This window comes from Peromyscus leucopus, chromosome 15 (assembly GCF_004664715.2).
Source record: "Peromyscus leucopus breed LL Stock chromosome 15, UCI_PerLeu_2.1, whole genome shotgun sequence".
Taxonomy (NCBI): Eukaryota; Metazoa; Chordata; class Mammalia; order Rodentia; family Cricetidae; genus Peromyscus; species Peromyscus leucopus.
In genome coordinates, this window is record NC_051076.1 from 68,681,754 (window position 1) to 68,800,326 (window position 118,573).

Here is a 118,573-nt window from a genome sequence, read left to right on the forward strand (position 1 = left end):
TTTTTAAATTATTTTTCCAGTTACCTCTTGTTTTGGTTTTTCTTTGTTCTTTCCCCACTGTGGTAGAATATTGTTTTAAGGTGTGTTCCTTTTGTTTATGTTGCATTTGTTTAACTCTGTGAAACTGTGTTACTGTGCCTGTCTAAAACACCTGATGACCTAATAAAGAACTGGTCAATGGCGAGGCAGGAGAAAGGATAGGTGGGGCTGGCAGGCAGAGAGAATATATAGAGGGAGAAATCTGGGAGAAGGAGATCTAGCAACCACAGGAGGAGGACTCCAGGGGCCAGCCACCCGGCTACACAGCAAGCCACTGAGTAAGAGTAAGATTTACAGAGTAAGAGAACAGGAAAAGCCCAGAGGCAAAGGGTAGATGGGATAATTTAAATTAAGGACAGCTGGCAAGAAACTAAGTCAAGCTAAGGCCAGGCATTCATAATTAAGAATAAGCCTCTGTGTGTGATTTATTTGGGAGCTGGGTGGTGGTCCCTTCAAAAAGAACAAAACCAAAAACACCCCATAGCAACAAAAAAGCATGGTAGAGAATTAACATTATTTGACAAGCATTTGCTGAGCACCTGCCCTGCTCCAGGTGCTACACAGGGGTGCTGGAAGCCTGGGGAAAGACCTTTGCCAACCTCAGTCCCATGTGGGGAGACTAAGGTGCTCTGCCTGCACCCACTCTAGAAGGCTAAAAGGGATGACCGAGGCTGCCATTGAAGAGTCCTGTATCACCACAAAGTGAGCTAGCCTGTTGGTTGGCAGACATAAGCAACTGGAGAATGCAGTGGAAAATTTTTTTTCAGCCTGCGGTAAATGCTACACAAATATATAGTGAAGCTGTGAACATGGTTCCCTGGGTAAAGTGATTATAAGACAAGCATAAAGACCTGAGTTTGATCCCCAGCACCCACATGAAAAAAACAGGCTTAGTGTTGTATATCTGTGATCCTAATTCAGGGGGGTGGAGAGGGGCAGATGGGGGGGGGTTTGCTGGTCAGCCAATCTAGCTTTATCTGTGAGCCTTGGGTCTCGCTAAGAGACCCTGTTTCAAAAATCAGTCGATCAATCAAGGTACATGGTGCGTGAAGAATGACTCCTGAGACTGACTTCTGGCCTTCACATACATCACACATGTGTTCACATGCCTATACAGTACACACACACACATACACACACACAGCATATAGGAAGGTATCAGACAACTGAGCCTGGTAGATTTGTACATCAGCTAAGCCCTCCCAGTCACCAGGCTTATAGGCCAAGCACACTGGACTCTCCATATTTTATAAGGGCCAAGCCTGCAGCCATGCATAGTTTTTCCTGCCAGCCCCCATTCTTCTTTTTAATTACACAGACTTCTCTTGTCCGCTCTCAGACCATGGACCCTGTTGGGGCTTTCAGGAAGGACAGCCCAAGAGTTATCACATGACCCAGCATGGAAGCCGCATCAGCACCCCTCAATCCAGTAACCAGTGATTGGTTCTGAGACAGGCATGGGGCTCATTCCAAGCAAGAGAAGTGGAACCAATACCTATGTGGGCATCATGAGCAAACTAATAGCAAGATGTCAGTCTTCCCCAGAGCCTGGGGACATCCTCGTGGAGAATGAAACCAGGCAGAATGGAAAGAACCGGTGATGGAGAGAGGAATGACCCAGCGTGTGTCATCTGGGTTCAGCCATCACTGAAATCCCAACTTGCTGTTCTTGGTTATTGACTTGACCACTTGAATTAACTAAAACCCAAGCAGCTGGGTACATCTGTGAGGGTCTTCTTTTTCTTTCTTTCTTTCTTTTTTTTATTAATTCTTAAAATTTATTTTACATACCAATCACAGTTTCCCCTCCCTCCTCTCCTCCCGTTCCCTCCCCACCTCTTTTCTACCCACCCATCCCCATCTACTCCTCAGAAAGGGGCAGGTCTCCCATGGGAGTCAGAAAAGCATGGCATATCGAGTTGAGGCCCGATCAAGCTCCTCCCCGCTGCATCAAGGCTGAGTGAAGCATCCCACCATAGGGAATAAGTTCCAAAAAGCCAGCTCATGCACCAGGGACAGATCCTGGTCCCACTGCTAGGGGCCCCACAAACAGATCAAGCTACACGACTGTCACCCACATGTTTTTATTTTTTTCCTAATTAAATCATTTGAAGTGGGAAAACCCACTTTTAATCCTGATCTTGAGGTGGGAAGATCCGCCTTTAGTCTAGACCACACTTAATGGCTGGCGGCCTATACAAAGGACAAGGAAAAAGGAAGCTTCCTCTCTTTGCCAGCTTGCTCTTGCTCTCACTGAGAAGTTCATTCCTTCACTGGTATTGGAACCTTCTTCAGGATTCCAGTGTCACTGAAGACCAGTTGAGACATCCAGCCTTGGGAACTTAACAGCTACTGGATTCTTGGACCTTCTATTGGCAGACAGCCATTGTTGGACTAGCTGGAGCACAGCCTGTAAGCCTTTCTAATAAATCTCCTAGATAGATAGATAGATAGATAGATAGATAGATAGATAGATAGATAGATGATAGGTAGATAGAAAGATTGATAGATGATAGATAGATAGATAGATAGATAGATAGATAGATAGATGATAGATTCATTCTATAAAGTCTGTTCCTCTGGAGAACCCTGACTGATACAAGGCTTCCCTGAGGAAGTAATATTTGAGATTCAATGGTTTGGAGGTTCTGGGAAGAGATAACAGAGAAAAGAGGAAGAAATCGGCTGCTCCAGGTGTCTGAGTCCAAGGTCTCCACCAAATGACTGTGCAAGTTCGAAGAGAGCCATCGGAGGCATGGAGTCAGCTACCTGGAGAGACCAGGGCCTGAATGGCAGCTTTACTGAGAGCAGAACTGATGTTTTATTGATGAGCCGTAACTAATGGGCGAGAGTGCTTTCCTATTGAGCGCCGAACTACAAAGGTTTAACATTCACATTTTAATGAGGCTTTTATGGGCCGGCCACTGTGTTTACTCTCTAGAAATATAAACTGCCTTTCCAGGGGAAGCAGTTTCTTCTTTACTTTTTTATTTTCCTCCACCACTTGTCAGCATTCTTTTGAATTTTTATATGAAATATGAGCGTTTAAGCAGAGCCAATGAAAGAGCAAACAAAGCCACCTCTGGGAGAGCGTCAGAGGAGTGTTCACCACCTCCCCTTCCCGGGAAGGTCAGGAGCACCCAACCTTCCCAGAAACCCACATGGCCTCTGGTAAGAAAAGCAGAATACTTGTGGGGGCTGAGAGGGCTCAGCAAGTAAAGGTGCTTGCCCCCAACTCTGATGATCTGAGTTCAATCCCGGGGACCCACCTGGTGGAAGGAGAAAACTTACCTTCTTTTTTTTTTTTTTTTTTTAAGGTTTATTTATTTATTATGTATACAGTGTTCTGCCTGCATATGTCCTTGCAGGCCAGAAGAGGGCACCAGATCTAATTGCAAGTGGTTGTGAGCCACCAATGTGGTTGCTGGGAATTGAACTCAGGACCTCTGGAAGAGCAGTCAGTGCTCTTAAGCACTGAGCCATCTCTCCAGCCCAAAAACTTAATTTCGTAACTTGTCCCCTGACTTCCATGAATGTGCTGTGGCACACGATGCGCCGCGCGCGGCGCGCGCGCACACACACACACACACACAAGATAAACAAATGTATAAATAAATAAATAAATAAATAAATAAATAATAGATAGATAGATAGATAGATAAATAAATAAATAAATAAATAATAAATAAATAAATAAATAAATAAATAAATGTTATAAGAATTTAAAAAGAATTTTGGTAACAGCCAAACCTGGATTCAAACCTGACTTATTCATCAACTACTACTAGAACCTTGGGCAAATTACTTGTACCCTGGAAACTTCGGTTTCTTTATTTATGCAGTGTGTGTGGTGTGTGTGTGTGTGTGTGTGTGTGTGTATGGGGGATGGTAAACACCTGTCTTTTGACATCACCATGTGGTAAAGGGACAGACATTGTCTTCAGCCTTGTGTCTGCTGCTGTACCCACGAAGTTCCAGCAGACAGCTCCAAAGCCCTGGTCACACTCAGCTGGCCCTGGTCCCACTCAGATGGCCCTGTCACACTCAGATGGCCCTGGTCACACTCAGATGGCCCTGGTCACACTCAGATGGCCCTGGTCACACTCAGATGGCCCTGGTCACTCTCAGCTGGTAATGAAAAAAAAAGACTTGGGTGAGAGAAAAGGACTTGTAGGGAGGGTGACTAAAAGGCACCCAGGGTGGGGTTCAGAGAGAGAACACATTATACATGAATATGTAAAATACACAGTGAATATATCCAGTGAACTACCTTAGCAAGTAAAGGTGCTCACCTCCAGCCTGACCACCTGAGTGAACCCCCCAGGTTCCAGTAGGTAGAAGGAGAGAACTGACCTCGCTGGTACCGCTACTTTACACATGTGTGCCATGACACATACCCACAAAACAAACAAAATATAAAAAGAAAAGAATGTACTGTATACATGTATGGGGATTGTCAAAGAATAAAGTTAGTAACTGTTTTGTTTTGGTTGGTTGGTTTTTGGTTTTTGTTTTGTTTGTGTTTTAAGAAAGAACAGAATTTAGTGCGTGTAAATAGTTGGCTAAAACAAGATGTCCAGGAAGAGTCCCAGGGAGGGCCTAGCATTGATGGTGTAGCAGAGACCAAGGGCCTCGAACCAGACCAGTGATTCTTTGCGATGAACGCCTGCATGTAAAGATGTGTGGATAAAGGGGTTTACAGTGTGACTCACTGTGTCACACTGCAGCTTCCACGACGAGATTTTCACTTCCTTCCTTTTTTTCTTTTTATCTCTTAAGTGTTATTTTGTTTTATTTGGGGAGGTTGCAGGGGCATGGTGGATGTGAGGGGACAGGAGATGGGTGGGATTGGGAGGCATGATGTGAAAGACACAAAGAATGAATAAAAAGAAAGTTAAAAAAGAAAAACTAGTAGTTGGTTGAGAGCTTCCTTTAGAGTCCCAGCTGACAGCATTGGTGTCCACCATCAGATGATACCTTCGAAGGTCTGCCTCCAAGATTCCTGGCTTCAAATTGAAGCTCTAGCCATCGGGGAGGAGAGACAAGCTTTCTCTGCTGTGCCTTACTATACATACATACATACATACATACATACATACATACATATACACACACACACACATATATATATATAACAACTTTTGAAAGATCTATTTATTTTATTTCATGTAAATGACTGTTTTGCTTTAGTGTATGTATATGTATCACATGCATGCCTAGAGCCGGTAGAAGTCAAATGCCTTCAGATCCCTGGGAACTGAAGTTACAGATGGTTGTGAACCACCATATGAGTGCTGGGAATTGAACCCAGGTCCTCTGCATGAGCAGCGTCTCTCCAGTCCCCTGTTGTTTCTTATTTAAATCATTGTTTCAGAGAAACCATGGGAGCAAGAATGAGAGAAAGATCATATAGGATTATAGGAGTTTGAAAGGATCATTAGATAAATACAGTACATTAAAAAAATCTTCAAGACAGTGGGACAGTGATGGTACACACCTTAATTAATCCCTTTATGTAACGTGGATCTCTTTGAGTTCAAGGCCAGCCTAGTCTACAGAGTGAGTTCCAGGACAGCCAGGGCTGTTACACAGAGAAACCCTGTCTCAAAATAAATAAATAAATAAATAAATAAATAAATAAATAAATAAATAAATAAATAATATATTTTTTTAAATCTTCAAGACAAAAATCATTAATAGCATATTCAAATATCAAGTGTGGTGATTAATATTAATTGTCAACTTGACAGGATCTAGAATCGCCTTGGAGACAAGCCTCAGGCATACCTATAAAAGATAATCCAGGTTAGGTTAGTCTCTTGGAATGACTAAAGAAATAATCTTGATCAGATTAACTGAGGTGAGACTAGCCCACTATGGGTGGCACCATTCCCTGGTCAGTCCTGGACTGTATAAATGAAACAGGCTTCGTAGTCAGTCATATTCCTGACTATTTGATATTGCACTATAAAACAACCACCATGCTATTCTATCTCCCAAACTTGAGGATCTTAGAGTCAGGTAGGGCTCAACTGGGTAGTGAAAACAGTCACAGATTCATTAAGATCCGTGAGGAAAGGACAGGCACCACAGCTCTCCATGGGGGTAGAGCGGATCAGTAACCGGTCTAAACCACCACACTGCAGGCAAAGGACAGTGGGGGAGGCGGGCAAAAAGAGAAGGTAGGAGCAGGGTGGCAGCTGAGCCCTGCCTATCCCTGAGAGCGTGTTAAGCATTTTGAACTTTATGCCCCATACAATGTGAAGGCACCAGAGAGAGTTAAACAAGGAAATCAATGGCCCTTCCTGTTCTTGGAAACTTGTGACAAGCTTCTATGCCTGTTGTCTTGCTCATCGCCTCTTTTTCCCCTGGGGCCTGGGGCACCTCTCTGTCTGGTCATTGTGAATGCCAACTGCGGCATGCACATGAATAGAGGAAGCAATTGACCATCTAGACCAGCCATAATTGTAGGGCATCCATGGGATCCAGAATTCTCGAACGTTAATGAGCTTACAAATATCCTGGTGGAATTTTATTAAACTGCAGCTTCTGATTCAGGAGGTCTCAGCTAGCCTGAGATCCTACAGTCTTAAGAAGCTCCAGTGCCACGGCTTATGCTGAATGAACGTCGAGGGTTGAGAAATCAGGCTGGCAGTGGGGCTGGGGATAGCTCAGAGGGTAAAGTGTTCGCCTTGCGAGCATCAGGACCTGGGTTTTCATCTCCAGAGCCCACATAAAGAAAGCCAGGCATGGTTTCACCAGCCTGCAGCTCCAGTGCTGGAAAATGGAGACAGGACGATCCCTGGGACTTACTGATCCCAGCTAGCCAGCCTAGATGAAGTGGTTTAGTTCCAGGCCAGTGAGAGACTCTGTCTCAAAACACAAGGTGGGTGATAATTGAGGGACGACACCGGAAGTTGTGTTCTGGCTGTCACGTGTTCACGCGCATGTACCTGTACACACATGAAAGCATGTGCATGTACACACACAAAAGAGATCATTGTGTCAGATGTTGGAAGCAGTAAGAATAAGATCGTGGGATGTAGGGGCTTAACAAGCAGAAGTGAGAAGGTGAATTCAGGTCTTCTCTCTGGTCCCCTGCCCTCGGCATCCCTGTCACTCCGATGCTCCTGATGGCCGCTGCAGCTCCGGAAAATACCTTCAGACACTCCATCACCCAGAAAGAGAAAGATATGGCAATGGCTCAGAGGGACGGTTAATCCCACAGGACCTAGGGCCACCCAGGAGGCAAATCTCTAGACTGGTCTGCAAGGGAGTTTCCAGGCTGGCTAAACTGAGGTGAAAAACCCACCCGGAATGTGGGCAGCACCATCCCACGGCCTGGGGTCCTGGACTGAAAAGAAAGGAGAAAGTGAACCCAGCACCAGCGTCTATCTCTCTCTGCTTCCTGACTGAGGATAGAATGTGACCAGCCGCCTCACACTGCTGTCGCATGTCATCCCCCGTGGCGGGCTATGCTCTTGAACTAAGCCCTCCAGCCTCTTCCCTATCCCCCCCCCCCCACAGCGTGCCACACACCTGAAGTTCTAGCACTGAGGAGGGAGAGGCAGGAGAATCAGACATTCAAGGCCATCTTTGGCTACACAGCAAGTTTGAAGCCAGCCCAAGATGCATGAGACTCGATCTCACGACCAAAATCAAGGCACACACACAAGTCATGATGGGTATAACTTGTAAAGAGATAAAGATGCTGGAACACAGTTGGGTGTGGTGGTACAGGCCTGCAATCCCAACACGTGAGAGGTAGAGATGGGAGGATCAAGAACTCAAAGTCATCATATATTATTTGGTATTTTACTCTTTTTGGGGGGAGGGGTGCCACCCAGCTCCCAAATAAATCACACACAGAGGCTTATTCTTTCTTTCTTTCTTTTTTTTTTTTTTAAGATTTATTTATTTATTATGTATACAGTGTTCTGCCTACATGCATGCTTGCAGGCCAGAAGAGGGCACCAGATTTCATTATGGATGATTGTGAGCCACCATGTGGGTGCTGGGAATTGAACTCAGGGCCTCTGGAAGAACAGCCAGTGCTCTTAACCACTGAGCCATCTCTCCAGCCCAGAGGTTTATTCTTAATTATGAATGCCTGGCCTTAGCTTGGCTTAGTTTCTGGCGAACTTTCCTCAACTTAAATTATCCCATCTACCTTTTGCCTCTGGACTTTTCCTGTTCTCTTCCTTCTGTATCTTACTCTTACTCTGTGGCTTACTGTGTGTGTAGCTGGGTGGCTGGCCCCTAATGTCCTCCTCCTTCTCTGGCTCCTAGATCTTAGAGCTCCAATCCCTCTTCCCAGATTTCTCCTTCTCTATATTCTCTCTGCCTGCCAGCCCTGCCTATCCCTTCTCCTGCCTCGCTATTGGCCAGTTCTTTATTAGACCATCAGGTGTTTTGGACAGGCACAGGAACACAGCTTCACAGAATTACACAAATGCAACACAAACAAAAGGAACACACCTTAAAATAGTCTACTACAATATATGAAGAATTCTAGGCCATTTTAGGTTAGATGAGACCTGGACTCAAAAAAGGTGTGGGAAAAAGGTCTATGAAAACCCGAAGAAGAAAAAAGAGTCTCTGTGGCTGGGAAAGTTATGAGGAGGGTTGAAAGTGAATCTTCCCTAATGCCAGTGTTGACAGACACTATTTTAATTGTGTGTGTGTGTGTGCTCGCACGTGCTCACACATGCACTCATGCCATAAAACACACGTGGAGGTCAGAGGACGACAACCTGCAGGAGTCGCTTCTCTCCTTCCATCATATGGGTCTAAGGATCAAACTCAGGTCCTCTCACTTGGAAGCGAGCACATCTAACCACTGAGCAATCCTTCCAGTCCCAAGATGAGGTTTTTAATAGGTAGTATTGATGGTAAGGAGAAGGGGAAAAGTGGACAAAAAAAAAAAATCAATGAACCTTTGCAGGTGGGGGAAGGGCTGCATCCAGCACAGCAGATGTAGGAAGTCGACAATGTGTAGGAAGTCTGAGTCTTCTGGAGTCTTATCACATACGGCTGTAAATAACATCAAGTGCCAAGTCATACAGGAAGGGAGAGAGACCAGAAGAGCATGTGGAAAGAGGGAATCCTGAGTGGACTTTATAAACTTCCAATGCTTTGGGATTAGATTTGAAGTCTTCTCCCCAAGTAGGGATCCAGGCCTGGTACTTCAAACCTAGTCAAAAACTGGTGAGGTTCATGCTCTGGGAAAGAACCTACTACTGTGGTTTCGCTAAACCAGATGTTGCCAGTCGGCCTTCTAAATATTTATGCCTATACCCATAGATTAGCACAGTCCTCCACCGTGGCCAGAGAAGCCCACTGCAGAGATTCACAACTGATCGCAGTGTTATGTGTCTATTGAGTGCTCAGCCTACATAGAACATAGAACATCTGTATCAACCCCGCTTCTGATCCAATGCTCAAGGAAAATCAAAGGAGAGTAGAAAGACTGTAAGAGCCAGAGGACGGGAGGAAGGCTGTGAAATGCTGGCCTCTGGGGCGACACGGCCATCGCGCCCATGAACTCCCTGCAGCTGTGGTTATCCGCACCATACCTGCACAAGGTCAAGTCAACAAGATCAGTCAACATTCCCCTGCAGCACTAGTTGGAATCAGTGGGTTATTCACAAAAGAGAAAGTGGAGGGGGAGGGGATGTGTGGAAGGCTCTTGGTCAGGCCTGGGGGTGCGTATCGTCAAGATACACTGTTTGCATGTATAAAATTGTCAAAGAACAAATAAAAGATACACTATTTAAAAAAAATATGGATACAAAGTGGCAAGTGGGAATGTCTTCAAAGTAATAGAAAGTACAGACGAAATTTGATTGGCTGAGATTGCATGGTTGCAGCTGGGGAGGCAGAACTTCTTTTTAGTTCTCCCTACCTTTGCTAGTGTATAAACTTTACCATAAACCAAAGCGTGAAACCGAGGGTGGGGTGGGGCGCAGAATGTACTGTAGGAGGCCCCGCCCACTGTGCTGGGAGGCCCGGCCCCCATCTGCTCCGTCAGACTCCCCAGTCCATGGTGTCGCCAAACTTTCTCAGCTCCTCTGGGGAATCCACTGTTTTTCCACGTAGTTAAGAGGCTCTCTCTAGTCTTTCTCAGGCTCTGCACACTGCTCAGAGCCCTAAGAGCCCTAGCTTCGAAACAGAGCCGCCCAACTTCCCCCCAGTTTGCGGACTGTTTGGGCGCGTCCCTCAGCATATCCTGGGAATGCGTCCACGTTGTCATGGCGACGCTCTGAGTAGGTTCCTGCACGCCGCCCGAATCCCGCCCCGCCCCGGAACTATCATCTGCAGGGTAAGAGGCCCGGGACTTGGGGTTTGAGTGTCTCATGGTGACCGCTGAGTTGCTAAACGGGGGAACCCCAGGCAGGTGTCCAAAAGGTGTTCATCTTGGGACTGGGCCGGGCGTCGGGGTGGGGGCCCAAAGAAATGATGGGGGGTAGTGGGAAAGTCTGCGTTCTACCCAACCCTTAGCATGGGTTGGAGTTAAAGGAAGAGGGGATTAGCCAGGGGGAGGCCCTGCCCAACTTGACCCTACCTGAAATCCAGGCGGGGACTGTGTGGGACCCAGTGCTGCAGGGCCTGGAGGGGTGAAGTGGGGCACCGCACTGGAAGGCAGGTGTGCAGGAGGAGGGTTTAAGCTGTGCCGCAAGCCGCCTTTGCTCCTGGGAGGGGGTGCAGGGGAGAAGACAGAACAACTTATTTCTGAAAATGATTGTTAGGCCGCTACCGTGTGCCTCCCTGTATTTCTGCGTTCTCCGGGGTCTTCCCCAAGAAAAACAAAAGCAAAACTCATAAACATTCATTCTTGATTTTACCTTCAGTTTCAGGGGCTTCTCAGAGCAGCCCCCTCCCTGGCTTGCGCAAAGGCCTCTAGTTAAGAGTTACAGTTACGTCTGATATAGAAAATGTGGGGCTTGGGGCCGGGGAGATGGCTCGGTAGGTAAATGTGCTTACTTTGCAAGCCTGAGTTCAATCCCCAGAACCCACATAACAGTGGAAGGAGAGAACCAATCCAGGTTTATCCCCTGACGGCCACAGGTACACTTTTGCACCCCACCACGCGCGCGCGCACACACACAAAATAATAAAGTTTTTAAAAATGTGGCATTTATAAAGTCCTATTTCAAGGCAATAAATAAATTATTAATGCCAAATGACTGATAAAATAGTAATTGAGAAAGAATGCTGAAGGGGTTGGGAATCAGTGTTTATGGGGAAAGTGGAATTTCCAGTGACTGTCAAGGACAGTAGGGACCCCCAGAGTTCCTGGCATGCCCCAGGTCTGTGCGACCTGGCCACCTGCAGGCTTCATTACCTCTCTGTCACCTGTTAGCAGACAGGGGAGCTGACTTAGGAACGCCTGTGTCTCGCCCACGTCAAAAAGTTGAAGGGGCCCTTGTTCACATATCTCTGAATGTGATGTGGAGACACGTCAGACCGAAGAATTTTTAACTGTCAGCTTGACACAGTCTAGAATCCTCTGGGAAGGGGGTCTTCACAAGGAAATCGGGATTAGTTGGCCTGTGGGGATCTGCAGATTGACTGTTAATTGATGCGAGAAGGCTCAGCCTGTGGTGGGCAGCACCGTCCATGCCCTAGGCTAGGCTGTGCACTGTGTAAGAGTGAAGAAAGCCAGAAAGCAGGTGGCACGGGAGCATTCATGTCTCTCGGCTTTGACGGTGGATGTTAAAGTGACTAGCTGTTCGAGTTCCTGCCTCAACTTCCCCTTGACGATCTGGAGTTGTAAACCCAAATAACCCCCCCCCACCCCCCCACTGCACTGCTTTTTGTCAGGATGTCTTGTTATAGCAACAGAAAGGAAACCAGATACTTTCCAAACTTATTAGGCTTTGAAAGCCCCAACCCCCCCCCCACACACACACACAAAGCATCCCAGAAGCATACTTCAGAAAAGCTCTGAAGAGCCATGAGAGAGTTTGGAGTGTGTTGCCATATTGGGTTATGGTGTGTGATGTCAAATGATTAATGAGACAGCCGTGTGTGGGAATGCAGCGTGAGAGCAGGGAGGTCTGGAGCCCCAGCACACCATGCACGGGACAAGAGGTACGTTCGTCAAAAGCCAAGAAGAAATGTGTGCGTGATTTCTCAGGATGAGTCTACCACTCCCATTTTTCTCCCCAGGAAATGACCTTTGACCCTAGAAGGACAGCTCCATTTTTCACGAGAAGATGGCAGTTGTGAAAACGCCCATGCAGGAACTAAGAAATGCAGAAGAACCCTGCGATAAGGTGTCCTCCATCCTCCTGAAGAGCCTGGTGGAGGAGCCCAAGAAAAGAGCGGAAGTGCCCAACCACCTCCTGGAATCCAGTGAGTGGCAGCGGCCATTTGTCTGCGAATTACGTCTCCAAGGCATCCAGGGCCCAGGAAGCTGGAATTGTGGGTGCTGATTAGCTGTATCATTTTATAGGCTCATAACAGTTTTTATTATTAAGAACGGTAGTTCTATTTAGACCTAACTGTTTACATGGCAGGTTTAAAAACATATATTTTTATTTTCATTTATGTGTATGTTTGCATGTATAAGCCACATATGTGTGGGTGGCCATGGAGGTTGTAAGAAAGCATCAGATCCCCTGGAGCTGGAGTCACAGGCAGCTGTAAACCATCCAGTGTGGATGCTGGGAACCACACTCTGGCCCCCTGGGAGAGCTGAGGTGCTGTAACCATTGGGCCATTTCTCTTTGCCTCCAGAGAATAGGGTTTTGTGGTGTAAATGAATCCCCAAGTTCCATGGCTTCTTTCTCTCACATGTCTAAGGAGAGTAGGATGGGAAGCAAGGCAAGATGAGAGCCTGAGGCTGGGGAGAGAGCCCAGTGAGTCAGTGCCTGTCTGAGGAGCCTAAGGACATGAGTAGTGGTGCACACTTGTTACCCCAGCTGCACCGAAGAGGATCCCCGAGAGTCGGGATCAATGAGGCTCTCTGGCTGGCCACCCCAGCCTAAGTGGCTATTGCCAGGCCAGTAAGAGACCCTGCCTTAGAAAACAATGTGGACAGTGGTTGACAGCCAACATTCTACACACACACACACACACACACACACACACACACACACACACACACACACACGGTTAACATATGAATAAAAATCCAGTGTCAGAGAAAGACTGGACTACTCTCCACCAAGGCAGATGTGTAGTAAAGCATTTGCAGAGTGTGAAGGCCACTCAGATGACCCCAGAGCACAGCACACTGGGATGTGAGGATACGGGTACACCATTCACCGCTGAACCTCCTACCTTTCTCCAGCCCTGCTTCTGTCTCCTAAAGTGCTTTTCTCTCAATAAACCATTTCCGTTTTACCACCATTCACACGTCCTGGTGCACAACTGAATTCCTTGCTCTGGGATGCAAGAACCTGGAAATCCCAGGGAGCACCCTCACGGAGCAACCTTAGGGAGCACCCTCCAGTGTCTAATATTTGCCTATAACCCCACAGGCAATCTCCATCCTCAGCAGCTCTTGGGACCACCACACTCCTCACCTCAGTCTCCTCCCCCTTGACTGACTTCCCTTACACCCATCTCCATCCGGCTTGAATACTCAGGGACTCTCTGTATGCCAGATAAAGTGACGGTTCTGCTCGGCATGAGGGGACAGAGACAGGGCTCTACACGGTCACCCTTCGCAGCCTGGGGAGCGCCCCTAATCTTCCAGCGACCTCACTTGGGCCAAACCAGGATTCATTTCTTTGACATGGAAAAAAAAAATTCAGAACTAGCCAGTTTAGGAAGCAGAGCCGGGTTTATTAAATACATTTTGATAAAGGCTTAGGCACAAGGGTTAAGAGAAAGAGAGGCGCTCAGCAGAAAACAGAAAGACAGATGGGAAGCTGTTGATGCAAGCTTCTCCGAGAAAGTCCCCGGGAGTAACATGTACCCCAGTGTGGTGCAGGCTCCTGGAGGGACAGCTGTAATTAATGGCCTTATTAGGTGTATAGACCATTTTGGTGGCTCTCAGGTTACATTTCAAAAGGTTGCTAAGACCTCTTTTCTTTCCTTGGCTCTCTCTTTTGATGAGATTTCAGGGTGACTCTGGCGATTCTTTAGACGGAGTTATAATCTGATAAAGTAAAACAAGAAACCACTAGGTTTGTGCAAGGGGTTTCCCACAGTCCCTTCCCTGTAAAGGGGGTCTCTGCTTCAACTGGACTCCAGGGCGAGGGGGCCCCCCTCCCTTCTCACGTCTCCCTAGGTTTCCCTGTCTCTCTTTCCCACCTTACCCTGAGCTGTCTGACCTGACACCATTGCAGTGCACATGTCATGTCTGACTCATCCCCAGGACAAGCCACACAAGTCGCCCACCAGGAAAGACTCTGGGAGAATCCTGCGGCTTGATGGGAGAGGGTCACCATCGATCTGCATGAGTTTCACCTGGCGGCCCTACAACAGCTTCCTGAAAACATTCTAGTTCTGTTTCACTGTTGGAGCAGCTGACACGTGGGGAGGTCCCACGGGTTACTCAAAGTGGACACCTTGTGAGGAAGGAGGTGACATTCAGCTGGTGGCCAGCCATGGCCAGCTCTGCATCTTCACGTTTAGTAACCCCATTCTGGTTTCATTTCCAATGCTGCGGTCAAACACCCTGACAAAGGCAACTCAGAGGAGAAGGGTCTATTTCTGTCCACAGTTCCAGGTCACAGTCCATCTTAGCAGGGAAATCAAGACGGGGGTTTGAAGCAGCCACTCACGTCCCACCCGTAGTCAAGAGCAGAGAGCGAGAAACGCATGCTTGTGCTCTCTGATACAGTCCAGGACCTCCAAATCAGGGAATGGTGCCTCCAGTTTCAGGCTGGGTCTTCCCACATCAAGACAGTCTCCTGAAGACATGCCCACAGGCCGACTTGATCTGCAGTCTAGATTCTAGACAGTCATTGAGACTCTCTTTCTAGGTGATGGTAGGTTATGTCAAGTTCACAGTTAGAACTAGCCACCCCACCCCCCAGCATTTATACCCTGAGCCTACAAGCCCCACCTTAAACCTCAGAACTGCATTGGTTCCGCGTCACTCTTTGTCACCTCAAGACTGTCAAGGACACATTGGTATACCTGACCATTTCTGGGCAGGAGCACAGACAGCATGCTGCTTTATGACCCCAAACCAAAGAAAACTGCAGCATTAAAAAATGGCTGCAGTGGATGGCGCCCCGTTGGCAGTGCCCTGCCTGACACCTGAGGCCCTGACTCCAGCACCGCAGGAAGGAACGCGGTAGCACGTGTCTGTAGGTCCTCACTCAGGAGGGAGCTTTCCACAGGCACGTCAGATATGAGGTTGTGATCCCAGCACTAGGGAGGCAGAGACAGGCAGCTCGCCGGCCAACCAGCCTGGCCTACTGAAGACTGACACCGGAAGATGTCCTTTGACCCCCACAAGTACACACACACAGACACGCGGGACAGAGGTAGGAGTAAATGAGTAATAGGTCATAAGCGTGTCTGAACAAAAGTGAAAAGGAGAGGATAATGAGAAGGCCAATCCTTCAAGGGCACAGGCTGCTCTTGCAGACCTGAGTTCGGTTCCCACCACTCATATCAGGCAGCTCACAGCTGTCTGGAAGTCCAGCTCTGGGGGATCTGGCATCCCCTTCTGGCCTCGACAGGCACACACACACACACACACACACACACACACACGAGAGAGAGAGAGAGAGAGAGAGAGAGAGAGAGAGAGAGAGAGAGAAAGAGAGAGACAGAGACAGAGAGAGAGACAGAGAGAGAGACAGAGAGAGAGACAGAGAGATACACACACATGCACACAAACAAATAAAATAAAAATAAATCTTTTTTTTAATAGAAAAGGAGACGGTCCAGTTTATTGTTTATTTGGGACTCACCATCCATCTTACTGGAGGCTGTATCCACTGTCTGCACATTGCATGTGCCTAAAGTGCCCTAAACCAAAGACAGCCCCCACCAGTAAGACCTTCTTCAGTGCGGTATTCTCCATAGCTCACGACAGACTTGTCTTTCTCTTACAGAGGTTTATGCCAAGCTTCTCAACAACAAGGCCATCCAGGCCAGACCAGGCATAGTCCATTTTGGAGGCTATGAGATAGAGAAACAACATGAACAGGTTCTGGTAGGTACTTCTTAAGGGCATGGGGTCGGGGGAGCATCTGTGGTGCTAATCCAGATACAGAGCAGGAGCCAGGGGGATGGCTCAGCTGCAGAGAGGCTCGCTGCACAAGCCTGAGGTCCTGAGTTCCATCCCCAGCACCCTGTTAAAAAGCTGGGTTTTGGTGGCATGGGCTTGTATGCCCATTTGCCAGGAAGGTGGAGACGGGTGGATAAGGGGGCCCACTGGCCAACCAGACTGGGTGAATCCAGCTCCAGGTAAAAGTGAGGGTTCTTGTTTCAAAAAAACGATGGCGGCGGGCAGTGAAATGACTCTGGGTGAAGGCACTTACCAACAAGCTTGACGACCTGAGTTCAAGCCATGGGACCTACACAGGAGAGGGAGAAAACTAACTCCTACAGCTTGTCCTCGGACCTCTATAAGCAGCCATGACACACGCCACCCCCCACAAGTAAATAAATGCAATAAAAATGATTTTAAAGGTGGGGCCAACAAGATAGCTCAGCCGGTTAAGCACTTGCCGCCGCCAACCCAGACAGCCTGAGTTCGATCCCCAAGATCTCCTTGGCAGAGTGAGGGGAGTTGTCCGAGCTTCATACATGTGCCACGACACATGCTCACCCTCCAAATAAATAAAAAAAATTAAAAATTAACTAGAAAATGATTAAGAAAGACACCCAAGGTTGACCTCTGGCCTCCATACACACATGCACAGATGTGTACAAGTGCTTGAACACACAATACACACACAGACAGACAGACAGACAGACAGACAGACAGAGAGAGACACAGAGAGAGACAGAGACAGGGAGAGACACACAGAGAGAGATTGCTTACTCAGAAAGGCAGTTCCTTGAAGAGAAGTTAGAAAGGGACATCAGTGTCCCGGAATAAACTAACTCCACTCTGCCAAGGGTCCCCTCTCGGCTCTCTTTCCAAAACCGAGTCCCTCCTGTGCCACTGAGACCAGGGTCTGGGCTTCCCAGCAGCCCTGTGGACGGGGCATCTAGAGAAACTCCCGATTCCATAGGTTTAGTCCACTTGTTCAGTGCACGGGATACTGAGTGAGAGGTTGGGACTGTCTTCCTCCAGTACTAGGGAAGATGATATCCTTTTCTTAGGACGCCCAGGCAGGGCTGCCTTTGACCTGCTCTGGCCAGGTGCCAAGCCTGCCCAGAGAAGATGTGTCTAGGTCTGGGAGGAGACGGTGGTCACTCCAGTGTACACATTCTCTCTGCCGGAATGGCCGATTTAGGCATGGCACCTCTTTGCTGTTCTTTTTCACCCTGTGGGGTGGGATTCAGATATTAACATGAACAGCGGCCAGGGGTGGGGGACTGGAGAGATGCTTTAGCAGTTAAGTGTGCCTACTGCTCTTGCAGAGGTCCTGACTTTGGTTCCCAGCACCCAGGTTGGGCAGTTCACAACTACCAGTAGCTCTAGCTCCGTGGGATCACACACATCCTCCTGGCCTTCACAGGCACCAACATGCGTGTGCACAAACACAAAGGCATACATGTACACACCATTGAAGATAAAATCTTTGAGATCTGAAGTCTCCACTCTGCTGCACCCTTTGGGAGGGCAGCCACATGCCTGCCTTTTTTTTTTTTCTACATGGCTACTTCCTCAGCGCCCGGCGGCGCAATGCTCGACACACAGAAGACACTCAATTAACCCTGGCAAAGGGAAGACTCTGAAGTCACTCTCAGACAAGGTTGGCTTGGTAGTTGACTCATACAGTAAGGGCAGAGTGACGTCTAAAGCATCACATTGATGATCCTACCAGCCATGAAAACAAACAGGAAGTAGATAACAATACAACATGATTTCATCTTACTAGCATTCTGGGAGACGCTGGGAAAGCCAGCTTCCTGTCCCCATCAGTAAAGCTAAACAGAAGCCCAAAGCATTTGCCTTAAGATTCTTATCAAAAGCATTCATAACTGTTAGAAGCTGGGAATAAGTAAGTGTGTGGGCTCAGCCGCAGAAGAGACGTCTGTATGGACCCGCTTCCCTGCCTGCAGAGCTCAGAGGACGGTAATGAGCAGGGAGCAGAAAGGACGTAAGAGCCAGGCGATGGGAAGACGCTATGAAGTACAGCATTCTGACAGGACTTGGCTTTGCACTTAGCTCACCACAGCCATGGCTGCCTGCACAAGACCTTCGCAAGATCAGGCCAGTCAACATGCCGGCAAGGCTCGGGGAAAGACCGATGAGACGCCACCCCTAGCTGGGGAGCTACTGGCAATTGGCGGCTGCTAGCGGAGGGAGAGTCTGTTTTCTTCTGAGGTGTGTAAACTGCAGGTTGTTTATGCCTCAGTAGATGACCTCACACTCATGCACATATGGGCGGCCCTAATTTCAAAAGGATTCTTGCCAAACAAGGGGAGAACGCTTAACTGTTCTGTTTTACTAGGGTTTCCTCTCTACCCGCCCCAAATCAACAGAAGTCTTTTATCATGCCAAAAAAGAGATCCCAAATCATTCTTATATTCCAGGACTCTGCAGCAGGGTACCTACGGTCGCCATCATCAGCCTGCTGCGTGGTTTCTTTTTCAGAAACACAGACATCATCTAAAACCTGTTTCATATCCTTGCTTGTAACTGCCGTGGCTTGCTGAGTAAAAGCAGCTGAACTCAAAACAAGTGCAATATCATTTCCTTCAAGGATTAACTCTGGGCTTGATGTACTGAACATGCAACACCTGTCCTGTCCCAAACCCTGCCGTTCAAACCAAGAGATCCCCTGTTCTGAATGGTGGTGTCGATGGGGACGTGGGCACAGGCTTGGGCACACTTGGAGCTCATCTTGAAGTGGAAGCTGAGTCTCCGGCCTTGGCCATGTTCTGGGCAAGGCTACAGATGGTCCAGGTAGCAGCCAGTTTCTGGTAGTTTGCTCTTCTGTTCAACTGGAGTCTCCTTTTCTTTCCAAGGAGATTGAACCCTGCATAGACACCTTTGAGGTCCCTCAGGACGGTTCATGGTAATTGCATCCCCTCAGAGTGAGGGAGACATTTTCTGGAATGTGGGTAGTCAGATTGCTGAGGTGGTCTTCATTCTTGTAATAGATGAGACAAGGACTTCTACTAGGTTTTGGCACAGGAAACTATGCAAATTGCCCACAAGTGGAATGATCGAGTGTATGTTCATTAACACTGAGTCATGTAAGGCTTGAAGCATTCCGTTTGCATGAATATTAATATCAGTGCTTCAGTCTACTTGGAAATTTTAAATGATCTTCGTTTTGTTTTGATTTTTCAAAACTCAAGAATGCTTACATTCTTTTTTCTCCTTTAGGGTACTGATATTTTTGTCTCAGAAATTACACTTATCAATAAATAAGCCATCACTTTGCCTAGGAAACAGCCAGTGTGGTTGTGGGCCCAGACAGAACTCATTAACCTGTAATGAGCAGTGCCCTGCGGCTTTCTGTTCATCCCCCTGTTGCAGCTTTTAAGGACTCCATCCTTCCCAAGATGTTTGATTCTCAAAAAAGGCCAGGACGAGCAATGTCTTCTCCTCAGGATGAGGGATGCGGGACCTTAACATACAGGCACTGTGCATCCTACCTGAGCGTTAGTTTATTTATTATAGTCATAGTTGGCCATGAATGCAAGAGTTAGGCAAGAATCAACAAGATCATTTAGTTATCTATTTATTCATATATGAGAATGGTCTGTGTGAATGTATGCCACATGTGTGTGGGTTCCCTCAGGAAGTCAGAAGAGGGCTTTGTATCCCCAGGGCTGCAGGTACAGGTTACATTTACATGTGTGTTGTATGTGTGTGAGGGGGTCTGTGCATGTGAGTGCTAGTGCCTGTGGAGTCTAGAAAAGGGTGTGGGATCTGCTGGAGCTGGAGTTAGAGGCATTGTGAGCCTCCTGGTGTGGGTGCTGGGAACTGAACTCTGATCCTCTGTAAGAGCAGAAGGTATTCTTAACTGCTGAGCCATCTCTCCGGTCCTAACAAATCATTTTGTGATAACCAAGTGATAATCTAGAACTTTAAATTAAAAGCCATCATATGTCTTTTTAAAGTTGTGTGCTACTGATCATATTAAACATTATATTACATGTAAGCATATGTACATAAATGCACATGTATAACACACATGTTCTAAGAAGATAGGAAAAGCCATTTTTTCTAATTGCTACTCTCTGCTTTCTCTTTCTGTGTGTGTGTGCGCGTGTGTGCGTGTGCATATGTGTATGTGATTGCATGCACCCATGTGTATACACAAGCCAGAAGAGGGCATGGGTGTCTTTCTACCATATTTTTTGAGACAGAACCTGGAGCTAATCCGTTCTTCCAGGCTTGCTGGTCAAGGAGCCCTAGGGCTTCTCCACCTCCTCCCCAGCACTGGGGTCCCCAGGTCCAGCTGCTGCGGCCGTACCCAGAGTTTTACGTGGGTGCTGGATCTGAACTCAGTACCTCGCACTTGCCAGGCAAGCACTTCCCTGGCTGAGCCACCTCCCACCCCGTATTTCACGTCTTCTAAAAAGTTGAAAATAACATGTGTCCTTGAATCCTCTTTGTAATAAAGATGAGGTGTAAGCAGTGAAGAGATGAATCTGTAAATAAGTCCAATTCTAACTCACCTTCATCTCCCCCAGTACATTGCCAATATTTCAGATGAAGACACACACCTTCATATTTTACCACCGCAGACCAAATACTTCAGGATCGCCTATGAGAAGAAGGTACTGTCCCTGGGTCACCTTCCCTGCTGAGGGGGATGTGGGGTGGGTGGTGGTTTCTGTCTCGGGCCTGCCGGGTCAGGAGTGTGTGCATCCTCCATCCCACCCCACCCCGAGTGCTGCTGTCCGTCAGGTCTGGGGCCTGTCCCGACACAGACTCCCTGCCTTCCAGGAGCATCGCCTCATCCCAGGCTTGTCGCTCATGGTCACGGTTACATTTTCTCCAGATGAGTGGCGTTACTATTACGACTGCATCCGCATTCACTGTAAGGTGAGTTTCTGGAAGAAGCTATCCTTTGGGCTGGGATGTGTGTGTGGGATGGGGTGGGGCGGGGGGGGGTACACTTCATATCCTGAAGGAGGATGAAGGAGAGCTAGAAGGACCTTGGTTTTTCAGTGCTGTGGGAACTAGATGGTCCTCGGCTGCACCTTCCTCCTAACTGGAAAGAGATTTGGACATGGTGATCCCGACAGGCTCCCGAAACATCCTGCTGGTCTCCCCTGACACTTAACACATCATATCCCGAAAGGAAGAAGACAGAGCCAGGATGACCCCTCAGCACTCTCTTGAGTGGTAGATGAGGCTGTAGGCTCAGAGCTGTGCCGGCATCCCAACCAGGAAGACCTTAAGGCACAGCAAACCTGGGAGGACTCCCAGGACACTGCCCTGCAAACCTCCGCGGTGTGTGCCAGGCCTCCGTTTATCTTGTGGTGCTGGGGCCCCGTGAAAGCTTTGTCCAGTGACTTTTATGTGCTCCTTTAAGTGCAGGGCTAGGAAATAAATGGTGCCCCATTCTGTAGTTGTAAACACCGGGGACTGGCCCGAGACTCCAGCAGCAACATCCACAGACGGGGAGGCCTTGGAGAGGTGACCTGAGGTACCCGCACAGGTTGAGCCCTCGGGAGTCTATCCCAGATCTCTTCACCGACCCTTCGGCCTCCAGCCTGAGTCCGCAACTCCCGTGGTCACCTCACTCACCTTTCGTTTTTGGTCACAGGCCCTAGTCTTGGAAGTTCAGAAGCTGCAAAGTCAGCTGCATTCAGTGAAAGGTTACAAATTAGCGGCAGCAAATGAGTTTCTTTTTTCTTTCAATTTTTTTTATTACTTACAATTTATATAGTAAGCTCTGACTTAAAGATAGTTTCCCTTTGAATTTCGTTTTTAAAAGGCCTATGCCTGTAGTTTCAGCACTGAAGAGGATGTGGCAGAAGGGTCTCAAGTTCAAGGCCATCCTGGGTTATATAGCCAAACCTTGTATAAGAAGTAAAGTCAAGGCTAGGGAGACAGTTTTGTGGGTAAAGCACTTGTTTTGCAAGTCTGGGGACCTGAGTTCAAATCCCCAGAACCCAGGTAAAAACCTGGGCATGAATGTACACACCTGTATCCCCAGCACTGTGCTGGGAAAGAGACAGGAGGATTGCCTGGACTACCTAGTTCTAGGTTCATGGAGAGACCTGGTCTCAAGGGAGTAAGGCAAAGAATGACAGAGCAGGGCACCCACACCTTCCTCTGGCCGCCTCATGCATTCACAGGTGTGCGTGCTGACACACGTGTGCAAACACTACATACATATACAATAAAAGTAAAAAACAAGCAAATGCATAAAAACTGAATATTCTGACATAATACACTCCAAAGATCCACTAATTTGATACATGCCAAGGAGTAATAGAGAAAAGAAGAAGACAACATCACTGAACAGGGGCAACAGAATAAAAACGAAGTCCGCATTTTCCATGATTAAAGCATTACGTTCCTATAAGAACAGAATTACTTCAGATGTACAATTAGAAGAACCCCACAGTTAATAGCATGCAATAGTCTTGACTCTGAGCCCAAGTGTTTCAGACAGTCTCGACGGTCATCCTTTGGAGTCACAGCACCCAAGTGTACATGTCCCATATTCAGAACCAAGGCTACAATGACATCGAGTGATGAACCACGGGCGAGTATACTAGAAACATCTCAGTAACAAACATTCACCATGCATTTGATTTTCAAGTTAATTTGGGGTCCTTGTGCATTTAGACACCTTTTACTATTACCAAATATTTTATAGCCCCATATGCAGTTATGTGACCTCATACAGAGTCACAAAGCTGGGGTGTGGAGTCCCAGGGGCACATTCCATAAGGCAAATAAAGATAGTCCATATTGACACAGTACTTTTTGTATTTTAAGGCCGCAGCCTGCTTTGATTTTTAAAGACATCTTCAAGGGAAAAAATGATTATATCCACTTCATTGAGGACAAAACAAACCCGGAGAAATCAAAGGCCTTGTTCAAGGCCACCAAACTAGAATGAACTAGAACTGGTCTTTGTGCTCTCTTCCTGCTGATGGCTTTCCACTCTGCCTTGAGCTTCTCTTGGTCCCCTAAATAATGTCTTCCCTTATGACTTCTCCCAGTGGAAGCAGATAGGGCAGCATCTTTGTATTTACCCGGGGGGATTGCACCCTTAGCTTCCATGGGTAATAGCGAGCATTGGTCCCGTAAGATAGCCTTAAACATCTTTTGTGCTTTGTCTGTGGTTTACGAATGCAGATTTTAGGGGTTGAGAGATGCTCAGTCAGTAAAGTACTTGCCATGCAAGCATGGGGACCTGAGTTTGACCCCCGGAACACACTTTTAGAAATGCTGCTATGGCGATGTGGACTTGGCATCTCATTGCTGGGGTGGGGTAGAGACGAGAGGACCCTTGGACTCACTGTTTGGTTAAGTTCCCGGCCAGTGAGAGACCTGTCTACATAACAGAAGGTGGAGGTCACCTACACAGTGATAGCCAAAGTTCTGGCTTCCACACACAGGCACATACCCGTGCAAATGCACCTACACACACACGTCACACACACACACACACACACACACACACACACACACACGTCCACACACGGACACTCACAAAAGAAACCCAGTATTTCTAATGTTTTACTTAAAGCACTGAGGTTTCCTAAGGAAATTCTTTAATGGTTAAAAAAAGTTTATCTTTCAAAATGATAGTTTTCTAAATGCTAAATTTAACCTCCTTTCCCCAATTTCAGGGAGATGACACCTTACTTGTTCCCATTCACGCCTACCCTGTCTTGAATAACCTGGACTTCCCCACATTTATAAATCTACCGGATGTCCTCCTCGGAGAGAGGTAAGTTCCTGAAGTGAACCAGTAAGACATCACGGGAGGTGGGAGGTTAAGAAACTGAGTGCTGGAGTTGGGAACACTTGCTGCTCCTGCAGAGGATCAGAGTTCAGTTCCCAGCACCCATGCCCAGTGGCTCACAACCACCTTAATTCCCGCTCCAGGAGTCTGACACCCTCTCTTCACCTCCGCAGGCACCCATGCACAAGCACACACAGACATGCACACATACATATATGTAATTTTTTTTAAATTAAGAAACATGTGTGGGGCTGGGGAGGTGGTTCAGTGAGTAAGAGTGATTGCCACACAGTTATGAGGTCCTGAGTTCAAATCCCACGTGTATATATATATATAAAAAAAAAAGCTGGGTGTGGTGTGGTAGTTTGAATGTAATTGGCCTCCATAATCTCATAGGGAATGGCACCATTAGGAGGTGTGGCTTTCTTGAAGTGGGTGTGGCCTTTTTGGAGGAAGTGTGTCACTGTGGGGGTGGGCTTTGAGGTTTCCTATGCTCAGGATATGGCCCACTGAGCCAACTTCCTGTTGCCCACAAGATGTAGGACTCTCAGCTCCAGCACCACGTCTGCCTGCACACAGCCATGTTCCCCACCATGATGATAATGGACTGAAGCTCTGAACTGTAAGCCAGCCACCCCAACTGAATGTCTTTCTTGTAAGAGTTATTGTGGTCATGGTGTCTCTTCACAGCAATAGAAACCCTAACCAATACCTGTGATCGCATGCACCTGTAACCCACGTACTAGAGTTAGTGGAGACAAGGAGAATCCCAGGGTCTTCATGGCTAGCCAGACTAGCAGAAAAATGACGAGCTTGAATGTGTGCTGATGAGTTTTTTGTTGTTGTTGTTGTTGTTTTGTTTGTTTGTCAGCTTGATACATACAAGTTAGAGCCATCTGGGAAGTGGGACCAGCAGTTGAGGAAATGCCTCCATCAGATTGGCTTGTATGCAATCCTGTGGGACATTTTCTGGGTTAATGGTTGATGTGGGAGGGCCCAGTCTACTGTGGGCGGTGTCACCCTAGACAGATGGTCCTAGATTCTCTAAGAAAGCAGGCTGAGGAAGCCATGGAGAGCAAGCCAGGAAGCAGCATTCTTCTGCGGCCTCTGCATCAGTTCCTACCTCCAAGTTCCTTCCTTGGCTTCCCTTTGTAATATACTGTAAGATGTTAGATGAAACCAGTCCTTTCCTCCTCAAGCTGCTTTTGGTCATGGTGTTTATCCCAGCAGTCAGAAAGCAAACCAGGACATTCAAGGCTCAGTGAGAGATCCCATCTGAGGGAATAAGGTGGCAAGTGATAGAAGAAGACACCTGGCATGCTTCTCTGGCTTCCACACAGAAGCACGTGGGGTGCACACCTGTACACACACATACACACACACACACACACACACACACACACACACACACACACACACACACACCTTCACATGAGAAATTGTAGGCTTGTGGTTTTTCTGATGGAAGTTAATCCTTGCACCTCAGTTAGACAGCATTTACAGCAACAAAAGACAAAACAACACAGTTCAAACAGTTCAAACAAACTCGTTCAAAACACTAGTAAAGAAGAAAGGGGACGGACTGGGTCGTTTGAAGTCCCCATATATGGCTGGATCCAGAATCAGCTGGAACACCCCGGCTCTCGCCATGCCGTTTCTGCTACCTGAGCTGTCCTTCTCATAGGACCCTCTCACAGCAGGCCCATGCTGGTGGCCCATGCTAGCTTGGAATAGAGGTGACGGGGCAGGGGGGACCTGAAGAATTAGGTCAAAACTCATGACTCTATTGGACCAGCTTGGGTCACATGACTTTCCATCACCCAGTCTTCCTTTAGAAGAAGGGAAAGCAAGCGAGACCAGATCTCAGAGTCTGTTCTTCCTGCTGAGGAAATGGCTAATTATTCCAGTTGTGGTTCAGTTTGTATCTCATTTGTGTGTGTGTGTGTGTGTGTGTGTGTGTATGTGTTTGTGTGTGTATGTATGTGTCTGTGTCTGTGTGTGTCTGTGTATGTCTGTGTCTCTGTGTGTATGTGTGTGTCTGTGTATGTGTCTGTGTTTGTGTGTGTATGTGTGTGTCTGTGTGTGTCTGTGTGTCTGTGTGCTGTGTCTGTGTGTGTGTGTGTCTGTGTCTGTGTGTTGTGTCTGTGTGTGTCTATGGCAAGTACCAGAAGATCATCTCAGATGTTCCTCAGGTGCCACTCACTTTTTGTTTATGTCTATTTATTCTTTTGAGACGGGGCCTTTCATTGGCCTGGAATTTGCCAAGTAGTCTAGACTGCCTGGCCCGCGAGCCCCAAGGATCTTCCTGTCCGCACCTCCACAGCACTGGGATTACAAGTGCACACACCGCCATGCCTGGCTTTCTCTTATGTGGGTTCTGGGGGTCAAACTCAGGTCCTCAGACTTGCAAGGCAAGCACTTTACCAAGCGACCTGTCTCCCCAGCCCCATGTATCTCGTTCTTTCAGCAAATACTAAGTGCTTACGGGCTGGCATAGTGCCATGTGCCCTAGAGATGTCAAGGAGATGGCATTCGGCTGCTCGCTATACACTAGAGTGGGGCCATGTTGGTTGTTCAAAGCTTAAAACACTCAGCTCAGGTTACATAGAGAGCTGGTCTCTAAAAGAAAAGTATTGAGATCTTTTTTCAGCCAGAGAGGTGACTCAGTGGGGAGATGTACTTACTTCCAAGCCAGACAACCCGAGTTCAATTCCGGGAACCCATATGGTCAAGAGAAGAGAACCACTCCTATGAGTTATCTTATCAGCACACATGTGTGACACTCCCAACGAATAATAAAATTTAAAAACATTGGTTTGGTTTTTTTCAAGACAGGTTTTCTCTGTGTAGCGCTGGCTGTCCTAGAACTCACTCTGTAGACCAGGCTGACCTCAAATTCAGGCATCCGCCTGCCTCTGCCTCTCAAATGCTGGGATTAAAGGCATGCACCACCACCACCCACCATAAAATAAAAGTTTAACTTTTATTTAAATAAATCTTTCTATTCTTTTGGGAAATACCTACTGTCCTGAGAACTCCATCTCTCCACCTGGCTCTCTTTCATTGTAAATACCCCTGTTAAAAATGACTTAAAGGTGAAAAGTGTTATTCTGAATTACCGTTGAGAGGGATAGAGTCCATCTTAGTGGGGAAGACATAACGTCAGGCAGGGAAGGGTTGGCTGTAGGAGCAGGAAGCTGGCCGATCACATTGTCATCCGTCCGTACAGAGGAGAGAGAACTGAAGTAGGAGGAGGCCTAAACACCTGAAGCATACCCCATCCCTGTGACTTACGGCCTCCAGCAAGGTCCGACCTCCTAAAGGCTCTGCAGCCTTCCCAGAGCCCACCATCAGCCAATGTTCCAACACCCGCACCCTGAGGGGATGCTTCACACCCAAACCACAGCCCACTGAGCCATCTCCCGGCACACGGTTGTACATTCTCGGCCCCATGCCTTCCTCGTTCCCATTTCCCCAAAACCATTGTGACAGAACTCCATGCCGGCACTTCCTCCTTCGCCCTCTCAACCCTTCCTGTCCTCGCCATCTCCTTCTCAGACCAAGGGGTCCCTGTAAAGACCCCAAGCATCTAAAATGTGAACTTGCTGCCCTTGCAAAATAAATAGCTACTTCCTGTAGGTGGGCAATGCCAGGCATTTTATCAAAATCAGCATGCCAGGGAACAAGAACTCCCTGATTCGAGAGTGTTCCTCTTTCTGTCTGTAAAGCACCTCTCATGTGGGTCACAAGCAAGGCTTGTGGGTTGAGGAGAAAAAATGGTCTAAGTGGTGCGAACAGCATGCCTTCTGCTGTGGTCATCAGTCACTGGCCCTCGAAACAAACGTCCACCCTCCCCGGGGCCTCCCCCAAGCCATTTTCCACATAATGCCTCTCATTTGTATTCAGAATGAAAAATTCAGCTAAACAATTTACTTAATTGAGTTACTGTTTATAATGGTATAATATATTTTTTTAAAATCTCTTAAAAGATAAACACGCTATTTTTCTCCTCCAGACATCCTGGCAGCAGGCGGTACCTTCCCAAGACTTTGTGCCTTTTACAGTCTCCTTAGCAACATTTAACCATTCAGACCCTTCTTCGCTTCGTTTGACCCAAGCCGTGTGCTGCGAGAATGATCTGTTTGAATAGGCATTTCCCGAAAGTGTTCCGTATGAATCCCAGACCACCTTAGTGGTCCAGTGTATCATTTGGATGGGTTCTTTATCCAGCCTCCATTTCATTCATTCATTCATTCATTCATTCATTCATTCATTCATTCATCTCCTGAATGCCTGATGTGTTAGGTACTGTCTTGGTCAGTTGTTTCGTTGCTATAATAAAATACCTGAGACTGGGTGAGTTATGAAGAAGAGTGTACTTCAGCTATTCGTTCTGGAGGCTGGGAAGAGCATGGTGCCAGCACCGCCTCAGCTTCCAGGCAGAACCTAAAGGAGGTAAAAGAGACAAGACTGGGGGGTGGGGCTTATCAGTGACATCACTGCTGTGGTAGTAAGGGACCACAGTTGGAGGGCACAGTCCATCACAGCGGGAAGGCACCTAGGCAGGAGAGTGAGGCAGCTGGTGTCATGTGACCACAGTCAGGAAACAGAAGGAGATGGACGCACACTGGTCTCAGCTTCCTCTCCTTTTTATTGAGTCCCGGACCCGCAGCCCATGGGACAGTGCCCTCCACATTCAGGTCTTCCCTCCCAGTTAACCCGGTCTAGAAACTCACAGACACACCCAAAGGCTTGACTTCTACTTAGGATTCTAGATCCTGCCACAATGGCCATCAGCATTGACCGTCACTGTGTCCCTTATACATCTGTGCGCCCTGCTCCCCTGCAAACCCCCGGGCATCATGCACAGAGACTGAAGAGGAAGGGCAAGTGTGAGGCGTCCCAAGCTAGGCTCTCACAGAACCAGCGTCCTTCTCTTTTTGATGTGGATTATGGGGCTCAAAGCCAGGTCCTCGTGCTTGGCGGGCAAGCACTTTACCGACTGGGCCACCTCCCCAGCGCTGTGTGTGCTCTCTTAAAATGGCCCAGTAAGACAGCATTTCTTCTTCCAAAGAAGGACCGCTGGCCGATATGAAATGGAAACGCGATGGAAAGACGGAAACCCACCAAAGGACAGGGTTCTGGTTTCATCCTTTCTGTGACAGATACTCTGGCCAGAAGCACCTTAGAGGGGGAAAGAATTCCATTGGCTTGGGAGTCCAGGGAGTCATGAACTTGAAGGCAGGGCTGTTTGCTCTTCCATGCAGCGTTACCTCCAAATAAGGAGCTCACCTCACAGACAAGTACAGCAGGAACCCTGGAGGATGCTGGGTACTGGGATGGCCTGGAGGCTGGCTTATATGATTCAGGACCACCTTCCTAGGGATGGTGCCACCTACAGTGGGCTGGGCCTCCTGTATCTATTAGCAATCAAAACACCCCAGCCCTTCACCACCCCAACCCCCACACAGATATGCCGGCAGGCTAACCTGATCCACCAGTTACTGCAGCGAGGATTCTCTCTGATGGCTCTAGGCTGGGTCAAGATGACAGCCAGCGCCAACCAGGGCACGTGGACTCAAAGGAGCCTTTTTCCCTTTTCACATAATAGAATTTGGACAAAATTGTCAGAATTTGAGGTCTTGTGCTGAAGTCACTCATGTGGCTTTCTCACTGTGGGGTACTTATTACTGTAGGGTACTTTCGTACTATGGGGTGCTTTCTTACTGTGGGGTACTTATATACTGTGGGGTACTTTCTAACTGTGGGGTGCCTTCTCACTGTGGGTTACTTATATACTGTGGGGTACTTCTGGGGAGGAACAACTGTGATCTGACCAAAGCTTCTATGAAATCTGGACCGTATCTCCATCCATCTTCCTCTAGGTCCCAGGGTGGACTTGTTCACATTCATCATCTGCATTTTTTGGTGGCTGATCTGACCGTTGTTAAGTTTTCCTTAACTGAGATAAAATGCCATGAGGACACTTGCCAGCTAGCCATAAACAACTCTGGTGGCTGAAGATCTGCTAAAATGCACCCTGACAGTCCCTGTAAATAAGAAAGTTGCATTCCAGTGTCCATCCAACATCTCTAAATCAAACAGTGTCACTGGGTGCAAAGGACCCGCAGTTCTCTGTCCCTCCGTAGGGTCACTTTGTAATTTGCAGCTAGATAAATTCATCTGTGCTGGCTTGTTGAGTGTGGTAACCATGGGGCTGGGGAGTGGCTCAGAGAGCAGGTGCTTGCTGCACAAGCTTGAGGACCCGAGTTCGGATCCCAGCACCCACATAAAACCCAGATGTGCACCTGTGGCCCTGGCACTAGGCCAGTGAAGATGGGAAGGTCCCTGGAGCATATTGGCCAGCCAGTTAGCCAAACCAGTGAGCTCCAGGTTCAGGAAGAGACTCTCAGCAAAGTCGGTGGAGAGCAATAGACGAGGACACTCAATGTAGACCTCGGGGCTCCTTCCACATGTATGTACACACACACACACACACACACACACACACACACACACACACACACACACGAACACATACATACAATGCCCATACACACAATTTGATAATCACTTGATATCTCTGAGAGTATTGTAGTTACAATGGAGTCTTAGTCTTCCTATATACCAAAATAAATAGCGTGCTTGTATTAGATACAGAGATTTTGTACCGTTCCTTCTCTTGGATCTGTATTAACTCATCTTCTGCTGTAGTTTTTGCACACTGTCTCTCTGGCTGGGTATGATGACAATACCCCTGGGATCCCAGCACCCAGTGCACAGAGGCAGGAAGATGTAAGTTTAGGGTCATCCTCAGCTATATAGTAAACTGAAGGCCAGCCTGGGCTACATAAGACTGTCTCAAAAATAAAACAAGAGTCTTTCTGGTACCACACAGCCAGCTGAATCCCAGAGCCATGTTCTCCCATCATTCCATCTGCCTTGCACCATGCAACCACTGATGACCAAGCAGCTAGTGAGTTGTAAATAACTTGGGATGGTTCATCTTGATGGTCAACCCAATAAGACTTAGAATCACCGTAGAAACAACTCTGGGGGTGTCTGTGAGGGAATTTCTAGATTTGGACCATTGAGGTAGGAAGCCACACCCCCAACATGGGCAGCACCATCCCATGGGCTGGGGTCCTGGGCTGAGCATAAAGGAGAAAGTGAGCTGAGCCCCAGCATCCATCTGTCCCTGCTTCCTGACTGTGGATGCCATGTGAGCAGCCGCCTCCAGCTTCTGCCATCATGCCCTCGCCACCATTACGGTCTGCATCCTCAAAGCATGAGCCAAAGTGACCAACACCAGTGAGAAAAGTGACTAGTGCAGGTGTGGGGCCTCGTGGCTCACTTATAGGTGGAGATGGCCAAAGTCAGACTGTGACATTCTGTCTTCATGAAGAGCTTCCAAGAAGAGAAAAATTACCCTTCCTCATAACAAGGAGTCTGTTATGTGTCACAGACTCAAGGTAGAGTTAAAGACGTAGCAGTATTCTACTAACGTGTCCCCATGTTGGCAAAGATAACAGCACATTTAAGAGACTGAAGAAAACAAAGCAGTTTTTAATACACAGTTCTGCAGGAAGAGATGCCAGCATAGAGAGAAGGCAAAAATGACTAGCACGCTGAGTTGTGTGGTTTTCTCATACAGAAATGGACAATAACAGCTTCTTACACCAATAAGGATGACTTGACCTTGGAGAAGTGTGTCTTTATGTCAGCTTCTACCTGGGTCTCTGGGACAGTGGTTAGTTTACATCTCAGAGTCAGTCTTTGGAAGAAAGAAATGGCCATGGGCTGAAGAGATGGCTTGCTCTGCTTGTAGACTGCTTGCCACACAAGTATGAGGACCTGAGGTCAATCCCTAGAAGCCCATAAAAAAGTTGGGCTTGGGCTGTGGGGGTCTGAATGAGAATGCCTCCGATAGGCTCATGTTTGAATACCTGGTCCCAGATGGTGGAACTGTTCAGGAAGGATTAGGAGGTGTGGCCTTGTTGGAGGAGGTGTGTCACTGAGGGTGAGCTTTGAGGTTTCAAAAGACTGTTAACCATCCCCAATATGCCCCTCTGCCTCCTGCTTGTACATCAAGATGTGAGTTCTCACTTGTTTGTGCCACCAGACCTTTGTTCCACCACCATGAACTCTAGGCCTCTGAAACCACATACCCAATTAAATGCTTGCTTTTATAAGTCGATTTGATCATAGTGTTTTATCACAGAAACCGAAAAGAAACAAATACAGTAGTGTGTTCTTGTATTCTCAGTACTGGGCAGGCAGAGATGGGAAGATCTCCGGGGCTCCCTGGACAACCAGCCTACCCTCCTGGTGAGCTCCAGGCCAAGGAGAGACCCTGTCTCAAAAAACAGGGAGAGTGAGGAGCAATATCCAAGGTTGACCTCTAGCTGCTACACACGTGTGAACATGCACACACACACACACACACACACACACACACACACACACACGTGTGCATTCTCCCTGTTGGTCAACAGGCACCTGCGTTTTTGTTATCTAGACAATTCTCTCTTTTGTGATTAGAATATCTTTGATTTAAAGTGCTTTCACTGTACACACATCTATCTAGTTGTTCTTGAACCAATCTCCTTTTCTGAATCTTAGCAGGAAAGAAAACCATTTCCACTCTAAACTCGAAGGATCTCTCTGAACAGAGGGAACTTTCACCGGAAGACCTGAGTTAACTAATTTTTTTGTCTTACTCTAAAATCCCGGACATAAGGATCCTGGAGAAAACAAAGGAAAGCCTAGCTTTAAAACTCTAACAGGCTCTTCTCCCGCTGACTGAGTGCGAGCCATTCAGGTGGCTTGCATGGTGGGTAAAGTGGCCTAAATGTATGATAGACCCCAAGAGCAAATGAGTGTGTGCATGGGGAGTAGTTAAAGGTAGACTATTTTTCAAGCTAGGGTCATCTAATCTACAATTCACGTGGTCAGTATTCATGCTTAAACAGCCAGGCCAGCGTCACACACCAAGTCCTGACGATCTTTATTGTTGGAGAAAGTCTTCACGGGGGCTGGAGAGGTGGCTTGGTCCAGAAGTACTTGCTGGGAAACATGAGGACCTGGGTTCAGATCCCTAGAACCCTTGTCAGAAAGCTGGGTGTGGTACATGCTTGTGATCCCAGCACTGGGAAAGTGGAGACAGCGAGATCCCTGGGGCTTGTACACGCACACGCATGCACACACACACACAGGGGGAGGGCACTGACACATACAAAGTATTCCTGGATAAATTGCTAGGCCTAACACTTGAGAATATATCACCAAGAATGGCAGTGTCTCCCCAAAGCACAGTCCTTCATGGCGCGAAGGGAACTCTGGATGGTCTCCAGTGCTTGAGCAACAGGGCTCCCCTTACTCATTCGGTTCACATGACTGCTATCTCCTACACTTACGTCACCCCAGAAGCCAGTTGGTCAGAATGACTGCTGCATCCCAGATCTGTAGTACTGCACACATGACATGTGATACGTGTGCACAGGCCCACATGATTGCACACGTAGACACACAAAGACACATGTGTCTGTATTAAATGTGCTTTTTACAATATGAAGATTGAGTGCCTGTCGAATAGTGAGGATAAAGGAGTTGCTGCCAGCTCCCAGATCTACGATTAAAATTCCTTTCTTTCCTTCTTTGTCACACTGTAGCCCAGGCTAGCTCCAAACTCCCTCTATGGCACAGAGATCACAGATGTGTGCCACCATGCCTGGTTTGTGTGGTACTAGGAATCGAACCTAGGGCTTCCTGCATGCAGGGCAAGCATCCTGTCAAGTGAGCTACAGTCCCAGCCACAGCTGTAACTTCATGCACAGCTGTCTGCTCTTGTACGTGGTCCCAGTTCTTACACACAGCAGCTTCAAAACCATAAGTATTTGAGTTTCACTTGTTTTACTTTACAGGGAATCAATTTCCGTCCCCTAAGGGAAGAGCACAGCAGTTGTCCAATACCAAATGGTCAGCCCTGTAAGCATACACACAAGTAACATTACACAGACTGAGCAGGTTACGTTTATGTATTTAGGAACACACATACATTCAACAACAACAATTAAAGAAAAGAGGCCATGAATTTGACAGAGAGCTGGGGGTAGGTACCTGGAGAGTTTGGAGAAAGGACAGGGGAAAAATGATGTCATGCTATTATAATCTCAAAAGAGAAAGTCTATTTTAAATAAATGAAAGAAATACATTTCTTACGCCAACAAAGAAGGAGCCTTTTCTTTTGATAGCTGCAGGTGACCGGGCCACCAGGACAGGCAGGCTGGCAGCAGGGCGCTCTGCTGGCTGCATCCGTCTGTCCGTCAAATGTTCTTACAGGCTCTGGAACAGGTTTGGATACAGTCAGCACACGGTCGCTTCCATCCCTACTCTAAAGGAAGCCGCTGTTCACAGTTTTTAGTCTTCATATCTTCCCCCCATAATGCTCTATTTTTCTCCCTATGAAAAGCCGGTACCTCCGGGAGGCCTTTCTTCTTCTTCCTTCCAGCCAGCTGAGCCCCTCCCGTCCCCCATTCCCTCCACCCCCCACCCCCGCCCCCCCCCTCCCTTCCTGGATCCCGCCACCAGCTCACCCTCTTCTCTAGGCTCCAGACACAGACCCGGCTTCCTCCCAGGGAGCCATCCCTGAATCTCACTCTTTATCTCCCCTAGCGCGGCGGCGTTCCCTACACCCAGAACCGTAAAGCGCTGTTTGCTATCAAACGCATTGTTTCTATTAAGAATTTTGTGTTGAGTGAATTTAACATTTAGGGTTTTTTTTTTGTGTGTGTGTATGTTTAAGTGTGTTTGTTGTGTTCATATACAGGGGCAGGGGCAGGGTCCAATATACATTTACACACGCGTGTGGAGGCCGGAAGACAACCTTGGTGTCATTCTCTGGAGCTATTTAAGACAGGTTCTGTCACTGGGACCTGGGGCTCCATGCTTCCACAAGGCTGGTTCGCCCCCACGCCCCAGGCAGGAGTCTGCCTGTTTCTGCCTTTTCAGCATCGGGATTAAAAGTGCAAAACCCACGGCACCCAGCTTTTTACACAGGTGTGGGGATCTGAACACAGGTCCCTACGCTTGCATAGCAAGTGTTTTACCGACAGCTAGCCCCCAGCCCCCTTACATGTAGTCTGTAAAGACATTTTATGCTGCAAGATTCTAGTCATAGGAAGGACCTACAGTCATTACATCCTTGGGGATGGGTGTGGTTGTGGCTGCCGGTGGGGGGGGGTGGGGGGGTGGGGGGGATGTGAACTTGGGTGTAATGGGGACAGGGTTTAAATGAAGAGAAAGGGTCCTGTGGGTGGCTGAAGGTGGCGTGGCATGTGGTGTATTTAATGCCGCAGAACGGCATGCCTAAAATGTTTATGTGGTATATGTTATCACAATTTTTTTAAAGAGTGGGTTTGGGTTTTGGTGCTGAGATTTGAACCTAGAACCTCACACATGCTAAGCAGGTGCTCTGCCATTGAGCTGCACCCCCATACCTGAAGGTGTTTATGAAATGTGAATAAGCTGTATATTACCTGTACAGATGACGGCTACCATGTCACCTCCGCCTTCTGTGTGTGTGTGTGTGTGTGTGTGTGTGTGTGTGTGTAGTTGTTGCATTTCTATCTCCCTTTTTTTTGGGTCTTCTGATTAACTGTATCCGACAGCTGGATACTCGTCTCCCAGCTGGATTCCAGGTACACCGGGCCACACCTGGCTTCTGCTGATCCTGGGGATCAGAACTCAGGTCCTCGTGTTTGCACATCAGGACTTCACATACTGGGCCATCTCCCCCCCACCCCCAGCCCCTTCTTTTTCTAATTTCAATTTTGTTCCAACGCCCAGAAAAAGAGCATCTTCTATCAGGTCTGGAGCGGCGAGTTCACTGAATCAAGGCTGTTCCCTAGTGTCAAACTGCTGGTCATAATTGCAGATGTGAGTTGTAACAACTTTGGCAACAGAAAAAGTCTTCCAAATGTATGTCCACCAAAAATTAATTCAAAATCCAACGTGTCATGAATCTCAGGTGTTTCGCGCTGCGCTTGCCTGTGTTGCATGCAGATACCATGTGTGCTCACTGAAGCCTCTGAACACAGGGCATGCGCGTTTTGCATTGCCTGTGTTGCATGCAGATACCATGTGTGCTCACTGAAGCCTCTGAACACAGGGCATGTGCGTTTTGCATGCTGTCCCACAGCACAACCCTGCTCGGACAGGAGACTGTTGCATTCTATGAACGGCACACACCAGGTTTTTTCTCTAATAGAAACATTAGACCCTACCGTAGAGGAACTGTGTCCTGTGTTCATTGCTGCTTTATTCACTACAGCAAAGTCCTAGTCACCTAGTTGTCCATCAACAGATGAATGGATAGTGAAAATTTGTTATATATGTATACATATATACATACACTCACATATACATACATATACACACACATATACTATTCTCTCTAAGATGAATTTAAAATTTTGCAGGAAAATGGATAGATTGAGAATTTACAATATTAAGCAAGGTCTCATAATCTCAGAATTAAAAACATCTACATGTTCTCCTTCATATGCGGAATCTAGTCAATAATACATGTTCATATGTGAACAACTGTGCATGTGGCTAGAGAAAGAAAATGCATGTAGCATGAAAAAGGACAACAGAAAGAGGAGGACTGATGCAGCTACAGACACATTATAAAGAGAATATGAAGCCGATTGTTTTTTAGTGACTGTCGTGGATTCGGTTGGTTATCTACGTATATTCATGAGTGTGTAACTTGGGTTCTTATTGGGTTGACTTTATTTACAAGTTTTTCTGCAATAAGTTTATAATTAAAAAAAAATATTTAATTCTAGAAACCAGCTTTCTATTATTTAGATTATGTTTTAATTTTTTATTAAAATTTAGTTGTGTTTTGGGCTTACATTGGGCGTTGTTCGATGTGACGGTTCTAGTAGTTATTTTGTTTACTTGACATTCCTAATGTATAATGTGAATAGTGTGTAATTGTTAAGTCGTAGATGTCTACTCTGCTTTTGTGTGTGTGTGTGTGTGTGTGTGTGTGTGTGTGTGTGCATTTTCATCCTGCCCATTTTTTATGTGGGTTATGAGGATCTAACTCAGGTTCTCACACTTGCAAGGCAAGTACTTCGCCAGCTCCGTTTCCACAGGCCTTTCCCTAATGTTTTATGAAACACAATAACTAACAATTAAATTGCCGTGGCTGCTCAGTCCAGCCATCATGGAATAGCCCACATCTGTCATGCTTATTGTCCCTTGCCCTTCATTCTCTGGCGAAGGAGCCAAATCCTATTATGGTAAAGTGTTCAGGACTCTCTCCAGACACTCAGGGTTTTAAACAATTTATTTGATTTTAAGTCATCTCCAATAAATTCACTCTAAAAAAAAAATCAGAGAGAAACTTGAATTTATTCTCTCTCTGTCTCTGCCTCTCTTTTCCTCTCTCCCTCTCCTTTCTTTCCATCCTCTCCTTTCCCTTCCTCCCTCTCTCTCCTTCCTTCCTTACGACAGGGTCTCATGTAGCCCAGGCTGACCTCAAGCTCACTATGTAGCTGAGGATGACCTTGGTCCTCCTGACTGCTCGGATTGCAGGCGTGTACCACCGTGCTGGGTTTACACAGTGCTGGGGCTGGAACCCAGGGCTTCACGCATGCTAGGCAGGCGCTCTACCAACTGAGCCACACCCCCAGCCCTCCCCTCTCATACTTACTTTCTATAAGGTAAATTTGTGATCTCTTCTGATGATGATGAAATTTAAAAGCTTTATGCTGTAATTTATTTAAAGGCAGGAAGTGATTCTTGTAAAGTATTAATGTACTTTTATATACAGTCCTAACAAGATTGATGAAATGATTAAATAATAAAGTAAGGGGGGTAAAAGTTAAGGTCCCCCCCCCCAGAGCACTAACTTCCACCTGCTTTTCTGTTTTAATTACCTGATTCTTGTCAGTTGAAGAACTCTGACTTAAGGCCCTGTTTGCTTCTGAGGAACAAGAATGAGGTGTTTTTCTTTACTGTAGATCATTTTAATGTATTTATCAATAGGGATTTAGCTTCGAGTTGTGTGTGTGTGTGTGTGAGAGAGAGAGAGAGAGAGAGAGACAGAGACAGAGACAGAGAGAAACAGAGAGAGAGAGAGGCCAAAGGAGAATATCAAGTTTCTAGCTCTACCATTTTCTGCCCCATCCCCTTGAGTCGGAGTCTCTCCCTGGTCCTGGAGCTAGGCTGGCGGCCGGCAAGCCTCAGCATCCTCGGGCCACTCTCCGCTCTCGAGGTACTAGAGTTGTAGGTGCGCTGAAGTCTCACCCAACGCTCTAGGTGTTTGAACTCAGGCCCTCGGACTTGCACAGAAAACACCCTTAGCTGGCTGAACCGCGTCTCCAGTGCCGAGGACGTTGATTTATTTGAGATGCTGTCTCAAGATAGTTGGCAGGCTGGCTTTGAACTTCCGATCCTCCTGCCCCTGGGATTACAATGTCAGTCTTCTTTTTTCTGGTACCGGGCTTGAACCCAGGACCTCACGTCTGCTCAGTCTCCTTTCCCGCTGCTGTTACGAAAGCCTCTAACTAAGCAACACAAGGCAGAAAGGGCTCAGTTGGCTCACAGTTCCAAGTGCTCGGCTCGCTTCCTCCATGTTTGTTTGCTTGTTTTCTGCTCTTTTATGGCTCAGAATCCCACTCACCCACCCCCACCCTCTACCCAGGGCGCCTTCTGAGGTCTTCCTCCCTTAGCTAATGTAAGATAATTCCACACAGCTGGAGGCATTGTGGTGCACGCCCTTAATCTCTGCACTCTGGAGGCAAAGGCAGGTGGATCTGTGAGTTCAAGGCTTGTCTCTCAGGTGATTCTAGATTCTGTCACTTTGGCAAATTAAAATTAGCTGTCACATAGAGAGTGGAGAGATGGCTCATTGGTTAAGAGTACAAACAGCAGAGGACCTGAGTTCATTTTCCTGCGCCATCATCTGGCGGTTTACAGCCACCTGTAACTCTAGCTCCACAGGCTCTCACAGAGACCAGCACTCATGTGATCATCAACACACACACGCACACACGCACGCACGCACGTGCACACACACACATGCACACGCACGCACACAAGGCTGGAGAGATAGCTCAGAGGTTAAAAGCCTTTGCTGCTCTTACAGAAGAGCAGGGTTCAGTTCCCAGCGTCCACAGGGTGCACATGAATACACGCAAGGATTTAACACATACGCAAATAATAAAAAATACAAACAGCCAGTCACTGTGGGAGTTGAGCGCTGGGCTCCTGAGCCGCAGTCCAGCCCCACCATACCGACTGCCTTGACACTGATAAAGGAACAGCAGTAACCGGAGCGCAGTGCAGACTCGTTGCGACCTGGGTGGCTGGCAGGGGTCTGCTGCCTTCTGAACCTGTGCTTGGAATTCTGTTCCTTGAGGAACTGTTTCTTTTTCCAGGCTGGCAAGTGCATCGGGAACTTGGCTCCTGGTAATCATCACTAAACAAACACCTCAACACCTTTCCTGAGAACTGTCAGAGCTTAGGAGTTCGTTTATCACCAACGGGAAGAACCCCCAAAGGAGTTTTGGGGGAAACTGTTTCAGTTCGAAAACATCCAGCCGTGTAGCATTTATCAGAAGAGCCTTGAACATCAGACAGGGAGGGCCTCACTGGGAGAGCTCTGAGCTGACACCTGCAGGTGTTCAGAGGAGCCGTAGAGTTCCCTGCCTTATCCCCAGAGATGCGTGTGGACAGCGGGAAGCCATTGCCCCAACCTGCTTCCATCTTCAGGGTGGATTCCGCCCCCTGTTGCTGTAAGGAAGGGTGTCAGTTCAGTCTCAGCAGTTCGGTGGAGCGGCTGACACCAAGAGTGTCTCAGTGTCTGCCAGGCTCGTCTTGTGTAGCAGACAAGATTGGGAGCCTCCAGCGTGGTATGACCTCCCACAGCCATGAGTTTTCAGACTTTTCTGGATGCTGTGACAACAGCAATAACCACAACAAAAGTGATAAAAAGCAACTAAACAAATGGTTTGTTTTGGCTTGAAGTTCTAGGGTACAGTCTATCACAGTGGGAAGGCATGGCGGCAGGTCATGTGACCACGAGGCCGCTGGCCACTTGGCATCTGCACTCAGGAAGCACAGAAAGGAGAATACTGTTGCTCAGCTCCCTTTCTTTTATTCAGTCTCGGGTCCCAGCCCATGGGCTGCTGCTGCCCACACTTAGGTCGTTCTTCTCACCCCAGTTAATCCAAACTAGAAAATTCCTCACAGACATGCCCAGAAGCCTCCGTTCATGGCAACTCTAAAGCCCATCCAGTAGACAGTTAAGATGGACTATCACAGCTTGAAATGCAGCCACCGTTACACACTGGTGTTCAGAATCAGAACACTTCTCAGGGAGTTCTGGTTGCCTGTACTCCTCCAGCAGAACCTGAGGTGTAGCAGGAATCTTAAAAGTTCTTATTAATAAAATCAAACCTGAGCCAGGTATTGGGGTGAACTGGAAGCTCAGAGAGACAGAACAAGCCACAGCTACCTCACCTCGCCGGATCCTCAGCTGGTCTTGTTTCCTCAGACTGGAGGCCTCTGAGTCCTCATCCAGAATGGGTCTCAGCTGAATTGCTGCTAGAAGCCTGACTGCTTAACCAGCCAAATGCTTCTAGTTCCTGGTCTTCATGCCTTATATACCTTTCTGCCTTCTACCATCACTCCCTGGGATTAAAGACTCCTTTCTGGGATTAAAGGCGTGAGTCACCATGCTTGGCTGTATCCTTGAATACATGGATTTCTGCCTAGCTCTGCCTCCCAAGTGCTGGAATTAAAGGCGTGTGCTACCACTGCCTATCCTCTATGTTTAACATTGTGGCTGTTCTGTTCTCTGACTCCAGATAAGTTCATTAGGGTGCACAATATTTCAGGGAACACAATACCACCACACCTGAGGTGGAACAGAATGTATAGGTTTGGTAGCAAATCCTGTAAATTGGGCTGAAGAAAGGAGCCCATGTGACCATTACCCAGGAATTATGCAGAAAGTATCATTGTTGGAAGCCCGTGGCAGCCTTGTCTCCTGTGGGGGAAACCTACCCTAGTATCCCATAACATCACAGCTAAGGAACAACATTTAAACAAGAAAAACCAGGGGAGGCCTGGGGGTGTGGCTCAGTGGGTAGAGTACCTGTCTACTACGCAGGAATCCCTGGGTTCCATCCCCAGCACCACATAAACCAACTTTGGTAGCACACACCTGTCATCCCGGCATTTGGGAGGTGGAGACAAGAACAATAGTTCAAAGTCATCCTCGGCCACACAGGAAGATTGAGAAGAACCTGGCCACCCGAAGCCCTGTTTCAAGGAGGGAGAGAGGGAGGGAGGGATCAATTACCAGCGGACATTGCCTAGCAGGTGTCAGGAGTGGTCTTCAGTCAGAGCACAGATCTCTTCAAAGTCATTAGGTACACTTCCTCCAATGGAGCAGGAGAGGGTGAGATGTCTAGTCAGTAAGGTTCTTGCTGGGCATGAGGACCTGAGTTCAGGTTCCTAGCATGAATGTAAGAAAGAAAAAGAAAAAAAAAAAAAAACCTTATGTATAGCCCCCTACACCTGTAATCTCAGAATTTAGGAGGCAGAGACAGGTGACTCTTTGGTTGCCCAACTGAATTGTCAAGTTCTAGGTTCAGTGAGAAACCCTACCTGTCTCAAGAAAATAAAGTGGAGAATAATAAAGACACTAGGTGTCTTCCTCTGAACACCACACACATACACACACATGCACACACATGTACACACACACACAGATGGAGCAGGGAGTGTACCCTTGCCCAGCACCTCTTCTACTCCTATTCCTATCAGTGAGCACTGTGACACTAAAGAGACCTCAGAGGGACCTGTGCAAGCGAAGCAATCAGACAATGCCCTTCGGCGGAACAGGGAGAAGCTGCACCATGCAGGCTCCGGAGCTGCATGGGGCTCCAGGCAGGCTCAGGGGCTGCAGGGGACTCAGGGGCTGCAGCAGCAGGCTCAGGGGCTGCAGTAGCAGGCTCAGGGGCTGCATGGGGCTCAGGAGCTGCAGCAGCAGGCTCAGAGGCTGCAGCAGCGGGCTCAGGGGCAGCGGCTCAGGGCTGCAGCAGGGCTCAGGGGCTGCAGGTAGGGGGCAGGCTCAGGGGCTGCATGAGGCTCAGGGGCTGCAGCAGCAGGCTCAGGGGCTGCAGCAGGCTCAGGGGCTGCAGCAGGCTCAGGGGCTGCAGCAGGCTCAGGGGCTGCAGCAGGCTCAGGGGCTGCAGGCTCAGGGGCAGCAGCAGGCTCAGGGGCTGCAGCAGCAGGCTCAGGGGCTGCAGCAGCAGGCTCAGGGGCTGCAGGCTCAGGGGCAGCAGCAGGCTCAGGGGCTGCAGCAGCAGGCTCAGGGGCTGCAGCAGCAGGCTCAGGGGCTGCAGGCTCAGGGGCAGCAGCAGGCTCAGGGGCTGCAGCAGGCTCCTAGCTGTGGAGCTCATTCCCGTGGGATCAAGGAGGCCACGGTCCCACTGATCCCGGGGAGCAGCACCCGCCCTTGCCTGGAAGCTGAGTGGAGACAGGTTCTCTTCTCCATTCAATGCAAGAAAGCCAAGAAACTTCCCTGACCTGGGTGGGCCTGGCCTATACCCAGCTGGAGATAGAGGCAGGTAGAGGACAGTGGCAATCAGGTTATGATGCTGAGGGGGCCGAGCTGCCTGCTGGCCCAGTGGCTGGGGGCAATGTCCCCTAAGACAGCTGCTTTACAGGAGCCCCAGTGTGACAGCTAACTTTTTATTCTTAGAGATCTCATGCATGAATACAATACACCCCAATCCTTCCAGCTTCTCCTGTGCACCCCATCCAGATCTTCCTCTCAACTTCATGTCCTGGTCCAGTTTTTTAAACATATCACCTGCTGAGTTCATTTGGTGTCCTCTTAGTGCACATGGGTGGAGAGCTGGCTCCTAGAGCCCGGGAAGCCTACCAAGGCCACGTCCCCGAAGGAAACTGGCTGTCTTTCCTAGTAGTGCCTGACGCAGGAATGGGCTTTGTGATCAGCTAATGTATCTTATGCAGGTCTCAGGAAATAACCACAGCTGTTGAGAGTTCTCAAGTGCACTGGCAATTTGACTCAAATTTGAAACCACCCAGAAAACACACATGGGTGTGTCTGGGAGTATTGGTGAAATTATTAAGGCCACTCCACGTAGTTAAAAGGGGGGTTTATTTAGTGGCGTAACTTACAAATGAAGGGATAGGTAGGTTGCAGAGTCTGGGGAAGACGTAGCGCAGTCTAGCAGTGTTCTCTGGAGAACTCTGCTCGGTCTACCTCCAGCGTCCAGGGTCCAGGAACCAAGAGAAGGCCGCACATCTGGATCTCGGGTCTTCGGGGCCCTCTCTTGGCCCCGCCTTGTAGGCGAGACAGTTATCGAAGCCTCAATGGGGGTTGGAACTTCCTGATCAAGGCTGGAATGGCTACCCACTACATGGGAGGGCATTTCCAAAGGAATTTCACTGAGCTGGGAAGACCCACCCTGTTTGTGGGTGGCACCATCCTGTGGGGTTGTGTCCCAGGTTAGTAAAAAGGAGAGAGCAAGCTGAAGACCATCATTGCTCACCATCTGCCTCCCTGACTGGAGATGTGACGTAACCAGCCACCTCCTCCTCCTGTGGCCATGTCTTCCCAAGCATCAAATGTCGTGATATTATTAAATACGTAGATATTTTAGACAGACGATCCTCAGTAAGGGTCACCCCTGCAAAGGAAGACGGAACAGAGATAGACAAGGACAGTCCCTCGGTGATGCTTTATTTCTTTGGAAATGGTTTAGAGTTCTTAGGGACGAATAAAGAAATTTGATTGTTTAAAAATATTTATCTTTGAACTATTCTAGATACTTCACAGATTTTTAAAAGATAATGAATTTCAAAGCCCAATATAAATGCTTTGGACATGCTTTTAAAAGCCACATTTATAGTCTCCTAAATAGTTACTGAAATCAAAATATTTATTGAACATTGTGTGTGTGTGTGTGTGTGTGTGTGTGTGTGTGTGTGTGTGTGTGTGTGAATCTGGGATAGCACTGAGATTCCTGTACATATGATTCCACCTGTATAGGACTCCAAATCCAGGAAAGCCTAGTGCTGTCAGGTGAGGCCCAGGGTGGTGGGGAAGTCCACAGTGATAGGTCAGGTGGGTACCTCCCAAGAAGGCAGGTTCCAGCAGCTCCACTCACAATGGATACAGTGGAGTTCTCCCACGAGTGTGAACAAAGATGGAGCTCAGTTGGTGGAGTCTTTGAGGACTATGCTCACAAAGCCCTGGGTTCCGTCCTCAGTACCACATGGCGGTGCACATGGCGGTGCGCACCTGTAATCCCAGCACTTACGAGCTAGAGAAAAGAAGACCAGAAACTCAAGATCAGCCTTGGTGTGATAGTTAGTTTTCATCATGAATGCATCACAATCTAGAGTCACCAGAGAAGAGAGTCTTAATTTGGGGGGGGGGTCTAGATCCCACTGCCCTGTGGGTGTGTCTATGAGGATTATTTTGATTACATCGACTGATACAGGAAGGCCTGTTCCCTGTGGGGGGGGTCACTCCTTGGGCATGGGGTCCCGAACTGTGTAAGAGGGAGCAAGAGCTGAGCACAAGCAGGCTTGCATCACTTCATTGCTTTCCGCTCTTGGCTGTGGGCATCGCTGCTTCAAGATCCTGCTGCCTCAGTTTCTCTACAATGAACCGTAACCTGGCGTTGAGAGATGAACAGCCCCATTGTCCGTTAAGTCGCTTCTGTCGGGATTTTTTCTGGAAACAGGTTTGAGGCCAGCCTAGGCTACACGAGAGCCCACCTCCAGACAGATCTCTTGGTCAGTGTGAGACAGGAGGCACCAGCTGATGCTGGGGTTACTGCGTGTGCTTCCTGAGTCCCTGGTCCTTTCTAGGTCAGCTAGAAGAAAGTGAAAGAGAAGAACGACCCTGTTCCACTTCCTTCTTGTGCTTTTTTTTTTTTTTTTTTTTTTTTTGCAGCAAAAGCTACGTGATCCCCTTGCAGTGCAGCTGTCCCGTGGATTTCGAATTCCACATCACTCTGCTTCGGTCTCACCAGGCCTTTACAATTGCACCAAGGTCAGGTGAGGATGGTGTGACGTCACACAGCCAGTTGCCCCAGCAGTCTCGGGTCAGAGGCAGGGCTTGGAATAGTGGTCGCTTTCCTTGTTGCTGTGGCAAAACCAACGTAAGGGAGGCAGGCTTGTCTGTCTCACAGTCTCAGGGGACAGACAGCCCATCCCGGTGGGGAAGGCGAGGCGGCGTGAGGCAGCTGGTCACATGGCATTTGCAGTCGGGAAACAGAGAGCGATGAACGCTGGTGCTCAGCTCACCCTCCCCTTTTTGTTTAGTCCAGGATCCCAGCTCATGGAGCAGCACTGCCCACATCCAACAGGTCCTCTTGGCCAGGTTAGACATGTCTGGAAGCACTCTCATGGACATTCAGAGCTGTGTTTCCATGGTGGTGTGGCCTTGTGGAGTAAGCACGGATTTGTTGAAGGAAGTGTGTCACTGTGGAGGAGGGCTTTGAGGGCTCATATATGCTCAAGCCACACCCAGTTTCCTGTAGCCTACAAGACTCTAGAACTCAGCTCCCTCTCCAGCACCGTGTCCGCCTGCACGCCGCCATGTCCCACCATGATGGTAATGGACTGAACCTCTGAACTCTAAGCCACCCAATTAATTGTTTTTCTTTATGAGAGAAGCCATGGTCATGGTGTCTCTTCACAGCAATAGAAATCCTAACTACAACAGTATGGGATGATTTTTTTTTCAAGTTTTCCCCATCTAGGTCTTCGTGCTCTATGTTATACTTTTATTTTCTATCCTCTTTTAGTCACTGCCCATGCCTATATTTTCTATTAATTTACTTACATATTTAAAAGGTCCCTGTATATGTTTGTATTCCTTTATTTAAATATTTGAATATGCCCATATTTGTTTTATGTTAGTGTCACCTAGGATATGACACAGCAGTATTTCCTGGTGTGCTACAGGCCACAGGGATATATTATAAGAACTCAGCTGGTTATGGCAAAGCCACTACCTGAAGGGATCAAGGAATTCCTCCAGAGGAAGCCAAATCCCAGGAAGTATTTGGTGCTGTATGGCTCATTATATATCAGCTGTCTTCTGCTATGAATATCATGTGTGCCCTCATAGCTTTCCCAATTGACTTTTTTCCTAAGAATTGCTAACAGTGTGAACTAATCACTCTTTGGATAGATACATTCAAGGTATTTGGAGAACAGCCTCAAGAGAAGCTTCCTTCCCTCAGACCCATCTGTTTCCCCCTTTTTAGCACCAGAATCAGGTATCTCCCTTAGCACATCTAAGGACTAACAGAAATAGCAGTCCAGACCACCACTCCTGAATTAAGGTAAATTCTACACAAAAACATCACGGAGATCAGGTAGACCTCAAGTAATAGTTTTGCACAGTTTAAGCTCAGTCCCTCCCTTCTTACAGCTTTACTAACATTATAGACTCCTAACTTCTTCCCTAGCCACTTCTAGGAATGTAGACTGAGCACATCAATTCCCTTTTGGATATACTAACCGATATTAGGTCTCAGTTGACCTCCTCCTTTAACCACTCCCTCTCTGGGTTGTGAAGGAAAGCCTGACGTCACTGCCTGAGGAAAACTCTTACCTGCCTTTATGACCTTGCAGGAATTCAGGCCTGGTGGCCTGGCTGGAGGGGGAGAACTGCTATTGCTTGGGTTTATAACTGTAAACCCGAGAGACTAGGGGGATGAAGAATAAACCAATGGACTAAGGGCTCAGTGTGCTGAGATTCTCTTCCCGAAAATAATTCTTGACGTTTGTAGTTTCTCTCCTGGGCCCCTAGGAAGAATATTATTAAGGCTGGTCCTTAATAATATTCCATACCTGCTGCCCAATGTGGGGCCCAAACCCACAACCCTGAGATTAAGAGTCTCATGCGCTACAGACTGAACTAGCTGGGCCCCACGTGATTTCATTGTTCAGTGTTGTTCTGTGTTCTTCATAATGCTTACATTGATAAACTGCGGCCTTCTTTATTTTTATTTGGGTGTGCCTGTGTGTATGTATGCCACCTGCATACGGTGTTCATGGAGGTCAGAAGACGGCCTTAGACCCCCCTGGAGCTGCCTGATGATGGTGCTGGGAACCCAACTCAGGCCATCAACAAGAGCAGTAAATGTTCTTCACCACTGAGCCATCTCTGCAGTCAGGACTTTCTTGGCTTTGAGTTTTTGTTGTTGCCTTTGCTTGTTTTTGTTTGCTTCTGTTTGTCTTGCTAGGTAGTGTAGACCAGCCTAGACCTGGAGATCCTCCTGCATTAGTCTAAGTCCTGGGATACATCACCCACATCACCACATCCGTACATCACATACATCACCACACATCACCACATCCGTACATCACATACATCACCACACATCACCACATCCGTACATCACATACATCACCACACCCAGCTCCCCACCCTGTGACTTAACATTATTCATTATTCCTGGCTGTGCTGAAAGTAGTGATCTGTAATTGATCCAAGAATAGTGCTCTGGGCTTTATATTTTTATGACCTTTTCATGTGTTTATTTCATGTACTTGTGTATGCACGTTTGTGTTGTGAGCGGAGGACAAATTTCTAGTTAGTTCTCTCCTTCTACCATGTGGGCCTGGAGATCACACTCCGGCCATCAGGCTGGGCAGCATTCACCTTTACTGAGAGCCATCTCACTGCCTGCTCCACAGACACTTGTTTGCAGGATGGCCCGGAAGTCACTATGTAGCCAAGGATAACCTTGAATTTCTGATCCTGCTGCCTCTACCTACTGAGTGTTGGAACCACTAACGCTGGTTTGTGTGGGGCTGGGGATCTTCATGCATGCTGGGCAAGCGCCCTACAGACTGAACCACACCCCCAGCCCTGAGGTAGACTTTTCCAAATGAGGTTGAATATTGAGAATACCTCTCTCACTTATAAAACACAGGACATCACTCCTTTGGGCCACTGTGAGTTTTGGCCAAGCAGTGGCTGTCAAAACTTGGCACATAGTCTACAACTGTCAACATTGCACAGCCTGCCACCATCATGTCCAAGTGACAGAGCTGCACTAACAGGGAAAAAAAAAACCCCAGCTTACTCTGGTTGCCCAGGCTACGTCTCCACAGTGGGTTTTATGTATTATGTCTAGGCTGGGAGCACTTAAAAAAATTCATCTCCCAGGTCAAGGTAAACATGAATCCTCATCCTCAACCCCAGAGCTTGTCCTTATGTTTTTAAGTTAATGAGCTGGAGATGCTCTTGGCCTCAAGTCCTGAATGGTCTGCAGGCCCCACAGGGTGATGCTCTGACCAAGTGATGGTCAAGGTATTAAAGTCTCTTCAGTTGGAATTCCTACCCAAATGACCTGCTGTTGGCCTGCAGACCCATTGTCTCTGGTGACTCTTTCTACCTGGCCCGGACTTAAGATGCAATAGTGGCCATCAATGAATAATTTTTACCTCTGTCTGTGCTCAGGAAATTAACCAACACCTACTTTGTAGGTATGTGTGTGCATGCTGCAAGCGTGCATTTGTGTGTGTGGGAGAGCATGCACTCGTGCACTCGGTGCATTGGGGTACCTACCATAATTATTCCCCCATCTTACCTTTTGAGGAAGGGTCTCTCACTGTCCCTGCTAGGCTGGCCTGTGAGCTCCAGGCATCCACCTGTCTCCAGCCCTCCCAGTGCTGGGGTTACAGATGTGTTTGCTTTGTCAGGTTTTACATGGGTGTTGGGGATCCAAACTCAGATCCTTCTGTTTGTGCAGCAAGCATCTTGCTCACTGAGCCATCTCCTCACTCTTCCATATTATTTATATGATATAATGGTTTGTGATGGTATTTTCACATATGTATGTAATGTGTCCCAATGTGTTTCATGAGAGTGATTCACAGGAGCATGGTGAGGCGTTGTCCACAGGGGCATGGGTGAGGGGTTGTCCACAGGGGCATGGGTGAGGGGTTGTCCACAGGGGCATGGTGAGGGGTTGTCCACAGGGGCATGGTGAGGGGTTGTCCACAGGGGCATGGGGGAGGGGTTGTCCACAGGGGCATGGGGGAGGGGTTGTCCACAGGGGCATGGGGGAGGGTTGTCCACAGGGGCATGGGGAGGGGTTGTTCACAGGAGGATGGGGGAGGGGTTGTCCACAGGGGCATGGGGAGGGGTTGTTCACAGGAGGATGGGGAGGGGTTGTCCACAGGGGCATGGGTGAGGGGTTGTCCACAGGGGCATGGGGGAGGGGTTGTTCACAGGGGCATGGGGAGGGGTTGTTCACAGGGGCATGGGTGAGGGGGCAGGGGGGGGGGGGTTGTTCACAGGAGGATGGGGGAGGGGTTGTTCACAGGGGCATGGGGAAGGGGTTGTTCACAGGGGCATGGTGAGGGGTTGTCCACAGGGGCATGGTGAGGGGTTGTCCACAGGGGCATGGTGAGGGGTTGTCCACAGGGGCATGGGTGAGGGGTTGTCCACAAGAGCATGGGTACCTTGCCAGTGGCAACACCACTTAGAGAGAATTTCTCTCCCTCTCTTAGAAACTATTAACTACCTGTTATTAAAGTACCGTAGGAAGGGTTCAGGTCGATAAAAGAGCTGTGAGCTGATGTCTGCCTTGGGAGCTTACAGTTTCCCTGGAAAGTAACATCCAGGTAGGAGCCACACAGACGTCACACAGTTCTGACAGCCTGTCAGACCACCTTGCAGGGAGACTGACCCTGAGATTATGATGGGTCAGTGATGGGTAGGACCACACCTTGACCAGGACAGCTTAGCTGTGCACACACCTCTTATCTTCTATTTAAACCTGAACCTCATGTGAGGATCCCATGGGTGGACTTAGGGGGTCATTGCACCTCTTCATTGTCCTTCTCAGTGGCCGTGCACTGGCTAAATCTCTTTTTTCTATCTTTCACTATCAATTTGTCTCTTTAATGACTTACTGAGGATGAGTGGCACAGCCTGACTTGTTCAGGCTGTGAAGGCCCAGGCTGAGACGTACAGTGTTCTAAGCCCAAATGGCACCAGAGATACAGCAATATGTCAAGGTGAGCTGTTTGACAGTAAAAGCAACACCAGTTCATCTGAAAGATTTGAAAGGAGGAGGTCTGGGGTGTAGCTTTCTGGTAGAGCACTTGCCAAGCAACAGCCCCAACACCAGAGGAAGAGAAGGAGGGAGGGAGGGAGGGAGGGAGGGAGGGAGGGAGGGAGGGAGGGAGGGAGGGAGACTTGAGAGGAAAGAATAAAGCCGCAGAGAAACACAGGGAACTAAACCGTCTGGACCCAAACTCCCAGGTGTGTGTTCCTAATTTTCCGTGTGGCTTATAGCTTTGGTATTGCATCCTGGTCACTTGCTCTAGGGTCAGCATTCTGGGAACTTACATTTGAGGTACAAATGCAGATGCCTTCGACCGTATTTATGTAGCTACATGATCAGCTGATTGTTGGAAAGGATTTGCGTAACCACTGATAAGCAAGTCTGTGTCAACGCTCAGAAGTTGGGTCCTGGGCACTTACTGAAGAGACTGTGGAGCAAGCAGAGGCGCACCCACGCTGTGCTGCCAAGATGGGGTTTGTGTTGCCTCTTCAGTGGCACTTGGTGAGCAGAGCAGATACCTCTGTAACGGCTCATCTTGCCTGGCAATGTCAGAGGGGGAGAAAAACTTCTGAACAGGGCATGGGTTCATCAAAGTGGGAAGTCCCTTCCCATAGCCTGGGGTCCCAGACAGAATTAAAAGGAGAATGGGCGCTGAGCACAGCCTCTATCTCTCTGCTTCCTGACTGCGGATGCCGTTCACACTCCTGTAGCCATGACTCCCCTACCATGATGGACTGTCCCCTCAAACTGTGAGCCAGAACAAACTCTCCTCCCTTAAATTGCTTTTGTTAGATATTTTGCTACAGCAGGAAGAAAAGTAACTGATGCAATCAACACCACCCACCTCTCTCTCTCTCTCTCCTTACAGGAATAATTCCAGCTAACGGGAAGACAAAAGTAACCGTCACGTTCACACCCATCCAGTATGGGACGGCACAAATAAAAATTCAGTTGTGGATCTCACAGTTCAACTCTCAGCCGTACGAATGTGTCTTCACTGGAACCTGCCACCCCAACATGGCCTTACCGTATGGCTTCTTCATGGTGTTTCTGTCTACCCATGTAGCCCAGGCTGGCCTCAGACTCACTGTGGAACCAAGATGACTTTGACATTCTGCCTGCCTCCGCCTCCGGAGTGTTGGGATTACAGACAATGCACCACCACACCCAGTTTATATGGTGCTGGGGATGGAAGCCAGGGCTCTGTGCATTCTAGAAAAGTACCAATTGAGCTGTAGCCGCAGCCCCAATTTCCACTTAACACTTCATCAAAAATCCAATCCAGTTATGGGCATTGTGGTACACATTTGGAATCCTATCACTGAAGAGGTTGAGGCAGGAAGATCATGAGTTTAAAGCTAGCCTGGACTACATAGCAAGAACCTGCATTTAAAAAAAAAAAAAAAAGAAAAAATCCAAATGTTCTCTTTTCTTGTGATACCCCCAGAAATTTGTTTCTAAAGCTGGGAGTGCAGGTCAGTCATTGGCTTCTTGGCTGGCATGTACATAGCCCCAGGTTCAACCCAGCACTACAAAAACATTTATATTACAAGATGAATCTACATAAAGCGCTTTCACGCCTAGGGGCTGGAGCTCTGCCAGCCCAACTAGATCCCCACCCCCATTTTGTTTTTGTTCTTCAAAGAGCATAATTCTTCTTTTACTAAGAAAGTAAATCAAAGTCCTGGTTTCTAAAATAATCAGCTTAAGCTGTTGAAGAACTACAGGCTAGAAATAAATTATACTAGACCACCAGAGCATTCCCTAGCCTGTTGTGAAGTTTCCACTTACCATATTAATGAGGAATTCAAAGGAGAGAGGGATCAGGTAAAGGTGCTCACTGACTGCCAAGGCTGATGACCTGAGTTCTGTACCTGGGACCCACACAACAGAAGTAGAGTGGTGCTGTCCTCTGACCGCCACGTGCATGGTACACACATGTACACACACATACACAATAAATAACTGGCTTTTTTTTTTTAAAGAATGGGGGGGAAGACAACCACTGGTGTGTATATGTGTGCATACATAAGTACATATACCTATATATGATTATATGTTAATATACTGATATGAAATTTGTTCCCATGGACTCCTTTTAACCCACAAACTTACTTTTAGTTTAGTTATAATATTGATCTATGAATGATAGTTTTATCAGAAAGAACACAGAAACAAACACCTTGAGCTGGGGAGGCGTAGAGATGGGTCAGCAGTCAAGAGCACTGACTGCTCTCCCAGAGGACCTGGGTTCAGTTCCCAGCACCCCCATGGCAGCTCACAGCTGTCTAGAACTGCAGCTCCAGGGAATCAGATGCACTCTTGGCCTCATCAGGTACACAGGCAACATGCAGGCAACAATCATAAAATAAAAATAAATCATTCAAACAAACCCAAACTGTTGGATTATACACTAATTTAACATCTGTTTTAAACTCCAGACTAGAAGAGTTCAAAAGATTAAATACTCGTTCTCAGAAAGTAAGTGTTCCTCCAGAAAAAACAAGATATGTACACTTTTACCAAACTCCCACCATGGCCAAGCCTCCGAAAATGAAGGTACGTGGGTGGGGGCACCCCCCAGTGCAAAGGAAAGGCAGGGAGAAAACTCATTTCCCTCCCGGTTTGGTCCCCAGGAAATCGAGTACCACGACCTGCGGTTTCCAGCAGATCTGTCCAATCCATTTGCTGTGGCCACCGTCCTAAACCAAGAACCGGGAAAGTTGAAGATTAAGGAATTAAAACAAGGTAACAGCCACTCGGTCTGCCATAAACCAGTCCCTGGGGCAGAATAAGAAAGAAATGTGTCCAGTCACATTTATTATTTATGAACAAAACTCAGTTAGATGTCTGTTAGGCGGCATGGTTAGAAACTTGTGTTTGTCTGGACAAATGACTGATTTGATTATGGCCGTGATCTCTGCCCGTTCCTGCCTGCAGTCCTGGACCAGGGTGATGAAATCTCCAAAACCAGACAGATGAAGGAGGCGCTCTTTGAACAGAAGGTCAGACAGAACATCCAGGAAGAGAGCGAGAACCATCTTAAGTGGTAAATATTGAGGGTTAATGTGTCTCAAGTGACAGGTGACTGCTTTTAGGGCATGGCCTTTGACGCAGGAGACACAATGACACGCCATTCTTGATAAACTCCCTTGGTGAATTCAATTAGTCCTCCTCCTCAGCCGGTGTTCCTAGCTCAGAATGGGTGGCTATTAGAATAAATTATTGTCGCTAAGACATGTTGTTTCCTTCACAGAGAGGACAGGGCGGGACAACAGTGAGCGGTGTGAGGCTTGGCCCCTCCTCCCTGCTGGCTACAGCTGCCTGCCACCCCGGCCCCTGCTCCCAGACAGACCTGGGGTGAGCCCCTGTGCAGCGGGAGCCTTTGGGGACAGTCCTGGCAGCAGGCGTTCAGAGAGAAGCATTCTTGTGCTTCTGGGGTCAAATGGACTTCTTCTTACATCAGTTGAAGCCAGAGAACCCCAGGAGCCTGGCCGTGTGTTCAGCTTCAGTAAGAGTCGCTGAAAATGCACATGTCCCGTTGTTTTTTCTAGAGACACATTTAATTTTTTAAATCATGTATTTAAACTTAAAACATTGTTTGTTTGTTTATCGTGGACATGGTGCATACATACTGAGGCACACCTGTGGAGGCCAGGGGACAACTGTCCTTTCACCATGGAGGTCCCAGAGACTGAACTCAGGATGTCAGGCTTGGTGGCAAGCCCCTCCTCCTGCTAAGCCATCCCACCTGTCCATTCAGTTTCTTCTGACTTACAGTTTAAAATAGATACTAAATTAATGCACTCGCCAATGGTGCAAGGTTTAGTCGCAGGCTTCTGTCAGCTAAAACATCTTCAAGCTCCATCCACAGCTCAGCATTTGTGACTAGTGCAACACCTTTTGTGACTGTATAATATTCCATTGTGTAGACACACCACATTTCAACCACTGGCTTGGGTTTACATTCTCATCAGCATCACTGGAGAGCTGCAGCTTTTTTACAGCCTCAGAAACACCTGTTGCTTTGTATGGCTTAAAGCTGCATTGCCCCGACTGCTAGTGATGCTGAGCATTCGGGGTATGTGTGTGTGTGAGAGAGAGTGTGTGTGTGAGAGAGAGTGTGAGTGTGTAAGTATGTTTGTGTGAGAGAGACAGATGTGTGTGAGTGTGTGTGCATGTGATAGTGTGAATGAATGTGTGTGAGAATGTGTGTAATAGAGAATGTATGAGTGTGTGTGAATGTGAGTCTGGAAGAATGAGTGTGTGTGATAGTGTGTGTGAGTTAGAATGAGTGTATGTATAAATGTGTATGAGTGCAAGGGACTGTGAGTGTGTGTGTGTGTGTGTGTGTGTGTGTGTGAGAGAGAGAGAGAGAGAGAGAGAGAGAGAGAGAGAGAGAGAGAGAGAGAGAACGGGAGGAAGAGAGTGTGCTTGTGAAAGCTAGACATCAGTCTCAGGTATTGCTCCTCAGGTACCATCCACCTTACACTGTTTGCTTTAAAGACTTATTTATTTTATTTTATGTGTATCCTGTTTTGCCTACGTTTGTCAGTGTATGTGTGGTACCAGTGGAGGACAGAAGAGGGCATCAGACCCCTGGTACTAGAGTTACAGTCCCTTGTGAGCCACCATGTGGGGGCTACATACTGAACCCCGGTCCTCCGGAAGAGCCGTCTCTCCAGCCCCAACCTTGTTTTCTGAGACGGGGCCTCTCGATGGCCTGGAGCTCACCGAGCAGGCTGTCCTGGCTGTCCTGGGATCTGTCTGTAGCTCCACAGCACTGGGATAACAAGAGCATATCACACTCCTGCCTTTTGTACAAGGCGCCTGCTCCTGGGGATCGACCCCGGGTCCTCCTGCTTGCAAAGCCAACACTTTACTGAATAAACCATCTCTTGGGCCCTTGTTATATTAATTTATAAATGTTTTTAGCATGAATCACTAGAAGATGAGCCTGATTTCATCTCCTCCTCCTCCTTCTTTTTTGGTTTTGGTTTTTCGAGACAGGGTTTCTCTGGGTAGCCCTGGCTGTCCTGGAACTCACTCTGTGGACCAGGCTAGCCTGGTTTAGGGATCCTCATGCCTCTGCCTCCTAAATATTGGGATTAAAGGTCTGTAGCACCAACACCCTGTGATAAGCTTCATTTTATGGGACAGATTATTCACCCCAGAGGTGGCTCCTTCCAATTTCTCCCCTTCCTTCTTGGTTATAAAACATAGCTAAAACACTCGTTGCAGAGGCGGTGTTCGCTGATGACTTCTGGAACTTGGGTGTTTTTGTTTTTGTTTGTCTCCACAGGCAGGTGCACCTTGGTAGTGACCACACCACTTTCAGGTATAGAAAAGAGCTCAGCGAGGAACGGCAGAAAGCACAGGACAAGTACAAGGTCAGCATGGCTGCGAATTCACTGTCATTTATTTCCCACGTCTTTCTCACTCCTGCTGTATGCATGATTGCCGAATCAGGAGAAAGAACGTGCACAGAAAAGCTGAGGGACCACCGACCACTGAACGTCAGAGCGCTCGCTCGCTCGCCTTGCGTGTGTGAGGCCCAGGCTCAGTCCCGAGAGAAGGGCCCGGGGAGGAGAGGCCTGGCATAGGACTGTGGAGGCAGGGGCCTGATCACACAGAAATTGCTAATAATGAGTCAAGAGTGTCTGTAGATGACACAAGAGACCTATGCTGGGTCTGCTGGGGACATTCAGAAGCCAGAGCAACAGTGAGTTCCATCTTAATAGAAAGCAAGAGTTAGCAGAGAGAACAAGACCTTCAAAGAGAGATGACTCAGACCCAGGCTGTGGTTCCAGATGTGAGGCACCTGTCCTGTGGTCCACAGAGCATGAAGAAGAGAGGCCCCAAACTGCTGTCAGGAGCCACCCCAGAGCTAAATGCCAAATATAGTCACATGACAAGGTGCTAGGCACCCTAATAAAATTTTCCTGAAGATCAGAGAACAGAACAAGCCACTAGATTAAACATAGAGCCTGGACAGTGGTGACACACACCTTTAATCCTAGTGCTTGGCAGGCAGAGATCTCTCTGGATCTCTGTGAGTTCAAAGCCACCCTGGAATGAGATTGACTTAGTCTAGGAGAGAAACAGAGCCAGGCAGTGGTGGCACACACCTTTAATCCCAGCACTTGAGATCTCATGCTTGGGAAGCACACATGCCTTTAATCTCAGCACTAAGAAGGAAATATGGCTGGGCAGAGAAAGGTATGTAAGGGGTGAGGAGATAGGAATTGAGGCTTTTCAGGCTGAGGGGTCTTAGAGGTAAGATGTGGCAGTGGCTTGTTCCTTTGTCTCTCTGATCTTTCAGCACTTACCCCCAAATCTGGCTCTGGGTTTTTTATTGTAAGATAGATTAGTAATTCGTGTTACAGGCACTGGCATATGAATTGTAGGGAACCCAGTTCACCCCCAACACTCCCCCCCTCCCCACCCCCGCAAAAAAAATAAAAACCAGCAAAGCTTCGTAGTGTGAACTTCAGGATCTCAGTGAGTAGGAAGGATGTGGACATGGTTAATCTTGTTTTAAAGAGTTGTTTATTTGTAATTCTATGCACCTGTGAGTGGGGTGCCCGTGGAGGCCGGAAGAGGGCTTCAGCTCCCCTGGAGCTGCAGGTCCAGACAGTTGTGAGCCACTCAGCACAATGTAGGCTCCTCTGCAAGCCCCAGAAACCACTCCTAACGACCAAGCCAGCTCTCAGGCCCCTGTGGCCAGCCTTTCGGGAGTTACCACCTTCTGGGCGTTCTTGCCTTTGGGGCATTACAATATGCTGTCCTATACAGAGTCCACACTGGAGGACCTGCAGTCAAGTTACAAAAAAAAGAGTCCCATCTTTTGTGAGGGACTGATTCCTAGCTAGCCTGGGGCACTCTGTGAGGTGGAGGCAGGAGATAGAAGTTCAGGGTCATCCTCAAATACATAGTGAATTTGAGGCCAGCCTGGGCTACATGAGACCCTTGTATCTGTTAAAGCTCCCCATGTCAGTAAGAATAGTGAACACTTTCACCCGCCAGTACTCCATGGCAGGACATAGGTAACCCATTGTCTAGTTGGTTCCTACAAGCTTCATTTTTTTGTTTTTTTTTTTTTTGTTTGTTTTTGGGTTTTGTGTGTGTATGGTGGTTTTTTGATTTCTGTTTTGTTGTTGTTGTTGTTTTTTCAAGACAGGATTTCTCTGTGTAGTCCTGGCTGTCCTGGAACTTGATCTGTAGACCAGGTGGTCTCAGAGATCCACCTGCCTCTGCCTCCTGAGTGTTGGGATTAAAGGGGTGCGCTACCACCGCCCTGCTTCCTACAAGCTTTAAAGAGAAAGTTTTATGCATTTGTCTTTGACTTTAATGTGTCTATTCATATAAAAATCTAGCAAAAAAGAGGCGACCCTGTTTTTGAGGAAGAGTTTCAACGACTCGAGACTGAGCAGAGCAACAAGCGGGTCGTCCGTGAACTGGAGGAGGTGAGTAACTTCCCTTCACTTGGCATCTAATCAAGTGCCAGTTCTTTAACTGTTCATTTCCAAAGGCACCAATGAGTTTTATAGAAACCCCTTCACTAGGAGGGAACAATTGTTTTTAGTGTGCTTGTATTCCCAGGATGCTGTCTTACTGGGTGTCTTGGTTTCCATTCTGACCAAAAGTAACTTCAGGAGCCTAGAGAGGTTGGCTCTGTGGTTAAGAGTGCATGCTGCTCTCTCCAAGGACCTAAGTCTAGGTCCCAACATCCATGTCAGACAGCTAAAACCTGCTGGAACTCCAGCTCTAGTGTGTAAGATGCCCCCTTCTGGACGCCACTGGCATCTCACTCACAGGAGCACACACCCACATACAGGCACATGATTTAAAATCAAATACATTCTTTATACAAAATGGCAGCTTGGGGGAGTGAAGGTTTATTTGGCTCACAGCTCTGGATCACACTCTGTTGTTGAGGGGACTCAAGGCAGGAGCTCCCAGGCAGGGCTGCCTGCCATTCCACACAGCATCACCTCTGACCACACACTCACTTCACAGCCAAGGAAGGACCCAGAACCGATGGAGGACACTTGCTGGCTGGCTCACAGGCAGGCTTACACTTAGCTGTCTTAAACAAGTTGGGACCACCTACAAAGGTGTGGTGCTGCCGAGGGTGAGCTGGGCCCTCATACCACTTAATAGTCAAGACAAGCTCCTGGACCACCAACACTACCACCACCCCCAGACCTGCCCACAGGGCAGTCAGATCCAGGTGAATCCTCCTCTGGGACTTTCCTCTCAAATGTCTGTAGGCCATGACAAGCTAAAGCTAACTAGGATACTATGTATCTGCAAGGAAAATGTCCAAACTTATAATCATGGTCTGGGAAGATGCTCGGTTGGTAAAGTGCAGGCCATGAAAGCTTGAAGACCTGAGTTCAAACCCAGTACCCACATAAAAAGCCAGATATGGTTGCCTGTGCCTTTAGCCCCAGCACTGGGGATACAGAGCCAGTCTATTCAAATTAGTGAGTTCTACTTTTCAGCAAGACACTCTGTCATCGCCCCCCCAAAAAAGAATGAAGTGGGGACTGGAGAGGTGGCTCAGTGGTGAGAACACTGTCTGTTCTTCTCCCAGAAGACCAAGGTTGGATTCCCAGCACCAACATGGCAGTTCCGGAGACTGAGCTCAGGTCATCCGACTTGGTGGCAAGCACTTTTCCTCTCCAAGCGACCTTGCTGCCCTCTGTTTCTGCTTGTTTTGATAGTCTCAGCTCAAATTCACGATGCTCCTGCCTCAGCCTCGCTGGCATTACAGACTCAAGTATTACCACACCTAGCCAGAAATCAAACTCTAACACATTTATGAAATGCTCATGCCGAAGAGTCTGTAATTGAATGTAAGCTGTGCCTGTGTTTTTATATCCACAGAAAGTCCAGGAATTCCATCCTAACTTTGATCCTCTTATTAACAACATGTGGCTCAGCAGATTCCGGGCACAAAGACGGTTCCAGCAGGCATCGCGCAGGGTAACTCTCGGCTCTAGATCACCTTCTTTAGCTTCTGATTGTCTAGTTGTGGGGGGGGGGGGACAACATCGCCTCTGCAAAATGTCCCATGGAGCAAGCATTCCAGTTTCCTTTCTGTTGTGGTGATAATGCATTCTGACCAAAAGCAACCTGGAAGAGGTGTACACTTCCAGGTCACAGTCCATCGTGAAGGGAATCAGGGCAGGAACGGAAGCAGAAACCGTGGAGAAACGCTGCTTGCTGGCTTGCTCAGGCTCGCACTTAGCTGTGGGCTGGGTCTTCGTACATCAGTTAACAATCGAGACAATATTCCACAGACAGTCTGATCTGGATTTCCCTTCTCAGCTAGGATGGAGTTAAAGCTAACTGGGACAGTGAGGTTTTAGTGTAGTCACATTTAGACAGTCACCATTGCTGTGTGATATTTACCTCTTTATGTATTTGGTCAGGGTCTATGACCAGTGGAACCTTGAACTCATGTATAGCCAAGGAACTCCTGATCCTCCTGCCTCCACTTCCTGATTGTCGGGATTACCACCATACCAGGTTTACACTATGGATGGAAGCCGGGCTTTGTGCAATCCAGGCAAGCCCACTCAGACTGAGCCACACCCTTGCCTGCTAGCTAATTTCAGAACATTTTTATTACCCAGAAAGGAGCAGTCCCTACCCTCTCCCTTCCTCCCCAAGCAGCCACTAAATCTACATCCTATCCCTATGGACTTGGCTTTTCCAGACATTTCATGTGAATGGAATCATACAGTATGTGGCTTTTTGTAACTGGCTCCTTGCACTTGCATCTTCAAGTTCAGTGGTGTCACAACGGGTGTGTCACCCTTTTTTATCACTGTGTAATATTCCACTGTTGGGGTAGACCAGGTTTTCTTTATTTGTTCACTCACTGGTGGGCATCCCAACAATTCTCATTATATAACCACTTGGCTATTCTGAGCAATGCTGCCATAAACATTCACACCCAAGTCAGAGCCCACGTGGTTTTTCACTCTCCAAGGTGTGCACACAGGAGAGGAGCTGCTGGGGTCATACAATGGCTCGAAAGCAATGGCGTTGTTTCAGTGGAGAACGGGGGATTTCTGGGGTGACACTGGGCTCACTGCTTTCCTCTCAGAGTCCCCTCCTAACCGCGGCTCCCCTTCATACCTGTCTTCCATCAAGCACATCCACAGCTTCCAGGGACTTCCTACTGTCAGGGTGAATGAGCGTCTGATGGGGCTGGGCAGATGGTTCAGGCAGTAAAGTACTTACCACATAAGAATGAGGACCGGGGTCCGGATCCTTAGCCCTGTGTAAAAGTCAGCCTCACCTCTGTCCTTTACACTGTCCCCATCCTCTTCCATGAACATCATCCCCTGCTGTGGGCCTGGGTTTCCATTCCTTCTCCCTGACCAGAACACTTCCCTGCCTCCTTAGGGCTCACCCCTGTGCTTTGACCAACTGGTCTACCTCTCCTCAAAAGAGCAATCCTTCTGTTCTTTGACGCAAAGGGTGTGCTGAGCCCCTCCGGCATCTTATACCACCCGCAGACCTCTCATCTCTTCCTCTTGAGTGTGGCTTCCCGAGGGACAAAGCCATCCTCAAGCAAGGGAGAGCAACGACTAAGACATGGTGTGTTATTCAACTTTCTGCTGCCGTGACAAAATCCCTGAAGTAATCGCCGTAGACCAAAGGAAGGCAAGTGTTGGCTCAGTTCCGCAGGTCTCCCTCCATCACACTGGAGCCAGTGGCAGGAGAGCCTCACAGTGGGGAGTGTCTGCTGACGCAAAGCTGCTCACCTTGGGACAGCCAAGAGAACCGGGTATCAACTCCTAACCCGAAGCTGTTCTTTCCAATTCCAGATCATGATTGAACGAAGGATGCTCGTTGTGCTGGAGGCTATCCGTGACATGGACAAAGAAGACATAAAGAGAAGGCTCGACAAAGCCAAGCAATCACTAATACAAGGTAAGGAGAGCTGAGTGATGCTGATGACCATGGCCTCTTAGAGGTCTCTCCTCGATGAGCTCAGCTCTGGCGAAGTCAAATCTCATCACAAATTCTATACATCAGTTTCCTGTTGCCATTAAAGTAATCAATACTGACTTCACAGCTTAAAGTGACGCAAAGTCAGGGATGGGATGATGGTTCAGAAAGCAAAGCACTTGCTTTGGGAAATGTGGGGACCTGAGGTTCAGCCCCTGGAAACCACAGAAGAGGCGGTATGGTCGTCCCAGTGACGATGAGTTGGGAGGCAGAGCCAACAAGGTCCCCAGAAGCTCCCTGGCCACCTAGCCCAGCCTTTGGTGAAGTTCCAAACTACCATGTGTAGTTGCTCATCCTTGAGGGTGGGGATACGGATATCTCTGGAGTTATTTCCACACCTACCTCAGATCTCCATGACAGCTTTGGCTCAAGCGCCTGCCCCGTTAGTCACAAAGGTCTGCCCACCCTAGACGGAGTGGTATCACCTGTGCAGTCTGGCCTCAGCTCGACCTCTTATTGCCCATTGCTGCCTCTCATCAGCAGAGACACGAGAATACTTGTCATTTATTGTAGCCGGAAGGTTTCTCCGGTCCCGCCCAGCCCCACAGTCCCTCAGCCACTTATAAAATAATCATTCAGAGGCTTAATATTATTTACAAATTGTATGGCCTATGGCAAGCTTCTTGATATCTAGCTCTTACAGTTTAACTCAACCCATAACTATTAATCTATGTATCGCCACGTGTCCCGTGGCTTTACCTGCATCCCATTCCATGTTGTTCCTAGGATGGCAGTCTGGTATCTTCTCCATTCCACCTTTCTCTTTCCTGTCTCTCTCCTTGGATTTCCTGCATGCCTCTATGCTGCCCTGCCATAGGCCAAAGCAGCCTATTTATTAACCAATGGAAAAAACATTCATTCACAGTGTACAGAAAGACATCCCCCAGCAATTAATAGTTACTAAATGACTGATTGAATCTCGTGTATATTCAACCTAGCATTTACACACTAAAGCTTTAAGCCACATACTGTCTATTGTTTCAGGAAATTCTGAGTTATCAGGGCTGGAGACACAGTTCAGTCACTAAAGGACTTGGCGTGTGAGTGTGAGGACCTGGATTTGATCCCCAGAACCCACACAGAAAAAGCCAGCCATGGTGGCACATGCTTGTAATCCCAGCACGGAGAAGGTGGAGACAAGGAGCCCTGGAGCTGGCTGGCTGGCCAGCCTAGTCTACCTTGCAAGTTGTAGGCTGTCTTAAAAAGCAAAGTGGACTGCACCCAAGGAACAAGAGTTAAGGTTCTCCTATGGCCTCCACATGCAGACACCCACATGCTACATACTTGCACATACGTGTGCAGCATTTGAACATAGACATGCACATCTCAATCGAGAAGGAAGGAAGTTAAAGGAGAGAGAAAGAGATTGGTTCATTCTGACCCTCTGATCCACAAGCTGCTTCCAAGAACCCAAAAGTCGTGTCATAGTTTTCTCCCAGCCTGAGTTCACACGAAGGAACACGGCAGCTGTGCCAGCCCACGCTCCTCCAGGCCCGCCTCTATCACTCCCCCACCTCCCCAAGCAATAAGGTGCCCCCCCCACCAAGACTACCTTGCTTCTCTCCCACGATGCTTTGCAGCATTTTGATTACTTTTTATTCCTCCTATAGTATTTATTTCTAATATTGAAGTTCCTAACAAGGGAAGTGTTTTACCAACAAAACAGTAAACTTCACATGAAAATCACACATGGTTATTGTTACACCCGTGTCAAGAGTCCCCCAGAGACCACCAGGAGTCCAAATTCATATGCAAACACAAAGAGCTTTCATCACAAGCTCAAGCTTGGGCTTCCCGTCCCTTCTGACACAGCTGTTGGATCAGGGAGAGTGTTGAGCTCAGCTGAGGCAGGGATTTTAAGGAGTAAAGGGTGGGGATGTAGGGGAATTCCAGATTTAGATGGGGGTTGGACTCCTGATTGGGCAGGAGTGAGGTAACAGAAGTCTTGTCAAACAGAGATTGGCACTAGCGTTGATCCAAGGAAATTGGCAACCTATATACAGATGATGTAAGCTGTCCTTAACGTTCTGGAGCATCTAGTACTTGTTTGTCTCAATTCTGATTGGTCTCCCACAGGGTACAGTTTGTGGCTTTTCCTGGTTATTGCAATGGTGAAGCCGAGTCCCAGTATTGTTAGTCTGCAGCCTGTCATAGCTGATGTTAAGTTAGGCCTCTTCAGTTATCTACAAAAGCTCTCTAGAATTCAACTTTTTCTTTGTTAAAGAAGGAATTTGGTCTCTGGGACTGGAGAGGTGGCTCAGTTTGCTGCTCTCTCAGAGGACCAGAGTGTGGTCCCCAGTGCTCACAATCACCTGTAACTCTAACTCCAGGGATTCTAACGCCCTCTTCTGGCGTCTCTGGGGACTGCACTCATCTACACAAACCCATAATTAAAAATAACAATAAAATCTTTTAAAAATAAAATTAAATTTTAAGAGAACTGTAACTTAATAAGCAAAAATGAAATAAAAAATTTAAAACTAACAGTGGTGGCACACACCTTTAATCCCAGCACTCTGGAGGCAGAGACATGCGGATGCCTGAGTTTGAAGCCAGCCTGGTCTACAGAATGAGATCCAGGACAGCCAGGGCTACACAGAGGAACCCTGTCTTGAAAAAAAAAATCACAAATAAATAAATATAAGGGAAAAAAGATTGAGAATGTTGCTCAGTTAGCAGAGTATTTGCCTAACATTCTCGAGGCCCTGGGTTTCATTCCTAGCATCCCATAAACGTAGCTTGACAACACATACCTGTGATCCCAGCATTTGGGAGATGGATGCAGGAGGGCCAGAAGTTCAAGGTCATCCTCAGCTACATAGTGAGTTCGAGGCCAGGCTGGGCCATATGAGACCCTGTCGCAAAATGAGAGAGAGGGAAAAAGGGAACAAATGCAAGTAAACTGACAATAGACGTATATGCCATGCATGTATATGTATGCAAACATGCTTGAGCATACATAAATATGAATATTCTCTCTAAAGTCTACATAAGCATATATTATCATAGTAATGATTTTCAGTATGACATTTTCATCCATGTATATGTCTTTTAATCATTCGTATTTACCCCATAGCCATAATTTCCTCCTTTCTCCCCTACTTCTGTAGATCGCTCCTCTGCCTTCGTGTGTGTGTGTGTGTGTGTGTGTCTGTCTGTCTGTCTGTCTGTCTGTCTTTCTGTGTGAGTGTGCTGTGTGTGCAATAGTGGTGTGTGCTATGTGTGTGAGAGATGTGTGTGCTGTGTGTGTATGTTATGTGTTATATGCTGTGTGTTGTGTGTGGTATGTTTTATGTGTGTGTGCATGTAACACTGTAGGGATATTGTATGTATATGTATGTGTGTGTGTGGTATGTTGTGTGTATATGTGTGTGTATATATGTTATGTGTGTGTGTTTGACATGTGTTGTATGTATTGCATATCTTGTTGTGTGTGTATGTTGCATATCTTGTGTGTGTTGCATATGTTATGAGGGGTGTGTGTGTGTGTGTGTGTGTGTGTGTGTGTGTTTGGTGACCCAATACATTTAACTAGGGCTGTTTGTGAGAGCGTGGCATATCAGTCACCACACCACTGAAGAATGTAAACACGAATGCTCTGTTGCAAATGGTATTTGGTAAGTAGACCGCCAAAGATGCTGGTTTCACACAGAAATGTTTGTCTTTCCCTAGCTGAGACTCCCTACAGATACCCATGGGCCCAGTTGAGTCAGGAGGAGTGCCCCTGTCCGTTCTCGCTGCAGCCTGAGGAAGTGCTGCCCTTCGCCTTCCCATCGGACTCCCAGAGCTACAACGAGCTGGTGGGTGTCTCCTCTGTAAGGGCAGCAGACGGGATCACATGGGTACGGGCAGATTGCCAGACAAGCCAGCTCTCAGTCCGTCCACCTCCTCTGAGAGGCTCTGAAGGAGACTCGTGCTTCGGGAATTACGAGCAGTAGGAAACAGGGAGCATCCACTGCCGTATCTGCCCTGCCTTCTGTATCCATGGGTACCTGGAGGAGCTTCCTGCTGACTTGAGCTGATTCCCAGTCTGAAGGCCAGCGTGGGCACTGGGCGGAGAGGAGTGGGAACTGAGAGAAGCTGGGAGACAGTGCACACATGAGCCTCCCAGCCTGGCAAATGGAAGGCCGAGATAATGGCCGTTTCGGTCAGGGCCCAGTCTGCTAAGGAGGGCATGTGGCCAGAATCAGGCAAGCCAACCCATCAGCCTGGGAAATCCCACATTGCCACCCCCATCTCTCTCTTAGCGTGTGACAATGCCTCCTCTTCCCTTATGAGCATGGTGCTTCATTATAAAGAATAATAGTTAATTGGTCAGGGAAAATACGTCAGTTAAACACAAAGACCTGGCATTGATCTCCAGAACCCAGGTTAAAAAAAAGGAAAAAACCCAGCGTGGTAGCATGTGTAACCTCAGTGCTGGGGAGGCATAGACAGGCCGGTCCTTGGGGCTCACCGGTCAGCCAGTGTAGCTGAACGGTGAGTTCCAGGGGAAAGGAAAGATCTTGTGTCACAAAACAGAGCAGAGGGCAGGAAAGATGGCTCCGCCCTGGCTGCTCTTCCAGAGGATCCAAGTTCGGTTCCCAGCACCCATGCACGGTAGCTCACCACCGTCGATAACTCCAGTTACGGGGAATCCAGTGTCCTCCTGGGGACTCAGACAGCACCCGCACATACATGTCACACACCCCCACAGACACACACAGTAACATTAAAAATAAACCGTCACAACACAGCCAAACTGTTCTCTGTCCTCCACATACATGTGTATACACATACACCTACCTGCACATACATGAGCTGCACACATATCAGCACACACATAGTAATAATATGCCATAGTAATAAGGATCATAGTTAGTTAACCCTTACATGGCACTTCCCACAAGTCACATCTTAAGGGCTTTGGGTACCAGACTTCATCAAGTCTAAGACGCACATTTTTAAAAAACATGCAGCAAATTTGAACTGAGACATCTCTTTCAAATGATGGCGCATTAGCGGCCCAGCACACCCCGGTCTGACATTTGTTGGGTACTGGAGTGTACCAGGCCCTGCCCAGGATCCCTGGGTGTCTGAGGCAGATCGCTATGCAGGAAGCTCTCTGGGGACCAGCACCTACGGAAGGCCAGCACAGAGGCAGGGCCTCGCTAGAGAGGTGGGACCATGATGCTCCTTGGCAAAGCACTCAGCTGAGCCAATGAGGAGCTCTGAAGCTCCCACAGGTTGAAAGAGCTAACCTTTGAACTTTGACTTCAAACTGTCCTAGGAGGTAGACCAGAAGGTTGTGAGGCGCTCCCTCAGATAAGGGGACTCCTGAGGAGGGCTGACCTCACCAGTTGCTGACTTCCAAGGGTTCATGAGCTAAGTCTGTCAAGTCTGAGGAGCTGATAGAATGAATATATATACTGAGAGAAGATTATTCGATTTGTCTACACCTTATGACCTGGGTAGTCTAAGAGTGGCTATCTTATACTGGAGGGGCTGAGGACCTGGTAGCTACTGGATCCACAGGCTGCATGCATCAGCAGTCCCAGCCTGCCACTGAAGACCTAGAGGATTCCTGGACAGCCACTGGTCATCAATCCACAGTGGAAACCCAGAGAAGCTGAGCTCTGATCTCAGCACAGGAATGTGGCAGCAGTGGCAGAAACAGGAGATGAGCTTCCTGGGGAGACACCCAGGCAATGAGGCAAAAAATCAAAGCTTCCCCTCAGACCTTCTTCTGTCTGGCTGACACTGGGTGGAGCCGCCCACACTCAGGGCACGACTTCCAACTTCAAATAACCTGATCAAGAAACCCCATCACAGATGTGCCCAGCAGCTTATCTCTGAGTTGATTCCAAGGTCCAGTCAAGTTGACAACCAGGATTAACCATCACAGAAGGACACGTTGCAGCCTCCATGATAGTCCATAAGATTCAGACACAAAGAGCTATGGGGAGGGCCGCCGTTGTGCCCACAGCTAAGGTAGCAACTGTGGTCACAGGAAGAGCTGTTTTGAGCATAGAACTCTTCAGGCAATGTTTGAAAACATAATGAAAACCCACAGAGATGTCCATCTGTCCTTTTATAGTTTTCTTTTCATTTTCCCATGTAGGCTCTCGATGGCCTTGGACTAGTCCCCATCAAGCCTTCCGATGTTCAAGTCAAGCACAGTTATCCCTACTTCACTTTGAAGGTGAGACCTGCATAGAACATAAGTTATCCTGGTTGCTTATAGCTGTCATCTGTCTGTCTGTCATCTGTCCTCCTGTCCGTCTATCATCTGTCTATCACTGAGGAGGCACACGTGCCACAGTGCCCGTGTGAAAGTCAGAGAACAACTTTAGGGGGTTGGTTCTCTCCTTCTGCAGTGAGAATCCTAGAGTTGAACTCTGATCATCAGTCCTGATGACAAGGACCTTAACACACTGCGCCATCTCACTGGCCCTCAGGTTCCTTACCAAGTGAGCAAAATATGCTTGAATTTGAATTGCATTATTTCATTAGTATCACTCAATTCTAGTTGATATAGAATGGCACATTGTAGCTTTCTCTATCATTTGATGGTGTGTTGAGCACTCCTCAGGTTCTTTCTAACATAAATATGGAAACTGATTTTTCCTGTGGGTACAGTATATATTACACATATAGGAAACTGCGGCTCTACTCAGGACACAAGTTAGTCAACCTTTCTTTTCTTTTTTCTTTCTTTCTCTTTTGGTTTTTGAAACAGGGTTTGTCTGTGTGGTCCTGACTGTCTTGTAACTCACTTGGTAGACCAGGCTAGCCTTGAACTCTGAGATCCACTTGCCTCTGCCTCCCAAGAGCTGGGATTAAAGGCATGCTGGCTAGTTCTTGAAGTGTGGGACCACTTGTGCTTTTGAAAGTAAAAATACGTTTATGTATGTCTCCAGTGAAGCTATCTGGCATGAGAAAATAATTTGAATACTGACATGTGCCCAGACTCAGAATGAGGCTCAGGACTGGCCCTGTTAGGCAGCCTTTATTGAGACATTAATCCTACCAAACAGTAATGGGTTCTTGTGAGCCTTTTTTTTTTAAAGGAACTACAAATATCTATTCACCCTAGATAGAGCACTGATGTCAGACCAAAGAAATTGTTTTCCCCAGTCTAGTTTAATGATCCAGAATCATTTTATTGGGATTGCTTACAGGTACATGGGTGAGGTGATTCATATAGGAACATGGATGACTCAAAGGCAGCTGCATCACTGAATCCCCACATTGTCATGGGTGAAGATTCACTAAAGCTGCATCTCTGAAGCACCATGGACAACTTGTAGGCAGCTCAGCTAATCAGAGAGGCTCCTCTCCCCAGCAATTGTTAACCTTGGAGAAGGAGCTTTTTGTGAATCTTGTAAGTTTCAGGGACTACTTGAGACTTGTGAGTTTCATTCACTACCTGAGCCTCAGTGAGGCTTCCTCCAAGAAGGAATGTTTCCATTTGAAGGAAGTAGCTGCACAAAGCAGGCTCTTAAGTGTTGCCAATCTGCTGTCTTCTTTCAATTTCAGGTTCCTCAGTTATACAAAATCAAGGGATATCAACCATTTTCTGTCAACAAGTCCTCAACAAATTACAGACTTCAGAAGCTTGCTCGACCCCTGAAACAAGGTGCTGAGGTAATGCATCTGCAACTTCAAGAACTGCTCTTACTACTCATGTTCCTCCACTAAGAATGACAGCTCATTGAGCTGAAGGGATGGATAAGCAATTAAAAGCATTTGTTGCTCTTAAAGAGAACCCAGGTTCAATTCCCACCACCCATGTGATGGCTTGCAGCCATCTATAATCTCAGCTTCATGGGACCCAACAGGCATGCACACGGTACACATGCAGGCAAGCAAACATTCATGCATGTAAAGTAAAATAAATAACTCTTTAAAAAGAAAATATGACTAATAATAACTAACAAGTCATTCTTGGTCTTTACACAGGATGAGGTCACCACCATCATAACTCTACCTGAGCAGAACACCACACAGCTCTCAGCCAAGCCCTCCATCTTGAGTATGAAGGCACCAGAGGGCTTAGCCATGTCTGTGGAATATGAGCCACTGTATATTTTCGTAAGTACCAGTCGGCAGATGCCTGTGTTCTGTGTCCCTTTATTTCAGCAATTATCTTGCATGAAAATGGAAGTATGTGTTAGAAATAAGTTTTCTCTTTTTAGTTTTTTAATTAAATGTTTCTTTACTAAATATCTGTGTTTACTTTTGTTATTTATTTGTATGTATGCCAGGGGGTGGGGACCAGAAAGGGTATTGAATTCCTTGGAGTTGGAGTTACAGTATTTGTGAGCCATCCAGTAATGGACACTGGGGTTTGAACTCCAGTCTTCATGATAAATCAAGAAGCACTCTTAGCCCCTGAGCCTTTATTCCAGACCCATCTTTTTTAAACAGTGTCCCATAGCCTAGGATGGCCTCACACTTACTGTGGAGCCAAGAATGACCTCGAACTTATAACCCTCCTGCGTCTGCCTCCCAAGTACTAGGATTACTGGTGTGCAGCACCACATCCATCTTTATGTGGTGCTGGGGATTGAGTGGGGGCTTGATGTGTGCTAGGCAAGTGCTCTGCTAACAGCTACATCCCCAGCCCTGGAATGTTTTCTTTCTGCACTTCAAGCCAGCCGAGCACTCATCACCCTCTGCCTTCTGATTCTGGATGATACGATATGGCAAACGGCTTCAGCTCCCCACGGCCCGGACTTGCCCACCATGCTGGACTGGGAGCCAAAACGAACCTTTCTCGATACGCTGCTTTTGTTGGAGTATTTTATCACAACAGGAAAAGAACCAAGGCAGACCCAGAAATGGATTTGCTCTTAAATCCAGTTGGCTTATTTAAAAACCCCCTCATGGATCATGACCAGAAGCAGTTTCAAACTGTAATTCCAGTGACATTTTTTTTTTCCTCGTGAGGTCAGCAAATCTAAATAGCATCTAAGGAAGGCCTTAAGCCAGCAAATGCTCACATGAAGATGGTGATGCTGGAAAGACAGGCCAACTTGAGGCTCTGCTCCTGTGCCCAGTTTGCTAGAAGAGCTGACATGCATCCCCATTGTTAGTGCTAGTGGGAGCCACGGAGAGCTCGCTGACGCCTGTCCCGGGCCTGGTACGGAGACAGGTAAACACCATCAATCTGGTCTCCCTCTCGCCCACAGAATCCCAGCCCAGGACTGTTCTCCGTGAAGCACCCTCTGACCTACGCAGAAACTCTGATAGATTACCATCTGTGCTCTCACCCCAAGTACAAGTTCACCCATGAGACCCACATCGGGTCCAGCATTCCTCTCACCCAAAAGCAGTTTCTCCATCATACGGTAACGTCAGCACCAGGCTCCCTTGGCAGAGCTGGCCTTGGGCTGTGGGGAGGGGCAAGGGACAGGGAGAGAGGGCACCAACGGGGACCGAAAACAAGAAGACCGGGCTGGCAAGGTGGTTCAGTGGGTAAAGGTGTTGCCACCAAGTCGGACCGTCTGAGTTCAATCCCTGGGACCCACATGGCGGAAGGAGATCCAAGAGAGCACTGACTTGTACATGTCGCCCTCTGGTAGCTTGTGCACACACATACAAACACACACAGGCACACACAAGCACAAGCATGCACACACATTCACACACTCGTGCACATGCACACGTGCACATGCAGATATGCACACACATACACACGTGTACATGCATATTTAAAAGTAAATAGATGCCATTTAAACAACAACAACAACAAAAAGAGGGCCCGTAGCCTTAGCCGTGGACCAAGAATGGTGAGCACAGTCCTCACACTGCCAGCTGTGAAGGACACAGGATCATTCTCAGCACGACCGCTGTCCGCCTCTACCCACCTTCTGCAGTCTGCTCCCCCTTTCCCAACACTCCTTTTGACCGCAAGGGAGAAATGATTACTCATTACTTTTTCAACCACATGAAAACAATCATGTGGTACCATGACTCTGGGCTCTGGCCTCCTCTTAACTTTGGACCCTTTAAGTATACAGACATCAACCATTTGCCCCTGTGTTCCGAGGCACAGAACTCACACGATCCTTGACCTACCAGCTCTGGAACATTCCCATGTCCCACACCAGCCTAACTCTTACATGACTGAGGATCCCCTCTCATCTCCATGGTGATTCACCACTACCACAACCTCCAGGCTGCCACAGGAAGTTTCTGATCATCTGGAAACACCTCAGTGGGTGAGGGACTGTGGGGATGGCTAAGCCCTACAAGCATGAGGAGCGGAGTTCAGATCTCCAGTGCCCACATAAATCCAAGCATGGTGGCATAGACATGTAATCCCAACACCGGGGATATGGAAACAGATGGATCCCTGGAGGTTATTGACTAGCCAGTCTAGCGGAAACTGCAACCTCCAGGTTCCCCAGGAGATGCTATCTCTTAATTGAGGAAGACAGGGACACTGGCCTCTGGCATATCTCTCTCTCTCTCTCTCTCTCTCTCTCTCTCTCACACACACACACACACACACACACACACACACACACACATCCTCAGGATGTATCCATTGCTTACAGAGCAGCTCCACTGGCCTGGCCCTCAAGTCCCTTGGTGACCTGCCGCCCCTCCAGCCACAGGCACCATCCCTATCATGTTCCCTGCTCTTAGCTGAACTGTTGGTGACCTCCTAGTACTGCCAGCGCATCCCGCTGCCCGGCCTCCCTGCCTGAGTGCTGCCCGTGCTCTTTGGATATTGCATCAACGTCACTTCCACAGCCGTCCAGACAGGCTGGGAGACCACATCCGCCCTCGGTCACCACCACATACCCTGTACTGGAGCAACTGTCTATGCGTTAGCGGAAGTCAGTCAAGCTGAATGAAGTTTAGATCTAACCCATTGTGACTGTAAGACAGCCGGCTGAATGAAGTGAAGGTCCTCTGAGACATTTGCCCACCGCGTTAGTTACTCTTCTTGTCCTATAACAAAACATGTGGCAAACACAGCTTAAGGAAGGGAGGCACGGCGCAGGAGCATGGGGCGGCGGGTCACGTGACTGTCACAGTCAGGAGCAGAGAGATGGACGCTGGGGCTCAGCTCACTTCCTCCTCTGTGTTCAGTCCCGGATGCCAGACTGTGGGATGACTCTGCCACATTTCGGGTGGGTCTTTCCACCTCAATTAATCCAATGTTTAAAAATCCTCAGAGACATCCCAGAGGTTTGTCCCTTAGGTGGCTCTAGACACTGTCAACATGAGCTCTCGCAACCACCTAATGCTTTCTCTTCATGTCCTGCCCCTGCCCCAACTTTCATCACAGGATATCATTCCTGGGATCATGAACTGGAAGAGGTTCCAGCCCTGGTCTTCTCCTCCTTCTCTGACCCCTCTAAGATGGAAACCACTCAGAGGTAAGCAGGGAAACTGCTGGCCTCCCGGACCTTGCACTGTAGATCACAGAGGCTGGGGGACCAGGTGTGAAAGGCCAACCGTGACAAAGCACACTTTCAAGCATGAGGGAGGGCTGGCTTGCCAAGGAGCTATGATGGTAGATCGCTGATTTTCAGAGTTTGAATTTATCTTAATCCAGACACACTTTTTAGCTGGGCAGTGGTGGTGCACACCTTTAACCCCAGCACTCAGGAGGCAGAGGCTGGTGGATCTCTGTGAGTAAAGGGCCAGCCTGATCTATAGAGTGAGTTCCAGGATGCCAAGGCTGAACAGAAAAACCCTGTCTTGGAAAAACCAAAAACAAACAATATTAAAACACACACACACACACTTTTTAAAATTAATGCAATGCTAGCTAATTGGCAGAGTTTCAGCATAGACAGAGAACTAACTGATCATATAATTCTGCTGAAATATTCATGGTCTATGTTTTCTTTTTGAAGAATATTTCCTTTTGAAATATTCATGGTTCATGCATGTATGCACAAGTGTGTGTGTGTGTGTGTGTGTGTGTGTGTGCCTGTGTGCAGGTACGCATGTCCATGTGTGCACATGCTTATAGAGGCCAGAAGACAATCTTGAGTGTTCTTCCTCAGAAACTGCAAGTTTTGCGGGGGATGTTGTTTTTGAAGTAAGGTCTTTCATCAGCACCTGGAGCTAGCTGATTCACTGGGGTCGCCAGTCGTGAATGAGGCCAAGGGAGCTGTCTGACTCTGCTTCTTCCACTCTGAGATTGCAGGTGTTCACCACCAAACCCCGCTTTCTTGAGTGTGTTCTGGGGCTAGAGCTCAGGTTCTTGGGATCAAATTCGGGTGTGCAAGCTTGCACGGCAAACACTTTCTTGATTCATCCCTCACACCCCACCCCCGGCCCTTACGCAGTACCTCCCTGGAGGGCAGTACCTCCCTCGAGGGCCGTGAGGACAACTCCTCTGGGCTGTGGCAAATGGCTGTATAAAGAAGCCTTTAGGATCTCTGCTTTCCACTGAGCTCACAAAACTGCGCAATCACTGTCTCACCACTAGAGGGCAGCATCAGCCCCCAACCCCTCATTTTGCAGGAAGACTGGAATGCTTTCAAATTGACCCATTTTCTAGTTTCTCTGTGGCTGTGACAAAACACCCCGACAAAAAGCGGCTTAGGGAAGAAAGGGTTTGTTGGGTTCCAGGTTACAGTCCGTCATCGCAGGGGAGTCATGGCAGAAACTCTGCTGTCACTTCCGCAGAGACAGAGTCCTTGCTTGCCTGTTCTCGGCCGGCTTTCTCCTCTTAAGCAGTCCAAGACCTGCTGCCTATGGAATGGTGCCACCCGCAATGGGCGGGGTCTTCCTACATCGACTAACAATCAAGAACTCCTCCCATACACACACAGGCGTGCTCACAGAAAAACCTGATAAAGACTGGTGCATAACTCAGTAGTAAAGCTCTTACCTACCATCCGCGCCCCTGCAATGGGAGGTGCGGGGGAGATGCATGTAATCAGCAAACTGGACTCTGCTGGGTCTGGGTTGTGTCTGGACTCCGGTGCACCCACTTTTAACATACATGGATTCCAAGTATTAAATATTAGCCAGTTCATTTTTCCAAAGCAATGTCCTTGTAAACATCTCCCAAGGCTGTCCTTTTAATGGGAAGTCGGCAGGGGGCTTGGCCCCAAATAGCCATGCGTTAAACATAAAGGCCACATCAATGACAACCTCCTGCCATGACTTTTTGCCTCAGTTTCTGTGCCTGAATGCTCCGTCAGGCCAGTCTGTTCCAGTGTAAACTACCACTGCATAAAAGCTCAAAATTCAGGAGCAGGGCCTGGGCGGGGTGCAGCTCAGCTGATAGAGTGCGTGTGTAACGTACACAAGCTGATAGAGTGTGTGTAACATACACAAGCTGATAGAGTTCGTGTGTAACATACACAAGCTGATAGAGTGCGTGTGTAACATACACAAGCTGATAGAGTGTGTGTGTAACATACACAAGCTGATAGAGTGCGTGTACAACATACACAAGCTGATAGAGTGTGTAACATACACAAGCTGATAGAGTGCGTGTGTAACATACACAAGCTGATAGAGTGTGTAACATACACAAGTTGATAGAGTGCGTGTGTAACATACACAAGCTGATAGAGTGCATGTGTAACATACACAAGCTGATAGAGTGTGTGTGTAACATACACAAGCTGATAGAGTGCGTGTGTAACGTACACAAGCTGATAGAGTGCGTGTGTGACATACATAAGCTGATAGAGTGCGTGTGTGACATACATAAGCTGATAGAGTGCGTGTGTAACATACACAAGCTGATAGAGTGGGTGTGTAACATACACAAGCTGATAGAGTGCATGTGTAACATACACAAGCTGATAGAGTGCGTGTGTAACATACACAAGCTGATAGAGTGTGTAACATACACAAGTTGATAGAGTGTGTAACATACACAAGTTGATAGAGTGTGTAACATACACAAGTTGATAGAGTGTGTGTGTAACATACACAAGCTGATAGAGTGTGTGTGTAACATACACAAGCTGATAGAGTGTGTGTGTAACATACACAAGCTGATAGAGTGCGTGTGTAACATACACAAGCTGATAGAGTGTGTGTGTAACATACACAAGCTGATACAGTGCATGTGTAACATACACAAGCTGATAGAGTGCGTGTGTGACATACATAAGCTGATAGAGTGCGTGTGTGACATACACAAGCTGATAGAGTGTGTAACATACACAAGCTGATAGAGTGCGTGTACAACATACACAAGCTGATAGAGTGTGTAACATACACAAGCTGATAGAGTGCGTGTGTAACATACACAAGTTGATAGAGTGCGTGTGTAACATACACAAGCTGATAGAGTGCATGTGTAACATACACAAGCTGATAGAGTGTGTGTGTAACATACACAAGCTGATAGAGTGCGTGTGTAACGTACACAAGCTGATAGAGTGCGTGTGTGACATACATAAGCTGATAGAGTGCGTGTGTAACATACACAAGCTGATAGAGTTCGTGTGTAACATACACAAGCTGATAGAGTGGGTGTGTAACATACACAAGCTGATAGAGTGTGTGTGTAATATACACAAGCTGATAGAGTGTGTGTGTAACATACACAAGCTGATAGAGTGTGTGTGTAACATACACAAGCTGATAGAGTGCGTGTGTAACATACACAAGCTGATAGAGTGTGTAACATACACAAGCTGATAGAGTGCGTGTACAACATACACAAGCTGATAGAGTGTGTAACATACACAAGCTGATAGAGTGCGTGTGTAACATACACAAGCTGATAGAGTGTGTAACATACACAAGTTGATAGAGTGCGTGTGTAACATACACAAGCTGATAGAGTGCATGTGTAACATACACAAGCTGATAGAGTGTGTGTGTAACATACACAAGCTGATAGAGTGCGTGTGTAACGTACACAAGCTGATAGAGTGCGTGTGTGACATACATAAGCTGATAGAGTGCGTGTGTAACATACACAAGCTGATAGAGTTCGTGTGTAACATACACAAGCTGATAGAGTGGGTGTGTAACATACACAAGCTGATAGAGTGTGTGTGTAACATACACAAGCTGATAGAGTGTGTGTGTAACATACACAAGCTGATAGAGTGTGTGTGTAACATACACAAGCTGATAGAGTGCGTGTACAACATACACAAGCTGATAGAGTGTGTAACATACACAAGCTCATAGAGTGCATGTGTAACATACACAAGCTGATAGAGTGTGTAACATACACAAGTTGATAGAGTGCGTGTGTAACATACACAAGCTGATAGAGTGCATGTGTAACATACACAAGCTGATAGAGTGTGTGTGTAACATACACAAGCTGATAGAGTGCGTGTGTAACGTACACAAGCTGATAGAGTGCGTGTGTGACATACATAAGCTGATAGAGTGCGTGTGTAACGTACACAAGCTGATAGAGTGCGTGTGTGACGTACATAAGCTGATAGAGTGCGTGTGTAACATACACAAGCTGATAGAGTTCGTGTGTAACATACACAAGCTGATAGAGTGGGTGTGTAACATACACAAGCTGATAGAGTGGGTGTGTAACATACACAAGCTGATAGAGTGTGTGTGTAAACAAACAAAAGTAAAAAAATGATGTGTAAAAAAATAACATACACAAGCTGATAGAGTGTGTGTGTAACATACACAAGCTGATAAAGTATGTGTGTAACATACACAAGCTGATAGAGTGTGTGTGTAACATACACAAGCTGATAGAGTGCGTGTGTATACACATGAGGGGGGACAAACAAGCTGATAGAGTGCGTGTGTAACATACACAAGCTGATAGAGTGCGTGTGTAACATACACAAGCTGATAGAGTGTGTGTGTAACATACAAGTGATAGAGTGGTGTACATACACAAGCTGATAGAGTGTGTGAACATAACAAGCTGATAGAGTGTGTAACATACACAAGCTGATAGAGTGCATGTGTAACATACACAAGCTGATAGAGTGGTGTGTGTAACATACACAAGCTGATAGAGTGATGTGTAACATACACAAGCTGATAGAGTGTGTGTGTAACATACACAAGCTGATAGAGTGCGTGTGTAACATACACAAGCTGATAGAGTGCGTGTGTGTAACATACACAAGCTGATAGAGTGTGTGTAAATAACAAGCTGATAGAGTGGTGTGTAACATACAAAGTGATAGAGTGGTGTTACATACACAAGTGATAGTGTGTGTGTAACATACACAACTGATAGAGTGGTGTGCATACACAAGTGATAGAGTGGTGTGTAACATACACAAGCTGATAGAGTGCGTGTGTAACATACACAAGCTGATAGAGTGTGTGTGTAACATACACAAGCTGATAGATGTGTGTGTAACATACACAAGCTGATAGAGTGCTGTGTGTAACGTCATAGTGGTGTGTCATACACAAGCTGATAGAGTGCATGTGTAACATACACAAGCTGATAGAGTGTTTACATACAGTGATAGATGTGTGTGTAATATACACAAGCTGATAGAGTGTGTAACATACAAGCTATGGTGTGAATATACACAAGCTGATAGAGTGTGTGTGTGTGATATACACAAGCTGATAGAGTGCGTGTGTAACGTACACAAAGCCTTGGGCTCCATCCCCAGCAGTGTGGAAACTAGACCAGGTGGCACACATCTGTAATCCCAGCACTGGGAGGTGGAGGCAGGAGAATCAGGAATGACGTCATCCTCCAACACAGGGCTCCACCTCCTAACGTTGATGTCCTCCAGCAGGGCTCCACCTCCTAAAGGTTTGTAACCATTCTCAAACAGCGCCATGGGGACCAGCATTCAAACACGTGAGGCTGTGGGGGACATTCTCATGCAAACCACCACAGTGTGGTACTGTGACTGAACACAGGGCCACATGCTCCCCACGGCTAGAGCGGCACTCAGCCGCTGTCCTTGCAGAAACCTCCACGCGCTTGTATTTCCTTTCTTCTGGGCTGTGAGAACCTTTGAGCTGATAGCTGATCTGAGAACGGTCTCAGAAATGCCTCATGAATAAACACGTTGATGAGCAAGTAGAATAATAAAGCTCCGAGTTATTTAATTGCCTTTTGCTGCCAGCCTGCCCAAGTGTGTGTGTGGGGTGTGTGGGTGGCATCACACACCACGCCTGTACATTACTGGGCTGTTTTGTTGTCTTTCTTCTCTCCAACCCCTTTTTTTCTTTCTTTTTTTTTTTTTTCTTTCTTTTTTTTTTTTTTTTTTTTTTAAGAATTGTCTTGTTTGATTATGTGTATATGTGCTTGTCTGTGTGGGGGAATGTGCCTATGGTGTCCGGAAGAAGTCGTCAGGTCCCCCGGACCTGGAGCTGCGGGCAGTGGTGAGCAGCACCTTCCAAATTGGTGCTGGGAACTGAACTCGGGTCCTCTGGAAGGACGCTTAACCACTACTCTCTCTCCAATCCTTTTTCTTTCTCCCCCTCTACTGTAACTATGGAACTAACTGTTCAGTTTCCTTCCAGCTTCTTAATCCCCCTTCTGACTAATTTAATGTTATTTTCTCAATCTGTAGAATACCCATGTGTATCCCAAACTCAGAACTACTCAAAACTTTTTTTAAAAAACTTTCCTTTGCACAACTGTTTTAATATCCTCCATTCGCAAGACTTGTTAAATAGTAAGTTATATTTCTAGAGGCTGGGAAGATGGCTCAGTGGGTAGTGTTTGCCATGCACATCTCAGGACAAGAATTCGGATCCCCAGCACCCGTGAAAATGCTGAGCAAGATGGTGTGAGCTGTAACCCCGGCCCTTGGGAGGCAGAGACAGGGATGCCCCAGAGTAAGCTGTCTAGCCAGGCTGGCCCGATCGGTAAGCTGTGGTTCAGTGAGAGACTGTCTGAGTGCATGAGGTAGAGGCCAGTGAAAGAAGGCACCTGAAATCAACCTCTGGGCTCCACATGCAAATGCATGCAGATCTACACCCACACATGTGCCCACACGTGCAAACATGCACATACATATGCACACACTACACATACATACTATATATCCATATCTAGGGGCTGGGGATGTAGCTCGGTTAGTAGAGTGCTTGCCTAACATTAGGAAGCCCTGGGTTCCATCCCCCAACACAGCATAATCCAGGCATGGCGCCATGCCACACACCTATAATCCCAGAACTTGAGAGGTAGAGGCAGAAAGATCATAAGTTCAAGGTCATCCTCAGCTAAGTGGCGAGTCTGAGGCTTCCGTGGCCTCTGTGAGGGCCTGTGTCCCACGAGGGCCCACGTGAGTGCCGATGCAGGTGCAGTCCTCACTGCTGGTGTTATTTCCACAGAGGTGAATGGTACAGTACTGTGATGCTGCCCGAAGACATCCCCGCCCCGCTGGACGGCCTACCAGAGGAAGACAGACTGGAAACCACCGAGAGGTATTTTTCCAACTTTATTTTTGGGGCTTTTGGTGTGTAAGGTGTGGCTTTCCATGGGAGGTGCTGTGAGGGATTGTGGAAGCACACACAGCATCTGAGTGTCTACCCTAAAGGATCAGGTAAGGCCGATGCCCAACTGTGCCACCAGGAACTGAGACACTTGGCTCATAGTGCAGAACAGACTGCCCCGAACGTCTGAAACACGAGGAGCAGGGAAGATGGCTAGCTAGTCATATGCTTGCCACAGAAGCGTGAAGACCAGCTTCAGATCCTCAGCACATACACACAAAGCCAGACATGGGGCTGGAGAGGTGACTCAGCAGTTAAGAGCACTGGCTGCTCTTAGAGGACCCAGGTTGGTCCCCAGCGCCTGCATGGCAGCTTACCACTGCCTGTAAGTCCAGTTCTGGGGGATCCAATAACTTCTTCTGGCCTCTGTGGGCACCAGGCATACACATCGTACACATCATACATTCAAGCAAATAGCCATAATTTAAGAGAGAGAGGAGGGAGGGAGGGAGGGAGGGAGGGAGGGAGGAGGGAGGGAAGGAAGGAAGGAAGAAGGAAGGAAGGAAGGAAGGAAGGAAGGAAGGAAGGAAGGAAGGAAGGAAGAGAAGGAAAGCCTGACATAGTAACACACACCTGTAATCCCAGGCTGATGATGCTGAGGTCATGGAGGCAAGCAGATCGTTGATGCTTACAGGGCAGCCAGTCTGTCTGAATCAGGGCACTCCAGATTCAGCAAAAAAGCCTGCCTCAAAAAAAAAAAAAAAAAAAAATGGAGAGCAATAGATGAAGATACCAGACACTGACCTCTGGACTCTGTGCATACACACAGACCCATATACCACATGGGCACATATCATACACACACACACACACACACACACACACACACACACACACACACACAAGAAATATAAGCTAGCAAGGCACCTGCATTTCCTTTTACTAATCGGCATCTAACATGTGTCCTTAAATCCAGCTAGAGACCCAGCAGCGGACACGAGAACAGGAGCTGGGAGCCAAACAGGGCACAGGTCCAGGCCCCAGAGCATCTTCTGTACTGTGAGCCCCTTGATGTGATTTCCAAACTCCTCGGGCATGTGAGCTTCAGCTACACCACTCGCCACTGCCCACTCTGCAAATGCTTCTCCACAGGGATCATCACTTTCTCCATGTGTGCGTGCCTGTGTCTGCCACATTGTGCCACACTGCCCATGCATGTGGGGGCTAGAGGCCAACCCATGATACTTTCCTAGTGTGTTGTTGTTTGAAACAGGATCTCTCACCGGCCTGGAGCTTACCAACTGTGCCAGGCTGGTTGGCCAGCAAGCCCGGGAACCTGCCTGACTCCGCCTCCCCAGCGCTGGAGTCATAAACATGTGCTACTCCACCCCGGTTTCTGGGGACCGAACTCAGGTCCCCATGCTTATACAGCAAGCACTTGATCGACTGAGCCATCTCCCAGTCCTCATTTTCATTTTTAATCAACCCAAACTTTCCTGTTCTAAATTATACCATAAGTTACAATGACGCAAAGAAATCCTGCCAACCCCTCTAATGACCATCCATCGGTGCCATAGACCAGGGTCCATGCCAGCCTGCTTGCTGAGCACAGCAAATGCCTTGTTCTTGCCAGGTGAAGTATCTCACACCCAGTACACACTCAAAAATAGTTACTCATGAGAAACTCTATTTCTCTCTTATCAACACATTTCCATGCAAAATAATCAATTAGTGAAATCCTAAATATCCGAGGCAGATAGCCAGTTCCTCTGATGCCTGCCCACGTGCTCTGAGAGTTGACAGTACTGGGGCATACACACTTGGAAGCAAGCTCTTCAAAGGAAGATTGAAGGTCTCCCCAAAGTACTGCATACAGCCCTTTCTTTTTAATTCTTTGAAATAATATTTGTTTAATTGTGTGTGTGTGTGTGTGTGTGTGTGTGTGTGTGTGTGGTGTGTGTGTGTGTGTGTGTGTGTGTGTGTGTGTATCCTCATAGTTGCCCCATTGTTCGTGAGGCAGTCACAGGACAGCTTGCAGGAGTCAGTTCTCTCCTTCCACCACATGGGTCCCAGGGATGCAGATGGCCAGGCTTCACAACAAGCACCTTTACCTGCTGTGCTCTCTCTCCAGCCCATGTCGAAGACCCTTTCTTGAAAGTGCTGCAGACCCTGCCTCAATCAAACAAGATAGAAGGCAAGGTTGTGGCATCCATGTGCATCCCATGGCATTCACCTTTCTCTCTCTCTCTCTCTCTCTCTCTCTCTCTCTCTCTCTCTCTCTCTCTCTCTCTCTCACACACACACACACACATATACACACAAAGACAGAGACAGAGAATAAATAATAAATAAAGTAGATCCTTTGAATTTCTTTCACTAAAGACTATTTAGAAATAGATTGTTCCCAAGGTGATCCAAACTCAGAAAGACAAAAATGTTCTCTCTCATGTGCAGGTCCTAACCTAGAGTGTGCACATATAAACATGTAAGCAGATGTGTGTGTGTGTGTGTGTGTGTGTGTGTGTGTGTGTGTGTGTGTGTGAATAAAGCCTAAAAATCTGGAGGAGATGGAGAGGGTGATAATAGAGGATGAGGAAGGAGGGGGATAGGTGAAGAGACACCTGGGTCATGAAGAGTAATTAATCTAGAGTGGGGAGACGCAAGGGTGGCAGGAGAGAGGAGAGATGGGGGAAGAGAATCACAAAAACACACTTTGCTCTAAAATGTCACAATGGTAACTTAACACATTGTATGTTGTTTTTAAAAATAAAAGTTTCAGGAGAAATACACTGATCTCACAGCAGCTGTGGATTTCTAGTTGTCCGTGGCCTTGGATCTATTTTAATCCCATTGTGTCCAGAGAACATCCTTGAATAACTCCAATCTTTTGAAATCTTTTGGGCTTCATTACAGTAGGGACCTGGGCCATCTGATAAACGGTCCAGGTGCCCTTGAAGGGAGCCTGGAACCTGTGACCCCCTTTTTAAGAAGAGCATTTCATTCCCTGGTTATAAATATTTCCCCCAGCATCGTTGGCTGGTGGAGGCAGTTTGTCTGTTCTCTGCTCTTCTGCACATGGACTCCGCAGAAGCAGCTGCCACACTGGAAAGCTCCAGTTTTTATGCTGGAGTTTTACGTTTTTATGCTGAGAAAGAAGCTATTCCCACTCAACATCTTCCTCTTTTCCAGGGATCTCTGTGAGCAGAGTATAGAAATCGTGCTAACTCCGGAAATGATCCAAGTGGAATTCCCCGTGCTGAACAGCAAGGAGTTCAAGAAGGAGAAGTAAGCGGGTGTCTTTACCTGGAATAAGAGCCATTCTAGGGGAAGGTCAGAACTGTCCTCATGTCTGGATCTCAGCATCTCAAGCTTTGAAAGGGGCATATCTCCAATGCTTCCAATATTTAAATGTGTGTCACATTTATACACAAGCATCTCCGTCAAATGCTTTAACAAGTAAGCCTTTAAAAATTGAATCCACAGGGCTGGAGAGATGATTCAGAGGTTTAGAATGCATACCGCTCTTCCAGAGAACCTGAGTTTGATTCCCAGCACTCACATCAGCTCAAAACAGCCTGTAACTCCAGCTCCTGGAGATCCAATCCCTTCTTCTGGGCACCGCATTCATATGCATAACCCCACACATGTACATATACACATAATTTTTAAAAATAACAATAAAATATTTTTAAAACTTGAATCGAGATATAGGGAGGATCAGTCAGTAAGTTTGTGCTCAGCAAGCATGAGAACTCGAATTTAATCCCCCAGAACCTATGATTTGTTTTGTTTTTTAAAGAGGCAAATTGGACACATGAGGCATGCCTTTATTCCCGGCAACTGAGAGGTAGAGGATCTCTGCGAGTTCAAGGCCACCCTGATCTACATAGTGAATATCAGAACAGCCACATAGAAAGACCTTGTCTCAAAAATTAAAAAAAAAAAAAAAAAAAAGGAAGACATGAGAGTGTGTACTGTGATCTCAGTCCTGGGGAAGCAGAGACAGGAGGATTGCTGCCACTAACTGGCCAGCTTAACTGAATTAGCTCCAAGTTCAGTGAGAGACCCTGTCTCAAAAACTAAGGCTAAGAGCCCCCAAGGGAGACACCCAACGTGTACCTCTTTCCTACACACACACACACACACACACACACACACACACACACACACACACACACAAATACACACGGATGCAAACCCAGCTATTGCTGTCTGAGCATTGAGACAGTACCTTGTCGAATCTGCGAATCCGAGTGACGGCTTTCTTACTTCACCTTCACAGGAGGGGATGGTGGGTGCAGAGTGACAGGGTGACCAGAATGGGAGGTGGAGACTGTAGGAAACTATGTAGCTGAGACCTAGGTCCAGTCTGAGTCACTCAGGGGCTGAAGGTTCTCACTGGTTATTAAGTTACAAGTAGAATCAAAACTTTCTTTCTATATCAAAGCAGAACTTCCAATCGTCACAGGACATCAGAGTAATTTGTGTGTGTGGGTTTTTTTTTTAAGTTTACTTACTTGGTGTGTGTGTGTGTGTGTGTGTGTGTGTGTGTGTGAGAGAGAGAGAGAGAGAGAGAGAGAGAGAGAGAGAGAGAGAGAGAGAGAGAGATTTTCTCTCCTTCGGTGATGTGGGTCCTGGGAATCAGACTCTTGTTTCAAGGCAGGGCAGCAAGTGTTTTTACCCACTGAGTCAACTGTCCAGCTTCTAGATTCTTTTAAAGAACATCATTGATTGCATTTGTGTGTGTGCATATGAATGTATGTATGGGCCTGCATGGGCCATGGTAAGCAGACCGTGGAGGCCAGAGGACACTTGTTTCTCGCCTTCCACGGTGTGGGTCCCCGGATGGGACTCAGCTCATCAGCCTTAGGGCTGTTGCCTTTACCCATGGAGCCATGGAGCTGGCTTGACTTGCGTGTTTTGATAAGTGGCTTCATGTGTTTTTGCTCTGTTTCCAATATTCAGGGATGTCAAGGACACGGCCCAGCCGCCGGAGAAGGTGGGGGAAAAAGTGCTGGAGGAGATGAAGACCCTCCGGCTCAAAGCCCTCAACCCGCACTTGATTCTAGAGTAAAAACCACTGGGGTACCGGCGGCCCCTTCACCTTACAAGATCGCTGAGGTCCTCTAAGTCCATTTACAGTCGAGCCGTTTTTTTTGGAATTAAAGTTTCTAGAGACAGGAATTGAAATGTAGATGCCTTGTTTTTAAACTGTAATTTTTCTTTCTGAAAATAAAAAAATATGTCATTGCCATGATGACTCCCTGAGAGACTGTTCGTGCAAGACTGTGCTGGAACAAAGCCTGCCTTCCTGAGCAAGGCAAGAGTCACCGAGACAAGGGACTAAGGGCCAGGGGCTGGGGAGACGGCTCAGTCAGTAGAGTGCTTGCCTTGCAAGCATGAAGACCTGAATGCTATCCCAAGAACCCATGTAAAAGGCTGCGTATAAGGGTCCACACGTCTAATCCCAGTGCTGGAGGGCAAGAGACTGGGGAAGGGAGAAGATCCCAGGGCTCAATGGCCGGCCAGTCTAGCCTGCTTGGTAAATACTGGGCTAGTGATAGGCAATGGCCTTTTTTGTTTGCTTGTTTTGTTTGTTTTGAGACAGGGTTTCTCTGTGTAACAGCGCTGGCTGTCCTGAACTCACTTTTGCATACCAGGCTGGCCCTGCGTCGGGATTAAAGGAGTGTGCCACCATTGCCCTGCTGGAGAGACCCTGCCGTAAAAAACAATGTGGACAATATCCCGAGAAATTACACCTGAAGCTGTCGTCTGGCCTCTACCCACATTTACACATGCACCCAGATTTGTGACACACACACACACACACACACACACACACACACACACACACACACACGCCAAGAGAGTTTCTGGGAGTCTTTTGTGGTGTCAGAAGGATCTGGGAGGAATCTGACTTCCCACCTCTGCCCAGAACCTCACCAGGACTTGGACCTTAGCAGTCACTCCCAAGGAAACCACCTGGGTGGGGACACTGGCTCCTGGACCAGCTGTGCTGGTTGGTGGCTGAGCCTGACTAGGGCTGGCACAGGGGTGGTCATTGTGAGACTAGAACCTGCAGATTCATGGGAACAACTGGACAGGATCCCTCTGGGAACTCCAAGAAGCACCTGGGGCAGGAAGTCATCGCAAAGATGCCAGGAATCCTGGTCTTTTAACAGGACTCCATTCATATGCATAAGCCAGGAAAATTGATGACATTTGAGTTCTGTCACATTCCAGGTGTGTTTGGATGTATTCCTTCCAGTCCCTTCTCTGTTTGTGAGTGTGTGTGTGTGTGTGTGTGTGTGTGTGTGTGTGTGTAATTACTTGTCATTGCTACAACAAAATACCCAACACATTTGAGTTAAGGAAAGAAGGCTTTATTCTGGCTCATGGTTCCTGGAATAAAGCCCATCATGGCAGGAAAGAAATGCCATCAGGTGAGGAAGGCATGGTGGTCACAGGGCATCCACAGCCAGGAAGTGCTCAGCCAGGAAGTGCTCAGCTCCCTTTCCCCTTTTTACTCAGTCTGGGACCCCAGACCGTGGATAGTGATGGCCACATGTAGGATGGGTCTCCCCATCTCAACCTAAGCCAGATAATCCCTGTATAAAGTTCCTGGTCTGGCAGACACACCCCGAGATTCATTTCCAAGGTGATTCTAGATCCAAGTTAACAACCAAGATTAGCAGTCAACAATAATTTTAAATTGTCAAAACCTCTCTCTCTCTTACACACACACACACACACACACACACACACACACACACACTGATTCCAGGACTTACCCCTTTGGAACAACATAGCACCTGACTGTCAGGAGACCACAGGAGACCATCGCGGCTCAGGATCCCTTCAGCTGCCCATCATCTGCAGGGCAGCCCCTCATTTCCTGTCCTGTGGGGTAGGCAGCCTGTTCATCTGAACCTGTCTGGCAGAGAGAGTTGGCTTCCGCTGTGTTGAGGATGGGACCCGGCTGGCAGTGTCTGTTGAGCAGCTGTGACGTCCAAGTCCCAACCCCAGCGCTGCATAAACTGGGCCCTGCACTCCATAGGTCCACTTAGCCTCTGGCACCACAGAGGACAAGTCCAGGACCCGAGTCCCTCCAAGTTCAGATGACACACTCGTCTGCTTCATTCAGCAGCTCCCGGCCATCAGTTCCTAAGCCTCTGGCTGGCTCTACTGCCGCACCCTCTTTTCTCCCCGGTGCTCAACATTGCACTCAGAACTGTATTGATACATTCTTCATTGCTGTGACAAAAGCCACTTACAGGAGAAAGAATTTGTTTTGGATCATGGTGCCAGGGTACAGCCATCATGGTGCCAGGCTGAGTGTGAGGCTGCTGGTCACACGCATCCACAGTCAGGAAGCAGAGAGAGGCGAATGCTGGTGCCCAGCTCACTTTCTCATTTTTATTCAATCCGGGACCCCAGCCCATGGGATTGTGTCACTCACAAGTAGGGAGGGTCTTTCCACCTCCATCATCCCAGCCTGGAAAGTCCCTCACAGGGAGGCTTGGACCCCGTCAAGTGAAGATCACGATTAACATCACAGTGACTTTCTGGCTCGGGTTTTGTTACATGAACTTGAATCTGTTCACATGTCAGTGAGTGTTTGTGTCTGCCTCAGTTTCCCCACCTATGAGCAAGCACCCATTTCTTTTATCTCACTCCCAGCTTTTCCAGACCTTCTAAGGCTACCACCCCTCAGAATGGTTGGGTTGACAGTGTTGGGGAACCTGTGCCCTCTAGTGGATGTTACAAGAAATACATCTCTTGACTTGAACGTTGTAACCTCAGTTCCTAAGTGACCCAAATCACCTTCCAAATAGCTCCCCCACCCGCTTCAGATCTCCTGCAGATGAAAAGAGGCAGGGAAGGTCATCTGTGTTTTATTCTGGAATCGATGCCAAGGATACGTTCCTTCAGTGCAGCCATTGGCCATGCGATATCCAGAGGTTCTCTGGGATCACCCAGGTTCTGGGGGATAGTGGGTGGAACAAGGGTTGGCATTGTGTCTGAGTGACTGGGAATCTCAGGTGCACTTGCTTCTAGAGATCCAGCAGCTCTCTTTCTCTCACACTTGCTAACATTATCACGCCGTTCCAGGGGCTAATCTGGAGAGCTTGTCTGTGAATCTGTAACAGGCCCCCAGTACCAGAACTCTAGAAAGAAATATCAAGTTCCAGACCAGATGTTGCTCAAGTTAAGCCCATCTGGAACCTCCCTCTCTGGTCCTCATAGTTGATCCCAGGATCCCTCCTGCTACAGAGAGACATGGACACTCTTCCGAGCGCCTGGGAGTCTGGAAACAGACTCCTCAGGCGTCAAGATTCCTGAGAATGACAGGAGGCTTGCAGAGCTCAGATGGCCAGACTCAGCCATGGGGGGGCTAGATGTTGAGGAAATGCACCCCTCCTCCAGACCCCCCCCCCATCAGGTAGTCACATTAGCAAGAGCCCTTCCTCCTCCCGCTGGTCTAAAACATTCCATGCCTTTCCCCCAAAGCCTTATGACAGACTTCTTGACTCCCCTGGGCAGTCCATAACCCTTTCCTCACTCTCTTGTGGCCTCAAGAAATAATCTGCCTCAGTGTGCGCTATTGAATTCAAGACCTTACGGCTTCTTAAGACTCGTGGGCTAGAGAACCAAAGATCTGGAGGACTCCCTCAATAGCTCTCCTTTCATACTAGTTAGAGCTGATTCCTCTCTCAAGGACGTTCAGTTGGTGAAGTATTTTCTACACAATGTTGCAGAACTTGGGGATCACTGCCTGTGCTCCAACAAACCAGGTTTGGCTACTGTCCACCGAAAGTCAGCTCTCACCTCAAAGGAATAAAACATGGATCATTCTAGACCCAAAAACGTGTGTCCATGGCTTGGGAACACAGATGTAGATTTCCCCAAATATCACAGTCATATATGAGTCTTTCCTTTCAAATTAAGTCTTTGAAGGGTCTTCCTCCCCTAACTTAGGGTCAGTGGCTGATTCGCCCACAACTGCTGTATAAACATGCCCTGATCTGCTTTGAACTTCTTGGGGGAGCAGGAGGGTCCAGCTATTGGCAAGGTAGGTCTTTTAGGCCTCTGTTTTAAGTTTCCAGGTGTGGGGGTCTCTGCAACCACCACAGCCAACAGAGTGTCAATCCGAGGAAGGCAAGGTGAACTCTGGTTTGACGCAACCCAGTAGCTGGTGTTGGTTCAAGCTTCAAGAGCATGACAACAGGTAGTTTATTTGGGGCACATTTAATCACAGCACAATTTGAAAAAAAAAAATTCTTCCTGATAATTAACTCAATCCCAGGTACAAAATAAAGCTTAAGAACTCTTCGTAAAGTACACGTGACCCCTTCCATAAAGATTCTATAGATTGACTACATGTAACATCCTGAGGATCTCAGGGAGCTGGTGTGGTCTCCGTCATACAGATAGCCCCAAAGTCACCAGGCTGTTAACTACCCCTGCTCCTGCCTTCTGGGCAGAAAACAAGTTTTGCACAGTTGTTAACTAGTGGCAAGAATAAGACCACTACTACAGTTCTTTAGCCTAATTTGAAGCAAGCTTTATTAACTACTGGCCGGGATGGTAGACACTGGCCATGTCCATACCCAGGATTCCTAGAGAATAGCCACGAATTAACTACATTAGTTAGGTGCTTATAAAGGCAAACCCCTCAAGGTTCCTTACTTCCTGCCTTCATCCAATTGGTAGCAAGCATACATCCTGATGCATTTCCTGCCTATGTATCTCCTGCTCATGTGTGATCAATCACATCCTGTGACATTGAGGCAACCAATCTTGCTTTACAGAAGTGGAAATACGTGGCTTGTTATCTTACATGAACAACAGCCCCCCACATTTCAGGAAGTTATCCGTCCTTAGGCAAGTGGGGCTCACAGGTTAGAGGCATTTTTATTTTATAGAGCTAGACCATGTGGGGAGCCCGGGAGGGGAAGGAAGAGGGAAGAGAGGGGAACCAGGTACAGCAGCCAGGAGGCCAAAGGTACAAAATGGGGGAGGTAACCAAAATGTCTGGGTTATATAGGGAAGAGCCTCTGGGGGAAGGGCAGCCCAGCCCCTGGGTTACAGAGTTAAAGGTAGAGTTTGCCAGCCACACCCTGTAACAGGGAGGTGGCACTGAGGCATGCTGGGAGAACCTGGCAGCCAGGTCCTTTGATGTGTTAAATAGACACCTTAGCCATTTGTCCTGGGTTTGAAATTCAACAGGAACTAGGTGTCCTTGTCCAATGTAGTTGACCTTTAGGGGAAGGTCAAAGGAGGGTCTGTGACAGGGAAGATGTGCAAAGAAAGCTTCCTCCATCTTGTATTCTTGCTGAAGCCATTTCGGGTTTAACTATAATTTGATCTCCTTGATGGAAAACCCTGTGGGAAATTACCCAACTCTATTCTAAGAACCCAAGGTCAAGATGCCCCAGCTAGCTTACCTTAGCAGCTGTTGAACTGCCTGCTTGTGCAGAACTTCCCCCCTGCATCTGCCAAGTAAGATACCAGGATGTGGTTTTTGCCTTTTAAAACCCCCTACCCTAAATATTCAACACTACACTTGGGTCCTGTAATACCTGAGTGCAGTCCCAGCCAGCTGTAATAAAGACTTTCAAGTGGCTATAAACTGTGTCCTAATGATCATCTCTGGTGGGCTCCTAGTAACAGTTTCTGGAGATTTAGGTGGGTTCCTGCTTTTCTTTTAAACAGAAACCCATCTTCAGGTGTGTTTACCTACTAACAGTCCTTCTATTTACTGTTTCAGAATATTTGATCACACTATCACCCCCAAGTTGGTGTTTGCATTAATTAAATAAAATCAACCATGGGTCAGAAGGTGGAGCCAGCAACTAGTTGACAAAAAGTAACCATAGAGAGTCAGAGGGAGTCTGGAAGTTGGATAGAGAGATGCACAGGAAGTAGTGGGGAGGGAATTTGAGTGTGGCGGTCTTTTTTGGTTTGGCAGAGTGGAAGGATGCTCTCTTTCTGAGATGCAACCTCTCTGAGCTAGCAGGTTTTCACCCCAGCCTCTGACTCCTGAGTCTTATTGATAAATAGAATGATAGAGATTTAGTTAAAACTACATTTGGTGGCAGCGTGCAGGAGGCAGATTGGGCTGGATGTGAAAGTCCCACTGGCTGCTGCCTGAGAAGCTGGCCAGGAACTGTGGAGCAGAAATTGCTGGCTGAAGCAACAGTAGATTCAGGTGCAGCCACTGTGCCAATGGAAAAACAAGTTTATTATGTCACATTCCTTCTGTTTAGGACAATGTCATGAGCATTGCCACTGGGGTGTGGGGAAGGGTTTTGGACCTAACACTGAGGAACTACATCTGGAGGTTGACCTGACTCTGATCTCCATGCACATGCGCACACAAACACACAGAGCAAGACGCAGGCCAGGGTGGAGCTGGAGGATGCCCAGCTGTGAGCTGCCCTAGGTGCAGCCAGGACAAGTACACCCTCTTTCTCAGAAACAGCTTCACTTTAAAGGACTTCATTATACCTTAGGCTTGGCCAAGGTGGTGACCAAGAGGTCTGTCTGATGATAGTCTCCGAAATTGGTTTGCTTCCTTTAAATATTCAGGAAGAAGTTCGTTAAAAACCATTTGTGAAAAGACTTTAGAGGAAATGACATAGAAACAAGACCTTTGGAGACAGTTCGGCAAGTGTGAGGACCAGAGTTCAGATTCCCAGAACCCATGTCAAAGCCTGGTGGGCATGGCAGCCACCTGTAACAAACCAGCCAACCAGCCTGCCTGTAACCCATCCCATGACAGGTACAGACAGGGCTTCTCGGAATGAGCTGGATTGCTAGACTACCAAACTGGCAAACTCTGGATTCAGTGATAGACCTTGCCTCAGTAAATAATGTAAGGAGTGACTGGGGAAGAAACATAGCATAAGCCTTAATCAGCACACACGCACACACACATGAAAATTTTAAAAGCCAAACCTTGAAATGCATATGGAAAGTAGTCAGAGGACCCTACCCCCAGTAACCAACAATGTACACCTTACACAGAGTGATGGACCAGCCTCCTCTATCTTAGGCTTGAAAGCCATCTTATAGTCAAGACAAACTAGGTTCATTCCTGTTTATGATTAAATCTGTTTCTCAAGGATTGGGTTCTGCCCCACCTGTAACCTTAACTGCAAATGGTTCTGTACTGCCTGTTCCAGGAAATGGCAACCGTGTCTTTTTTTCAAAGGTTATTATGACCATCTTGTTATGATTACCTTATGACCACCTTGCAACCATGTCTCTGTTTCAGGAGGTTGTTATGACCAACTTGTTATGCTTACATTCTGTTTCTGTCACTCCACCTATTTGCCTGTCAAATCCCCCATTTGGAAACCCCTACTCCTGAACTATAAAAACCCTTATCTTTCGGGGCATGGTGGCACACTCCTTTAATCCCAGCACTCAGGAGGCAGAGGCAGGTGGACCTCTGAGTTTGAGGCCAGCCTGGGCTGTGGGATGGTCCTTCTGTACACTGTGAATGTGTGCTGCTCTCTGTAGCTGGAGAGTTTTCTCTCCAGGGCCCGCCAAGCCCCCGGCAGTCTGACAGCCCACTTATAAAATAAACACACAGACGCTTATATTATTTAAACTGTTTGGCCTAATGGCTCAGGCTTCTTGTTAACTGTTTTTATATCTTAAATTAACCCATTTCTATTAATCTATACTTTGCCATGTGGCTTATGGCTTACCGGTACCTTACATCTTCTTTGTCATGGTGGCAGCTGGCAATGTCTTTCTGACTCAGCCTTCCACTTCCCAGAATTCTCTTCTTGCTTGTCCCACCTATACTTCCTGCCTGGCTACTGGCCAATCAGCATTTTATTTATACAAAGCAATATGCACAGCAGCTCTCATTGGTTAATAATAAATCTCTTTGGCCTATGGCAAGGCAGGGTAAGTTTAGGAACAATCAAACTGAGGACTGGGATGAAGAGAGTGAGTGGAGGGGAGAGAGAGGAGAGAGAGATAGAGAGAGAGAGAGAGAGAGAGAGAGAGAAGAGAGAGAAGAGCTGGCTACCCAAGAAGTAAGAGGCCAGAGGTCTGGTAAAGCCACGGCTACATGGCAATACATAGATTAATAGAAATGGGTTAATTTAAATGTAAGAGCTAGTTAATAACAAGCCTGAGCCATTGGCCAAGCATTTATAATTAATATAAATTTCTATGTGTTTATTTGGGACTGGGCTACACAGCAAATTCCAGGTCAGCCAGAGCTACACAAACAAACCCTGTCTAGAAAGCAAATAAAAAACAACAAACAAGCAAAAAAAAAAACAAAACAAAAAAAACAAACCTTATCTTACCCCTGTCCAATGCTACTTTCTTAAACTCCACCTTTAGAGAGAGACAGCCCATGTACACAAATTAAAAAAAAAGCTTGCTTTAATTAATTGCTTGCTTTAATTAATTTGGCCATGATGAGTTGGGTCGGTGGTCTTTCTCCTTGCATCTGTCAGATTAACAAGAGATACACAAACACACCCCATCCCGGGTCCAACCCTATAACATGGGACCTTTTTTATTAAAGGTTTTTTTTTGCATATGTTAATTAAAATCACCAATGGTTTCTTTATGATTGTGGTATTTTCACACATGTACGTAATGCACGTTGCTCATAGTCACCCTCTCTAGTCCCATCCCACTCCCACCCACCCCCTTCCTCTCCCTAATTCCTCTCTCCTCTACTTTCATGTCCGTGTGTGTATGTAACAATGCATTTCCTGAGGGTTGCTTACAGGAGCATGGGTGAGGGGTTATCTGAAGGAGTGCGGGCGTCTTACCAGGGGCTACACAACTGACATAATGTCTCTTTGTCTCCCCAGCAACCATGGACTTGCCTGTAAATCCTCAGCGAGGGGTAAGGCCTGTGAGGACCTCCATGCTCTGTGATAGAATATGGACAGACACAGCCTATGCAGGCATTCACAGCTGCTGTCAGGGCATCAACTTCACCCCTTAGTTTAGAGAAACGCAGCGGAGAACACTGCTGTCTTGTTATCTCGGCCCCCGATCATTCAATCACCACCATTACCTTACACCCCATTTCAGGGCCTGGATGTGGTCATCCATTGTTCTTTATGCCCGATGTTGGTGGGCTGTGGATCAGTCCCTTCCACAGCTGACCTCCTGACTATCACGACCAGAATAAGAATCAGGCTAAGAAAGAGTTACCCCACACACCTTAAAACTGGGACATGGCCAGGAGTGTCCTTAGAGAGCTTCTCTGAGTCCCAGGAGTTTAGTCCTTAACACCAAAAACTAAGCGAACCAGCCAGCCTAGGAGGTCAGCGTTTTCCTGGTGTGCGACTCAGATCAGAACTCTTGCAACTGGTCCTCTTGCTCTAAGGGCTCTGACTTTGACCGGTGCCAGACCATGAGGAACCTTGGTTGTGCAGCGGAGAGCAGAGTTTGGGTCTTCAGGCTTCTAAACTGTATGAGCAAACCACAGAGAGCTGCCTCCTCTGCCCCCAAATGCTGGGATTAAAGACAAAGGCCACCGTGCCTGTGGACCAGTGCTCTCTATTAAACTCTTTCCACTCACCCTCAGGCTGCAGGTTCTTTCGCTGGAGAACCCTGACTAATCCTGGGGGTTACTGTATTTAAAAGAACCAACGAAGCCAGGGGTGGGGGAGCATGTGGGAGGGGGTGGGGGGGCACGCCTTTAGTCCCAGCACTTGGGAGGCAGAGGCAGGCAGATCTCTGAGTTCGAGGCCAGCCTGGTCTACAGAGCAAGTTCCAGGACAGCTAGGGCTGTTACACAGAGAAATCCTATCTCAACCTCGCACACACACACACACACACACACACACACACACACACCACCACCCCAAAAGGGAAGGGTGTTGGAATGGAGGTGGTCATGGCACAAGACTTTAATACTAGCATTTGGGAGGCAAAGGCAGGTGGATCTCTGAGTTCGAGGCCAGCCTGGGCTACAGAGAGTTCCAAGCCAGTCAGGACTACATAGAGAAACCCTGTCTAGAAAAAAACAAAACAAATAACAACAACAAAAAAAAAACCCAACTAAGTTCAATCAAAGTGTGGTTTGAAATGTCTCAGGAAACTTGATCAATTAAAGATGAAAATTGTGGACATATAAGGAAGATAATCTGTAAGGCTTGTGGACTATTTGAAAGTTGACCATAAATCAAGTAGAATAATATCTTTATACAAAGATTCCTGGATGGGTTAAGGCAATATTTATAAACATTTTTAGGCTTAAAAGATATGAGATAATTAAACTTATTACTCTAACCTACGGAATAGTAACTAAAATACTAGTAATACTCAGTATTATTTTCACACCCCAAAGCACCCCAGGATTGTTTTTAGAAGACTCATCAGAATATTAATGAGATGACTCAATTGGTAAAGCGCTTGTCTCAAAAGCACGAGGTTCTGGGCTCAATCCTCAGCATCCACATAAGAAGCGGGTGTTTTGGTGCATGCTTGTCATCCAGCACAGGGGCGGTAGAAGCAGGTAGATCCTGGGGCTCACTGACCAGGCAGATTAGTTTAATTGCTGAACCCCAGGTGCCAGTGAGAAACCCAATCTCCAAACAGTGGGTGACTGGTTCCTGGGGTCCAGGAGAGAGCGCCATCCCAGGTTGACCTCTGGTCTATCCACGCTTCTACAATTTGCTGGGTGTGCCTTCCAGTATGCATTTCTTGCTTAACCATACTCTAGTCAATACCTACCTCACTTCTTGCAGGCCTCCCAAGGTCACTTGACCTTTGGTATGCAGGGGTCATTTGTAGCAAATTCCAGACCTTCCTCTCTAAGCTTGGCTCTCCTCCCAGCGTACTGCACAAATACTTATTCTATGCTGTTAAAGGAATCAGGACCAGAACGGCTCTGTCTTAGCTCCCATTGGGTCTGCGACACGTGAACCGGATGACAAAGTCCCCGAGCCGCTCCTTCGCAGTCTGAATACAACCCTAGAGAGCTCAGAGTCCAGAAAGGCTCCGCCAGAACCGGCGAACAAACGCCATTCCAAGCCCCGCCCACCAAGCCCCGCCCCAGCCACAAGGCCCCGCCCCTGAAGGGCCTAGACCGGCGTGCTTTGCGCTTGCCGGTCCGGCGCGGGAGTCTCGCTTTCCAAGGGTTCTGCAGAGGTGAGCGCTCGCTGGTAGCTATGTGCAGGGGAGTTCTCCCGCGACCCGCAGCTTCCGGGTGCTGTCGGGTTCCGGCTGTAGCAAGCAACCCTGTGGGGCATGGCGGAGCTGTGTCGGGGACGCTTCCAAAGCCAGAGTCCTCCTACACCCGCTGCTGGGCAGCTCCGGGGCTCACAGGCCAACCTGGGAGAGTCCTTCGGCGCTCTCTCCTGGACCCCGCTTTTCCTAGCCTCGGTTTCCTCTTGGAATGAATGACTTAATGCAGAATCCTGCGTTATGTTGGCAGCAGTGCATTGCTAATCAGACGCTCTGCGTGGATAGGAATACAATGACGTTGTATCCAAAGGTAAATAACAGTGATAATTAGTGGCAGTCATAGACGAAATAAGATGCCCAGAATGTTCAGAAGTGCTCCTGTGAGACCTTGTCTCAAAAAAACCAAACAGTATTGACGATGATAATGAATCCGGCTGATGGGCAGTTTTGGTCTATTTGTGAACATGTAAAGTTAACATTTTTTGAAGTGAAATGCTTGCTGTGGACCCCTAACGGCCTGTGATCAGATACTGAGCCTGTACTCTCAGTGACTAACATGCCAAACAAAGCACCACACAGTGCATGTCCTGACTGACAGTTTATTTTCCCTTAATTCGAGATGCTGGAGGTCCAAGACAGAGGTATGGCCGGGCTCAGCTCCCTCAGGCCGGTCTCCTCAGCTAGCAAATGGCCATCTTTCCCCTGTATCCTCATGTGGTATTTTCTCTGCTTGTGTCCTAATCTTAGACTGAAAGCAGTGAGATTTAATTAGAGCCATCCCAAGAACCTTAGGTATTTTCCATCCCACAGGCCCAAGCGCCAAATACAGCCACATCCTAAGATAACCAAAATCTGGCCTCAAACATGGGAACTTGGGCTTGGGGGCACAATTCAGCACATGACACTGCCACTTGGGATTTTGGCAAAAACAAAACAAAAAAACCAAAAAACTCTATAATTTCACAGCTGAAAAAATCGACCGTTGTGGTATAGGTTCCAGAGTTATGAGGATTTTTATTGGACTGACTATAGGGAGTCAGCCAGCTGCAAATCAGAAACGTTTGGGGGAAGTTTCCATCTGTGGTGAACACGGCGTTGTTTGCCTAAGCATACAGCGTCACAAGGTCAGGTGCGGCGTTTGCATTGTAGCGTACTGGAAGTCATCTAGCGGTGACTTAGAACACAGGTAATGTACAAATGCTAAGCTGTTTTTGTCAGAGATGAGCGTCTGAAGGTCTTGGAGTCTGTGGGGGTCTTGAATCTAATCCCCTAAGGATATGCATATGTAGTGGGTGTTAATGTATAATATTTTTAATTTCCCTGTTTATTAGAATTACAGTTAGCCTTCTGTGTCCATGGATGCATAATCAGTCAGCCAAGAATTAAAACTATGCAAGACAAATTGTGTCTGCTGAGCCTGCAGACATTCAGAGTATATGTAGCATTGTGTTGTATCGGGTATTATAAGTAGTACAGAGATAATTTAAAGTATATTAGAGGTATGCATAGGCTATATGCAGATACTATGCTATTTATATAAAGCCGCTGATGGTCTTTGGGATCCTGGAACGGAACCCTTGCAGCTACTGAGAGACAGCTGTATATGTTCTCAGAACTGTGTCTAGCATATAGTAAGCTCTCTGTGAACTATCCGTGTGGTTCATTCTTCAGTCAGTTAGAGTCTCCATGCCATGAGTGGTGGGTGGAGTGGGCTGTTGAATACTTAATGCTGTGCCTAGCCATGGCAGTCAGAGCAATTCCAGCCATTGCCAGAAGGATGTCCACTACACTTGGAGACACTGAAATGCTTTCTGTGTATTTACTCACCACAGCCACTGAGGCCGCTGTCACATGCCTGCCTGGCCTGGCGGATGGAGAATTGATGCTGTGAAGCCCCCAGGTGGTCTGACGCTGGAGCCCACACTGAGTCACCATGCACTGGCACTTGAGTTAACCACGGTGTGGCCCCGGAGGCTGCTCGGTCTGTAACCTGACAGAATCACCGGCTGACTTCTCTTATTCTTGGCCAAGTTATCCGCAGAGACAATACTCATGGCTGGTCCGTTGTGGAGGGCTACGGCCTTTATACAGAGACACAGGACAGGACTGTTGGTGGGGTCCTGTGCGGGCCTGTTTGGGGTTCAAATCTCATATCACCTCTTCTCGGATCCCATAGTCCAATGGCTCTACCAGTACTGGCCTCAGGGCCAGCCGGCCCCTCTTGCCCCTCAGCTGCGGAGCCTCTTCCAGGAGGTGCTACAGGACATGGGTGTCCCCTCAGGTCACCACTACAAGCCTTTCACTGCCTTTACTTTTCAGCCTGTGAGTGCTGGCTTCCCAAGATTTCCTACGGGGCCATGGTGGGAATCCCCGCCATCTTCCTGGGTGGCTCTGTGACCACCATTGACCATACTGTGATCATTCATGGGCAAAGAGTGAATTGGCAAAGCCCAGCAGGTGCCAGGCTGAGAGACGCCCTGGCCCTGTCTCATAATGCTCAGAAGTTTGCCTTAGCCAAAGAGGTGGTATACCTGGAGAGCAACGCGGCTACCCTACAGGCCCTGCCAGCCCCAGCTTGCCTGGCAGGAACCTGGGTACTAAGTGTGGGTATCAAGCACGCCCTGGGGCTCTCCAGAGGCCCCATGAGCTTTCGAGCGGCCTTCAACTTGGTGGCAGTAGTGGCAGGCTACGTGGTCTACGCTTTTTGCAAGGACTCGCTCACTGTTGCCCTGGAAGGCTGGCTGGACCGCCGCACAGCCTCTCTGTCTGCCGCCTATGCCCAGGGTGGAGTGGAATTCTATGAGAAGATCCTGTCAGGCAACCTAGCCCTCCGAAGCCTTTTGGACCACAAGGGGAGAAGCTGTACACACCAAGTGGAAACATTGTCCCCGGACACTGGTTCCGCATCAAACATTTACCCTACACTACCCGCCGGGACTCTCTACTACAGATGTGGAGGGGGACGCCCAATCCAGGGCGCTCCTGAGACGCCAGTCAACAGGGCCCTCCAGGCTCACATAGGCACCGCCCTGTGAGGAATTCTGGGGAATCTGTAGATATGGCTGCATCCATAGCCTAAGGTCAGAACAGTGGCCATCCTTGGAGTTAAACAGCTCAGTTCTGTCCTCATCATGAATGAACTTGGTGGCTGTGGGTGAGTCCCTAAATGAATCTGAGTCTTGTTTACCTCAGCTCTGAAGTGGGAAGGATTGATTGTAGGGCCGAATGAGATTGTGAGCCTGAGGGCCTGGTAGAGAGCAACATAAATAAACAGGGTGTTCGTTCTTCTTGGTCTCTGAATCCCAGTGGGCTGTGGCTGTCAGCCTAAGTACGTTTCTGGTACATCCACCCTCTCCTACAGTGGAGAACCACCCCGATACCTGATGTCAAATAGCCAACTTATTCCTCACCTTTAATCCTTCAGCAGTGCAGGATGAGGAGAGCTGTGGTCAGAGAGCCAGGCCGCAGCTGGCCATTGGTGTTGTCTTCTCATTGGAAATGACTTCTTCCCTGGGGCAGTCTTGAAGGATGTCGGCCTGGGACCCGTGTAACGCAGGGGAAAGGGATTAGGCCACACCGAGGGAAGGGCACTCTGGCGTCTGGTTATTCCTGGTAGAACACGAAAGGAGGGTGAACCAGGCCAGGCTGGAAAGTGACAGCGTCGGATACCACTGGCTTCTGCTCAGACTTTGTGTGTGGTCTGGAGCGCAGTGTGGTACCAGCTGCAGGCCCTTCCCCTGGGCATGGCTGGCTGAGGACCAGGGACTTCATGTCTCACAGGTCCCTAGCACCCAGGACAGCATACAGTATGGGCCTGATAAATGGATGGATCGTGCTCTAGTTTCCTTTTCTGTTGATGTGGTAAAAATACTCTGACCAAAAGCAACTCCAGGAGAGCTGGCTTACACTTCCAAGTCCTGATCCATCCTTGAGGGGAGTCAGAGCAGGAGCCACGAAGGAACACTGCCTGCCTGTTCACTTGGACTCCCAGGCCTAGGCAGAGCTAGCTTTTTTATATAGCCCAAGACTGCCTGCCGATGGAAGGGACCATCCCCAATGGGCTGGCCTGCTCGTCACTTAACAGTTGAGATAATCCCCCAAGGACACACGGACACACAGACCAGTGTGACCTAGGCAGTTCCTCAGTTGAGGCTTTCCCTTCTCAGGACTCTAGGCTGTGTCACGTTGACATAGCTAACCAGGACGGATGGCTGGTTTTAATGAATGGCTCTCCATCCTGGCTAACAGCACTCCACAGGCTCTCCGGGGCTTCTCTCAGTCGCTGCTGCTGCTGCTGCTGTATCCTAAGGGCCAAAGGCCACGTCAGAAACCTAATTCTTAGGTGGAAGAGTCTGGACACCATGGGCTCCATATTCTCCACACTCTCCAGTCCCACACCATCTACTTTCAATCTTGCCAGGAACCAAGATGGTGGCGGCAGGCCTCTGCTGATTTGCTCAAATGCTGGGGTTTAAATGGGCTTCAGTCCCACTGTGGCGGTGTTGAAAGGGGTGAAACCCGAGAGGCAGGGCCCCGTGGGAGGTGATTAGGTCATCTGGGGCATCATCTTCAGGAAGGATTTGTTCTGGTCTTGCACTTTGCTGGGCATAAGTAACTGGCTTTGGTTTGCTCTAAGATTTGAGATGAGGTCTCCGTGTTGTCCAGGGTGGTCTCAAACTCGTGGACCAAGTGGTCTTGCCACCTCAGCCTCCTGGGTAGCCAGCACCGCTGGTGTACCACCACACACGCAGCACAGACTGCTGCACACCTGTAATCCCAGCACTCGGGAGGTTTGGGCAGGAGGATTACTAGTTTGAGGCCCGGCGGTGCCACATAGTGATACCCTGTCTCAGGATAGCAAAAACCTGGGCATGGTGGCTCACATCTGTGATCCCCAACGCTTGGGAGGTTGGGGCGGAGGGGTTAGAGGCTAGCATGGGTTATAGTGATGAGTTCCAGGAAGACTGAGCCAGGCTGAGACCCTGTCTCGGGGCAAGACTAGGCTTTCCCCGCTTCCTGTTGTGCCTCCTCTGAGACACTTCCGTGAGGTCCCACCAGAGATGAGCACAAGCAGGTGATGGTCTCCTGAACCTCCAGAGTGATGAGCTAAATAAACCATTTTAAAAAATATCCAGCCGTAAGTATCTTTTTGTAACAGCAGAAAACACCCGTACAGGAAGGGAGCCCAAGTGTGGAGGAGAGCTGGTCCTGAGACAGCTCCTTATTTCTCTCTCCTGCTCCTGGCCAAAATCTTTGTCTCCACTCTCCCACATGTTTTACATAGCTCCCTGCCCCCCAGAGTCTGTGTGTGTGTGTGTGTTGCCCCCCCCACAGTCAAATATACACAATCAGGCCAGAATACAGGGAACAGATCTGAGAGGTATGGCTGGTATGGCATGGCTCTGCCCATGCCTGATTCCAGCTGGCCCTCCTGCTTCCGTCTCCTGCATTGTCCACTTTTCAGGGCCACCCAGCCGGGTCTGAAGCTGGACATTTGCAAAGAAGCCGTTCTGTAGCGTGGACAGCCTGGAAGGGCAACGCAGTGGGCTTTGAAAGATTGGTTCCCTAGACTTTAGGGCTTTTGCACGGTGCACGTACCAGGATGTTCGGGACGTGGAGCCGTGGCCATCCTAGCAAGTCCTTGAGGCCGTCCTGTTCACCGAACTCACTGCTGCTCATGCAGCTCTTCCTCAGATCCTTTCAAAGCCTGTCCTGGTGATCTGGGGGTGAGGGGTGGGGTGGGGTGGGGTCTCACTTTGTAGCTCTGGCTGGCCTTGAACTAAAAGAGATGCTCCGAAGTGCTGGGGTTAACGGCGTTTGCCCCCACACCTGGTAGTTCTGTAGGCTGCCATTGTTAGGTTGGGATTGTGGAGGCGACCAGCGTCTCCAGAAGCAGCACTGTTTGTCACTTTAATCAGAATGACTGAAGGGCCACAGTCCCTGAGGACGTGGGGAATGTGCGTGGCTCAGGGCCGTGGGGGTGTTACAGGAGGGAAAGGGACATGGGGAAGATTCCACCTGCAGGTCTGTTCCCCTGCAGCCTCATCAAAGAGGCATGTTGATCCTCTCCTCAGAAGTGGAACCTGACGGCCCGCCCTCAGGTGTCAGCAGTGGCCTTTCCTGTCCAGAGCTTCTCAGTCCACTTGAAGCTTTAGGTCATTAACCCTCCAGCGATCCGCTGGGAAATTCCTTGGCGGCAACGGAGAGGAAAGGACCCATGCGCTCCTCTGGGGGTAGAGGATGCTGGGAAATGAACGTAAAGTGAGAGGTAGGGGGTGGGGAGACCAGAGAAGATGGCTCCGTAGGTAAGAGTGGCTGGATCACAGGCGTGAGGACCCGAGTGTGGGCCCCTAGCACCCATATCGAAAGCTGAGCACGGCTACCTATGTGCATGTCGTCCCCTCAGTGATGAGGGAGCAGAGACATTGGGGACATCCCCGGGGCTTGCTGGCTGCCAGCGTAGCTCCAGGTTCAGTGAGAGGCCGGCTCAAGACAGTGAAGCAGAGAGCTGGAGAGGCGGCTAGGGAGTTAAGTGTGTGCTTTGTTCTTTCAGAAGACCTGGGTTTGGTTTCCAGCACATACATTGGGCTGCTGATAACCCCATGTAACTAAAGCTTCAGAGGATCCAGCACCGTCTTCTGGCCTCTGTCGGTATTGCACTCACACGTACATCCCACACACAGAAACACAATTAAAAATGAAAATTAAAAAAAAAAATTGGGCTGGAGAGATGGCTCAGCCGTTAAAGGCTAGGCTCACAACCAAATAATAATAATAATAATAATAATAATAATAATAATAATAATAATAATAATAATAATAATAATAATAATGAGAGTGTAGACCCAGGCACTTGACATCTTCTTCCGGCCTCTTGAGGCACACACATGGGTGTATACCACACATGCACACACACAGTGAGAGATGGTCTTTTACAACAACTACACTAATCCCATAACAGTGAAGAATATCCAGTGTTCCTGGGTTGTTGTAAACTTGATACAAGCATATGCTCCTGGTGACAGTCGACTCTTTTGACCCAGTAACTTCAGGCCCTGAAATTTGTGCTAGGAGTATAATCCACAGGCTTAAACAGTGTATGTCTGAAGATATACATAAGAACATGCACATGCTCTAAGTAGTTTTAAAAATAGAAATAATGGAAATGTTGACTAGCAATGACTTAGGAAACCATGACTGTTGTTTAGGCACTAAACGGTATTCAAAGGTAATTAGGCTGAGGATGGGGCCCAGTGGGTAGGGTGGTTGCCTAGCAGCACAAAGACCTGGGTTTGGTCCTCAGCACCAGGCATGGTGGTGCACCCCTGCAAATCCCAGCACTCAGGAAGCAGAGGTTCATGGTTATCCTCGGATTTATGAATTTGAGGCTAGCCCGGAATACATGAGACCCATTTCCAAAAAAAAGAAATTAATCTCAAGAACTTGTAGGAATGTGTGGGAATATTAGTTATAACTGATACATATATCAAATATATATTGATAGTCAAAAAGAATTTTTAAAAAAAAACCAAAAAACAAGACTTGTGTTTGACAACCACAACAATGGAAACATGTAAGACCTGAGAGAAAACTCGGAAGTGTGTGTGTGTGTGTGTGTGTGTGTGTGTGTGTGTGTGTGTGTGTGAGAGAGAGAGAGAGAGAGAGAGAGAGAGAGAGAGAGAGAGAGAGAGAGAGAGAGAGAGAGAGAGAGAATATTCAAAGGGGCGTGGACTTGACACTCTCTTCTGCCTCAAGGTGACAGATCCTGGCACCCCTGCTTCTGGCCCTGCGTTCTTGGGGTGTGGCCAACCTTGTGTCTTTCGGTAGCTGTGGAAGCCATGAAAGCCTCTTTGAACCTGCTGTGGAAGCAGATTTCCCTGGCAGTTCCAGTTGTTTCCCCAGATCCATCACCACCTTGGCATGAAGCTGAGCGTGGGCACGGTGACAGCGCCCCCTGCAGGCAGCTCCATCCCTACAGTCCCATGAAGCTGAGCGTGGGCACGGTGACAGCGCCCTCTGCAGGTAGCTCCATCCCTACAGTCCCATGAAGCTGAGCGTGGGCACGGTGACAGCGCCCCCTGCAGGCAGATCCATCCCTACAGTCCCATGAAGCTGAGCGTGGGCATGGTGACAGCGCCCCCTGCAGGCAGATCCATCCCTACAGTCCCATGAAGCTGAGCGTGGGCACGGTGACAGCGCCCCCTGCAGGCAGATCCTCTCCAATGGGAGACTTTGGCACCGAGAGCCTCATGTTCCCAGGCAGCCTTTCAGAGAACTCCGGAGTCTGGGGCTCTTCCCTCTGCCCTCTCTGGTGTCAAGAGAAGTTTTTGGAGCTTGGGAGGTAGCTCAGTCAGTAGAGTGCGTACTTTGCAAGCATGGGGAATGAAGTTTGATCCCCCAAACCCACATTTTTAAAAAGCCAGGCTTGTAACTCGGGAGGCAGAGACTAATGGATCCCTGGGGCTCACTGGCCAACCACCCTAGCCTGTTCATCGATTTCCAGGTAAACTGAAAGTCAGTTTCTCAAAAAGCAAGAAAAGACAAAGACAGAATAAAGACACTTGCCACCAAACCCGACAGCCTGATGAGCATGGAGAAAAGAGAGAACCAACTCCACAGCCATCCTCTGAGCTCACGTGTGTAGTGGCACTGAGCACACACACACATAAATAAATAAATGTAATTTTAAAAGCTTTTTAAAAGATGGTAGCATGCCGAGCGGTGGTGGCGCACGCCTTTAATCCCAGCACTCGGGAGGCAGAGCCAGGTGGATCTCTGTGAGTTCGAGGCCAGCCTGGGCTACCAAGTGAGCTCCAGGAAAGGCGCAAAGCTACATAGAGAAACCCTGTCTCAAAAAAAAAAAATAAAAAATAAAAAAATAAAAAAATAAACCTGGAGCAAGGTATTGGGGTGAAGGCTGGAAGATTAGAGAAACAGAACAAGCCACAGCCACCTCACCTTGCCAATTCCTCAGCTGATCCTGTTTCCTCAGACTGGAAGCCTCTGTGTCCTCATCCAGAATGAATCTCAGCTGAACTGCTTCTCAAAAGCCTGAAAGCTTAACCAGCTCTAGTTCCTGGTCCTCACACTTTATATACCTTTCTGCCATCACTTCCTGGGATTAAAGGCGTGAGTCACCAAGCCTGGCTGTTTCCAGTGTGGCTTTGAACTCACAGAGATCCAGACAGATCTCTGCCTTTGGAATGCTAGGATTAAAGGCATGAGTGCCACCATTTTCTGGCCTCTATGTCTATCTAGTGGTTGTTCTGTTCTCTGACCCCAGACAAGTTTATTAGGGTGCACAATATTTTGGGTAACACCATACCACCACACTGGAGACATGGCTCAGTGGGTAAAATCACTTGCTGCTCCTCCAGAGGACCCAAGTTCAGTTTCTAGCACCCACACCAGGCAGCTCACAACCACCCATAACTCCAGCTCCAGGGGATTCAACACCTTCCTTTGAACTCCTTGGTACCCACATACATGCGGCATATATATAAATAAGATTTTTTTTAAAGATGGGTAGTCACTGAAGATGTCCAAAGCTGACCTCTGACCTCCACACACATGCACACTTGTGCTCCACCCAGACACACCTCCAACCTCTCCTGTCTCTTCCCCCTTGGTCCTTCAAACGCCTTCTGCCCGGTGTTCTCCCATCTGATTGTCTAATCTCAGGGTACCTCAACAAACACCGTTGCCCCCTCACCCAGGCAGGTATATGAGCTCCATGGGCCTCAATTCTGCCCTCAGGTAGCTCTCAGTTCCACAGTCACACCTGCAGTGATAACATGTGAGACCAGAATGTGGGAAATGCTTGAAGGAACACAGGAGAGGGAATCTAACTCAGCTTGAAGGGACAGAGAGGACATCCTAGGAGAGAAACCCTGCTGCCCTAACCCTAAGGGTTGACCGACGTAATAATGCCCTGTCCTTATATGACACTCTTATTATGTGCCATGTGTTTCGTATGCATTAGCTTTGGTGAGTCCTGCAATGGTCATGTTACTCTGATGTAGTATGAATATTTGTGTCACTCCAAACTTCATGCACTGAGACCTGAGCCTCTGTCTGATCATTTTAAATGGTAAGGCCACTGGGGAGATGTCCCGGTTTGATTCTCTGTTGCTGTGACAAGTCATTGACCAAAAGCACCTTGGGAAGGAATGCATTTATTTGGCTTACAGGTTACAGTCCCTCATTGGAAAGCTGGGGCAGGATCGACGCAGGAACCCGGAGGCAAGAGCTGAAGCAGAGACCGTGGAGGGATGCTGACGGATGCCTTGCTTCCCGGATCACATGCGCCACCTTTCTTATACAGCCCAGAACCACCTGTCCGAGGGAGACGTGACCCATAGTGGGCTCGACCCTCCTTCACTAATTAGCAATCAAAACAATGCACCCACAGACATGCCCACAGGCCAGTCTGATGGAGACGGTTCCTCAGCTGAGGTTTCCTCTTCCCAGGTGTCTCTAGTTTTTAGAGTTGACAAAAACCAACCATCACAGGACATGATTAAACCGTGAAGGCAGACTGGAGTTGAGGTGCTTATAGAATGACCGAAGGAGCCCATTTGCCTCTGCTGCTAGGTAGAGGCATAGGAGATACCACATGTGAATGATAGACCCTCCCCAGACATCAAATCAGCCTGCACTTTGACCCAGGACTTCTCAGCCTCCAGAGGGAGGAGCCAAACATTGCTACTTGGTCATTTCGTCACAGCAGGACAAATGTACCAGGACACCTCCATCTTACACAGGACATGAAAACAGAGGGAAGCTGAGTGGCGTTCACCAGCCAGTGTGTGCACTTTGAACCCAGGTGGTCTGGCTCAGCACTGTTACCACACTGGCCAGTTCTATCAGAAGACCGTGGGCAGGAGCCACCAGCGAGGTGGCTCTTAGGCTTGTGTGTCAGTTTAGGTCCAAGCAAGAGGCTGACACCCCGCAGTGATTGGAACAGGGAACGTTCATGGTAAAGACTCATTACTCAGTAAGACACGACAAGAGTTAGGACATCTCAGTTGGTAGACTGCTTGCCTAGCAAGCACAAAACACTCTCATCCCAGCTCCTCCTAGACCAGGCGTGGTGGTGCATGCCTGCAACCTCAGCACTCAGGAGGAGAATGCAGAAAGATCTGAAGTTCAAAGTCATCCTCAGCTATACAGCAAATATGAGGCCAACCTGGGCTGCATGGAACTCAGTTGTAAGAAATCAAACAGATTTTAAGAGTACACAAATACCAGCTGTAAGAAGCAGCCCCTGCGTCCCAGCAATGCGGTCCAGATCTCTTTGAAGAAGATATGCCCATGAGCCATGGGTGCTGAGATGTTCTGAAGTCTGACTCCAGCAGAAGTGGCTGGAAATTTGCACTCTGGGTTGACAAAGAAGCCATCTACAGGAGGTGCTCAGAACACCATACAAAACCAGCCAGGAGCCAGCTGTGATGGCTCATACTTGTGATCCTAGCACTTGGGAGGCTAAGGCATGAGTTCAAAGCCATCCTGGGCTATATGCTGAGGCAGCTGTTCACGGGATAGGGAGGGGTCTCTCCAAAGCTCACTGCTGCAAAGCCTCAACAGGACCAAGAAGGAGCCAGGGCAGGACACTGTCTACTCACAAACTTGGTTTTCTGAGATATCTAGTGAGTCTTGGTGAGTTTTCCCTAAGAGTGTGTGTGTGTGTGTGTGTGTGTGTGTGCAGATGTGAATGCACACATGTTCAGAGGCCAGAAGACAACCTCGGCTGTCATTCCCCACGGCTTTTTAGCTTTGTTGATTTTGAGACAGTCTGTCATTGTCCTGGAGCTCACCAAACGAGCTAGGTTGGCAGACCCTCCTGTCCCCACCCCTCCAACCCTGGAATTGCAAGCATATGCCACCACGCTCAGCTATTTCTTTTCTTCAACATAGGTTCTGGGGACTGGAACTCAGGGCCTCATGCCTGTAAGGCAAGCACTCGCCTAAATGAGCTGTCAGCCCAGCCCAATCTTTCCAAACTTTGTCTACACAGGAAATGGTCAGGGGCCTTGCCCTCCTCCACAGCGGTAAGGACCCTCTGTCTCTGTCTGTCTGTCTGTGACTGTCTCTGTCTCTGTCTCTCTCCTTTGTCCTGAGCTTAAGCTCCTGAGCTGGTTCATAACAGAGCTAACCCAGCAGGAGGGGATGTCCCTGCTGATTCTGTTGCTTGTGAGCACCCACTGGTCCAAGCATGCATGTCTTTGTCAAATCACTGAGGCAGGGAACACTTGGAGCCAGGGTCCTGGCAAGCCCTAAAGGAAGGATCTACAGCTACCTCCCTAGGCAGCCTCGGCCCTGAAGCCAGGCAGCCTGGATCAGGATACAGGTTCTGGGGTCAGAGAGACCACTCAGCAGTGAAAAGTGCTTGTGGCTCTTCCGGAGGATCTGAACTCAGTTCCCAGCATCCACACAAGGTGGCTTACACTGCCTGTAATTGTAGCTACGGGAGATCTGACAATACCCTCTTCTGGTCTCCTTGGGTACCCCCACACATGGCATGTGCACACGTGCATGAGCACACACACACACACACACACACACACACACACACACACACGGTTGGGGGAGAGCTTGTGGCTGGGCGGATGGTTCTGTGGGTAACATACTGTGGGATCCCCAGAACCCATGTTAACAAGCCCAGTGTGGCTGCACCTGTAACCGCAGCACTGTGGGGGATGAACACAGGAGAATCCCTGGGACTTGCTGGCCTGCAAGCTGCAGGTGCAGTGAGAGACCATAATTCAATGGAATAAGACAGAGAATGATAGAGCAAGACACCCAATGTTGTCCTCTATCCTCACATGTGTGTGCATGGACACACGTGTGACCACACACACACACACACACTCATACACCATACCACACATAACACAACACACACACACACACACACACACACACACACACACACACATCTGCCTCTGCAACTTCATATCCTGGGCATGCTAACCTTTCTGTGCCTCAGTTCTCCCCCTGTGAAAGTGGGGGGAAAGAGTGACAATGTCCACTTCTTTCCTGTCACAAGCTTTGATTCGTAAAGCACTGTCAGCAGTGCCTGGCCCACAGGTGAGTCTGAGGCTGAGCATCACTTCTGTTCCTGTCTGTCAGGACGTCACTGAATCAGAGCTAGCCTGGCATGGTACTCATAGAATCATGTGATAGTAGATGTAGTGGCAGCCATGCCCAAACTACAGTAGAGCCTCTCATTTATGTAGTGTGTGCATGTGCGTGTACGTGTGCCTGTGCGTATGTGTGTACGTGTGTGTGTGTGTGTGTGTGTGTGGTGTGGTATATTTGTTAGATATATAGATAAATGCATGTGGACATGTGTACGCATGTATGTGGAAGCCAGACATCACTGTCACATGTCTTTCCCTTGTCTTTTCATCTTTATTTTTTGACATACGGTCTCTCACTGAACCTGAAAATCATCAATTCAGCTAGGCTGGCTGGACAGTGAGCTTCCAGGGTTGGCCTGTGTCAACCCTGGAAGCCAAGCCCACTGCCGTGTTCAGTGTTTTAAAAACTATTTATTTACCTATTGTATATGCATGTTTGCCTACATGTACGTATGTGCACCATGCCCATGTCTGGTACCTGTGGAAGCCAGAATAAGATGCTGGATCCCCTGCAACTAGAGTTATGGATGACTGTGAGCTGCCATGTGGGTGCTGGAGACTGAGTCAGGGTCTGGATTTTGGGGCATCTCAACTCAGGTCTTCATGCTTGCATAACAGGTACTTTACTGACTGACCCATCTCCCTAATGCATTGATGTGTTTGGCTCCACCCTGGCCTGGTACCCTTATAAAAGCAGCAGTGGCACCAGGCGGTGGTGGCGCACGCCTTTAGTCCCAGCACTCGGGAGACAGAGGCAGGTGAATCTCTGTGAGTTTGAAGTCAGCCTGGTCTACAGAGCAAGCTCCAAGTCAGAATTACACAGAGAAACCCTGTCTCAAAAAACTAAAACTACAAAAGAAAAAGAACAACAGCGGCCATCACTGACCTTGTCCTAGCCTGGCCCCTGACAGTCAGTGTTCAGGAAGTATTTGCTGAATGAACTGAAGTGAGATGGCTGATGGATAGAAGAGGCATAAGAAAGCAGGATTGATTGTAGCTCATGCTTTGGAAGGTTTTCAGACCATCGTGACTGAGGTGGGGTGGAGAAGCTTGATCCATGGCTCCAGTAGTGTGTGTGTGTGTGTGTGTGTGTGTGTGTGTGTGTGTGTGTGTGTGTGTGTGACTGTTCACTTCATGTGGATGCGCTGGTTAGTTCTAATAATTTAGAGTCACCTGGGAAAAGGGTTTCAGCTGAGGAATTGTCTAGATCAGGTTGGCCTGAAAGCATGTCTGTGGGGGACTGTCTGGATTGCTGACTGATATAGCAAGACCAGCCTGCCCTGGCAGCACCATTCCCTAGGCAGTGGTTCTGAACTGTAGGAGTTAAGAAAGCTAGCTGAAAGCAAGGACACATTAGTTCCTCCCTGCTCTTGGCTTGTGACTGTGGTGTAACCTGTTGTTCCACAGTTTCAGTGAGATGATCCCCATATTCTCAGGCATTTAAGTACTTTGTCCTGGGGGCTAGAGAGATGGCGCAGCAGTTAAGAGCACTGACTGCTCTTCCAGAGGTCCTGAGTTCAATTCCCAGCAACCACATGGTGGCTCATAACCATCTGTAATGAGATCTGGTGCCCTCTTCAGCCTGCAAGCATAAAGCCAGACAGAATGCTGTATACATAATAAATAAATAAATAAATAAATAAATAAATAAATAAATAAATAAATAGAAATTAAATAAAGACATACATACATGCATACTTGGTCCCTAGTTGGTGGCACTGTTTGTGTAGGTGTAGGAGGTACAGACTTGCTGGAGGAAGTATGTCGCGGGGGTGAGTGCATTAGTCAGAGTTTTCTAGAGTAACAGAGCTTATAGATGAATCTCTATATACTTATATATAGAGAGAAGGGGGATTTATTAGAATGATTTACAGGCTGTAGTCCAGATACTTCAACAATAGCTAGCTGTGAACAGTAAGTCCAAGAATTTAGCAGTTACTCAGTCTATGAAACTGGATGTCTCAGCTGGTCTTCAGTATATGCTGAATCCCTAGGAAGCAGTGAACAAATGGTCTGTTGGGGAACATTATTTTAAGGTGTGTTGTTTTTGTTTATGTTATATTTGTTTAACTGGGTAAAGCTGTGTTACTGTGCCTGTCTAAAACACCTGATGGTCTAATAAAGAGCTGAATAGCCAATGGCAAGGCAGGAGAAAGGATAGGTGGGGCTGGCAGGCACAGAGAGGATATAGAAGGAGAAATCTGGGAGAGAAGGAGTAGCCCAAGGAGAAGGAGAATGTCAGGGACCAGTCACCCAGCTACACAGCAAGGCATGGAGCGAGAAATAATGAAAGGTATACAAAAATAGAGAAAGATAAAAGCCCAAAGGCAAAAGATTAACAGGATAATTTAAAGTTAGGGAAAGCTGGCTAGAAACAAGACAAGCTAAAGCTGGGCATTTATAATTAAGAAAAAGCCTCCATGTGTGATTTATTTGGGAGATGGATGATGCCCCCCCTCCCAAAAGAGTAAAAACAACAACAACATTTTGGCACCCATCATGGGGCTTGAATTTCCATAGTGCCTAAGAAAGTTTTTTTTTTTTTAAATGGCTCCTTTAAGAGTTCCTGCTGGACAGTTTCTGCTAGACAGTGAGCCTTTGAGTTAAGTAGGAACAAAAAACTAAGTAAAAATGCCTGCCACAGTGCAAGCATCGCATTCTAGAGTTCTAAAAAGGTTGAATGCAGTTTTTAGTCACGAACCTCCAACCGGGCCATGAGCTTTAGGCTGGCTTTCACTAGCCCAGAAGTGGGCAGAGCCAGGTGAGAGCCACTCAAGAAGGATCCAGGTGTAGGTTAGCAATTTGTAAGTTTGCTCATGCAGTCAAAAAAGGCTAAAAGATACACAGTAAAAGAGGTCCAGATGAAAAACAAACAAAAACTCTAAACAGATTCCAGTGTGCTTTATAATGTGTATAGGCTTAAGAACGGAAAAAAAAAATGGGTATAGGCACTTACAGAAAGAAATAGTTAAAAAAAAAATAAAGTCTTTAAACATACAGTACAAGTAATATAAAAGAAAAAGGCCATGTAAGATGGGAAATACATGGAGTCAGGATCCTGTATGTTATTGTGTTGATTTTGAATTTTTTGATGGCTGATGGGCATCTGCTGCTGACAGACAATGGGATTGTGAGCAGGACTGCAAAACTGAACCAACCTAGATACTTTAGGGCTATCTAAACTTTAAAAAAGAAGTCAAGAAATATAATTTTTAAATGGAAATCAACCCTTCAGGAATGGGATGGATCAGGTTTGATCAGGGGAGACCTCCTGAATCTTGACAGGTGATATCTATCAACAAAGATTATAGTTTGTCTTCCCAAGACTTGGCCATTAGCTCAAATTTTCTCAGGGACCCCTAAAAAATACCTTTGCCTACAGATGGCAGGAAACAGTTTGGAGAAAGTGACATTCATGTTCCCAAGAGTTGCAGGGTGTGGATGGTCTTTGGTTATTTGGCGGGTCATGAATGTTTATTATAATTTAGGGGAATAGAGGATAAAAACCCAATTATTAATCTCAGATATTTCACATTGGCATGGATTTTGGTATATTGAGACAAATTTAAAGATTTTTTTGTTACATTGTATATATGTTTCCACTCTTGTTTAAAGGATTTTTGTATACTAATAAAAATTTAAGGTTATTTTTGTTACAACATATTGTATGTATGTTTCTATTTTTGTTTGAGGAATTGTGCCTATGCAGTTCGTTTGGAAATGTAGGATGAAGTTCTAGTTTTTGAAAGCTATTATTATAAGCTATATAGGATAATCAGGAAGCATAGGTTAGTGGTTAGTAATTTATAGCAATCAAAATTGTAGATATGTTAGGTATGCTTTCCAGATCATACAGAGATATATTTTAGATAGACAGATGGTCTTCAAACCTTTCAGAGACATACAGAATATAGCATTTAAAATGTTTTGTTAACTTAGGGCTTTTCATGACAATGAAACACGTCTGCTCCTGGCAGCACCAATTTACTTCAGAGTTGATGAGCATCAAAGAAATTCTTTATGGGGTTTGCTTTCAAAGTGGCAAGGCTAGACATTTAGACAAGAAGCTGCTCTTGTCAAGATTGCTTGACAGTATGTTGTATAAACTGGACATGCAGGATTCACAAGAAAGTGACCACTGAACTTTGCCAAAACAAGGTGGGATGGTCCTTCAGGGTTCACAGAAGAAACTGCCAGACATTCTACAGGACACAGAGGAAAGTGGCTGACATACTTTGCCAATATAGATAGGATAGTCTTTCAAATTTGCTGCTTAATTGAAAAGTCTGCCAGATAGTATGGGCCTGTAGGCTGAAGATGGATGTTCCAAAGTTACAGAGGAACTTTGGGTGACTGTCCAGGCAGTCAGATGTCTCTGTCATTGCTAGAGTTTTGGAAGTTGTTTACAATTCACTTTTTGTTTATTTAAATAATATTTCATCCTTCTGGGTCTTTGATGGAGTTGAAGACTACATAGTTATAGTTGCAATTTTCTTTAGATATGATAGAAAGTAAATTAGGTATAAAATTTTGAATTTTCTAAGATATAATAGATTAGGGAGTATTTTCTTTAAATTTACCAGACAGAAATGAATTGGAATTCAGTATATTGTGAGTGTAATTTTTACTTGATAATTGTTCTTCTTTTTTTTTTTTAAAGCTTTATTTATTATGTGTACAGCATATATGACTGCAGGCCAGAAGAGGGCACCAGATCTGGTTACAGATGGTTGTGAGCCACCATGTGGTTGCTGGGAATTGAACTCAGGGCCTCTGGAAGAACAGTCAGTGCTCTTAACCTCTGAGCCATCTCTCCAGCCCGATAATTGTTCTTATTGCATACAATCTTATGTTAAAGTTAAAAATCTTTCATTTTTGTTTAGGAAAAAAATGAGGGAAATGTTGAGGAACGTTATTTTAAGGTGTGTTACTTTTGCTTATGTTGCATTTGTTTAACTCTGTGAAGCTGTGTTACTGTGCCTGTCTAAAACACCTGATGATCCAATAAAGAGCTGAATAGCCAATGGTAAGGCAGGAGAAAGGATAGGCGGGGTTGGCAGACACAGAGAAGATATAGAAGGAGAAATGTAGGAGGAAAAGGAAGTAGTCAGAGAAGGAGGAGGACACCAGGGGCCAGCCACCCAGCTATACAGCAAGCCATAGAGTAAGAAAAAAAGAAAGGTATACAGAAACAGAGAGATATAAAAGCCCAGAGGCAAAAAATAAACAGGATAATGTAAAGTTAAGGAAAGCTGGCTAGAAACAAGCCAAGCTAAGGCTGGGCATTTATAATTAAGAAAAAGCCTCCATGTGTGATTTATTTGGGAGGTGGATGGTGGGTCCCCAAAAGAGTAAAAACAACAACAATGGACTTGCTAGGAAGGCAAGGGCAAGCAGCAGTGAGCAAACCTCTGCTTCTTCCATATCCTATGTCCAAGCTTTTTCTTTTTTTTTTTTTTTTTTTTTTTTTTTTTTTTTTTTTTTTTTTTTTTTTGGTTTTTTCGAGACAGGGTTTCTCTGTGTAGCTTTGCGCCTTTCCTGGAGCTCACTTGGTAGCCCAGGCTGGCCTCGAACTCACAGAGATCCGCCTGCCTCTGCCTCCCGAGTGCTGGGATTAAAGGCGTGCGCCACCACGCCCAGTTCCAAGCTTTTTCTTTTGGGACACCAACCTGCTCCCAAATCATGACACAAAGACTTGTTATTAGTCTTGAATGCTCTGCCTAGCTTAGGCACATTTCTGGCTAGCTCTTTTAACTTAACTTAACCTGTTTCCTTTATCTACCTTTTGCCTCCGGGCTTATTCCCCTTTTTACTTCTGTATATCTTACCTTCACTGCTTCTCTGTGTCTGCCTGGCTTCTTGCCCTGCGCATGTCCCTTCTTCTCTCCTTCTCTCCTTCTTCCCTTTGAGCCTAGATTTCTCCTCATATTTATTCTCTCTGCCCGCCAGCCCCACCTATCCCTTCTCTGCCCAGCTATTGGCTGTTTGGCTCTTTATTAGATCAATCAGACACCTTAGGCAGGCAAGGTGAAACAAATGCAACACATCATTACATAATTAAACAAATGCAGCATAAACAAAAGTAACGCAGCTTTGCCTAATTAAAAGAATATTCTACAACATCCTTATGTAGACGCCAGCACAAGGCATGGCCCAGATTAGATCTAGATTAAAGGTGTATCTTCCCACCTCAAGATCTGGATCAAGGCCGGGCGGTGGTGGTGCATGCCTTTAATCCCAGCACTCGGGAGGCAGAGGCAGGCGGATCTCTGTGAGTTCGAGGCCAGCCTGGGCTACCAAGTGAGTTCCAGGAAAGGCGCAAAGCTACACAGAGAAACCCTGTCTCGAAAAACCAAAAAAAAAAAAAAAAAAAAAAAAAAGATCTGGATCAAAATCATGTCTTTTCCCATCTCAAAAGATCTGGATTAAAGTTGTGTCTTCCTATCTCAAAGATCTGGATTAGAAGTGGATCTTCCTACTTCAAATTAGCCAAAATAAAAACACAAACAAAACAAAAACCCTCACAGGTGTGCTTTCCATTTGGGGGGGGGGGGGTTCTGAAAAGCTATCACAGTGGGCTTTGGGAGTTTGAAGGCCACATGCCATTCCCAGTTCACCCTCTCTGTTTTGTGTCTGGGTTCAAGAGGTGAACCCTCAGCTTCTGCTCCAGCTGGTATACTCACCTGCCTGCTGCCATGTTTCCTCACAGTGGTGATGATGGACTCTTAGCCCTCTGGAACTGTAAATCCATAGAACGTAGAGAACTTCCTTCTATCAGCTGCCTTGGTCACGGTGTTTTATCACAGCGACAGAAAAGGACCTCATACTCGCGGTCCCCGGCTCCTTCTCCGGTGACTTCCCTTCGATGATGGACTGTATCCCGGGACTGTAAGCCAAATGACCACCCCACAAGTTGTTTCTGGTCAGGGCATTTTATGACAGCACCAGAAATGAAATTGGACCAGAGGACCAGGAAACAGAGATCACAACAGGAAGCAGAGGCTGGGCATAACCTTCTAAGGCCCACTCAGAGTGACCAACTCCTGCCAGCAGGGCCCTGTGTCTAAGGCTGCTGTTGCCCAAAATAGCCCCACCGGATGCGGGCAGTTAAGACGTGGCTCCAGATCCAAGCCACAACAGTGACTGGTCTGTGAGAGTCATCTCAGTGTACCTTTCCCAAGGGGCCACACAGCCAGAGATCTCAACCCCGGCCTCCCACCCACCCCCACTCCCGATACCTCCACCCCACCCCACCCCCATACCCCCGCAGCTAATGCAATTCAAAAGGGAACCCCCATCTTCTTCTGACCGTGTTCCTGGCTCCGGCCAGAGGCTACTCCCAACCATCGTTCCTCAAGCCCAGACCTGCCTGGTTGGTGTCTGGCACACTGACTGTCCTGCCTGGTCCTTGGGGGAAAGTATCTCAGTAATGAAGCCTTGTAGGGAACATGTGTGCAAATGTCCTCAGCCAGCTCACAGGGTGAGCGAGTTCCCGGGAGTCTACCCAAACCACCTCGCCCTGCCATTGGTGCCCACCCCTGCTGATCCTGAAGAGTCGCTGTTTTCCCCGCCTTCCACCCATTTTGATTGGCCCCTGAGGCTGTCGCTGCCAACCAATGAATGCCAGGCACCATCTGTTGCCTCAGTCTGTGGCAGCTGTTGGGGACAGGCTTGCCTATGTATGAAACCATTTTGGTTGGCCTTGTGATGAGGCCCTTAGATGAGCAAGGGGAGGATTTGCTAAATTCATCAGGGGCCACATTAACCTGAGGGAGGCAGGAATCCAGAGCAAGGGAGGGAAGGAGGAGGAGGGAGAGGGAGGGCCCGCCTGAGACAACCAACAAGACCCAGTAAGCTGCAGCCTCAGGCCTGTGTGCCGGTGAGAGGAACCGGCTCAGGTCTCTGACAAGGCCAAAGCGGAGGTGGCCCTCAGCAGAGTTGGTTCTTGACAGTCCATGAAGGTGACTTTACCTCACCTTACTCTGCCCAGCTCAACACTGGAACTTGCTGTGGATATCACTCTATATAAATAAAACACTGGTGGCCAGTGACCAGGCAGGAAGTATAGGCAGGACAAGGAGAGAGGAGAATTGGGGAAACAGGAAGAAGGAGGGGGAGACACTGCAGCCACCACCAGGACAAGCAGCATGTAAAGGCGCCGGTAAGCCACCAGCCACATGGCAAGGTATAGATTTATAGAAATGAGTTAATTTAAGATAAAAGAACAGTTAGCAAGAAGCCTGCCACGGCCATACAGTTTATAAGTGATATAAGCGTCTGAGTGATTATTTTATAAGTGGATTGTGGGACTGCGGGGCTTGGGGAACCTGGAGAGAAGCCCTCCAGCAACAAATGGCGCCCAACGGCTCGAGTTTCCACCTTAAACCTGAAAATATTTAATAACCAATTCTAAACAGAGCCAAAACCAGGTTCCTGCTTCTTGTCTCATACGGGCAGCTAGACGCCACAAAACGTGGGTTTGAACTACTGACAGGTTCCTGGCATTTGCGTTTGACCAGCAGTATGGCGGAAATGAGGCGTCTGCCTGCGGCACATTATGCTGTGTGGTACATTTAGTCTTTATTACTTTTTTTTTTTTTTTAAAAAAAAAAAAAAAAAAAAAGGAGGTTTCTAGACTACACGCTGCTTTGATAAAAGCGTAGACCTACTATTTCTAAGACTTGATGACTCCCAGAGCTGGAGAAAACATACCACCGCCATGTTAAAAAGCTGAAGGGGGCGGAGCCAGCAGCCACAGCGCCTTTTCAGGCTTAGAAGGCTACAGTTTAAAGCAATAGGCTCATAAAAGACTGATTCAGATAAAATCGTTTACAATGTACGATATAAAATATACGTAGGCTTAAAAGAAACAAAAAAAGATAAATTAATATAAAAAAGCCACGTAAAGATGAATATTACACAAAAAATCTGGATTGTGTTGTCTTTGGGATTTTTAACTACAAAAAAACATTTGGTCGAAAAAGATGTTGAATTAAATCAATATGTATATTTTAAAGGTACCTTGACTTCAAAATTTGGATTTAAGGATATGTTGCTTTGGAAAAAGAGGTTCTGCTTTTGTTTCCACAGAAAGCCAGAGGCTGTGGATTTGTTCCAGATTAAGATACATCAGGTTTCACCAGCCAAGACCCCCTGAAAGGTCTCTGATGACACCATGGCCCAGATAATCTAACATCCAGAGCGGTTTCAAGGCAACTGGTTCACACAATACAGCCTCACGGACTACCCCATAGGCCTAAAATTTTCTTTGCGTCCCCATAAGATACAGCGCCCCCCTCCAGCAGGAAGTAGTAAGAGATGCTACGCCCAAATTCCCAAATATACCAAGCTGGCTTTAGAGGTGGAATTGGCTCACTCCCCCTCTAAACCCAGACATATTGCTTTAAAAAAAAAATGGTTAAGAGATTCTTGTGTCCCAAATCAGAAGAGCCCTCTGGTGTGGGACAGAGAAAAACCAATAATTTTATTTAAAGCAGGTTGATTATAAATGTGATCTCTTTCTAAAAAAGAAAAGGGGATATGATATAGATATATAGGAGGATATAGAGATGATAAGATAAAAGGGTAGATTAATGAACCTACTTTTAAAGAACACCTTGTTTAAAATGTTTTACATTGGTATAGATTTTAGTTTATGTTTAAAATGTTTTACATTGGTATAAATTTTAGTTTATTGATACAA

General features: G+C 47.6%; 2 protein-coding genes across 2 annotated transcripts; both read left to right on the forward strand.

The window, feature by feature from the left end:
* The first annotated feature begins 10,073 nt into the window (after positions 1-10,073).
* Cfap221 (cilia and flagella associated protein 221) lies at positions 10,074-84,738 on the forward strand. Its single transcript, XM_028893947.2, is given in 25 exon segments — positions 10,074-10,360; positions 12,211-12,396; positions 16,065-16,165; positions 20,779-20,865; positions 21,035-21,133; positions 23,905-24,005; positions 45,040-45,143; positions 51,051-51,210; positions 52,624-52,741; positions 52,819-52,930; positions 53,123-53,231; positions 55,485-55,572; positions 57,559-57,648; positions 59,075-59,173; positions 61,030-61,135; positions 64,886-65,013; positions 67,314-67,394; positions 68,732-68,839; positions 69,155-69,286; positions 70,387-70,545; positions 72,498-72,537; positions 72,540-72,588; positions 79,445-79,537; positions 82,736-82,831; positions 84,512-84,738. Coding segments are annotated over 24 exon segments (2,508 nt in total). The 5' UTR covers positions 10,074-10,360; positions 12,211-12,257; the 3' UTR covers positions 84,621-84,738.
* A 13,019-nt stretch (positions 84,739-97,757) lies between these two features.
* Positions 97,758-99,015, forward strand: Tmem177 (transmembrane protein 177). The gene is given in 3 exon segments (XM_028893946.2): positions 97,758-98,075; positions 98,078-98,566; positions 98,569-99,015. Coding segments are annotated over 3 exon segments (930 nt in total). The 5' UTR covers positions 97,758-97,780; the 3' UTR covers positions 98,715-99,015.
* Positions 99,016-118,573: the final 19,558 nt, after the last annotated feature.